The sequence below is a fragment of the Petaurus breviceps genome, unplaced genomic scaffold, assembly GCF_028583685.1.
Source record: "Petaurus breviceps papuanus isolate PSGF00001 unplaced genomic scaffold, PetGlider_PUasm1.0 189, whole genome shotgun sequence".
Classification (NCBI taxonomy): domain Eukaryota; kingdom Metazoa; phylum Chordata; class Mammalia; order Diprotodontia; family Petauridae; genus Petaurus; species Petaurus breviceps.
The window spans coordinates 15,936,632-16,064,081 of NW_027185809.1; the positions used below are offsets into that span (position 1 = coordinate 15,936,632).

The 127,450-nt window shown below is 38.7% G+C and overlaps 3 protein-coding genes and 1 pseudogene across 8 annotated transcripts in view; 2 read left to right on the plus strand and 2 right to left on the minus strand.

The window, feature by feature from the left end:
- The window catches only part of PLEKHD1 (pleckstrin homology and coiled-coil domain containing D1), a 40,979-nt gene extending 32,453 nt beyond the window's left edge, over positions 1 to 8,526 (minus strand). Inside the window, exon 1 of the mRNA XM_069091990.1 lies at positions 8,136 to 8,526. Within this exon, the coding sequence (XP_068948091.1) occupies positions 8,136 to 8,284 (149 nt within the window). The 5' untranslated portion in view covers positions 8,285 to 8,526. The remainder of the gene's footprint in view (positions 1 to 8,135) is intronic.
- Positions 8,527 to 26,231: 17,705 nt separating this feature from the next.
- Positions 26,232 to 74,531, minus strand: SLC39A9 (solute carrier family 39 member 9). Of its 4 annotated transcripts, none has more exons than XM_069091995.1 (7): positions 74,424 to 74,531; positions 56,614 to 56,722; positions 49,766 to 49,963; positions 38,930 to 38,998; positions 34,283 to 34,368; positions 33,138 to 33,272; positions 26,232 to 30,215 (listed from the first exon to the last, which is right to left on the minus strand). In XM_069091995.1, exons 1-7 carry the CDS (start codon positions 74,529 to 74,531, stop codon positions 29,985 to 29,987), a joined length of 936 nt encoding a protein of 311 aa, XP_068948096.1. In that variant the 3' UTR covers positions 26,232 to 29,984. The 4 variants fall into 4 exon arrangements, with proteins under 4 accessions (XP_068948096.1, XP_068948092.1, XP_068948095.1 ...); XM_069091991.1 differs by lacking the exon at positions 74,424 to 74,531 and adding an exon at positions 73,570 to 74,218; XM_069091994.1 differs by lacking the exons at positions 49,766 to 49,963; positions 74,424 to 74,531 and adding an exon at positions 73,570 to 74,218.
- On the plus strand, positions 74,519 to 93,604 carry ERH (ERH mRNA splicing and mitosis factor). Of its 3 annotated transcripts, XM_069091997.1 has the most exons (5): positions 74,658 to 74,803; positions 79,700 to 79,755; positions 81,693 to 81,780; positions 84,425 to 84,545; positions 93,129 to 93,604. In XM_069091997.1, exons 2-5 carry the CDS (start codon positions 79,750 to 79,752, stop codon positions 93,229 to 93,231), a joined length of 318 nt encoding a protein of 105 aa, XP_068948098.1. In that variant the 5' UTR covers positions 74,658 to 74,803; positions 79,700 to 79,749; the 3' UTR covers positions 93,232 to 93,604. The 3 variants fall into 3 exon arrangements, with proteins under 3 accessions (XP_068948097.1, XP_068948098.1, XP_068948099.1); XM_069091996.1 differs by lacking the exons at positions 74,658 to 74,803; positions 79,700 to 79,755 and adding an exon at positions 74,519 to 74,651; XM_069091998.1 differs by lacking the exon at positions 79,700 to 79,755.
- A 149-nt stretch (positions 93,605 to 93,753) lies between these two features.
- Positions 93,754 to 105,650, plus strand: LOC138164302 (protein ecdysoneless homolog pseudogene; annotated as a pseudogene).
- The last annotated feature ends 21,800 nt before the right edge of the window (positions 105,651 to 127,450 follow it).

Below are 127,450 nucleotides of genomic sequence, written 5' to 3' on the forward strand. Positions count from 1 at the left end.
GGGGGGGGGGGAGACGGTGCATACAGAGGGTACCGTAATGTAGTGTGTAGCACAGGGGATCACCTTCACTACAGTAGCAATCTCAATAGGGCTTATTTTCGGGGGGAGGGCTTATTTTAGAGGAATCTTACACAGTAAGGGGAGGGCTTATTTTCGGGATAGGTCTTATTATCGGGGAAACACGGTAGTAAACCAGACTCGGAGCCAGAAGAACTGCATTCTAATTCTGGTTTTGACAATATAACTTATGTGACCACATATAAATTCCTTTATTTCTCAGGCACAGTTTTGTTATCAGTAACATGGAGGCAATCATACTAGCACTGCCAATCTCATAGAGTTGTTGTGAGGAAAACCCTTTGTAAACATTATAGTCTTTAATAATGCATTATTATTGTGAAGGCCACTGATTTTTCCTTGGATAAGGAATAATAAAGATGCTTATTCAAACAGAAGTCAGACTAGCCAAACACAATTCTGTGGCCAAAATACCCAAGTTTTCACTTAATGACACAAAGCCAACTCTGAGATTCACATCTCACTGTCCTCGTTTTTTACTTTTGATATCCCAGTTTCCTGGTTGGCTTTAATTTCTGGGATGAATGCCATTAAATTTGAGATCCTTCAATTTCAGTTCAGTTAAACAAGCACTTATTAATTACCTATTATGTAGGAGACACTGAGTTAGGTGCTGGCAATATGACAACAAAAAAACAATACACACTGATACATAGACACATACGCCATTGATCCGTAGTGTCCTTGCACTGACTGTCCTGTCCCACGCCCACTTCCAGACCTGGAATATATTTCCTCTTCACCCCCACTGGCTTCCCTGGTTTCTTTCAAGACTCAGCTAAATTCACACCTTCTACAAGAAACTGGTTTTCCCCTTGGGCCGCCCCCCCCCTCCCCTACCTCCCCTTTTTTGTGCCTTTCCTCTGAGATTAACAACATTACTTTTACATGCACATCATTGTTTGCCTGTTATCCTCCACTATCAGAACATGAACTCCTTGAAGGAAGCGACCATGTTGGGTTTTTTTTTTTTTTGCTCTCTTTTGCATCCTCAGAGCTTAGCTTGGTGCCTGGAATATAGTAAGCAATTAATCAATGCTGACTGACCGATTGCATTGTTTCATGGGGCTAAAGCACCCGGATGGACAGTTTCCCTGTTCCCATATGGGGTCGAGACCCACAGGTTAAGAAGCACTGCAGGGGTCAGGAGTAGAAAAAGTTTAAGAAGCCCTGGCCTAGGGAATAGGGGCAAGAGAATAAGGAAGCCCTACCTTTAGAGTGAATTTACCTTTGAAACAACATATGCAAAGTACCTTGAAAACTTTAGCTATATAACTGCTAGCTATTATTATTATTTCCATACAGAAAAGAGAAGGGCTGAACCAGTACAGTATCAAGAACCAACAGTAATAAACATTTAAGGGCCTACTATCTGCCAGGCACTATGCTAAGTGCTGGAGATACATAGAAATGCAAATGCTCTCAAGAAACTCATACTCTAATGGGGGAGACAACTTGTAAAGAATTACCTGCAAGCAAAGTATCTATAGGATAATCCACAGAGGGAAAGTGCTAGAATTAAGGGGCATAAGAAAAGGCTTCCTATAGAAGGTGAGATTTTTAGCTAGGACTTGAAAGACACCAGGAGGTGGGAGATGAGGAGGGAGAGAACTCCAGGCATGGAGCATAGCCAGTGAAAATGCCTGGATTTGGGAGATGGATTGTCTTGTTCAGTGAATAGCAAGGAGGCCTCGATCAAAGAGCATGTGGTGGGGCATAAATAGTAAGAAAAATGGAAAGGTAGGAGGTGGGGATAGTTCATGAAGGATTTAGATGTCAAGTAGAGGATTTTATATTTGATCACAGAAGTAATAGGGAGCCATTGGGATAATAAAGTCAGACCTGCACTTTAGGAAGATCAGTTTGGCCACGGAATGGAGACAAGTTACAGAATGGAACAAGGAGAAACTTATGGCAGGGAGACTAACCATTAGATTATTGCAATAGTGTAAGTGTGAGGTGATGACGGTCTGTGCAAGACAGTAATGGTAGCAGTATCAAAGGAAAGAAGACATATATGAGAGATGTTACAAAATTGACAGGCCTTGTTGAGTATCCTTTCTATGTTATGAGTAAGTAAATATCCATTAATTTGCTAATTAGATGATCCACACATGTCTCATTTGATTTCAATCCAGACCAGCTTGAGTCCTGGACTACATTAAGAGTGTTTTATAACCGGCTCTCCAAAACAAAAAAATGTATGGAAGACATACTTTCAGGTTTATTTTGCATTATTAATATTTTCTCCATCATGTTCTTAATTCTAGACAATCAACAAAACAATAAATCAAGACACAATTTGTATTATTCCATGGTTAAAATACTCTCACTGAAAATTTAACAATTGTCTGTCTTGAGCCAGTTTACAAAGCATTTGTTTCACAAGAAGCCCACAAGGTAAGCAGTACCAATATCATCCTCTTTTGACAGATAAGGGAACTGAGGCTCAGAGAGGCGATGACCAAGGTCACATGACTAGTTCAAATCAGGTCTTTCTTCTAACTTTAAATCCAACAGAAAGTAGTGATCTTTCTGCTACAGGGCTGCCTCCTGGACACCATGGTTTCTTATCTCATAACACAAAGGCCTTTCTGAGGTCATATATTGCGGCTACATTTACTTTGAGGGATCTATGATTTCCTTGTTGGGGTTGAGGTCCATACCTCTTAATTCTGGGCAGTTCTCATCTATGTTTTTCATGTGACATATACATAGAAGTCTAATCAAACTACTTCTTACTTCTATATATTTTGGGCTTATCAATGGATTGTCTTTCAAGGTTATTGACTCAAGAGGCAAACTAACATGATTAATTTGTTGTTGTTGAATCTTTTTCCAACACTTTGTGATGGTTTGCCACTTCCTTCTCCAGCTCATTTTCACAAGTGAGGAACTGAGGCAAATGGGGTTAAGTGACTTGCCCAGGGTTACACAGCTAGAAAGTATCTGAGGCTGGATTTGAACACATGAAAAGGAGTCTTCCTGTCTCTAGGCCCAGCTCACTAGCTACTCTTCTACCTAGCTGCCCATCTTAAAGCTTGCCTTCACAAAACATTTTCAATTTTAAAATTGGATTCTTGAAACCTCTAATGTCTTAACTCCAAAGGGAGGGAATTATAGGCACAGCAACAAGCCAGTGGAAGAAATATTTTTGGAGAAGGAGCAACTTTTAGCAGGGCCTTCATCATGCTACACAGATAGTCAATGATACCCTTTATGTGTATGCCTGGCCTAGGATTTGTGTGAGAGCTAGTCAGGCTGGGGGGTTTGGACTGCAACAGGCGAGCTGAAGAATTCTGCCCCAGTCTTTTAGGGTTCCTGTAAGGAGTTCATAGGACTAGACCCCCCCCCGCCCGGGATTTACCCCTAGAGAGCTATTTGTTCTTTCCCTGCTTTAATTATATTTGCTAATCCCTTTAGGGGTATCTAACCCTAGCACAGCAGATCCTTTTACTCTGGAGGGTTCCAAGGGATTACCAAACCACTGTTCAAAGGGCTTCACCTAGGAGTATGAACAAGTGTGACCAATAGTAGTGAATTAACCAGAACCTAATTCTCAAAATGGAAGGTGGGAGAGGGAGGTTTCACAGAAAGCAGGCAAAGACCAGTTTCAATAAAGAAAGATGTCATATTATTGCTAATTTTTGTTGTTCAATTGTGTCTGACATGGGGTTTTCTTGGCAAAGATCCAGGAGTCATTTGCCATTTCCTTCTGCAGATTAAGGCAAACAGAATTTAAGTGACTTGCACAAGGTCACACAGCTAACAAGTGTCAGAGGCTGAATTTGAACTCCAGTCTTCTTGACTCCAGGCCCAGTGCTCTATCAACTGAGCCATCTAGCTGCCTCCCATTACTGTTATTAACAGTAATTATTATTAGTATTGCTGTTGTTGAGTCATTTTTCAGTCATGTCTGTGGCCCCGTTTTGGATTTTTCTTGGCAAAGATGCTGGAGGGGTTTGCCATTTCCTTCCTCCAGCTCATTTTACAGATGAGGAACTGAGGCCAACAAGGTAAAATTACTTGCCCAGGGTCACACAGCTAGTAAGTGTCTGAGGTGGGATTTGAACTCATAAAGATGAGTTTTCCTGATTCCAAGCCAGGTACTCTATCCATTGCACCACCTAGTTGCCCATTATTACTATCAGCCATCGTATTAGTCAAATCAAATTCCCTGTCAATGTTTGTTGGGGGGAGGCCAGTTTAGAAGGTGAAAGAAAAAAACCGAGACCCAATAGCTTCAGAATCATTTAAGATTATATCCTAAGGAAGGGCCAAGGGCTTTACAAGAAAATCTAAGTCCTATTTATGGTTCTTTGAAGAAGCTCAGCATCATAGCTTTGCAAATGGACAGAGGTCAATTACATATCAGAACTGGGATTAGAATTTCTGGGCCTAAAGTCTTTCGTCCCTACCTCCAATTTCTTACTGTAACAAATTTTAACTGATCTTTTGCTGAGGAAGAGGGCTTCTCACTCATATTTTACCACACTAGTACTTTAAATGAATAAAGCTGATGCCATTTTGTGCATCCTCAGATAGTTATCTCCTAGACTACAGGAGGAGGAAGGTGATACTGCTGCCTATCTCTGTGGAGGTTTCAGGAGGAGAGTACAGGAACCTGAGGAGAGTGCAGAATCAGAGACCTCTGGGAACTGCTTACTCATGAAGGAAGAGACTGTTTTGCAGCTGGCCCAACCCCAGTCAGTCTGCTGACTCACTGATTTATGCTGGGGCTGATTTGCTGCTCTTCCAGAGCTTTCTTTACCATGCCACTCCCATTACTACTCCAACAGTACCCGCCTCTCCTGCTGTTCACAATCCTATAAGCTCACAGGCTCCTAGATTCAGACTGGGAAGAGACCTTAGAGGTCATTGAGTCCAGTCCTCTTATTTTATAAATGAGAGGAAACTGAGGCCTAGAGAAATTAAGGCATATAGGTATCAAATAGCAAAGGAGGTAAAAAATGGAGATCTGAACTCAGGTCCTCTGACCCCTAAATTCAGCAGTAGTTTTTCCACTAAAACATGCGGCCCTTTCACAAATCTTAAAGGGTTTTATAAACGACACAAATGTAAATTCATCATATTTTCAATTCCCAGCATTTCTTCCAACCCTTCCATCATTTCAGAAATAGTCCCTTACCTTTCTATGATTTGCAAGAGAAACTAATCTCCCAGCAGAAAAGTCTCCTTTCCAATCCTCTTCCAGTTTCCACAAATGTAGAACTGCTTGGACAGTGATGAGAGAATCTCTCTCTCTCTCTCTCTCTCTCTCTCTCTCTCTCTTTCTGTCTCTCTTTCTTTTTCTTTGTCTCTCTCTATTTCAGTCTCTGTGTCTTTTTTGCTGCTTTTAGGGGAAGGAATTTAATTTAATGAGTATCCAGCTGCTTTTGTCATGGGTCTTGGGAAAAAATGAAGAAGACTCCCTTGAACAGTCACCTTTTCACTCTGACCCTAACATATCCTCAGCAGCCAAGGAAGAAGATGATCAGGCCAGAAGCAATTTCAGAAGAGGATTGACCATGGCTGCAAAGGAAAGTTCAGCCCATCAGATTGATCTATCAGTTATTTATGTTTCCCCTGACATTCCAGAGCATGGAACCTTTTAAAGACAAGTGCCCTGTCAAGAGGGCATTGATGGTTCTAAGGATTTTTCTTGTAGCAGTTGTCTGTGGTCACTAAGGGAGTCAGGGAAGGGAGGAGAGCAGCTCCAATTTACAAAGCGGGAGGCTGGATCTCTTCTCTATCCCCGGTCTAAGGCTAGCAATGTTGGGAAGATTTTTATTTCCTTTCCAAATCCCAGAGGATTGTATCTGTAGATTGGAAACTTTCACTCTTCTGTATTCTCCCAAAACTTAGCTCGATAGGATGCTTCAGTGTGGGATGATTCCCTAGCAGGGTTCAAGTCCTGGGGCAGATCTGTGCTGGGGCCCCTCTTCCCCTGCCCAGCATCATGATGCAGTAGAAAGAACATGCAATTTAGAATTTGTGGGTCTGAATGCCAATTCTGCCACCTTGGACAAGTCACTTCTCCAGGCCTCAGTTTCCTCATCTAAAAATGAAGGAATTTCCAGTTCTAACCCTATGCTGGTGGCTTTGATATTATCAGAGGATGGCTGAGATCACTGGAACCTAGAGTGTAAACATAACGAAGGGGCACTGGTCTGAGGGCAGAAACACTGTGAAGGAGGGAGTATCGCCAGGACTATGAGCAGCATGAAAGAATCATCTTGGGAGGGAGAGAGGATGGCATTCTTTCCCTTGTTAACTGTGCCACATGTCCTGGGTCAGTGCCCCCCTTTTGCCATATTTTAGGTATAATTTTGCTTCTGAAGGTCAGAGGAAATCTCTAACCCCAGGGAGCATCACTTACTCAGGTAGTGCAACCTAATGTGGCCACTTCATACCCCCAAAGCATCTAGGTGGTGAAGTAGATAGAGCACTGGCCCTGCAGTCAGAAAGACCTGAGTTCAAATTTGGCTTCAGATACTCACTAGCTATGTGACCTTGGGCAAGTCACTTAACCCTGTTTGCCTTAGTTTCTTCATCTATAAAATGAGTTAGAGAAGGGAATGGCAAACCACTCCTGTATCTTTGCCAAGAAAACCCCAAATGGGCTCATGAAGAATCTGACATGACCGAACAACAACAAAAACATCCCCAATTTTTGCATTCAAATGTCGAGAAGAGAATAAGACAGTCTCTTGACCCCATGGAAAAACCATCTCCAAACCTTGATCCTGTGAAAGGCCACCCTGCTAATCCAAATTGAATATGGTCAATAAAGAGCAGACAGCTCTCTCACTGCCTCCAGGAATCAAAAGGGTCACTTAATCTTAGATCTTCATAGGACTTTCCCAAGTTCCATGTCCAGCTTTCCAAATGTTTCTTGTTAGAACCTCCCTCAGTGTCAAGGTGTGGGACAGGGGGCAGTCTAACCTCAGGTTTAATACACTACATTCCATCCCAAGTCTTTTAAAAGCATTACTTTCACAAGCAGACTCTTCCAACTATTGTAGCTTGTTAATCTTTTGCCTACGAGATTGAGCTGAGTACCTGATATGCGGGGCATATGGAAGAAGAGGAAAGATTGAAATATCCAGTTTAGAGCTGAAACTAGGGTGGGGCAGCTTTGTTCCAGGTGTCTGAACTTAGAGAACTTCCTCCTCATACTGGTCTGGAGACCACCATCCTCTCCCTTTCCTCCCTGTTCAGAGTCCTCTGTTGACTGGCCCCTGTGGGGTTTGGAGGGTGAAGTTAGGCCCCAGAATAGGGCAAGACATTGAGGTACTGGGCCAATGGAGTTCAGAGGGAGTACCAGGCTGCCCTCTCTACTGGCAGAACTGTATCTGCTTGACTGTCTTCTAGGGTCTGTCTGTACTGCCCTTCCACTCAGGGAATTTGCCCTGGATGCCAGAATTTCTAGTTATGCCCCTAGTCCAGTCTGTCTGACACAAATATGGACTTAGCCTGGTGAGGCTTATGAAGTCGATGAAATCCAGAAATAGTTTTATAGTAAGGGTCTCTCTAAAAGAAAATTTCTTCTAGCTCTACATAGAGATGATGAAGTCTCCTCCCATCTCTTCCAAGCATAGGTTCTGTCAGCCCAACCCTTCTGTATGAGGTGACCCCAATTCACAGCTGAATAAATGTCTGCATGGGGTCTGGTCCTTGGATCAAAGTACCAATTCCACTTATACCCTCTAAACAGAAGTCTAATATTCTCTTCATTCTAGTACCTCAGACCGTTTGGGAACAAAGATTGCCAAATGTTGAAACCAATTTCCAGAAGGGGCAAATGAGGACTGGAAAAAGGTGATGTCAAGGTCATATAACAAGGCACAGGCAGAGCCAGTTTGAAATGTCAAGTGTCTTGACTCCCAGTTTATTGTCTGATAAAGAGAAGCTTTTCTAAAAACCAAGAGCCATTTTCCCCTTCCTTTCTCTCCCTCTCCCCCCACTTCTCCCCCATTTCTGCAGAAAACATGCTTTCTTTCCCCCTCTCCATCACTCTCACTCCAGCTGAAACCCCAAACATCCTCAGAACTCACCTTCTGGACCACTTGGCTGACTGCCTCCCAAAGGGTCTCTTCCAGAGCACGCCATACAGCTGCACTTTGGTGCTGATGTCCAGGGCATCGGCATCTGCCTGTTCCATGGAAGGGGAGGGAGAAACTGAATTGGATTTGGAAGTGAACATTTTTATCTCAGGGGAAATTTCCCCCTCCCCTCCTCAAAACTTCCCTGAATCTAGTTGCTGCGGGGAGTTGACCGTAGGCAACAACCCAGAATAACAGTGTCTAAGATGGCTGGAAGCCAGAGGCAAGTGAGGAGACCCTACAGATGGGATCAATCCTCAGGCGGTTCAAGGCATAGTCGATAGCTGTTTCCCAGGTGCAGAGAAGAGCGAGGTTTCCTCTCACCGTCTGGTGCATTAAAGCAAAAAGGTCGGCAGCCAGCCACAGGGAGATCAGAGCTTTGCAAAGCACGGGGAAAAAAGTAGAGCAGTCTCCTAGAACAAATGGAGTAAACCAGGCTCCTTAATCTGTTTATGCGGAGGGCCGAAGGGGAGGTGGAGGGAACGCTCCCAGGTGGGACCCTGGAGGAAAAGATGCTTGAGCTTCGTCAGTCTGGTATCTGTGGCACCGAAACAACTCTCCCTCCCTCCTTCCTCCCCCACCCCTCAGCCATGCACACACCCCAATTCTGGTGGCCTTTGATTGGCTAGGAGTGAAAGGTAAGTCAGGGGCCACTTCAGATACTCCAATCAGAGTCCCTGAACTAGTCTCTGAAGGTCTCTCTGCTACCTCTATCAGAAGGTCAGAAGATGGATTTCCTTAGTGCCAGCATTCTGAAAACAACCACTCCCATTCATACAGCACTTCATGATCTTAAAAAAATAAAGCTTTCCTCACGACTCTGAGATAGATGGTGCAAGTATTATTATGGCCGAGAAATGGAGACACTGAGGTTCAGTGAGTGGGAGTTACTGAGGCTGCTGAGCAAACAGGATTTTCACGAAAGCTGGAGCGGGGGGTCGTGGGGCAGCTGTTCATCAGGTTGGTTGGGGAGGTTTGGATAGCTGAAGAGCCTTTCCTTGAAGGCTAGCTGTGCCTCACCCTATCTTCTTAGTTCAAGTCAAATCAACCAGCATTTATTGAGTACCTACTATGGGCCAAGCACTGTGCTAAGGTCTGGGGATACAAAGAAAAAGGCAAAATCAGTTCCTGCCCTCAAGGAGCTCACAGTCCAAAACTGCCCCATCCCATCTTACATCTTACAGATCATCTTCTAATCTAACCTTGTTATTTAAAAAAAAATTTATTGATGCTTTTTGTTTTTTCATTTTGATCGTTACTAGAAATTCTCTCTCACTCTCTCTTCACCCCAACCCCACTGGATTGAACACTCCTTTGATTTAAAAAAATTTTTTTTAAACTTAATTTTAAAAAATAAAAAAAAATCAATTTTCTCTCCCTCCTGTCTCTCTCAACCTCAATTGGAAAAAAAAAAAGAAAAACAAAACCTTTGTAACAAATATCTATGATCAAACAAGGCAAATTCTTGTACTGGCAATGTCCAAGAATGATTTGCTTCAATCTGCACACTGAGCAAGGAATCTGGGAGAGCAAGGAGAAGGAAAGAATTTATGACCAAACAAGAGATACAGAGCATTATGAAATGCCAAATGGATAATTTTGATTACATGAAATTGAGAAGGTTTTGTACAAATGAAGCCACTTGTAACTGTGATTAGGAGAGAAACAAAAAATTGGTAAAGAATTTTTACAACCAGTGTCTGTGATAAAGGCCTCATTTCTAAAATATACAGAGAACTGAGTCAAATGTATAAGAATACAAGTCATTCCCCAATTGATAAATGGTCAAAGGAAATTAAAGATATCTATGATCATATAAAAAATGCTCTAAATCACTATTGATTAGAGAAATGCAAATCAAAGCAACTCTGAGGTACCACATCTCATCAGTCAGATTGGCTAACTGTAATGGTAATGGGGATTTGAAGATCTTCCCTACCCCTTGTAATGGCAAGCAAACAAGTACTTAGCACCTTGTTTCTTCCTCTTGATAAAAAAAAAAAACAACAACACAACAGAACTTGTGAATCCCACAGTGGGAGGAACTTGCTGATGCAACAGAAAGGGGTGGGGCAGGAAAGAGCTAATGATCATAGATAAAGAGAGGCCCAGGCTGGAGAGAGAAAAATTGAGAACAGAACTTGTGGTGGCAGAACTGAGAACTGAGGATTAAACTGAGAAGAACTGAGAAGATAATTGAGAAGAACTGAGAAAGAGAAGAGAGGAGAACTGGGAGGAAGCACGGCTGTGGTGCCAGTAGTTTGTCTGTTTTGGTGCATCAATTAAAAAACTAGTTGAAATAATTAACAACTTAAGCAAAGTTGCAGGTTATAAAATAAACTCACACAAATAATCAGTATTTCTACATATTACCAAGAAAGCCCAGGAAGAAGAAATAGAAAAATTCCATTTTAAAATAACTGAAGATAACATGAAATTCTTGGGAGTCTACTGCCAAGACAAACTCAGGAACTACATAAACAATTACAAAATACTTTTCACACAAATAAAGTCAGATCTAAACAACTGGAGAAATAGTAATTGCTTATGGTTAGACCAAGCCAACATAATAAAAATGACAATTCTACCTAAATTAATTTACTTATTCAGTAGCATAACAAACTACCAAAAATTATTTTATAGAATTGGAAAAAATGACACCAAAATTCATCTGGAAGAATAAAAGGTCAAGAATAACAAGGTCATCCATGAACAAAGACAATGCAACCAAGATTAGGAGGGAAGCAGAAAACTGGGAAAGAATTTTTATAACCAGTGTCTCTGATAAGGGACTAATTTCTAAAATATATGGATAACTGAGTCATATTTATAAGAATACAAGTCATTCCCCAGTTGATAAATAGTCAAAGGATATGAATGTACAGTTCTCAGAGGAAGAAATTAAAGCCATGGAAAAATGCTCTAAATCACTACTGATTAGAAATATGCAAATCAAAAAACTCTTAGGTAGGGGCGGCCAGGTGGCTCAGCGAGTGGGAGCACCAGCTCCAGTGTCGGGATGACCTGGATCAAAGATGACCTGGATCAAATCCGGGCTCAGATACTCAGCACCACACCCAGAAATAACTGGCCGTGTAACCTTGAGCAAGTTACTTAACCCCGATTGCTTTAAAAAACAACAACAACAAAACTCTTAGGAACCAAATCATACCTATCAGACTGACTAACATGACAAAACAGGAAAATGATAATGCTGCAGAGGATATGGGCAAATTGGGACACTAATACACTGTTGATGGAGCTGTGACCTGATCCAACCACTCTGGAGAGCAATTTGGAACTACGCCCAAAGGGCTATAAAAATGTGCATACCCTTTGACCAAGCAATGCCACCTCTAGGTCTATATCCCCAAAAGATCATAAAAATGGGTAAAGGATCCACATGTACAAGAATATTTATAGCAGCTCTTTTTGTGGTGGCAAAGAATTGGAAATTGAGGGGATGCCCATCAGTTGGGGAATGCTTGAACAAGTTGTGATACATGAATGCAATGGAATACCATTGTGTCATAAGAAATGATGAGCAGGCTGACTTCAGAAAAACCTGAAAAGACTTGAATGAACTGATGCTGACTGAAGTGAGCAGAACCAGGAGAACATTGTACACAGTAACAGACACAATGCGTGATGACTAAAGACAACTCCAAAGGACTCATGATGGAAAATGCTTTCCACATACAGATAAAGAACCATGAAGTTTAAATGCAGATTGAAGCAGATTATTTGCTCTCTCTCTTTTTTTCTTTGTTTCTTCTTTCTTGTGGTTTCTCCCATTGGTTCTAATTCTTCTTTACAACATGACTAATGTGAAAATAGGTTTAATATGAATGTATATGTAGAGCCTATATAAAATTACATGCTGTCTTGGGGTGGGGAGAAAATTTGGAACTCAAAATATTATGGAGGGGTGTAATGTAATTGCCAAGGAAAGGCAACTTCCCAAGGTTCAGAATACCAGCATAGGTGCTCTCCATTTTATTCAGTGACAAACCAAGAACAGAGAAGGTCAAAACATGACATCATTCCAAATACAGCATTTACTAAGAGTGATTAAATAATCTCCAAGGACTACCCCACCCCAGGACCTTCCAATCATTCAATCAATTACAAAGTCCCAGTTCTAAATACTTCTCCACCCCTAGGCTATACCTTCATTTAGTCCACCACAAAGCCCCTCTTCTCAAATGGAGATTAGTTTCCAAACATAAGTAAAATACATTCATTTGTTCAACCATAGAACACAAAAAGGTCAAAAGTTCCCCACCCCTGGATCACAATTGAATCTACCCCAGAGTTACAACAAGTTTAAGCTCAGCACTTAATACCCAAATGGAGGTCTTTTCTTCATCTTGACAGGAGGCAAGTTCTCAGCAATCTTAGTTCCTGGGGAGACAAGGCTTAGCAAGGCCACAAGATACATTGCCAGTCTCTTCACTAATTCATCCTCTGTCTGTAGAACAGTCCTAGAACCCCTGAAAACATTAGCAAAACCCTCTCCCAGGATTTCTGTAAACATAAAAGAAAATCCTTCTTCAGGGCTTCTGAACCAACAGAAAGGTTCCCAGACCCCTGCAACAACAGCACTGTCCTTCACCAGTGGACAGTATTCACTCTGTCTGCAGGACAGTCTCCAGACCCCTGCAACAACAGCACTGTCCTTCACCAGTGGACAGTATTCACTCTGTCTGCAGGACAGTCTCAGGGCTTCTTAACCAAAAGCCAGGTTCCAGGACTTCTTCAACAGGACAGTCTTTCACCAGTGGACAAATCTGGCAAAACAACATCAAAACAGACAAAGTACCAGCAAAACAGCCATGTCTCCTCAGTCCCCCTCAGGGGGCAGGTCTCAAAAGTCCAGGGCAATTCAAAGTGGCCCTCAGCAATCCTTCTCAGTCTCTCTCTCTCTGCCTCCACAAGGTGCTGCTTCCAAAAAGTCCTTCTGCCTCTCTCTTGTCTCTCCAAATCTACGTCACCAGCTCCTCCCAGTTCAGGACTTTCTTTTCACATCAACAAGTCCATCCCACAGGTGGGATTAACAAGCTCTGGGTTTTAACACAATCAATTTGAAAACCAAGCCAATACAGGGGAATCTTTAATTGTCATTACTATCACAAGGGGCAACTAGATGGTGCAGTGAATAAAGCACTGACCCTGGAAGTCAGGAGGACCAGAGTTAAATTCTGGCCTCAGACACTTGACATATTTACTAGCTGTGTGACCCTGAGCAAGTCATTTAAGCCCAATTGCCTTCCTTCTCCCCTCAAAAAAATATTATAGAAGTGAATGTTGAAATCTTAAAATAATTAAATATTTTAAAAAAGAATAACAAGGTAATCAATGGGAAAAAATGTGAAGGAAGGTGGCCTAGCAGTACAAGATCTCAAACTGTATTACAAAATGGCCATCCTCAAAATAATCTGGTATGGGCTAAGAAATAGAGTAGTGGCTCAGTGGAATGATTAGGTACACAAAACACAGTAGTAAATGACCATAGTAATCTAGTGTTTGATAAACCTAAAGATCCAAACTTTTGGGAAAAGAATTCACTATTTGACAAAAATTTTTGGGGAAAACTAGAAAGCAGTTTGGCAAAACTAGGTGTAGACCAACATGTCATGCTGTATACCAAGGTCAAAATGGGCACATGATTTAGACGTAAAGGGTGATATAATAAATAAATTAGGTGAGCATGGAATATCTTATCTGCTGAAAGGGAAGAAAAACTATATGACAAAAAAAAGAGAGGGATACAGCATCATGGGAATTAAAATGGATAATTTTGATTATATTAAATTTAAAAGGGGGGCGGCCAGGTGGCACAGTGAGTAAGAGTGCTAGCTAGCTGCAGAGTTGGGAGACTTGGGATCGGGTTCCGGGTTCAGATACTTAACACCCACACAAAATAACTGACCGTGTAACCTTGAGCAAGTTACTTAACCCCCATTGCTTAGGGGTGGCCAGGTGGCACAGTGAGTAAGGGTGCTGGCCCCAGCATCGGGAGACCTGGGATCAGTTCTGGCCTCAGATACTCGGCACCCACACAAAAATAACTGGCTGTGTAACCTTGAGCAAGTTACTTAACCCTGATTGTTTAAAAAAAATTTTTTTTTAAGGTTTTGCATAAGCATATCCAATAAAGCCAAGATTAGAAGGAAAGCAGAAAACTGGGGGAAAATTTTTACATTAAATTTCTCTGACAAAGGCCTCATTTCTCAGATATGTAGAGAACTGAGTCAAATCTATAAGAATATGAGTCATTCTCTGATTGAGAAATAGTCAAAAGATATAAACAGGCAGTTCTCAGAAGAAAAAATCAAAGCTATCTACAGTCATGAAAAAATGTTCTAAATTACTACTGATTAGAGAAATGCAAATTAAAACAATGCTGAGGTACCATTTTACACATATCAGACTGGTTAACGTTAGAGAAAAGAGAAATAACTAATGTTGGAGGGGATGTGGAAAAATTGGGACATTAAGGCATTGTTGATGGCATTGTGAACTTAGTCAACCATTCCCAAGAGCAATCTGGAACTGTGACCAAAGGGCTATAAAACTGTGCATACCCTCTGACTCAGAAATACCACTATTAGGTCTGTATCCCAAAGTGATCAAAGAGAGAAAGGACCTATGTGTACAAAAATATTTATAGCAGCTCTTTTTGTGGTGGCAAAGACTTGGAAGCCAAGGGAATGCCCATCAATTGGGGAATGGCTGAACAAGTTGTGGTATATGAATGTAAAGGAATACTACTATGCTATAAGAAATGAGGAGCAGACGGACTTCATAATAACTTGGAGAGACTTATACAAACTGATGCTGAGTGAGGAGAGCAGAACTAGCAGAACTTTGTACACAATTACAGACACATCATACATGTGGCGACTAACTTGGATAGACTGGACTCCTCTCAGCAATATAACTATTTGCTCTCTCTCCTTTGTGTTTTGTTTTGTTTTATCCCTTCTTTTTCATTGTTCAGCCCAGGGTTATAATCCTTTACAACATGACTAACATTCAACGTGAAGGTATTTGTAAAACCTATATTTGATTACATGTAGCTATGGCGGGTGAGGGGGAGGGGATGGAGAGGGAGAAAATTTGAAACTTAAGCTATTGTGGAACTAAATTGTTGTAAACTAAAAGTAAATAAAAAGACATCAATTATTAAAAAAAAAGCTATACTGTAGACACAGGTTAATCAGCAGTATTTTTATCCTTCAAATTCCTAATCAGATCAATTGAGTTATAGGCAACCTAGAAATAATACTGTTGCTTTTAAAATAAAGATATAACGTAAGTAGTTGTCATATTTAATAATAATAAAAAAAGAAATGATGAGCAGGATGCTCTCAGAAAAACCTGGAAAGACTTACATGAATTGATGCAAAGTGAAGTGAGCAGAACCAGGAGAACATTGTACACAGTAAGAGCAATGTTATAATAATAGCAGCAATCAACTGTGATTGACTTAGCTATTCTCAGCAATACAATAATCCAAGACAATTCTGAAGGACTTATGATGAAAAATGTTATCCATCTCCAGAGAAAGAACTGATGGAGTCTGAAATACAGATCAAAGCATACCTTTAAAACTTTTTTTTATTGGGGGGGGAGTTCTTTTTGGTTCATGCTTTCTTTTGAAACATAGTTAATATGGAAATTTGTTTTTATGACTGCACATGTATAGTTTATATCAAATTGCTTGCCTTCTCAGGAAGGGAGAAGGGGAGGGAGAGAACTGGAACTCAAAATTTTTTAAATGAACGTAATTGTAAAAAATATATAAAAATAAAAAAAAGGAAGTATATGAAAATTAAAGGAAACAAATCATCAAATGCTTGAAATGAAGTAGGAGACAATTTCTAGAGATTTGGATATGGTTTCAGTTGGAATAGTGAGCTATATAGCTCTGAGTTAAATATGGCTTACATAGTTAAGAATGAATAAGAAATTCAGGTCAGCCTGTCAGTCAGAGAAGTCCCAAAGTAGTACAACCAGGTGAGAAAGAAGGTGATATCTGAGCTAACTTGTCTCCTTAAATAGAGGCATGGCTGCACAATCCAGTCAGAGAAGCAGAGGGTAGTGATGAAGTGGAGTACCAATATTGATGAGGGGCTATTCTAATAATAAGCTTCCTGGATCATGGTGGGGACGTCAGTCAGAGAAGTCCCACAGCAGTGCAGTAGAGCATGTTAAACTTCAAACATCCATTTGAATTTAACATGCTCCTTTGGGACAGGGCTGTATCAATCACATATGTAGGTGAATGCAATTCTGATTTATCCACTTACATCCTGGCCAAGCTCATGTTTACCTCTAAACAGTAAAATAAAACCAGCCATTACTTGGCATATCAATCCTTTCCAACTCATGCTTTTTTCCTGATTACTAGAAAGTTCTGCAGGTAGCCTACAATAAAGCTTAAATGACTTCTTATGTGCTATTTCAATTATATCCAAGCTTAAGGGCCCCTAGCAGGAGAAGCAGAGTCTTAATTCTAATGAGAATTCTCTAACTCAATATCTAGAACTAAGTAACATTAGAAGAAATCATTATTTCTTTAGCACATGAAACACGCATTTAAGGAACCAGGGCAATAATTTATATTTAGTCATTTTTCAGTCGTGTCTGACTCTTCCTGACCCATTTGAGGTTTTCTTGTCAAAGATACTGGAGTAGTTTCCCATTTGCTTCTCCAGATCATTTTAAATTGAGAAAACGGGGGCAAACCGAATTAGATGACTTGCTCAGGGGTCACACAGATAGTAAGTATCTGAGGCCAGATTTGAACTCATGAAGATAAGTCTTGCTAACTCCAGGTTCAGTGATCTAAATGTGTCACTCCACCAATAATTCCCTCTCTCTTAAATTTCTCCTTATGTTCGTACTCTTTCCTGTTGCCTACAAACATGCCCAGACCTTCTGTCCTTAAAAAATAACAAAAATTTCACCTACCCCTGCCATCTCCTCAAGGCTCATATTTCTCCTCTTCTCTGCCAGATCCCTACGCTCAGACATACTCATTACCTTCGTTTCCTCAGCCACTCTCAATGTCTTGTAATCTTGCTTTTGACATCAATTTGCTGTCACCACCCTGTACTAGGTGAGCTTTTTCTGTCATCTTTCATCCTAACCTTTCTCCTAAACTCTTCTCCACTTTCATGCTCTGTCAGTATCTAAAACTCAAAATATTCAAAACATAACTGATTTTCTTTCATCCCTAAATCTACCCCTTCCCCAAGGCCATTTAGGATTGCAACCTCAAAATCATCCTTGACTTTTTCCTCTCCTTTACTCAATATGCATTACTAAGCACCCACTACGTACCAGGCATTGTGCTAAGCAGCGAGGACTCAAAAGGAGGCAAAAGACAATGTCTGCTCTCACGGAGCTCACAATTTAATTGGGGAGACAAGGAAACACATATGTACAAACAAGCTATGTTCTATTAGTGCCTCCGCTTTCTCTGCTCTTACTCTCTTCTTAACCCCTTACAATCTGGCTTCCAACCTTATCATTCCAAAACTGCTCTTTCCAAAGCTGTTAATACCTAACTGCCAAATCTATTGTCCTCTTCTCAACTCTTGTTCTCTTGGATCTCTCTGCAGTTTTTGACACTGTTGATCCCTTCTCCTCCTCGACATTCTCTTCTTTCTAGGTTTTTGGGACACTGCTCTCTCCTGGTTCTTCTCCTAGCTATCTGACCACTCCTTCTCTGCCTTCTTTGCTTAAACCTCCTCTAGGTCATACCCTCTAACTGTAGGTGTCCCTTAGAATACTGTCTTCGGTCTTCTCCCTGTATACTACTTCACTTGGTGACCTTATCAGCTTTCATGGGTTTAATTACCATCTTTATGCTGATGATTTCTGATCTATCTATTCTGCCCTAACTTTCTGAACTCCAATCTCATATCTTCAATTGCCTTTTAGACATCTCAGACTGGATGTCCAGTAGATATGTTAAACTTAAAATGCCTAAAATGAAAAACTCGGGGGCGGAGTCAAGATGGCGGAGTAGAAGCAGGTCCTCCCTGCGCCTCTGGCTTCCACCTTCCCCAATTTATGTAAAAGGGAACTCTAAACAAACTTTGGAGTTGCAGAACCCACAAAATGACACAGGGAAGATAACCTCCTGCTGAGGACAGCCCGGCAGGCCAGCAGGCATGAGCCAGAGGTTTTAGCCCCAGGGCAGGCCTGACCAGCCGCCAGCCAGAGGGACTCCAGATCACCAGCATCTGTGGCAATCCAGAATTATCAATATATAGATGCGAAGGACAAAGTGAGAGGTCAGTGCACAGTAGACTGTGTAGGGAACCAGTAGTTGGAAGTGCGTTGGTTTTTGTCCCTGGGGTGAGAAGCTGCTGAGGGCTGCGCAGCATGGCCCCTGCCACATAGCAGCTTCAGCTCCTGGCCTAAAGACTGTAAGGGGACTAAGCGACCGGTCTGAGGGGTAATTGCTCTTGCTTTAACCTGCTTGGATCTGGATTGTGGTCTAGGGTGGAGGTCCTAGGGTGTGTGTCCAGCTTGCTAGAGTGTGTAGAGACTTCAGAGAGGGCACCCAACTAATACCTCCAGCAGCTAAGAAAACCCCAGCGTTTGGGATGGAAAGTCCCCTGTCTGGTAGCAGAGTCCTACTGTGGCAAAAAGCTTAAAAGTCAAGTAATTGAGTGGCAACATGACCAGGCAAAGGAAACAAAGGAAACAGAAGAAGAACCCAACATTAGACTCCTATTTTGGGGACAAAAAGGAGCAAAGCATGGAACAGGAGGAAGACAGTGAAGTCAGAACTCCTGCACCAAAAGCTTCAAAGGAAAATACAAGCTGGTTACAGGCCATAGAGGACCTTAAGAAGCAGATAAGAGAAGTGGAGGAAAAATTGGGAAGAGAAATGAGAACGATGCAAGAAAATTACAAAATGAGAGTCAACAGCCTGACTGAGGAAAATCACACCTTAAAAAAAAGACTAACTGAAATGGCAAAAGAGGCTCAAAAAGCCAATGAGGAGAAGAATGGCTTAAAAAGCTGATGGAAAAAGAATCTCAAAAGCTTACTGAGGAGAATCATTGCTTCAGAATTAGATTGGAGCAAGTAGAAGCTAGTGACTTTAAGAGAAATCAAGATGCTGTTAAACAGATCTAAACAAATGAAAGAATAGAAGGCAATGTGAAATATCTCATGGGGAAAACCATTGACCTGGAAAATAGATCCAGGAGAGATAATTTAAAAATTATTGGACTACCTGAAAGCCATGATCAAAGTAAGAACCTAGAAATCATCCTCTAAGAAATCCTCAAGGAAAACTGCCCTGATATTTTAGAACCAGAGGGCAAAATAGAGGTTGAAAGGATCCACCAATCACGTCCTGAAAAAGATCCCAAAAAGAAAACTCCTAGGAATATTATAGCCAGGTTCCGAAATTCCCAGATCAAGGAGAAAATATTACAAGCAGCCAGGAAGAAACAATTTGAATATTGTGGGAACACAATCAGGATAACCCAGGATCTGGCAGCTTCTACACCGAGGGATCGAAGGGCTTGGAATGTAATATTCTGGAGGTCAAAGGAGCTGGGATTAAAACCAAAAATCACCTACCCAGCAAAACTGAGTATCATGTTTCAGGGGAAAATATGGTCATTCAGTGGAATAAAGGACTTTCAAGCATTTTTGCTGAAAAAAAAAAAAAACAGAGTTGAATAGAAAATGTGACATTCAGATACAAGAAGCAAGAGATGCATGAGAAGGTAAACAGGGAAAAGAGATCATAAGGAACTTAGCAAAGTTGAACTATTAACATTCCTACATGTAAAAACAATAATTGTAACTGATGAAACTTTTCTCAGTATGAAAATAGTTGAAGGGAATAGAAATATATATATGTCTATATATGAGAGTATATGGGCATATGAATACATAAGTGAATGTGTGTATATATGTTTACAGGTATACATAGGTAGAAGGCACAGGACCAATTGCATAGGAAGGGATGATACTTAAAAGGTGAAATTAAGAGGTGAGAAAGGAATATAATGAGAGGAGATGGGGAGAGACAGAATGGGGTAAATTATCTCATATAGAAGAAGCAAGGGAAAACTGTTACAATGGAGGGGAAGAACAGGAAGGCAAAAGGGAATGAGTCAACCTTATTCTCACTGATTTTGGCTTAGGAAGGAAATGACATATACACTAAATAGGGTATCTCACCAGTAGGGGGGAAGCGGATAAGAGGGGGGATAATGGAGGAGAGGACAGGCAGTGGGGGAGAGAAATTGGAAGCACACACTTTTGAAAAGGGACAGGGTTGGGGTGGCTAGGTGGCACAGTGAATAGAGCACCAGCCCTGGAGTCAGGAGGACCTGAGATCAAATCCGGCCTCAGTCACTTAACACTTAACTAGCCATGTGACCTTGGGCAAGTCACTTAACCTCAATTGCCCTCCCCCCCCCCAAATCGACAGGGTAAAAGTAGAGAATAGAAGAAGTGGGGGGGGGATAGGATGGAGGGTAATATAGTTAGTTAGTCTTTCACAATATATTCACTATGGAAATGTTTTGCATACCTACACATGTACAACCTATATTGAATTGTTTATCTGCCCAGTAAGGGTGGGTGACAAGGAATGAAGGGAAAGAATCTGGAATTCAAAGTTTTAAAATCAAATGTTTTATATATATATATATGTAATTATTATTTTTTGCCTTTTTTTGGGGGAAGGCAATTGGGGTTAAGTGACTTGTCCAAGGTCACACGGCTAGTTTTTGTGTTAAGTGTCTGAGGCCGGATTTAAACTCAGGTCCTCCTGACTCCAGGGCCAGTGCTCTATTCACTGTGCCACCTAGTCGCTCCATATAATAATTATTATTATTTCTTACCTGCAACTGGGAAATAAGATATACAGACACTGTGGCATAGAGATCCATCTTGCCCTACTGGAAAGTTAGAAGGGGTTTGGGGGGAGGATATAGGAGAGAGCAGATTGTGGGAGGGGGGTATACAGTGGGATTGCTGTTTTGGGGTGGTGGGTGGGGGAGAGATGGGGAGAAATTGTAACTCCAAATCTTGTGGAAATGAATGATGTAAACTAAAAATAAACATAAAATTTAATTTAAAAAAAAGTGAGAGAATTGAGGGGATTAGAACAGCAAGTGGTAGCAGGAATTGCGTCAACCAGACTGACTCCATGTTGTGGAGTGTGTGTTCTGGAGCTAGCTCAGTTTCCTTTCTATTCAACTATGGGTCTAGGCCAATTTTTGTTTTGTGAGAAAACTTTATTATGAGGAAAACCTTATTGCATTGTTTGAACCTAGCCTGCATGGCTGGGAAACTGGACTAACTTTACCAGGTGCTTAGAGACCCTTAACTAAGGATCTAGGTTATACTGCTCATAAATCTGGTCATATCTGAAGAATGATGCAAGATGTTTTCCCACAATTGTACATCTCAAGGAAACCATATGTTATTTGAAAACTGTACCTGTACCGATCAATAAGCATTTGGTTGAATATGGACACTTTTAGGGGATACCTCTTTTGCTGATTTCAGGGAATTATCCTTGTTCATTCTTCCCCTTCCAACTTCGAAAGTCTGTATTTTTTTTTTTTTACCAGTTAGAAATCAGATTATCTCCTAGTCAATTATTTTCTTCTAATTAATTGGTCTTGATTAATTGTTTTTAATGTATTAAAATCTTGTCTTCCCCTATATTTTGGGTCCAGTTCCAAAGCTGAGGAAGGTGACTGGTCTGGATTTGTTTCACAATTGGCATGCATTACTTAATAAATCAACATGCTCAGAAGCTCAAACCTTTGTTTATTTATTTATTTCATTTTTCACCCACCACAAGAGGGGAAAAAAATGAAAGCACTCAATATAGACAATTTTCTAAAGGAGTTAAGCCACAAAGGGCAGAAGATATAAAGGATAACAGTTAGTGAGGCTTGAAGCATCAAATGAGTGTTTGTAATGGTAATGGGATTTGAAGATATTCCATGCCCCTTGTATTGGCAAGCAAACAGGTACTTAGCACTTTGTTACAAGTTCATAACTGTGTCAAATATTAAGACCCAGAACTTGTGAATCCCACAGTGGGATGAACTTGCTGATGTAACAGGGAGGGGTAGAACAGGGAGGAGCTAATACCATATATAAGGAAAAGCCCAAGCTAGAGAGCCAGAACTTCTGAGAACTGAATTGAGAACTTTTGAAGCCAGCCAGAGCTGCTGAGAACTTCTGAGAGCCAACCAGAGCTGCTGGGAATGAGAAATGTTGGGATTGAGCAGCGTGGAGGCTGAGGAGCTACCATGAGTGAGGAGAGGATTCTTGCTTGAGGGAACCTATTTTGTTTGGAAGGCTTGGAATGTGGGTGTTTGCTACATTGACTATGTGTACCAACTTTGTAGTTACTGTAATGACTTTGACTTTCTGGTTTGGGGACTCAGTTTTCTGGTATTTGAATAAACTCTTTGGTTCTGTCCTCCATGTGGAGAGCCTGTTACATTTTGTCATTCACAATTACACCAGCATATTCATAGCCACCATGTGCTTTGCGAATATCATGTTGCTGGTACAGGGTTTTAGGAGTCTGATGGAGACATGGGCATGATTATAGCAGCAGGGAATGAGCCAACAGATAAGGAAAAACTGAAGATAAGTTAAAGAATGGAAATGACAGAGGGCAAAATCTATTGGAGATGGGATGGAATGGGATTGCTTGTGCCGGTAAGGAATATCTTACCAAAGAATGTCCTTAGTAAGGAATAGGGTTATCTCTTCATATTGAGATGGTTGGAGATAGTGACAGGATGCATTTGAGTGATAAAGGTGAAAGTGAGAAGGAGCTCACAGTGAATTACAACTTTTTCTGTAAAATATGAATCAAAGTTCTCAGTTGAGAGTGGGGGAGGGGGAGTCACTGGAGGTTTAAGGAGGGATAAAAAGATTTATTAAAAGCCACTGTGGAAAGTGGGATTGTGAGTTGCTAAGGGAGGTATGGAAGAATTGCCTAGCAGCAGCGAGGACCTAGTTGAGGTTATGTACATAAATTTGTAGTGGACCCCATCAGATTGGTTGTGATTTTTCTCATTCAGTAAGATGTGTAGGAACGAAGGTGACAGATGGTGGGAGTGATCTAAAGCTATGGCTTGTCAGGGCACAATCAGCAATATAAGCAGACCAGGGACTCAAAAAGACAATGTATAGCTGAACTGGTTCACTGAGGGGTTAAGATGGGGAAAAAAAGAGGCAAGAGTGGCTAATATAGGAGTGATATTGGGAAAGAACTGAAGGGTTAAAGGACTGGAGGTCATGGCATGGATAGAGTAGGGTTTAGCAAGGGAAAGCAGGAGAAGTAGAAAGTTAGTAAATTATGGTCAGATAAAAAGATTTCCTGGAACATGGAGGTGGTGTATTTGTGGGTGAAGGCAAGATCAAGGATATGACCACCTTTGTGTGTGACTGATGTGAGATGAAAAAGAAGGTCATGTGAAGTGAGGTTGAGAAACTGAATGGCTGGGGTGTTTGAAGGAGAGTCAATATATACATTGTTGAAGTCCTCCAGTATGAAGGCAGTTGGGGAGGAGAAAAAAATTTTTGAGTCAGGCACTGAACTTGAGGAAGGAATGGAAGTGACCTGGAGATCTGTAGACAATAAATACTAAGATTTTGATTAGAGAGATGTGGATTGTATGGAACTCAAAGGGGAAGAGGTGATTGGAATATAAGGAAACCTTGAAGTGGCGATGGGGAACAAGTATTCCAACTCCCCTGACTCAACCAGTGAGCAGGGGGAGAATGAGTGAAGCTGCAACCAGTTCTGGAAAGGGTGGCCAGGGAGGCTGTGTCATCTGAGAGGGAGTCAAGTTAAAGTAACAGCTAACAGATGTAAGGAGTAGGAGAGAAAAACATTTAGGATAAAGGTAGGTTTGTTGCCTATGGAACAGGCATTCCAGAGGACACAGTGGAAGGGGTTGGTGGTATCTGGTTGGGATTTTTGGGGAAGAGAATTGAGGGGGAACAGGAATAAGGAATCAGGTGGTGGTGGGGGGGGTGTAATAGGGTGTGGATGACCTAGTGGGGTTTAGGATCATTGGGATGTGTAAGGTATGAGTTGTGAGCATGTCAGTCATGGAGTGGAAGAGCGCCATGCCTGATCAGGAAGAAGACAATAGCACAAGGTGGAAGGCACGTGACCAGGTGGATTGTCCCACTTCACTTCTCTTCCTCCCTCTGAAGGCTGAAGACTAGGCAGGAGATGGCCCAGGGAGATAGAAGTCTTGCAGGCAGAGGGAGAGTCACTCCTCTGCACTTGGAAGCTCTACTCTTTACGTACTTTGCATTTCCAATGCTAAGTTTTAGCAACTCTCATTTATGTCTTCTCCTTCCACAGTCATCATTCTGGTTCAGGCCTGGCTCTTTTCACCCTCTGTTGGACTACTGTGATAGATTTTTAATCGGCTTCCCTATTTCCAGCCTTTCTCTTCTCAATACTCAAAATGATCTGAGATCTTACTGATGTGAATATTCCCTGAAATACCACAGATCTCAATCCTATGCAAGTCTGAACAGCCTGCCTTGACCATGTCTTGCCATCATTTGCCACACTAAATTCACCAAATGTTAGGGGGCTTCCTCTTTTTCTTGAATATTAATTCAAGCACATGGGCTAACCAATGGCCACTCCTTGCTCTCACACGATTATCCTGTTTTCACTGACATTTCTTTGAGAAAACCCGTCACTACACGTCTCCCTCATGATTCCGTTGGTAATGTGTTGCTTTTACACTGCCCTCTGGGTAACACTCATTTTCATATCCTCAGCAACCAGGTCTTGCAGGCATACAATATTGTGTTCGCAACGTCCACTCTGCTGCTTCGTTGGGGTATAAAAAAGAACACCACGTTTCAAAGACATGCCAGTGGAACACAAGCTAGCCTCAGCAACGCACTGTTTGCTTGCAAAAAAGAAACAAAACAAAACTAGCCTCACTACACACAAGAGTCTCATTGTGGGTCACTTAAACTCTTTGGCCATGATGGCATGAAAAAAATGAATCCTTTATGAAGCTGCCAAAATCATCTTCTGAAATCACAAGTCTGACTATATTAGTCTCTTAGTCAAGAACTCTCTGCTGCCACTAGAACAAAATACAAACTCCTAAGTTTGGCTCCAAACTGCTTTTCCAGCCTTACTTTATATTGCTTCTCACCCACTAACCTTTATATTTCAGGCAACCGGACTATTAATTCTTCCCCTAAATTCAACATTCCTTCTCCAATCTCTGTATATATGCACAGTCTCTCACGCCTAGAACTTCGGCACTCATATCTGCCTGTCAGAACCAAGATCATTCTTCAAGGCGTAGTTCATGTGCATCTTCTCCAGTCCTTTAACCCCTCTCAATTTAGTGCTCTTTCCTCCACGCGTTATCTTGTACTTACATACTCCAACTCACCCCACCCAACTCCAGCAGAAGGTGATGTCTTTGAAGAGACTCATTTCTGAGTCTTTGTGTAGCACAAAGGCTGAACTGTTTGAAGCGACGGATCCAATACTTTTCAAAATACAAACATTGCTATCTGCACACTTCTTTAGAATATTGAAAATTTCAGCACAAAGTGCACAAATTCTGCTTTCATTTTTGTGACTCACTTTTTTTACAACCCGTACACAGCAATTGTTTTACTTGTTGCTGACTTTGTACTGCGATTTATCAAATTTTTTTTGATGTTATTCTTTAAATATTCCTTAATAATAACAATGTCAAGAAAAAACAAACCTCAGTTTCATTTCTATCTATATATAGGACACTTTTTCTGAAATCCACCATTTGAGCTTCTGTAAAGCTCAAATATTTTAAAATCTCCTTTCTATAAGAGTTATCACAATGGCCCCGGCTCCCTGACCTACAGTATCCACATATTCCTCTTGCTATTTCATTCCTTTTCTCGACAGTCACTTGTGGTTCCATGCCTGGCCCTTAATACAGAATAATAAATTTACTGGGACAAGTGAAGAGCCACTCACGTAAATAATGCACTAATAAAAATTTAATATCATAAAACAAATTAAAAAACAGCAACTTTTTTTTTAAACCATTCACAATTAAAGTGAAAAAGACAAAATTATAAGGCAGTCATACATGGAATGATTTCATGTTTACAAAGGATTGAGAAAAGAGACATTTAAAATCACTGTTCAAGTCTCTGAATTGGAAACAGCAATGTTATCCCATAGAAATCCAACTTAATAGAAGATGCTGCCAGAAAAAATAATTAGCCAGTCTTCTTGTGTTCAGCACTTGAATTAGGCTGAGTAAACCTGGAGAGTTACCAAAATGTTCTATATTCCCTTCCCACAAATAACTTCCTTCCAGATCTCCTGAGGTTGATAATAATGAGCCGAAGGAACAAAGATGGTAAGTAACATCACTGACAATTCACAGCATCTCTTACTTTTTTGGGGAACAATGAATATACTATAACTAGGCACATATTTACCACTGCATGGAAGATTCCTGTAAAACAAATAAAAAGAGTTCCTCCATTTAGTAGTTCTTAATAAGTGTCCTAAGTCCCTTAAGAGATTAGATTTATACACACAGTAAGGAGGAATGTTCTTTGGGGTTTTATGTGCAGACAGTCATCAAAATCCCGTGCTCACTACCAACATATAATGTATTTCAGCTGCTTAAGTTAGCCTGATGCTGGTGTGTTGTCCTTGCTAATTCTCATCCACTTGAAAGGGAAAAACCAGGCAGCTTATAACTAGGCTGGTGGGGAAAAAAAAAATAGTTTCTCTGTTACCATAAGGAACAGATATTCTAAGCAGCCATTTTACTGCCTTTCCCAATGACCGATAAAAAAAAAATACAGCTAAATGGTTGATGTGGTAAGCACAGAGTTAGGGGAAAAGAGGTGAGAGAATGAAAAAGGAGCGTGCAGCCTCTGAGGGTAGTGTCTTTCCCAACTCTGTGTTCCAGTGCAGAACCTAGCAATCAAAGCAGAACCAAATTGAGCATCAAAGGATCAATACTTCAAAAGAAATGGCAATTGATACCTGGTTACCTGAAAATACTTGAGGTGTGATAAAATTTTGACTCAAATTGCCAGTCAAGAAAAAATCCTGGATCTGAAAAAATCTTGATCCATAAAGGGAGCCAGACTGTAACTAAAATGAAATTTGGCTACTGGTAGGGAAAAACGCTTTTTATTTTAAGTTGTGTAACTCTTTGGTAGCCAAAAATTCCATCCAAAATCACAGCATCAATTTATATATCACCAATGATTTAATACCTATTATAGTATTAAGGCATCCACATTTAAAGAGGCAGGTCAAAACATGAGAAAAACAGAACTGAAATGTATAATTAAGTTAAAATCAATATAGCCTCTCCCCCAGAGCAATGTGTCACTTTAGTAAAGTTTTTCTTTTTTTAACCAACAGATCTTGGTTAAACTGCTCTGTTGCATGGAGAAGTGTTTGAGCCCTACAAATTTATTATGGCTATTTTTATCTGCTGACCTTGAATAAAGACACAGAATTCCTGGGGCAGAAAAACAAAAGTCTAGGAAGAACTATAGACAATGATCTTAAGAGCTAATAACTCCTGACAGATTTGCCTGTGATGCTGAGGTTGTAGATGAAAGTAGGTCTGGAAAATAGTTTAATCCTTGTTAATGTCCAAGGCCCTGCATAGCAAGATTCTAGTCAAACTCATAAAGATGATGGCAAGGCACTGCTGAAAGGGTCTTTGGCCAGCAGAGCAATGAATGTCTATTCAGTGCACAAGAGCTAGATGGTAAAATTCCCATCCAAACCAAATACCAAAATTGTGCAATTTATTTGACAGCAAAAGTGCAATGCTAGATAGAATTCAAGGCAACCAAGTAATTTTGAAGGGCAAGATGAAGCCCCATATCTATCTTGTCTGGCTAAGAAAGTCACATATTTTCTATACAATATCTTCTGTGTATCTTAAGCACAAGTGACACAACAGGGAGAAAGGGAGAATAATTTACTATTTTTAGCAAAGCCATCTCATATGGTACTACTTTGGTTTGCAGCCAAGAGGGCTCACAAATCCTTGTTATCTATAGCTAATAACGATAAACTAGTTAGTAAAGAAATCACAGGCATATAACAGTTTGTGTGTCATATGTAATTTTTATGGGATAAAAAAAAATCTATTTATTAGAGAAAAATAATCTTGTTTCCCTTTATGTGATAACATGTTTGGAGCTGGGATTAACAAAAGTAAGTTAAAAGTTAAAAATACAAAATAACATTTATTTTCCAGGCCTATCAAAGGATTAACAGGGACTCCAAATATCCAAAGCACTGATTTGGGAAATGTCAGGGCTTGCGGGCAGAAATTCACTGAGTACATATTGAACAGGTTTACAACTTTAAATAAAAAAAGGAGGTCCAACATTAACGATTGTGCCAAATCTCTCATAAAAGGTAAGTAATTTAGAGGCTTGGACAATTTGCACTGGATGTAAATTACCTATTTGGAAGAAATGGGAATAGAGTAAGAGCTGAGCTTCAACACAATGCAAAGAGTGGTTGTCCTGATGAGAACCAAATCCTGTAGAATTAATTACCATCCCTACCACCAAGCTGACTACAGGAAGAGTGGGGAGGAGAAAAAGGGAAGGATGTATATAAGAGTGTAGAGGGAAAAGTTTTGTCTCAGAGGCAAGTGTGGGAAAGATCAGGGGACATGATTTCAATTACAAGGAAAACACTTCATTTATGATATACCATGACTTTTCCTTACCACAAAAGATGCTTATTTGACGCATACTTAGCATTCCCAAAATGCACCACTTATTTTACCAAAGGAATTGCTGTTCTGCCAACATTAATACTTTTTAAAAATAAGAAAACTCACAACATGGAATTCAGTTATTCTAACTTTTAAAATGATCCAGAGACCTCTCTCCTTAGTACTCATAATGTTTAAAATTTAGTATCTCTTCATTTCTAAAGATGCTCTGCAAGTCTGAGTCCCTGGAGAGAGTCTAAAGCTGTGCTGTTGCTCCATAGGAATATGCTGAAGGCTTGGATTCTTCCAGGGGAAACTTGGACAAAAATATTTTTCAAAACTGTTCACCTCTTTAGAAGGAAACTTCCCCATATTTCATCTTTTCCTGCAGAGAAGCAGAAGCAAGTATTTCATTCTGTATTAATCTGTGCTAACCTGGTTGTCTCCTCTTTGTGTACCCACTCACCATTTTTCTTCCTCTTAAAACAAACCTAAATTAAATCACCTCTCAGCATATAATCCAGACACGGAACACAGATGTCATAATAAGCACCAGTGTCAAAATGGTGAAAACCAAGTCAAAAACAAAAACAAGTTCAGAGATCCCTTAAACTAACGAGGTTTAATATGTGTTAACCCAAGTATGAAAGATGAATTTTGAATACTATACTTCAATAACTATTATTTTAAAGTGAGCAATTAAGTCTTCCACTTTACCTTGAAATCTGAATTTCATTTTTCCTGAGAAGAGGGTAATCAAAATCCTAAAAACTCAAATATGAAGGGGTCTTTTAAAAACCATGAGACAACCAAAGAATTTATATAGGCATATGTAATGTTTTTATGCTAAAAAGCATTTCTAGTACTCTGAGTTTTATATCACAATCCTCACTGGGCTTCTGAAATATTGGTGGAGTTAGGTAAGGTAAGACGAGACTGAGGAATTAAGCAGCTGTAATGTGCTATCCACATCGGACTTCTGAAAGACCAAGGACAGAGGCTAGGACCTGAACGTTTAATGCTGGTGTCCAACCGACAAAATGAGTGGGATGAGGCAACCCCAAACCAGAGCAGCCACCTCCAGGCGGCTGAGTCCTTTTCCTCCAGCAGAGTCAGGCTTGTGACTGTGACCCAGTCCTCCCACCTCAGGGAGGACATGCACTGTAGCAACATACAGAAATGTCCCAGCAGAGAAAAGCATGGCCACTCCAGTGGCATTGACCTCTGAAAGGGCTTCTTTGCTGCTCTGTGAAATTTAAAACAGAAAGAGGTTTAAGAATTAGAGCTAAATTTATGTATGGTCACGCAAAAATCACAGTAAGAAACCAGTAATCCTTCACAATTAGCCCTGGCTGAGCCAAATAACCAAATGATCATGTATTAAGTTATTAGCCCAGTCATATAAAAGTTTTCAAAGCAGAATTTAAAAGTACATGCTATACCTAATTTAATTAAATGGTACAGCCATTTAACATTAAGTTTAACATAAACTTAAAGATGAAAAGTGAAGACATAAGTAGATTTTTAATGCTACTTTATCAACACAGAATTATCTATTCCACAGTTATCACTGAGTGAAATGTCTCCTAGAGAATTACAGGGTTTAAAAATGGGTTTTTTTTTTAATATTTTTTTTAAATACAGACTTTTAGGCTAGAATAGACAGTTAAGTGACAGAAGAAAGTCATAGTGGATAGATAGCTGGACCTGGAGTCAGGAAGACTGGAGCTCAAATCTGGCCTCAGATACTTCCTAGCTGTGTGACCCTGAGCTAAGTCACGGAATCCCTTTTCATGTCAGTTTCCTCAAATGTAAAATGGGGATCACAATAGCACCTACCTCTCAGGGTTGTGGTGAGGATAAAATGAGATACTATTTGTAAAGCTATATATAAATGCTATTATTGTTACTAGTAATAATAATATTAATACTATAGGTAAATCAGACAAAACCCTAATAAAAAGAATAAAGATACTTTATTTTTCTTGTATGTTACCTATAACAAACTATACAAGGACATGATACAGATGATCTTATCCACTAATGTAAAACTATCTGTTGTCCTTAGATAAGAGCCACGCCTTTATTCTTCTTTTAGTGGTTTCCTCAGCCCTGCTTTCTTAAATCAATTTCTATTTCTTCTTTTTTGTCTCTGAAAAGGGAAGGTTTTTTCATTATGCTGCCAATTGCATTACAAATATTTCCCTTTTTTCCTTTGAATAATTCCTTCTTCCTCTACTTACCTTCTCCTAGGAAAGATTTTATTTACCTATCCTGAATTGTCATAGAATGCTGCTGATAGGTTCTTTGTAGGCCTTAAAAGGTATAAAAACCCAATTTGTACTCTGAGAAATTGAAGATGCTACCGGGTTGAGCAATCCTGATGAACATGCTAATAACATATTTTTCTTTTCAGTGTGACCACAAATTATCTGATATTCCCTACCCCCACACCCTCTTCCCTGCCCACCCTCTCAGCAGCAGCAGATTTGCTTGGTAAATGAGATTCTCTCTGGGGTATCCAAGAACATAGGCTGTAAAATTCCCCAATACCATGTTTAATTACATCAAAATTTCTCTTCCATTGCAAGAATTTGTAAAGAATTCATGCTAATTACACTAAAAGAAAAGTTATAAGTAATGACAGTACCAAGAAGACTGATAAAAGTTTATTAATAGTTCTTTGGCCTGCAAGCTTTAGTTTATGGAGGCAGATATAGATTTTCCAAGTGACAGGGGATGGGGGTGGACCTGTGATTTTCAGAGGAAGAAGCTCCTTCTACCACTTTAGTTAGTGACTTGTCCAGCATCAAACCTAAGTACACTCTTCACTATAACCAGCTTGCCTCTCCTTTCTAGGTGAAGAGAATAAAATGTGGCTCCCCCCAAATCCAATTAACAAGAATCCAATCAACTAGAATTCTTAATTAATTACCCAAACAGCCCTATTCCTCCCCACAAAAGATACCTATACTTTTCTTTCTTTCTTAAAAAAAAAAGCAAATGACTGAACAAGATTATAGAAAAGATTCAGTTTAAAACAAAACTAAACACCAAGCCTCCCAGGCCACTGGGTTCAGGAAACACTGAGCTCTATCTTCTACTCTATCAAATAAAGATCTAATTATGCTATCATACTGCTAATAAGGCAAAAAAAGGTGAACTAAATGGATTAAAGTTATAAAGTGTACTGCCTTGTATATTAAAGACATCTATTATGAAACAATAATGAAGATCCTTCTTCACTCTCTGCTGCCAAAGCCTATCAATTTCACCTTTGTCACTGACCGTGTTATCACTAGTGCTCTGATCACCTCGTGCCTTGATTATTACAATAGCCTGCTGGTGCACCTGCCTGCTTTAAGTCTCTGTCCATTCCAATCTATCCTCCATTCAGCCACTAAAGTGATTTTTGTAAAGCCCAGGTCTGATCACGTCACCCTCCCCCCTCAAATAAACTCCAGTGGCTCCCTATTATCTCCAAGAGCAAATACAAAACACTCTGTTTAACCTTTAAAGTCCCTCATAACCATAAAGGTCCCCTCCTACCTTTCCAGTCTTCTTACACCTTACTCTTGACACATACTTTTTGATCCAGTGACACTAGCCTTCTGGCTGTGCCACAAACAAGACATTTCATCTCTCCACTCCAGGCATTCTCTCTGGCTGTCCCCCATACTTGGAAAGCTCTCCCTCCTCTGATCTGCTTCTTGGCTTCCCTGGAAGCCTTTCCCAACCCCTCTTAATTTTAGTGCCTTCCTCTGTTAATTACCTCCCATTTATCCTTGCTTGTACATATTTGTTTGCTTCTTGTGTCTCTCGTAAGACTGTGAGCTCTCTGAGGTCAGGGACTGTTTTTGACCTCTTTTTGTACCCCCAGAGCTAAGCACAGTGCCTGCCACATCGTAAGCATTTAATAAATGTTTACTGACTGATTAACTAATGCACTATATTAATGTGAATTATTATTAATGAATATTTTAAATTCCCAATTCTTGGTTCTGACCAGGTAATTTAACTGAAAAATTACTCCTTGGAAAATCTGGTGCAGTATAATATATAGCTTGCAAGTCTTCCTATAACTACAGATTTAAGTTGTAAAACAATCATACTCTTTTATCTAGAAAACAATTTTACATGATGAGAAATAGAAAGGAGGTATACTGACCTTACTTAGCCCTAAGTATGTCACCATGGCCATAACGGGGGCCGCCAGTGCAAAGACCAACAAATGCTTTCTGATTCGGTTTCGTTCCAGTCCAGCATGCATTAAGAAGGAAACCAGGCCAAAGGCAGCTGGTGCCTGAAAGAAAAATGCAAGTTACCAATAATTCTGTTTCTCTGAAGTTCTGCTAAATTTTCTGCATTACATTTAACAGAGACAACTCTTCCATCTAAAAAGTATAAGGTGTAAAAAAGTCACCGAGAAAAATCTTAGGAAAACTGAAATAAATGAGTAAACGAAGAAGTCTGATGGGGCACACAGAAGTGACTATAAAGTTATAATATTTTATTAATTAAGTAATTTAAATATATCTACATTTATCCCTTCCATATTGAGGGAGTTAGGGGCACAGTGCCCCCTCATAAAATTTTTGGCTCTCTCTTCATAACAGAGAGGAAGTCTTCTGGCTTCATGGATTTTCCTCTCTTTTTTTCTTGATATGACTTTCCAAACGTTTTCTGTGTCATCTGCTAGCCTTCACATATCATCTGTAGCTTCTGCAAAACTCCCCAAAATTCCCATTTAATTTCTTACGCTTGACTCCTGATATAATGAAAAAATAATGGGGAAAGCTGAGATGCACGTTTAGTTATGTTGCTATTCAATATTATTTTTAATATGCATTTTAAAAATTTATGTATTACAAGTTGCTATACTGTACAGAATTAAAAATTATATAAATATTTTTACAATTTTCTTACAATTAATGGCTATTCCCAAAAGACTCCCTATTAATTCACCCCATCATTGCACTTAAGTTTCTTTTTTTTTTTTTTTAAAGCAATCAGGGTTAAGTAACTTGCTCAAGGTTACATGGCCAGTTATTTCCAGGTGTGGTGCTAAGTATCTGAGCCTGGATTTGATCCCCAGGTCATCCCGACACTGGGGCCGGTGCTCTTACTCGCTGAACCACCTGGCTTCCCCTAAGCAATTGGGGTTAAGTAACTTGCTCAAGGTTACACGGCCAGGTGTTTCTGGGTGGGTGCTAAGTGCACTTAGGTTTCATAATTCAGAGTAATTAATGTTACTAAGCAAAGTAATTTTAAATATAAACTCACTTGATATCAAATCTTACCCCAAATGCTTACCTTATGTAGCATTATTGCCACAAACACAATTAGCTGAACACTAGTCTGTGAAGTAGAAGCTGCTGCTCCCAAAGCAACACCATCAGCTGAATATATAAAAATGAAATAGAAAAATATTCTTAAGTCCACAAGTCAGTCCAAAAACAATGCGCATATGAAGTAATTCAAAGGAAGATTTTCCTTTTTTTCTCTTTTTTTTACAGTTGGGAAGACAAAGTCAGGCAGCCAGGACTGCAAATTCTTTATTTCATCAAAAGAACATCTCACTCGTTCCTTAAACAATAAATGAGTTTTAAATCAATAATCCTTATACAATGTTTTTTTACACACGTACTAAAGTATATATCAACTGGAATTAAGTTTCCATTTTTCCAAAAGGCATTTGCCAAGTTGAAAAGCTCTAGCATGAAGGTTCTCAAATGAGCCTTCTGCCTTTCACTTGAAGGGCTTCAATGCAACTATCTACTTCAAAAGATACCCACTCTACTGCTGAACATTATGGTCCTGAAGTAATACCATGAAAAATCTTAGGCAGCTTTAAAGTCCAAGGCCAAGAAGATGGCAGACTAAAAGCAGGAACTTGTTTGAATTCATCCCCCAGTTACCTCCAAATGCCTGTAAAAAAATGACTCTCAACAAATTTTAGAGCTATAGAACCCGCAAAGTGACAGAGTGAAACGCATCTCCAGCTGAAGACAGTCTAGCAGGCTGGGAGTGGAGCCCAAACCCACAAAGGCTGTGCTGGCACAGACTGAGCTGGAGCAGGCCTTAGAGGACTGAAGCACTGGCAGCTGTGGTGGTTTCCATACTTCTCAACCCACAAACGCCAAAGACAAAGTAAAAGGTGCTCTGATAACACCTGTAACAAAACCCCAGAAATTTAGGACAGAGCACTCTTCACTCTGGAAGCAGAGTCCTACCTTGGCAAAGAGTTAAAAATTCAGGTAATTGGCTGGGAAAAGGAGCAAACGGGGAAAAAAAAAAACAAAGAATCTTTCTTTGATGACCAAGAAAAACAAATTATACAACTAGAAGAAGATAACAAAGTCAAAACTACTGCATCAAAAGCCTCCAAGAAAAATATGAATTGATTGCAGGCCATGGAGGAGTTCAAAAAGGATTTTGAAAATCAAGTAAGAGAAGTAGAGGAAAAATCAGGAAGAGAAATGAGAATGATATAAGAAAATCAAGAAAAATAAGTCAGCTTTGCTTGCTAAAGGAGACCCTCAAAATACTGAAGAAAACATCAATTTAAAAATGAGTAATTTGATTACACTAAATTGAAAAGTTTTTGTAAAAATAAAGCCAATGTAACCAAGATTAGGAGGGAAGTGGAAAACTGGAAAGAATTTTTACAACCAGTATCTCTGATAAAGGACTCATCTCTAAAATATACAGAGAACTGAGTCAAATGCATAGGAATACAAGTCATTCCCCAATTGACAAATGGTCAAAGGATATGAGCGGGTAGTTTTCAGAGGAAGAAATTAAAGATATCTATAAGCATATGAAAAAATGCTTTGAATCACTACTGATTAGAGACATGCACATCAAAACAACTCTAGGTACCACATCTCACCAGTCAGACTGGCTGACATGACAAAACAGGAAAATGATAAAAGCTGGCGAGGATATGGAAAAACTGCAGCACTAATGCATTGTTGGTGGAATTCTGGAGAATTCTAGAGAACAATCTGGAACTATGCCCAAAGGGCTATAAAAATTTGACCCAACAGTACCACTTCTAGGGTTGTATCCTAAAGAGATCACAGAAGTGAGAAAAGTATGTACAAAAATATTTATAGCAGCTCTTTTTGTGATGGCAAAGACTTGGAAATCAAGGAAATGCCCATCAGCTGGGGAATGGCTGAACAAGTTGTGGTATATAAATGTAATGGAATACTACTGTGCTATAAGAAATGAGGATCAGACGGATTTCATAATAACATGGAGAGACATATAAACTGATGCTGAGTGAGGAGAGCAGAACCAGAACTTTGTACACAATTGCAGACACATTGTATCTGTTATGACTTTGGGCTCCTCTTAGCAATACAAGGTTAGAAGACAACTCCAAGACACATGATGGAAAGGGCTCTCTCCACATCCAGAGAAAGAACTACAGAGTATGAATGCAGACGGAAGTAAACTACTTGTTCTCTCTTTTGTGTTTTGTTTTGTCCCTTCCTTCTCGTTGTTCACTCCATTGGTTATAATCCTTCTTTACAATGTGACTAATGTTTAATGTGAAGGTATCTGTAGTATCTATATTTGACTGCATGCTACCATGCAGGGAAGGGAGGAGAGGGAAAGGGAGAAAATTTGTAACTCAAAGGAGTATGGAACTGAATGTTGTAAACTAAAACTAAATAAATAAATTAAAAAAAAAATAGACTAACTAAAATGGCAAAGAAGGTCCAAAAAGCCAATGAGGAGAAGAATGTGTTAAAAAGAAGATTTGGCCAAATAGAAAAGGAGATCCAAAAGCTCACTGAAAAAAATAATTCCTTCAAAATTAGAATGGAGCAAATGGAAGCTCATAAAGTCATACTTTATGAGAAATCATTTATTATATTATATTATTATTACTTATCCAGAAGAATGAAAAAATAGAAGACAATGTGAAATATCTCACTGGAAAAACAACTGACCTGGACCACATATCCAGGAGAGAAAATTTAAAAATTACTGGACAACCTGAAAGCCACAATCAAAAAAAGAGCCTGGGCATCATCTTTCAAGAAATTATCAAGGAAAACAGCCCTGATATTCTAGAACCTGAGGGCAAAATAGAAATTGAAAGAATTCACCAATCACCTTTTGAAAAAGACCTACAGGGGGTGGCTAGGTGGTGCAGTGAACAGAGCACCAGCCCTGGAGTCAGGAGGACCTGAGTTCAAATATGGCCTCAGATAACTGACATACTCGCTAGCTGTGTGACCTTGGGCAAGTCACTTAACCCCAAATGTCCTCCAAAAAGAAAAAGAAATCCAAAAAAAAAATACCTCCTAGGAATATTATAGCCAAATTCCAGAGTTTCCAGGTTAAGGAGAAAACTTTATAAGCAGTCAGGAAGAAACAATTTGAGTATTGTGGAAACACAATCAGGATAACACAAGATTTAGCAGCTTCTACATTAAGGGACCATAGGGTTTGGAATATGATATTCTGGAGCTAGGATTAAAACCAAGAATCACCTACCCAGCAAAACTGAGTATAATATGTTGGGTAAAAATGGACATTCAATGAAATAGGGGATTTCAAGCATTCTTGATGAAAAGACCAGAGTTGAACAGAAAATCTAATTTTCAAATACAAGAAATAAGAGAAGCATGAAAAGGTAAACAGGAAAGAAATCATAAGGAACTTATTAAAGTTGAACTGGTTACATTTCTCCATGGAAAGATGGTATTTGTAACTCATGAGACTTGTATAGTAGTATGTGTGTGTGTGTATAGACAGAATATGAAGGGATGATGTCTAAAAAATAAAATTAAGGGGTGACAGAGGAATATATTGGGAGGAGAAAGGGAGATAGGGTAAATTATTTCGCATAAAATATGCAAGAGAAAGCAGATACAATGGAGGGGAGGGACAGGGAGGTGAAAAGGAATGAGTCATCCTCATTCTCACTGGATTTGGTTAAGGAGGGAATAACATACACACTCAATTGGGTATCTTGCCCTACAAGAAAGTTGGGGGGAAGGGGATAAGAGGGGGGGAATACAGAAGGGAAGGCAGATTGGGGGAGGAGACAGTCAGAAGCAAACACTTGAAAAGAGACAAGGTCAAAGGAGAAAATAGAATAAATGGGAGGTAGGATAGGATGGAGAGAAATACAGTTATTTTTTCACACTATGACTATTATGGAAATGTTTTGCATAACTACACATGTATAACCTATATTGAATTGCTTGTCTTCTCAATGGGGGTGGGAGAGGAGAGAAGGGAGAGAATCTGGAACTCAAAAGTTTTAAAAACAAATGTTAAAAAATTGTTTTACATGCACCCAGGAAATAAGATATACAGGCAATGGGGTATAGAATTCAATCTTGCCCTAGAAGAAAGTAAGGGGGAAGATAAAGAGAGGGTAGTTTGGGAAAAGGGGTAATCAGTATGCTTGCCATCTTGGGGTAGGGGGGTTGGGGAGAGATTGGGAGAAAATCTGGAACTCAAAACTTCATGGTGAATGTTGAAAACTAAAAATAAACAAATTCTGGATATTTACCATAACACAGCACCCTCCCCCCTCCCCCCCCCCCCCCCAAAAAAGAGAAAATAGAAAAATTTTATGGCTTCCATTTTGGAACATCTCCCTACTTAAAAAGAAATACTTGAGTCTCATAGACATTATCACGTCTTTTTCACAGAACAAATTCTGATGTAGCATGCTGAAGTGCACAGGGGCTTTGTGCATCATCCTAAGATAGGAAGGTGGAGAACATGAAGAAATGGGCTAAAGGGAAGAAGGAATTGTAGGTCTTTAAAGGTACATGATCTGCATGGTGGCCTCTGACAAACAGTTTACACACGAGTATATGTCAGCAAACTGTAAACTGAGTATCAACAACCTGAAAACCCGGGGCAGTGACCAATTGGTATTCCATTCACACATATTCACACATCATATACATAGTTCAATCCTACCTGCAGCATGAACTACAAGGCCCAATGTTGTAGTGATTTTGGAATTGTTGGATCGTGCTGCTTCTGGATCTGAAATGAAAATGAGAATGATAGTTCTTAAGGAAGATGAACTATAAACTGATTTATTGTTGGTCTGGAGGTAGAAGAAATTATTTGATAAGAGCTAATTATACTCTTCCTTATAATACAGAAGAAAGAGTATATAGTATTAATTTTTACGAAGATCTTGGTTAAGTCCAGGTTCCAACATTAAAATAAATGTGTAACCTAAGCAAGGTACATCATATTTCTTTCAGAAGCCAGATATTTCCTAATGGTAAAACAGGAATAATAACATGTGCAGTACCTGTGTCAATTATTATAAAGAAAGCACTCTGTAAATCTTAAGACACTTGTTTGTCTCCACTGATTCTTTCCCTGTTTTCAAAAAATGCTGAAGTCTCCCCTTTCCTTACACACACACACACACACACACACACACACACACTTATTTCCTCTTTCAACTAATGTTCCCTCTTTCTTTTCCTTTGATAAACACACTCTTCAAGCCATCTTATTAAGAGCTTCTACTTTAATACTTTTCCTTACAATTCTGTCACTCTCACCACTCTTTTAAAAATAGTGTCACCAAAGACCAAACTAACAATTGTTTACATTTTTTCATTTTTCTTGACTGTTTTTTTTCTTTTTTGGAGGGGGGAAGGTAGGGCAATTGGGGTTAAGTGACTTGCCCAAGGCCACGTGGCCAGATTTGAACTCAGGTCCTCCTGACTCCAGGGCCAGTGCTCTATTCACTGCTCCACCTAGCCACCCCCTTGACCGTTCTTCTATGCCTGACGCTTCTTTAAGCTGTCTCTTAGAATCAAAGAATTTTTAAGCTGGAAGGGAACATGGAGACCATGTGGTTCTAACCGTAAGTTTCTGTGATGTATTGGTTCTAACTAATTTTATTTGCTGATTGCTTTTTCCTCCAGTTCATAATTATTAGCATTGGTAGTCTCTGGCACCTTTCTCTTTCACTTCATTTTATTTTAATTTATTTTTTAAATTAATTTGTTTCCTTTTAGTTTACAGGATTCAATTCCAAAATTCCTTGAGTTTCACATTTTGTCCCCCTCCGTCCCCTCCCCACCATGGCGGCATATAGTCAAGTATAGGATCTGTAAATACTTTCACATTATACATTAGTCAGGTTGGTTATAAAGACAGATTGTATCAGATGGAATGAAAAATGGTAAAGAGGACATAAAACCAAATAAGAGAAGGAAAAAGATCAGGTATTTTGCTTCCACCTGGATATAAACTCAGTTCTTTCTAGTTCTTTCTCTGGATGCACATACTTCTCTCCATCATGAGTCTTTTGGGATTGACTTATATCACTGTATTGCTGAGAGGAGTCCAGTCTATCAAAGCTGGTCATCACACATACGTTGTGTCTGTAATTGTGTACAAATTTCTCCTGGTTCTGCTCTTCTCACTCAGCATCAGTTTGTATAAGCCTCTCCAGGTAAATATGAAGACCGTCTGCTCCTCGTTTCTTATAGCACAATAGTATTCCATAACATGCATATACCACAACTTGTTCAGCCATTCCCCAATTGATGGGTACCCCCTTAATTTCCAATTCTTTGCCACCACAAAAGGAGCTGCTATAAACATTTTTGTACATATGGGTCTTTCTCCCACTTCTATGATCTCTTTGGGATACAACCCTAGGAGTGGTATTGCTGGATCAAAAGGTATGAAAGTATTTATAGCCCTTTGGGCATAATTCCAGATTGCTCTCCAGAAAGGCTGGATCAGTTCACAACTCCACCAGCAATGCATTAGTGTTCCAATTTGCCCACATCCTCTCCAGCATTTATCATTTTCCTGTTTTGTCATCTTAGCCAATCTGACTGGTGAGATGTGGTACCTCAGAGTTGTTTTGATTTGCATTTCTCTAATCAATAGTGAATTAGAGCGTTTCTTCATGTGCTTATAGATATCTTTAATTTCTTTCTCTGAAAACTGCCTGTTCATATCCTTTGACCATTTATCAATTGGGGAATCTCTTTCAATTTAAGGAGGCTTACTGTTGCAATCATAATTTCATTTATATCTACATCTCAAGCCCTGACTGGTCACCTGAATTGCTATTCTATGCCTTCTTCACTTATTTGTCCCACAGTCATCTCAAATTCATTCAATGTATTGCAAACTGATCTTCTTTTCCCAAATAGCTCTTTTCTAATTTCCCCATTTCTGTCAAAGGCATCCTATGCTCCTAGTTACCCAGGTTTACAAACTTGATGTCCCTTTTCACCACTCCTTCTCCTTTACTCCCCCTCATCCTGGACAATCACAAAGAACTACTGACTCTTCTTTCAAAATATCTCTCATATTTGTATCCTTTACATTCTTACTGCTACTATGCTAACTGAGGTCCTCATTATTTCACAACTGGACAACTAACCACAAAGGTTCCTTATTGGTTCATCTCACTTATTTCACAGAGAATTTGAGACTACCTAGTCAAACCATGTCCGACTTTTACCCCAAATCTCCTCAATCCCACGTATTTCTGTCAGTCATCTTTCCAAAACACCTTTTTATTGCATCACTCCCTTGCTTAATAGCCACATATATTTTTAATACTTATTACGTATTTTTTACTACTCTCAAATTCTGTTTCAGTCATGCTAATCTCATCATTCACTGAACATGTTATATTTATTCCTATTCCCCATGTTCATGTTCCTGCTTCCAGCCTTTCTTAGAATGATTTAACTTTTCCTCTCCACCAATCCAAAACCTGAATTTACTTCAAAGTCGAGCTCAAGACCACATGTACTATTAATCTTTTTTTTTCTTCTTTTTTGAGCGGGGAGGGCAGGGCAAGTGGGCTTAAGTGACTTGCCCAACGTCACACAGCTAGTTAAGTGTCTGAGGCCAGATTTGAACTCAGGTCCTTCTGACTCCAGGACCAGTGCTCTATTCACTGTGCCACCTATCTGCCCCTGTACTATTAATCATTACATATAATGATTTTTTCCCCCTGTCATCTTGAAATCTAGTGAGTGGGTTAAAGTTTTTGTAACAGGGGTTCAGAGTTGGGAGAGGGTTGAGGAAACGTTCTATGCTAGGTGTTAAGAAACTTAAGAATAAAGACAGTCCTTTAAGGGAATATGAAGTTTCATCTAAAAGGTCGAGACTTGGAACTGGGAGACCTTAGTTTAAAATTCAGTTTCCACTTATGTGATATGGGTAGATCACTTGGATGTGTTGAGTCTCAGTTTCCACATCTGTAAAATTAGATTAATATATATATATATATATATATATATATATATATATATATATACACACACATATATATATATACACTAACCTCCCCCAAAGCTCTATTTAAAGTTTTAAAACCTTACTGTATTATGTTAATGGAACTAATCATCATTACTGATAATTTTTGTACATACATAAGACATAAGCTACATAGTATATTAGCATATATTATATTTACATACTATAAAATATATACTATATGCATATACTATAATTATATGTGTAATTATGGTGTGTATATAGCCTGTATCACACTTATATTCTCTAAGACTCTCTCTCTCTCTCTCTCTCTCTCTCACACACACACACAAAACATTGTTTAACTATAAGTACTTCAGGGGAAGATTATTACATCTTTTTAAAAAAAATCTACTTGAAATAAAAAAAAAACCCCAGTATTTTTCTTGACCACATAATGATGTTAATATTAAATATATTTACAATCATACTAACATTTATATATCACCTACTATGTTTTAGACACTGTGCTATATACTTTACAATTATTATTTCATTTAATCCAACAACCCTGGAAGATAGGTGCTATTATATTACTATCCTCATTTTACAGATAAGGAAACTGTAGCAAACAGTCCAGAGTCACACAACTAATTAAGTGTCTGAGGCCAAATTTGAATTCAGGTCTTCCTGACTCCAGGCCCAGCACTCTATCTAATGTGTTACCTTATGTTACATTTCTACAGATTAATTTATTTCAAGTAGAGTCAGATTACTTTGGAACCAATTAAAATGACTGAAGAATGTTCAAGTGACATAATAGAAATAGTATTAATATCAAAATGACACTGCTGATGGAGTTGCAAACTGATTCGACCATTTTGTGGAGCAATCTGGAACTATGCCCAAAGGGCTATAAAACCATGTATATACCCTTTGCCCTAGCAATACCACTACTAGGTCTGTATTTCAAAAGAGATAAAAAAGAAAGGATCTATATGTGCAGAAATAATGATAGCAGTACATTCTGGGGGAAAAAAATTAGAAATTGAGGGGATCCCCATTAATTGAGTAATGGCTGAATAAATTGTGGTATGTGATTATGATGGTATACTATATAAGAAATGATGAGCAGGATGCTCTCAGAAAAACCTGAAAAGACTTACATGGGCTGATGTAAAGTGAAACATATTGTGTACAAAATATCAGTAATACTGTAGGATGATGAGCTATTCTTTGCAATACAACTCAATCCAACACAACTCTGAAGAATTTTTGATGAAAAATGCTCTCCATCCCCCAAGAAAGAACTGATGGTGTCTGAATACAGATGAAAGCATACTTTTTAAAAACTTTCTTTATTTTTCTTTTTTTTGGAGGGGGGAAGGCAGGGCAATTGGAGTTAAGTGACTTGCCCAAGGTTACAGGGCTAGCAAGTGTTAAGTGTTTGAGGCTGCATTTGAACTCAGGTCCTCCTGACTCCAGGGCTGGTGCTCTATTCACTGCGCCACCTAGCCGCCCTCTTTATTTTTCTTGAGGTTTTTTTTTTGGTCTATTTTTTCTTTCACAACATGACTTATTACGGATATGCTTTGTAAGATTACACATGTATAGGCTATATCAAACTGCTTGCCTTCTCAATGAAGTAGGGAGGAAGGGAGAGAAATAACATAAGAGAAAGCATTTACAAGGAAAATAATTATAGTTAAAGAAGCACAATACCTTATTACAATAAACATTTAAACATTCAATTCAAAGACAATCTGGTTAGTAGCTTAATTCCTATCACTAAGGCAATAAGGTTCTCAAAATATTTTTTTTCCTATAACTAGCTCTTAGTTTTATTTATTAGTTCAATAGTTTTCTTAATTTCAATTTTATTAATCTCTCCTTTGGTTTTCAGCATTTCTAATTTTAATATTTAACTGAGGATTTTCAATTTGTACTTTTTCTAGCTTTTTCAGATGCATGCACTGATCTCCTTTTTCTCTATTTTACTCATGTAAACATTCAGAGACATAAAACTTCCTCTAAGAACCACTTTCACTGCATCCCATAAGTTTTGGTATGTTGTCTCATTATTGTCATCCTATTGAATGAAGTTACTGATTGCTTCTGTGATTTTTTTTTTTTAAAGCAATTGGGGTTAAGTAACTTGCTCAAGGTTACACAGCCAGTTATTTCTGGGTGTGGTGCTGAGTGTCTGAGCCCGGGATTTGATCTCCAGGTCGTCCCAACACTGGAGCCGGTGCTCTTACTCACTGAGCCACCTGGCCGCCCCTAAGCAATTGGGGTTAAGTAACTTGCTCAAGGTTACACGGCCAGGTGTTTCTGGGTGGGTGCTAAGTGTCTGAGCCTGGGATTCGATCTCCAGGTCTTCTCAACACTGGAGCCGATGCTCTTACTCGCTGTGCTACCTGGACGCCCCTTTCTGTGATTTTTTAAAAAAAAATCACAAAAGAATTGCCTTGTTACACTTTGCTATAAATTACTCTAGCCTCAATTTTTGTTTGATGTTTGTAATGATTTTTAAAATCCAGAAAACTCTTATGCGAGAATTAGTTTGCCAGGGTCTATTCTAGACTCTCACACTTGTATACTTCTCTAATACACCACCACATATGAAATACCAAATACGAAGTCATGAATAAATATTGGCCAGTTAACAATCTATATAGTATGCTACAGAGCCTGAAGAATAGCTCAGTAATCAATAATTCAACTGGAAATGCAGGTCATGAGAAAGTTTAATGGAACCACTGTTCTTTGTTCTTCTATGCCACTAGTGGAAAAGGAGAGATTCTAGGCTCTGTGAATCTTTCCACAGCACAGGAAAGGACATAAAGAATAGGCTTCTAGGGGCGGCTAGGTGGTGCAGTGAATAGAGCACCGGCCCTGCAGTCAGGAGGACCTGAGTTCAAATCCGGACTCAGACACTTAATACAAAAACTAGCCATGTGACCTTGGGCAAGTCACTTAACCCCAATTGTCCTCCCCCCCAAAAAAGCAAAAGAAAACAAAACAGAAAAAGAGCAGGATTCCATCTCTCTGAAAACACCCCAAATGAATGTCAAATCATCTATGGGTGAGGCCGACACCCTCTACAATCCTTCCTTCTGTCCCACAAGCAATGTTCAAAGATCCCAAAGACAGATCAGGGAGAAGGTAACAACATATTGCTTTCCTATCCCTTAGTGCAAAAGGGATCACTTAGTGATTTCTTTCCCAAATTTTGTATTTGTTGTCTTCATACTGATGCTATTATAAATGCAAATAAATGGAAGTATGTGAATATACCTATATATATCTTTCTTTATGTACACACACAGACATGCACAGTCTCCCCTGATTGAATGTAACCTCCTTCAGTGTCCCACCTTGAATGCAGAGATTTCAAATTCTCTGTATATGCACCCTCAGTGTCTAGCAAAGTACCTATTACAAAACAGGAAGTTAATAAATGTATGATTGGTTGATAAAATTCACAGGAAAATTAACTAACCTGCTAGAGATGAGTCCTCTCCTATAAAAAAAGGAAAGCTGAGACAGCATCTTTGAAACTCTTACCCCTCATGGGGGCGGCTAGGTGGCGCTGTGAATAGAGCACCAGCCCTGGAATCAGGAGAACCTGAGTTCAAATTCGGCCTCAGACACTTAACACAAAAACTAGCCGTGTGACCTTGGGCAAGTCACTTAACCCCAACTTCCCTCCAAAAAGAGGGCAAAAAAAAAAGAAAATCTTATCCCTCCCCTTATACATGGTGATCTGCCACAGATTTAGAAATTTGCTTCATTTCCTATTTCTGACCCTCCTGACATTATAGTCAAGTACAAAAAATATCTTTTTTTCCAAATGCTTTATTAAATTCTGATTACATCATTCATTTCCACCAGATTTTGAGTTACAAATTTTCTCCCTGTTTTTCCCCTACCCACCACCCCAAAATAGGAGTCCCACAGTATATCCTCTCCTCCAATCTGCTCTCTCTCATATTTTCTCCCATACCCCTCTTGACTTTTCCAGTGGATCTCTATGCCCCAGTATATCTTATTTCCCAATTACATGTAAAATAGTATTAATAATAGTGTATATATATATTTGAATATTAGATTTTAAAACTTTGAATTCCAGATTCATTCCCTTTCTCCCTTGTCACCCACCCTTACTGGGAAGATAAGCAGTTCACTATAGGTTGTACATGTGTGGCTAATGCAAAATAATAACATAGTAGATATATTGTAAAAGACTGACTATATTTCCCTCCCTCCTATCCCACCTCCCACTTGCTCTATTCTCTGCTTTGATCCCATCCCTTCTCAAAAGTGGGTGTTTCCAATTTCCCTCCCCCCCAGCCTGCCCTCCCTTCCATGATCCCCCTTCTCATCCCCTTCCTCCCCTACTTTCCTGGAGGGTGAGATACCCTATTTAGTGTGTATTTCATTCCCTCCTCAAGCCAAATTCAACGGGAATAAGGTTGACCCATTCCCTTTTGCCTTCCTATTCTTCCCCTCCATTGTAACCATTTTCCCTTGCCTCTTCTATATGAGATAGTTTTACCCCATTCTGTCTCTCCCCATCTCCTCTCATTATATTCCTCTCTCACCTCTTAATTTCCCCTTTTAAGTATCATCCCTTCCTGTTAAATTGGTCCTGTGCCCTCTATCTATGTATATCTGTAAACATATATACACACATTCACATATGTATTCATATGCCCATATACCCTCATATATATGTATTTTCCCTTGAACTACTGAGAAAAGTTTCATAAGTTACAACTATTGTTTTTCCATGTAGGAATGTTAATAGTTCAACTTTGATAAGTTCCTTATGATTTCTTTTCCCTGTTAACCTTCTCATGCTTCTTGTATCTGAATGTCAAATTTTTCAGCAAGAATGCTTGAAAGTCCTCCATTCCATGACCATATTTTCCCCTGAAACATGATACTCAGTTTTGCTGGGTAGGTGACTCTTGGTTTTAATCCCAGCTCCTTGGACCTCCGGAATATTATATTCCAAGCCCTTCGATCCCTCAGTGTAGAAGCTGCCAGATCCTGGGTTATCCTGATTGTGTTTCCACAATATTCAACTTGTTTCTTCCTGGCTGCTTGTAATATTCTCTCCTTGATCTGGGAATTCCGGAACCTGGCTACAATATTCCTAGGAGTTTTCTTTTTGGGATCTTTCTCAGGAGGTGATCAGTGGATTCTTTCAACCTCTATTTTGCCCTCTGGTTCTAAAACATCAGGGCAGTTTTCTTTGAGAACTTCCTGGAGGATGATTTCTAGGTTCTTACTTTGATCATGGCTTTCAGGTAGTCCGATAATTTTTAAATTATCTCTCCTGGATCTATTTTCCAGGTCAGTGGTTTTTCCCATGAGATATTTCACACTGCCTTCTATTCTTTCATTTGTTTGGATCTGTTTAACAGCATCTTGATTTCTCATAAAGTCATTAGCTTTCATTTGCTCCAATCTAATTCTGAAGCAATGATTCTCCTCAGTGAACTTTTGAGATTCTTTTTTCCATCTGGCAAATTTGGCTTTTTAAGGCATTCTTCTCCTCATTGGCTTTTTGAGCCTCTTTTGCCATTTGAGTTAGTCTATTTTTTAGGGTGTGATTTTCCTCAGTCAGGCTGTTGACTCTCATTTTGTAATTTTCTTGCATCATTCTCATTTCTCTTCCCAATTTTTCCTCCACTTCTCTTATCTGCTTCTTAAGGTCCTCTATGGCCTGTAACCAGCTTGTATTTTCCTTTGAAGCTTTTGGTGCAGGAGTTCTGACTTCACTGTCTTCCTCCTGTTCCATGCTTTGCTCCTTTTTGGCCCCAAAATAGGAGTGTAATGTTGGAATCTTCTGTCTGCTTTGTTTCCTTTGCCTAGTCATGTCGCCCCTCAGTCACTTGACCCCTGGGCTTTTTGCCACAGTAGGACTCTGCCAACAGATCGGGAGCTTTCATCCCAAATGCTGGGTTTTTTTCAGCTGCCAGAGGCATTCGATGGGTGCCCTCTCTGAGGTCTCCACACACTCTGGCAAGCTGGACACGCACCCCAGGGACCTCCACCCTAGACTGTAATCCAGATCCAAGAAGGTCAAAGCAAGAGCGATTACCCCTCAGACTGGTGCTTGGTCCCCCTATTTGCAGGCCAGGAGCTGAAGCTGCCACATGGCGCTGGCGGGCTGTGCCGGGGTCTCAGCAGCTTCTTGCCCCCCCCGGGGGCAAAAGCCATGCACTCCCACTTACTGGGTCCCAAAGTCCAGACTGTACTGTCACTTTGTCCTTTGCATCTATGTGTTGATAAATCTGGAAATGGCCACAGCTGCTGCTTATCTGGAGTCCCTCTGGCCGGCGGTTGGTCAGGCCCGCGCTGGGGCTAAAGCCTCGGAGTGGGGCTGGGCTTGGCTCCCATAGCACTGCGCTGGCTGATTCCTGCTGGCCTCCTGGGCTCTCCTCAGTGGGAGGTTAGCTTCTCTGTGTCATTTTGTGGGTTCTGCAGCTTCAAAGTTTGTTTAGAGTACTCTTTTTATATGGATTAGCGAAGGTGGAAGCCGGAGCAGTGGGGAGGTCTTGCTTCTACTCCACCATCTTGACTCCGTCCCCCCCCCAATCTTTTAATAATAATAAATCTCATTTGTATATATATTTTGTGAATGGTTTCCTTTTCTAGTATGGATGCTGATTTACTCATTTACAAAGTCAGTTGCCACCAAAAGTAGGAACAGAAGTTGGTAGAATGACTAATTATTTTGATCTTAATGGAAAAATTAAAATAATCTAGAGAAATAACACTAATTCATCAATAAAAGAAACTACTTAACATGCAGAACAAGAGGAAGAACAACAGGGACACATAAAGCATTCAAATTCTTTATATAGGATTAGAGTATGGTTCTTTAAAGGACATTTTAATTTAAACTGAAAAGAATTTCAAGAAGCTAGGCAACTCAGTAATGCAGCCAGAGTCAGTTATCATCTAGCAGATATGTGTTTCTCATTCAATATTAGGAAATCATATAAATGATGTTTTATTAAATCAACTACAATTTTTAGATATTAAAATTTAGTTTATTTAAAATGTAGGAGTGAAGTGGGGCAACAGCAAATGTAATAAGATACAAACTTCTAGACTAGGGATTCTTACCTTTTATGTGTCCTTTTATGGACCCCTTTGTCAGCCTGGTGAAACCTATGGATTTCCTCTCAAAATGATGTTTTTAAATGCATAAAACAAGGAATGAATTATATTGAAATATTATCCATCCATCCATCTTTGGAACCCTCGTTCAGAACTTCTGTTCTAGACCTTAGAACTACCTCAATAATGTGACAGTTTTTATATAAATAAATAGTTATAAGATTTCTGCCAGTACATCCCACTTCAACAGTTCCTTCCTAAAGAAAAGATTTCAGTGGACCTAAAGGAAGACAATGATGTCCTAAAAGATTTTCTTAGGAATCTACAGAATAAGGTAGTAACACAAACCAGGATATTTAGTGATTTTCCAATCCAAATAATTTAGACAGCTTTCAAGGCAAACCTAGGGTCACTTACCTTCTGTAGAATGCATATGAGAGCTGCCAATCTGGTCCACTAGCAGCATGAAGACAAAGCCTAAGACGAGGGAAACACCAATATATGCGTGTAGTTTTGTGTGATCATGGCTGTGCTCATGTTCATGTACAAGTGGTTTTTCTACTGCTTTGTCTGATGCAATCACATTCTGTGCCTCACTGGCCTGGTGGTGCTTTCCTAATACAGGACAAAGCAAAAGTGGGAAAGAAAAGGTACAAAAGAAGAAGTCTTTACTTTCCTATATTTTTATTCCAGACCTTGTTCTCTGAAAACATTTCTTACGTTGTAACTCATCTAAACATAAAGTGCCTAAATTAACATGATTGAGATGTTTAAATTTTCAAGTTTTTTCTGCAAGTCTTTTTGCCCATAGTATTTTAGAATAGAGAAGCAAATTTACAAGGAAGTAAGGAAGCCATAACATTTCCCAATAGTCAAAACATTCAAGATCTGGACCATAAAATTATGCCAATATCTGGTTTGAAATAATGAAAAACTTTACTATGATCTGCCAGTGAAGAAAAGAATCAATTAAAAATTATCACTCCTAGGTGACATAAAAAATGAAAAGCAAATCATCATTTTTCAGTTTTCAGCCTTAAAGCTATAACCTTAGGGGAATCATTTAAGCTCTTTGCCCCTATTCTTCATCTACAAAATGAAGAATGACCTCCAATGGCTCTCCTAGTTTTAATATTGTGACTTGATAATTTCTGGTACCATTCATTAGCTGAACTTAAGAATAAAAAAGGCAGAGAAATATCTTTCAGACCAAATTCAATCCTCTCAACAAACATTTTCATTTCTAGAGACTATGAAATACAGCAAATGATAACAAAAGAACTACTGAATGTCCATCTATCCTGTAACTTGGATGCAAAGTCTTCAGGGACTGGTGCTTCATCTTTATTGAATTTCATTAACATAGGCTAATATCGAGTAGTTAAAAAGCAAAAACAAGAAGGTCCAATTAGCATCAAAATGGTGCCATTATACTTTCTGACAAAAGATGATAAACAATCCCGTTTGTAATGTCTTGTACCTACCTAGTTTTTATAAAATGTTCTTTTTAGGAGGGAACAAAACTACTGTCAGGAAATGTGAGACCTTTATATTTTTGCAATTCTTTAAGGATTTAAAAAAAGATCTGGAGAGATATTCTAGGTTCTTCAATGAATGTCCCATAACGACACCATGGAAGGTTAGATTTGTGTAGTAGTGAAGAACTTTACAAATGGCTAAATAACATACAAAATACAAATTAAGGCCCTGAAAGGCTTATAATACTTAGATCTGTATATGTGTATATATCTATATGTCACCTATTAATAGAAAAAGTATACTCAAATACAGAATAAGAGGCTGTTACCATAGCCTACAACAGTATTACTATTGGATACAGATTGGTGTCTTACTCAGTGCTCAAGATTTCTGAACCAATATACAGATATCACTAAAAAAAAATCTCATTAGGACAACTTGAGAAGGATAAAGTTCCTGCATACTTGTACTGTACATCAACGAAGAAATAGAAAGAAAAATAAAATTCTGCTTTATATTAACATTTCTCTATGTACAGAATGCACATGATACTTACTTGTATTATTATTATTTTTTGCTTTTTGGAGGGGGGAGGGCAGGACAATTGGGGTTGTGACTTGCCCAAGGTCACATGGCTAGTAAGTATTAAGTGTCTGAGGCAGTATTTGAACTCAGGTCCTCCTGACTCCAGGGCCCAGTGTTCTATTCACTATGCTACCTAGCCACCCCTTATATTATTATTTTTTTTATTGCATGGACTCATACAGATTAAGCAAAGGGCAACAAAGGTGTGAATTATTTTAAAATTTTTTCTAACAAGGTATTAAAAGTCTTTTTTTTCCCTAAAAGAAATAACAAGGACAGTCATATTCTCTTAGTAGGGCCAGATTCATAATTAGTGGCCATCTATCTGATTCCTACGAGGGTAAATGACCTAGATTCCAAATCTCTCCCCATCTGTGAACACAATGTTGTGTGTTCAAGTTATTGCTATTCTAAACAATCTCTTTCAAAATTCAAATGTATACATAATTGGGAAGTGAAGATTTAATGTCAATAGTTTACTTAACTATCAAATTAAACTCCAAGCGTAGGTTATTCTACTATAATAGGATAACTTTGGATGATCAAAGTAGGCCTAATCAGATACTGCAATGGATACAGGGTTATTCAGGAAAGATGGAGAAAATAGGAAGAGGTTGCAGAGTACTGAAAATGAAATGTTTTCCCACAACATAATTTTGCTTAGAATGAACCCAGTCTATTACACTAATAATTATGGTTAGCAGTAAGCACAATAAGCAGAAGAATTCATGTAAAGCCCAGATAAAACACACACACACATTAAAATAGCAGAAATTAGAAGGAAATTTTCCTTTGATATTCTAGCTCTTTTGTTTTTCCAAATGTATTTTATTATTTTATCAAGTTCCATAAAGCATCCCCTTGGTAATCTTATTGGTATAGCATTAAAAGCGTAAACTAACTTGGATAGTATTGTCATTTTTATTATATTGGCATGGCACCATGACATTCACTAAGTATTTAAGTTGCCCTTTTTCTCTTTAAAGAGCACTTTGTAACTGAATCCATACAAGTTTTTTGTGTGCTTTGGTAGATCAATATCCAGATACTTTATGCATTTTGTAGTTATTTGGAATAGGATTTCGCTTTCTATTGCTTCTTTGGTTTTGTTACTATTATATAGAAATTTAGTGGATTTTTGAGGATTTTGTAGATTGTAGCTTTGCTGATTTCCTAGTATTTTCCAATTAATCAATAAAACAATAAACATTTATTAATGTGCCTACTAATGTACTTGGCACTGTGTACCATTATATCATCGGCAAATAGGGTAGTTTTTGCTTTTATCTATCTTCATGCCTTGAATTTCTCTCTCTTTTCTCATTCTAATTGTTATGGCATTTTCAGAACTATATCAAACAACAGTGGGGAAAGTGGGTATCTTTGCTTTACTCTATACTTCCTGGAAAAGTAGAAAAAAGTAGAAGCACATGATGCTTGCTTCTGGTTTTAGATAGATGCTTTTTAAGATATTAAAAAAGGCCCCTCTATGACTGCACTTTGTAGGGTTTTTAGTGTAAGAGGTGTACTTTGTCAAAAGCTTTTTTTTTTTGAAGGGGACATCTATTTGAGATGATCATGTGGCTTTGTACACTCTGGTTTTTAATATACTGATTGTGTTTTTAACACTGAACCATTCTTACATGCCTGGTATAAATCCCACTTGGTCTTAATGAATGATTTTTTTGGATACATTGCAATAGTTCGTTTGACAGGATTTTGTTTAAAATTAATATTCTTTTTTTGCAGGGCAATTGGGGGTTAAGTGACTTGCCCAAGGTCACACAGCTAGTTTTTGTGTTAAGTGTCTGAGGCTGGATTTGAACTCAGGTCCTCCTGACTCCAGGGCGGGTGCTCTATTCACTGCACCACATAGCCGCCCCTAAATTAATATTCTTTAATGACATTGGCCTGTAGTTTTCCTTCTTTGTTTATCCTTCCCTGATTTAGGTATTAGGACTATAAATACCCCATAAAGGGATTCTGGTAGGGTGCTTTCTCAATTTTTGAGAATAATTTGTATATAGGTACTAATTATCTCCTATCAACAGCCTCAAGCTATCCTTCCATATTTCTTTCATTTTATAGCAAAACCCTAGCGGGGAAAAGCTGTCTACATTATGTTGTCTCTACTTCCTTTTCTCACATTTACTTCTCAACCCCTTGCAATTTGGTTTCCCATTCTCATCTACTCTCTTTAAATTTTTTAATGAAATCTTAGTCACCATATCTGATGGCCTTTTTCTCAATTTTTTGGTCTCTTTGTAGAATTTGGCACTATTGGATGTTCTCTCCTATTGAACGCTCTTTTTCCTCTGGATTTTAATGACATTGCTCTTTCTGGTTTTCTTTTTAGTTTCTTTTGCTAGAACATCATTCATGGATCATACTCTAATCAGAGGTCCTCCCCAGGATTTTTCCCCCTTACATCCTCTCTCTTGGTGATCTATGGGTTCAATTATCCTCTCTGGGGAGAGTTCCAGATTTAGTCCTCTCCTTAACTGTCTGGTGATCAAAGGAAAAACACAAGTGAAAAAGGAGCTCCTTATAACAAAAAAGTCCTAGTTTCTCTCCTAAGCTCAAATCCTTTATCATTGATTGCCCATTGAACAGTTCCAAATAGATGTACCAAACATCTCAAACTCAGCATGTCCAAACCAGAACTCAGAATCTCTTGCTTCTTTTAAAGCTGAGTTCAAATGACACATCCCACATGGAATCTTATATGATCCCCCTGGATGTTAATGCCTCTTCTCTACTGAAATTGCCTTGAATTTACATATATATATATAGTTTCCCCTTACTTAAGAGTCAGGACTGTTTTATTTTTGTCTTTGTATGTCCACTGACTATTTTTATTAAACAACTGCTTACTAAGCGATCCCCAAATGTTTTGTTATGAAGAACTCCTATTTTAACTCACCTAGTGCCTCTTAATCAATCTTAGGGCAAATGGGGAAGGGAGAAATGAGTGGAGAATAGAAGAAAACAAACGCTCCTATCATCTAACCCTATTTCAGTAGGTCCACAATAGAACAGGATGTGGAGCTTATTAGTATAACAAAGTAGTATTCCATTTTAAAGGTAAAATCTTTTTCTTAATGATTAATATATGATAAATGATAAATATAAAGCATTAGCAAGTGTCAACAGACTTTTAAAAAGTATAGCAAGAGCCAGAAATGTATACACACTAATTACAGAAAGAAGGAAGAAACACAGGTCCAAATGTAAAAATTTTAGGAAGATCTAGAAGAGAACAGAGTAAAAACATTTTGGGTTTTGCATAAGATTTTATCCTTGTTTTATATGCTTATGTGAATGTTTTTGGTGATGGTTATTAAACTTATTATTTAAAAATTTTAAGGCATTAGCAAAAACATCACAGAAAAAATAATTACAAAAGGGAAACTCACTGTTTTAAAGAATATAATAATATGGTTATAAAAACACACCTGAAAAAGCAGTAAAACTTACCCCTTTTTACTATACTATCTATACAAATTATTTAATACAGAAGATATATGCCATTATTCAGACTGTTACAGATGTCAGATTTCTGCTTAAATGGCTTAGATCCAACCTAGGTTTCATTTATTTATTTATTAATTTTTTAGATTAATTTTTATTTCTTCCACTGCTTTCTTCTTATATGTGCCCTTCTCACAGTGGTTTCAAATCCCAGTTAGACAATCAGCTAGCACTATGGCAGTTAAACTCTTAAGAAGTTCTCAAAATTCCTGCTACTCTGACAAGACATATTTTTCTTACAAACATAAGACTATGATCATTAAGCATCAGTAATTCCGTTATGGCTACAATTGTAAAAGGATATCTTCGAAGTTTCTATTTACATTCAAGTTTAGTTATTCTTATTATGTGCACTGAGCACTGAGATGGGTCTATTAGTATGGCATGCATGACCTCCCAAAATACCAGTTAATCACCAAGATTATAATGTCCAGAGAGGAACACAGGTTGTAGGAACAGATAATCAAAGATCTTTCTAAAAATCCAAAGGAATATTACTGTGATACATAAATAAGAATTGAGAATATAGTGAGTTAACCTATTCTTTGTTATTAGCTCTGGTCAATCTAGAAAAAACAGTGCTGGGACATTGAGGCATGTGAGAAATTTGGAAAGGGAGAGTCATTGGGATTATTTGTTTTAGAGGTGAGAAAAAATTGGGTTTTAACCAATTACATTCTTAGTCAAAATCATTTTATAAATGCATCCTGGACTACAAAAAAAATCTAATGAAATTAAAAAAAAATAAAGACCAAATAAAAAGAGAATCATTTAATATAAAGTAGCACAACTTAATCCTCTGAGTCCTTAAGAGTTGCCTTCTTTGACTCAAAAGTTCCTATAGGAACAAAGACAACTAATTGTAATCTTTTTTTGGTTATTTAAGTCATAGTCTGAATGTAGTCTTGATTTGTCTCATCCTAGGTGCTTTGGAGTTCCTGAAACCACTGTGAGAAAAGGCACATATAAGAGAAAAGCAATGAAAGAAATAAAAATTAATAAGTAAATAAAATTTTTCATTCTGAACTTACCATTTTCTAAGTCCTCAGCCTATCGAACTCTGTAACTAAACCTCAATCCTCAGATAAAATAATTAACTCTTTTGGGTCAGCATTGCTTTTCTTATAATAATTAACAATATTCTCTAATACTATCAAGTTCTCCAGCTCCTAATCACAAATCACAGGAGCATCTCTCACTCAACAAGCAGTACATGAAGACTTAGTTTTCCTCCTCCTAATTAGTTTTATTATGTAATAATCTCCAATTAGGGATTTTTGCCTCAATCTGGGTGACAGATCAAGAGATATATAACAAAAAACTCTTTAGGGGTTGAATGGTTGGAACCTGTGATTTCATCATTAAAAGCTTCCTTGGTGAAGAAACTGCTACCAATGCTATTCTGCAGCCTCTTGTGCTGCCATGTCTAAAAGACCAGGGTTCCAAGAGATCAGGTGAATTGTCCTGGGTCCCACAACCAGGGTGTGTGAGAGGAAGGATCTGAATCTGAATCTGAGTTATACTGACTTGATGCTGATCCTCTATCCATTATGCCATTCCGTCTCTATTTGATAAACTTAAATGATATTTATTCTCAGCAGTGAGTTTCTGGCTCACTAGCTCCACAAGTTGAAATGCATCAAACAATGAGACCTTATTTTCTTTCTCACCCTCCAGAATATCTTCATAAAGTGCATGTACTCCTTCAGGCACAATGACAGCCAATGCAGTTCCACAGAGAAGCCCAGCACCCAAAACGGTTATCAGCTTTAGTCGTTCCTACAATCAAACATAAGTACTATAAGACTATTGTATTAACAAGGGAGGGAAAGGGGAAATGGAGAGCAAGGAATTTGAAATATCTGTAATCAATGTTCTTTCTCAAAGATCCTTGAGGCAGCAGGATGGTCCACTAAAGACCAGGCAAAATCCAGATATCTCTACTGTCTGATCTTGGGCTTTTATGTGGATCTGGTTTGGTTTGTGTAGGGTTTAATGGGAATCTCGTTATTTTATAGTTACATCATCCTTCTGGTTTAATTTCCTTATCAGTACAATGGAAATAATTCCAATTAGTCCAATATCTTAGACATATCTAATTAGGATATTAAGAAAATGAATAATAAATATACTACCTATTAGATATTTCTTTAAAATAACCTGAAAGATAAATGCAATTATAACTGACATATATATATATATATATATATATATATATAATGCTTTACACAAATTATGTCATTTGATCAATATGATCCAAATTCATTTTATATGACTATACTTAATTTGTTACAAGGGATAGCTTATATAAGGAAAGAGAGAATACTGTGTGGGAATAGGGGGAGTGACAGTGATGCAAAAAAAGCATGAATGAAATGGGTTAAAAACCAGAAGAGAGTAGTGTGTCATGAAAGTCTAGAAAGAAGGGGTGGTTAGGTGGTACAGTGTCAGCCCTGGAGTAAGGAGGACCTGAGTTCAAATTCGGCCTCAGACACTTGACATACTTACTAGCCGTGTGACCTTGGGCAAGTCACAACTCCAACTGCCCTTCCTCTCCCTCCAAAAAGAAAAAAAAAGTCTAGAGAGAAGGGACCATCAAGAAAAATAAATTGATTGACAGTGTTAAAGATTGCAGAGGTCAAGAAGGTGAGGAGTGAGAAAAGGCCATTAAGGGGGCAGTTAGGTGGCATAGCAGGTAGAGCACTGGTCCTGGAGTCAGGAAAATCTGAGTTTAAATCCAGCCTCAGACACCCGACACTTACTAGTTGTGTGACCTTGGGCAAGTCACTTAACCCCAACTGCCTTGCCTTCCCTCCTCCCTCCCCCCAAAAAGGGCAATTAAAAGACCAATGGAAACTCTGAAAAAAGCAGTCTCAGTTGAGTAAGGCTGAGTCACACTACAGAGTTTAGTGGTGAGTGATAAGAAAGGAGATAGAGGCGCTGAAGTATAGATTGCTTCCTCAAGGAGTCTATGATAACCAGTAGGTATGGAGGGATCAAATGCGTTTTTTTTAAGGAAAAGGGAGATGTGTGGGTGTTCAGGCAGTAGGGAAGATTAAGAACTGAGTAAGGATGGTAAAGGGGCCATTCTCCTGGAGAAGATGGGATGGGAATGGAATCATTTGTTCTATAGAGGGGTTGGTCTCAGCAAGGTGAAGGGCCACCTATTTGTGTCAGATAAGGGTGGAAGAGACAGAGGCAGAAGGTATCTATGTGAAATGAGAAGGAGGACAAGAACACAGGAAGCTCTCAGTGAATAGATTAAATTTTATATAAGGCAAGGTTCTCGAGTGAGACAGTTGAGTCACAGGTTTGAGGACAGGTAAAAAGACTTGGAAAAAAAAGGTTGTGGTTATAGATATAGTGAAATGATTAGGGAGGGATAAAAAGATTGTATTGCTGCAGAGAGGTCCCAGTTGAGATAGGTAACAAATCTGTAGCAGACCCAGTCAGGACGGTTTTGTGATTTTTCTCCAGATTCATTCATTCAACAGCCACAATAGCATCACATGAGTAGGAAGGAAGGCAGAGAATGGTGGGAATAACCCAAGGCTGAGGCTTGGCAGGGCAAGATCAGTCATAGGAGAAAAGAGCAAGAGACTCAAGAGAAGAGTATAGAGTTGAACTGGTTCACTGAGTGATGATAGTGAAAGGAGGGGAGTGGAGCCAGTGAAGGGGTGATGGTCTGGGAAAGAACTAAGGGGTAGAAGGATCAGTGATGGAAGAACAGGGTTAGGAACTATGAGGCAGAAGGAAAAATGGAATGATAACAGATTATAAGATAAAGACAACTCAAAGTTCATGAACATGGAAGTGGAACACCTGTGGGTGATGGAAAATCAATGGTATAACATTCTCTGTGTGTAGCTGAGGTGGGGGTGGAGGAATAGGTCAGAAGAAATAGAACTGGGGAGTTAGACTGTTTGAGGGAGTATCAATACACATGTTGAAGTCTTCTAGTATTAGGGCAGAAGCTGAGGAGTTGAGAATGCTCTAAAGCTTCAGAGAGAAGGAAAAATTTTAAACAAAAACCTGGATATGAGTTAACAGAATAAGTAAATAATGGTGGCTGCCCAGTGAGAGAAGCCTCCTCTTTCCAACTTACTGGAATAAGATCGAATTTTAAAAGGCAATAACATATTATTACTTATTAGTTACTTAAGTAATTTATTTCTACCAAATAATTTTAAATTCCACGTAATCCAAAAGCTCTAGAAATTTAATTCTTAAAACAGATTTCCAAATGAAGAAAAACGTAAGCTTCTAAAGAAATCATATGCAGTTGTTCTGTGTGTTCTGATAAGCATGAATGTAAAAAGTATATATATATATATAAAAAAAGCAAGACAAATAAAAAAGAATGGTGGTGTGTTCCTTTAAGAATAGTGACAAGCAGGCTTGAGTACTTGAGCACAGTACTAAATTTAAAAGCTCTATCTGGGGCCAGAAGTATAGGAAAGTCCATTGATAAGAGCATTTGTAATAATAACATATGATGGATATGTTAACATCTAGACAGATATGTTAACAAAACTAAACTATTTTTTGTCAGCTTCTCTATGAAGTAGAAAGATCCTCAAATTGTAAAGAATAATCAAATGATAATAGTCAATAATAATTACCAAATACTTATAAAGCACCCGCTAAGTGCTGGGGACAGGAGATACAAATAAGAAAAGGGAAAACAGTCCCTTACCTCAAGGAGCTGACACTCTAATGGGGAAGACAATTCACAAAAGAAAGCTAAGGGGGCCAGGGAGCCCAGGGGAGGAAAAGGACGATAATGATGTTAATGGAGTTGAACAAGGAGAACTACTCTGCGAGGGAAGGCTTTGCTTATAGGAAGCAGTTAAGAGATAAGTGAAGCTCAGAGCTGATGAATGAACAGTAAGAAAGGACTTAACTACTTCAAACCAGTCCAGGTGTCTAATCCCAAGGTGCCATAAGAATTTGTAGATGTGTAGGTCTCAATATGTGACAGTGTATCCCCTTTAAAAACTGAAGACGGCACTAAGTATTATTCAGCTGTCAGGCTGCTTACTCCCCTGTCCAATTTCACTCACGCTCTACGTCTTTGATTTAGTCTATGTGCTAAGGCTGCTGTTCTTGAATGGGGATCGGGTCTACTCTTTTGAGGCTCATATCCTCCTCCACTGGCATAATTCTGTTGCTGGGCCACTAAGTTACTGACCTTCCTCAAAGTATCCAGATCACTACCCTATCCACTGTAATTCAATGTATTTGATATAGCTTAAAATAAGACTTTCTGATCTCTACTTCTATGCAACACGACACAACATATAACTTGCCCCATTACCTTGGCACTCTGGAACTCCAGACTAGGTAGTAAGACAAAGCCATAGGGGACATGAGGTGTGTCACTAAGAATCCAAGCCTTTCTTGTATTCCAGTCAGTGGCTGCAACAAGATTTTTCCAAGACTGGTAGAATTTGTGTTTAATGTTGGACTTACCAGTATTATGAACAATTCCTTAAGTTTACCTCACTAATCAGAATTAGTGAGTATATTAATAGTCTTTCTGCTTTTTAACCAACTGCAGAGGAAGATGCTTTTTCTTTAACTAGAAATAATTTTTCAATCTTATGATTCCTCTTTGATACTTCTGCTTCTGTATAAGGAGAATACACTATCATTGATCAAAGTTCTGATCGGTATACTTTAAAGACCACTGGTAGTTTCCTTTCTATCATTATTGTAACTTTTTAAAAGTTAATTTTTATTGATCTTTTTGTCTTACATTGCCTAAATTTCCTCATATAGCTTCCCTTCCTCTCCCAGAAAGAGAAGGTAGATATACTGAAAAAAATCTGGCATTATATACAATGTTCCACACATCCACGGACCTCCCCCCACCTCTACAAAGGTGTAGGGAGAGGATGTCGCTTAAAAGCAACAGTCCTTGTCATGGGTTATAGCTGTAACTAACAGGCACTAGAGTATACTAGTACATTGAGCTTCTACATACAGATGTTATCTAAAACTACAGAAATATCGTTCCATTCCAAAATTCCCATCATGATCTTGGGCAAACAAACTACCACCACTAGAAATGGAAAGCAAAACAAAAGATAAACAAAATACAATAAAACTTAGTCACTCAGCACTGTGATGGAATGTCATTTTGCAGAACAAAGCGTTCTGGGAGCATACCTATAAAAGCACCAATGTGAAATTTAAAATCTAAAATAAATTATACATTTCCTTATTTTCTTAAAGCACAACAAACAAAATTTAACCTTTTACAAATAATTCAGGGACATAATTATGATTATACAGTGATCATCTTCTAAGTCCACGAGAACTTGAATGGCTGTCCACATTAAATGGCTCCAGGTGGCTGAACTTTTATTTTTTAAAAATCTTTTTTTCTCTCTTTTTCAATAGATATCACATCTCATTGTCAGTATGCATAATAAGCTATGACTCCGAGACCAGCTAACAAAGCTGGCCTAAGGAACTAGGATTAAAATGCAAGAACTTTGGTGTATCAGCTTTGCTTTCTATTTCAGACATTCCAAGTCTTTCATTTTTTGCTTACCATGAAAACCAAAAATGAGTTCTAGATACCTGAGATATTACTCAATGGTCCTAAATCCATTATTTAGTTCATTCTTTCACCATTTGCCTGGCATACAGTAAAGCTCTTAAAGGTTGCTGCCTTATTGGTTCTCAATATCCTAATGCAAAAGTTGTAAATTATTTAAAAACAAACCCTTTAGAGCTCTGTCAGAATAGAGAAGCTAAAATGTGATTTTCTAAGTCCATGGGAATCAGCTACCAGACTCTACATTTGTATATACTATACAAATCGCTTAATATGGTCAACTTATATAATTTTCTACGTACGTCTAGCCAAAAAAGAGTTTGAAGAAAATTAAAAACCTTGTGCTATACCTTTGAAGGGAGATTTCCATTAACTACAGGTTTTTTCAAGAAAGGGTTATCTCAGACTTCTTCAGTCTTTTATTTTTTATGTTAATAACATATCAGAGATGCACATTTGGATTTACAAGTCGTTATACTTAACACATTAGAATTGCACAGAGGGAAATGCCTTTACAATACCATCTCAGCAAAAAGTTAATCCAGCACAACAAATTGTCTACTGCTAAAATAATAAATCGACAACTATTAAAGAAGGCAATCACAAATTTTCATTAATTAATCTTTTCATTTCTTCTACACAAAAATTATCATCAGAAATACTTTACATGTCTTAATTCAGAGTCCAAAAATCTTTACTTATTTAAGGCAGGGAAAGGGACTGAGCCTGAGATTTCATGGGCACAGGGAATTCCTGGGAAGAACTCCTTCCCAAGTGCAGGTCTGCATCTTCTCTGCAACTGTGTTAGCTGTGTAGGGCAATGAGAGTTTAAAGTTTACTATTCAAAGTGAGGTATATGAACTAAAGACTTATAAAAATATGACTTGTAGTCTAAAGTTGAGAAAAATCTTAGCTACTGTCTCTTCCACCTACCTCCAGACAGCCAGAAGATGCAAAGTTTAAAAAAAAAAAAGTACTTTAGAAATAGACAAAAATCTACTGTGACCACATAATTACAAAGCATAAAAGTTTAGAATTCCAGAAAATTCAGTTTTCCTTGACATGAAATAGCGCAAGAATACATATATTTTTCTACAAGTTTTACTTTTTTCCCTAAACAAAAAGAGTTCCTTAGATACAACAAACCTAATTCCTATGCCCCAAATGCACAGTTAAGGAAAAGAGCCTATTGTTAGTCTTTGATGACATTATCTTTTTCTATGAATTGTTCTTTGACCTAAAAATTTTTCCCCTTTTATTTTTGTTTTACTCTGAACTTAAACACCAAATAATGAGTATTTCCATATAAACTATAGAACAGGAAGAGTATACATAAAACTGTGAATCTCTATTGAATCTCAGTGTACTTTTCTTTTTAAAGTATATAATAAAATTAATATATAATTTTCATAACTGTTCTGCTTACTGGTTATTCCCTGACGTCTTTTGTTTTCTTCTAATTTTTTTTTTGGGGGGGGGGGGAAGCTATGTGTGCAAATGTTATCTTTAGTCCCACTATTATCTCCATCTTTCCCTATAGGGGAAAAAATAAAAATCAAAACCTTTGTAACAAAATGCATTGTTAAGCAAAACAAAACACTGCCCACATCAAAAAAGATTTGTCTCATTCTGTATCGAGTCCCATCTTTTTGTCAAGAGGGACCCACAATTGTTATACTCTCCAATTAATTTTAATGCTCTCTTCAAAGGACCTTATTGAATATATTTTTTTTATTGAGGTTATGGTCACTAAAAGATGTCTCATATTTCTGCATGTTTGTGAGGTTTTTATGCCCTAATGTCTTCAATTTCTTTAAAAGTACAATAACTACTCACTTGTAACAACACTCCTTTCTATTTCCATTTGGCAAATACCAGAGAGCTGTCACAGCTAACATTTCTAAATTTATATTTGGGTTCTTAATTTATTTCTCATCTTTTTGTTAAATTTGTCTAGATCTATTATAATACTGATGCCGATTTCTCCTTGTAAATCACTTAAATTTTCCTCTAAGTATTTACATCCCGTTCTATTCTGTGCACATAACTTTTTGTATATGGTACCTTGAGGGACTAATGTTCATTGTCTAAGGGTTATGATTGCTATTCCTGTTTTTCTGAATAAATCTAAGGCATAAAAGATCTCTCTCTTGCCCTTTCTTTTACTGTGTGTCTTGAAACCAGCATTTCTGAACACACAGACCCTTTCTAATTCATTTTGCTATCCCTTTCTGTTTATGGCGAATCTATCCCATCTGTACTCCTAATTATATTGTGTTTTCCTCCATGCTATCCTTTTTCCTCTCTATGCCCCCACCCAGTTCTTTACATTTACGTGATAGAGGGCTGTGTTTACCACTCATGATTGACACCTGACAGAATCTATTTCTGCGGCCGAACCTCTTCTCTTTCCCTTTCCCTTAATCTGACTATTGATAAACTTTTGGTAATATTTCCCCCCTTCCTTTTAAAGGGGTTTAATCTTGCAGGATCAACACACTGTTTGTGTGTTGTAACTAATGCCTCTTAATTTACCTTCTCTTTTACTCACCCAACACAGTTTCCAGGGGAGTTAAATATATTTCTACACTGAACTAGGTCTGTGAATGTTTTCTACCCTTTTTTATTTGCTTCTGATGGGAGACAAAAACCTTTCTCCCTGTTCTCGTGTATGTGTGTGTGTGTGTGTGTGTGTGTGTGTGTGTTTTGAGGGGGCAGAGCCGTGATGGTGGAGTAAAGGCAGGAACTTGCTTGAGCTCATGGCCCAACTACCTCCAATACCTGTAAAGATTGACTCTAAACAAATTTTAGAGCTACAGAACCCACAAAATGACAGAGTGAAACAAATCTCCCACTGAGGGCAATTTGGCAGGCTGACAAGAAGGGTCTATCACATCGAGGCGGGATCGGAGAGCAGTCCCTGGTGAGCTGCGCCAGCACACACCCTGGACACAGACTGGACAGAGCAGACTTCAGGGGACTGAATCACTGGCAACTGTGGTGGTTTCCAGACTTCTCAACCCATAAACACCAAAGAGAAAGTAAAAGGTCAGTTGGAAAACCCTGTTGGACTTAGGTAAGAGAAGAGCATGGTCAGGCCCCTGTTCCCAGGGTGGCTGAGGCTGCCTCCAGAGCTCCAGGCCCACAGATGGTGGGGAGAACAAGCGGCTGATCAGAGGGCAATCGCAGGAATCTCTTTATTGGCACTGAGGCAGGATTCTCTTGCTTTGTCCTGCTTGGACCTGGGTTGCAGTCTTGGGGTGAGGAGGGGCACTGGCATGGCAGAACTTGGGCTGGCTGTGGAGAGGGCATCCTCCTCAGAGTTCTGAGGCAGGTGCCTAGAAGAAGCTCTGACAACAGCAGTGCAAAACCCCAGAAATTTGGGACACAGTACTCTCCACTCTGGAAGCAGAGTTTAAAGAGCTCAAAAGTCAAGTAACTGGCTGGCAAGATGAGCAGAGAAAAAGAAACCAGACTATAGAACCGTTCTATGGTGACAAAGAAAATCAAAACAGAACCAGAAGAAGATAACAAAGTAAAAATTCCTGCATCAAAAAACCTCTCGGAAAAATATGAACTAGGCACAGGTCACGGAGGAGCTCAAGAAGGATTTTTTTTTTTAAGCAATCGGGGTTAAGTAACTTGCTCAAGGTTACATGGCCAGTTATTTCTGGGTGTGGTGCTGAGTGTCTGAGCCCGGGATTCGATCTCCAGGTCGTCCCAACACTGGAGCCGGTACTCTTACTCGCTGAGCCACCTGGTCGCCCCTAATCAAGAAGGATTTTTAAAATCAAGTAAAAGAAGCAGAGAAAAAATTGGGAAGAGAAATGAGAGTGATGCAAGAAGATTATGAAAAACAAGTCAACAGCCTGCTAAAGGAGACTCAAAAAATACTTTAGGAAATAACACCTTAAAAAATAGACTAACTTACATGGCAAAAGAGTTCCAAAAAGCCAGTGAGGAGAAGAATGCCCTAAAAAGCAGAAAAGGAAGTTCAAAAGCTCAATGAAGAAAATAATTCCTTCAAAATTAGAATGGAGCAAATGGAAGCTAATGACTTTATGAGAAACCAAGATATTATAAAACAGACCCAAAAGAATGAAGAAATAGAAGACAATGTGAAATATCTCATTGGAAAAACTACTGACCTGAAAAACAGATCCAGGAGAGGTAATTTAAAAATTATTGAACTACCTGAAAGCTCTTCAAAAGAAGAGCCTGGACATCATCGTTCAAGAAATTATCAAGGAAACTTGACCTGATATCCTAGAACCAGAGGGTAAAATAGAAAGTGAAAGAATTCACCAATCACCTCTTAAAAAAGATCCCAAAAAGAAAACTCCTAGGAATATTATAGCCAAATCCCAGAGTTCCCAGGTCAAGAAGAAAATAATACAAGTAGTCAGGCAGAAACAATTTGAGTATTGTGGAAACACAATCAGTATAACACAAGATCTAGCAGTTTCTACATTAAGGGATCAAAGGGCTTGGAATATGATATTCTGGAGGTCAAAAGAGTTAGGATTAAATCCAAGAATCACCTACCCAGCAAAACTTAGTATAATATACTTAAGTGGAAAAATATGGACATTCAATGAAATAGAAGACTTTCAAGCATTCTTGATGAAAAGACCAGAACTGAACAGAAAATCTGACTTTCAAATACAAGAAGAGAAGCATGAAAAGGCAAACAGTAAAGAGAAAGCATAAGGAACTTATTAAAGTTGAACTATTTATATTCCTACATGGAAAGATGGTATTTGTAACTCATATTAAGTTGAAGGGAATATATATACAAAGACAGAGGGGACAGGGTGAGTTGAATATGAAGACATGATATCTAAAAAATAAAATTAAGAGGTGAGAGAGGAATATATTGGGAGGAGAGAGGGAGAGAATAGGGTCTCACATAAAAGAGGCAAGAGAAAGCTATTACAATGGAGGGGAAGAGCAGGGAGGTGAAAAGGAATGAGTCAACCTTGTTCTCATTGGACTTGGCTTAAGGAGGGAATAACATATACACTCAATTGGGTATCTTACCCTACAGGAAAGTAGGGGGGAAGGGGATAAGGCTGGAGGGATGATAGAACTAGGAAGTGCAGATTGGGGGAGATGGTAGTCAGAAGCAAACACTTTTGAAAAGGGACAGGGTCAAAGGAGAAAACAGAATAAGTGGGGAGCAGGATAGGATAGAGGGAAATATAGCTAATCTTTCACAGTATAACTACTATGGAAGGACATGGGAGGGACTTGTTTGGTTCTGATCTATATTACCTGGGCTTCTTCCACTGCTCCCTCTAATTACTTCCAAGAACCACAGGGATGGCTTAGCCCAGACAAGCTGCTGCCAACTTTCAGGACTCTAAAGTTTGGTTGCTGTCTTCCTGTGCAAAGCTTTGAAGGTTCACAATCCCAGTTCAGGATATGGGTGACACAGCCACAGGCTCATCCTTCATCAGAGCTCTAGTAGCATTAGTCCCTATTATTATTATGGAAGGCACTATTAGTCCTGATCAATAAAATTATAGACTTGCCCCAGGTCCTTACTTCTTGTTCTGGGCACACAGTTTCAGACCCCAGCCCTGGTTGGAAACCTCTGCAACTCAGAGTCAGAGTTGAGCAGAGTTGAACTCTTGAGCAGTGACAGAGCTGAAGGCTCAATTTTGAACAAAGTTCCCTATCCTGTACAGAGATACAGGCTGTATTCACTCTAAAGCTAAAAGACCTATGTAGCATTGTCCCTGGATTGGGCCACTCCCAAATGCCCACAGGCCTCTATCTGTCTCCCCAGGCTGGAAAAGACCTCACTGTTCTTTGTCCTTGGCTTTACACTCAGTATTCTCTCTGGATCTTTGCAGAAGTTGATTGTGCAAGAAAAATTGGGCTCTAATTGCTCCCTCTCACTTTGACATCTTTTCTTGGTTCCCAAAGACATAAATTCACAAATGCAGTCAATGGTTAATTCCAAACTGTTATTTCCATCTAATTCAGGGGTTCTTAATCTTTTTGGTGTCATAAATCACTTTGGTTGTCTGGTGAAGCAGGTTCTTAAATGCAAAAAATAGATGCTTACAAAAGAAACAAATTATACTGATATAGTTATAAAAATATTTTTAAAGAAACAAGTTCACAGATCTCAGAACTCCTGGTCTAGATATATATTTTAAATACGTTAATTAGGAAAGGTTCACAAAATTTTAAAGAAAGCCACTTATTACAACAACTAACATTTATGGAGTGCTTACTACATGCCAGGCACTGGGCTAAGTAATTATTATCTCATTTGGTCCTTAAAACAACCCTGGGAGGTATGAGCTATTATTACCTCCATTTTACAGATAAGGAAACTGAGGAAAATAGCATGGAAGTGACTTGTACAAGGTCACATTTATAGACATGTCTGAGGCCATATTTTTTAACTCAAATCTGTCTATCTACCACACTGTATTTCAGCAGAGATCAATATTATGTTAACCTAAATTAAAATCTGTACATGCATGCACTTAATGTTATTTTACAAGGAAATGACACATGGAAACGTGGCAAAAAAAAAAAAAATGACCAGTTACTTCTAGAGTTACTGGTTTTATGCTAGCTTTTGCTTACTTATGTTGGAGGGAAAACACACTGGAGCGAGAAAAAAAAAACTATAAGTCACTACTGGGCTAGTTTTATACTAAGTAATGATAAGCTTCAGAACCCTGAAGTTATATATTTGGAAATGCTAAACAGAGACAAAAAGAATTATTAATCGAATCCGAATAAAAAGATTACTATGCTGGGATGGTCCAAAACCTTTTGTAGGGAGGGCTATGTTTATATAACATAAATTCTGACTGCTTGGAATCCTAACTTTGCTGCCCCCAGCAACAATATTCTAACTTCCTTATGGGCCCCACTGAGCAGCAGGCATGTCCTGATTTAACCACATAATCTGGCTTTAACTACACCACGAATCACCAGACTCAATAAGAGCCACTGCCCCCAGATCCAATTCACATATTTGAACAGGTGTGTTCATATACTCAACCACAATCACATCATCCATTTAGCCCAAGACAGGACTATAATACCTAACTAACCATCTTGAGCAGACAGAACCACAGGAGCTAGGATGTCTGACTACTGAACCACAGAAGGGACCCTTCCCCATTACTTTAATCCCTTAAGAAATCCTTGCTACCTTTTTAATATTCATAATTTCTGTTGCGTAATAAGCATCATTACACTATAAATTTGCCTGTGTTGTCTTACCAAGTTGCTGGTTCCTCTTGGAACTTAGCCCATTTCATTTGAGTTATCAATCCTCAATAAATGCCTATACTTGGATTAGAGGTAGTCTGATTGAATTCATTGAGATGGTGCCGCCATAACACACAATAAAACCACAACATGACTTTTATACTTATAACTTTTATTCCCTTTTATTTCCTCACTAATAATTATCCTAGAGTACGGTTGCTTTTCCTTATAGGGAAAATATAAAGAAATCAACCCTAACATCAAGATTAAAAAAAATTTTTTTTTTTTTTTGGAGGGCAATTGGCGTTAAGTGACTTTCCCAAAGTCACATGGCTAATAAGTGTGTCAAGTGTCTGAGGCTGGTCCTCCTGACTCCAGGGCCAGTGCTCTATTCACTGTGCCACCTAGCAGCTCCTAAAAAATTATTTTTAATGAAGGAGAAAGGGGAGGCAGATAGTATTTCATTTTGGGGCCCAGATTTAGGTGGTAGTGTTCTTTTAAACAGGGCAGAACTATGAGTATGAAATGAAAGCCACAAATTTCAGGCAGACAGAAAGAAAACTGACCAATGATCACAACTGATCAAAAGTAGGCTGGGTTGCATTAAGGGATAGTGGCTTTATCATCAGGAGAATTTATCGGGAGAGGCTTAGCCTACTGCTTATCAGAGATGTCATAGAGGATTTCTGTTTAGACAAGGGTCAAAAGAGATGATATCTGAGGTCCCTTCAAACCTTTAAGATTTTGAGATTTTGTAACAAAAGGTAAGATAAACATCAAAATCATTGTAGTAGAATACAAGTTCCTGGAGGGTAAGGGCTGTCTCGCTATTTCACGTGCATCCCAAGGCCCAACACTGTGCTTGGTACATTGCAAGGAGGCACTTAATCCATTCGTGCTTTCTGAAAGAACATCAAGGGCATCACAGCATGTGACAGGTAAAAGGGAAGCGGATCCAAGGGACAACATGAACGCCACATAGGCAACCTGTTTAAAGGCCTTTAAATCATTCCCATCTGAATAACTGCTCTTTCCTAATGAAAATTAACTTTTAATTCTTATCTTGGCTCCAATGCAGAAAAATAGAAATAACTGAGAATGAAAAGGGTACATTATAGATACATATGATCTCTCATCATTATAACAGGCAATGAGAAAAGATAAACTAATAAACATTTATTAAATGTCTTTATATTCTATACACAATGCTAGGGAGTTAAAGATGCAAAAGAAACAGTTTCTGTTATCAAGCGGCAATAGAATAAATTCCATCGAGGAGACAAAACTTACACAATATATACTAAATAATACAAGGTACTTTTGAGAGTGGGGATTGGAGCAGGGACTAACAGCTGAGAAGAATGAGGAAAGGCCTCACTGAGGTTATATTATTTAAGGTGAATTTTGAAGAAAACTAGGGCTTCTAAGAGTCAGTTCATTCTAGCTGCAGAAAATGTCCTATGCAAAAGCAGTGAAATGGAATGGGTCAGTATGGTGTGGGGAACAAAATGAAAGCAAGTTTGGCCTTAACTGAGCATGTAAAATGGAGTAATAGAATGATAAAAACAATTACCTTGGGAAGGTAGGTTAGAGCTTTGGAGCCAGGTTTTATGCCAAACAGGGGAGTTCATATTTGATATTCAAGAGAACAGGGAGGGAAGCCGCTGGAGTTCACTGAGCAGAGGAGTAATGAGGACAGATCTAGTGCTTTAGGAATATCACTTTGGCAAGTGTGTAGATGAAGGACTGGAAAAGGAAGGTAGGGAGAGATCAACCTGGAGGATATTGCAGTGGTCTAGGGGAGAAGTGATAGGGGTCTGAACTAGAGTTGAAATTGTATGAAGAGAGAAGGGGAAAGGTGAGAGATGTTGTGGAGGGAAAACACGTAAGGCTCGACAAAATTGATTATAACTGTGCAGTAAATTAGAGTAGGTTGACTCCAAGGTTTGGGAATCTGGGTGACTGAGTAATGCCCCCAATAGAAATATGGAAGTTTGGAACATGAGTAGATGGGAGAGGGGAAGGAGAAAGGAGAAAATATTTTGCTCACCAATTGGAGATGTGTTAACACACACCCAGAGATATGGAGTCATCTTCCTGGAGAAAATGAACCGATAGAATCTAATAAAGTTACCTCGAGAATGGGGCCCAGAGCAGAGTTTTTAAGCAGAGCAAAAGGTGGGGACGGGATTATGTATGAGGAGACGACGAAGGTAGCTAAATCAAGGAACAGCGAAGTCATGGAAACAAGTCTATGAAGTTATGATTAGAGCACTCAAGAACTTCAGTAACTATTCCCCCACACAAATATGAATGCACCATTTGTTCAGTTGTTTAGTCGCGTCCAACTCTTCATGACCCCATTTGGGGTTTCTTGGAAGAAATACTGGACTGATTTGCCATTTCCATCTCCAGCTCATTTTACAGATGAGGAACTGTGGCAAACGGGGTCAAGTGACTTGTCTAGGATCAAACAGTTAGTAAGTGCCAAGGTCAAATTTGAACTCAGGAAGATAAGTCTTCTGGATTCCAGGGCCAGTGCTCTCTCCACTTTGCCACCTAGCTGTCCTTGTATTAAGAATTTCAGTAACTATTTCCCATACACAAATGAATGCACTGTACCACTTTATTTTTACTTTTTTGCTTCCCTGAAGTTTCCCAGTGCAATCATTTTACACCTATTGGATCATTCTCCCAAGAGCTGTACAATTTCTGAGAGATGGTCTGTTAATACCTAAAATGTCTAGACAAGGGTTACATTTGTCTATGTTATATCTTACTGATGTGTTCCCTTTTAACAACTCAAAATGTATTTATTTCTATTATGTGTAATAATGATCAGTTATTAAGGACCATCATAGTATTTGGTAAGGAAAATAACATCAAACCATCACTAGTAAAAGGTACTCACTGTTTCTATTAATTGAATTGATTTATAAGCAACATCACAAACATAGAACCTAAATATTTATTTTTAGTGTTAAGTAATATAAATGAAATTTCTCAGCACTTTAGTACAATATAAACAATTTAACTGCTAACTCAGGAAAATACTGAGCTTGAGAAAGCTTTAACTATGTTGCAAAAAAGAAAATATTGATGTTTGTTTAATTCAATTATACAATATTATACTTGTTAAGTGAAATGCTATCTAAGTACAAGTTTTAGACAACCCGAAGGTCTTTTGTTCTGTGCAGTGTGATCTTTTTACATATTCCCTTAGACTTCATATCTTTTTTTCTGCCATGGACCTCTTCTCATAATGTTTTTAAATGGATGAAATGAAATATATATTGCAACAGTTTAAAAAACATGTATTTTTAAATTCCACTAACATTTTTTTTGGAAGCAATTGGGGTTAAGTAACTTGCTCAAGGTTACACAGCCAGTTATTTCTGGTTGTGGGGCTAAGTATCGGAGCCTGGATTCGATCCCAGGTCTCGGACTCTGGGGACAAAGCTCTTACTCACTGCGCCACCTGGTTGCCCCATGTCACTGACTTTTTAAAAACTGTCTATGGATACCTTGGAGGGGTTTGGATCCCAGATTAAAAATCCTTGCCTTAGATAAGGGGTAGGGAACCTGCCTTAAATAATCACACTCTGGGACGAAATTTAATAGCACCGCACATATAATATATTGTCTTTGGGCAGTGGGGGGGGGGGGAGGAGGGAGTATCTTTTGGCTTTCTAATAAAAACAGGTTTTTCTACCTGAGTCTATCTGGAACCATACAGGTGTCACTCCCAACAGCACTGATTCAATTCCAATTTCTAGAGGTTGAGCAATATATAAGCAGATTGAAAGAGAGAAATGACAACCTCTTCTTTTGGTCAGGCTAGTGCCTTTATGGTTCCTCAAAAAGATTAACTTTAGTTCTGACTATTTCTTTGCTCAAGTTATTCTTTTTACCTGAAATGCATTCCTCTTCCCATCCAACAAAGGCAAGCTGAACTGAAGCCCCATCTATTCCCTACAGCTATAAAAATCAGGGCTTCTAAACTTTTACACCACTTTGTACTAATCAATGTAATATTTTTTAATATATTGATTATTCCATGAATTTTTATGTCCACATATAAACAATATGCTTCTTCAAGAATGGGATTATGTATTACACTATTTCTGTATCTACAGTATTTTAGTACACAACTGGAACTTTATACTGGCTGATTTCTTATCCCTTTTGTCTTGTATTTCTGGCAGTGACTCTGCCTTTAATAAAAGTTTTCATAATGAAGACAAGTGACCTAAACTCAAAATCCCATCCACTCTGACCAACCTAGGAGGCAGTAGTATATTCTTCTCTGTAGATTTTGCATTTTGTGAATTATACATGGCATTTTAAGAATCTTTGCTATGTCTATCTTCTCAGCATGCTCAGGACCTGAAAAATAAACTTAATGTTTGGCCTAAATATTATGGTAGAAGAAAGAATGTTTCCAAAACAAATGTTTTCCAAATCTATTTTTTAAATATCAGTACTTCTACCCCCTTACCATTAGGAGCACATTTTTCAAAAGTTCTGAGGCATAGTCAGAAACCTAGCAATCCCTGCAAAAATCAAGGCATTTTTTTTTTCAGGACAATGAAACACACGGGTTTTAACCAGAATCAAACCAATTAGCATTTTAAAAGTTTCCGGGAGAGTTTTTCACTCTAGCTAGGGATTCGAAAGCAGGAAGGTTTAGTGTGAAATGCTTCTAGCATCTTAAGTTTGTCCAGCCTTTGGTTCGGACACCGTTTAGGGAGTCTGCCCACAACAATTCTCCTTTACACCAGGTATCCTGAAAACTGACAGATAATTGAGAAGGTCTTACCTCGGAGAAATTAACAGCCAAGGGGATGATTCCAGCCACGTAACATCCCACCAGCATGGCCAGCGACAGAAGACTAATGGAGATGAAATCATCCATTTTCTTGTCCTGTAGTTGGCTCCAAAGGACACCCGACTACTCTCTCCCCCCTGGGGCTTCAAAAGGTGCTTAGTGATTTCAACGCTCGCGGCGGCTCCGAGCGTCAGTTTCTCAGATCGGCCCTCTGGGCCTCCCCCCGACAGCAGGTTTACGGCGGTCCCTTCTTCCTCGTCTAGTCCTAGGGAGAGCACTTGGGCGGCCTCATCCACAAGTGACAAGCACAAGCTTTCTGTTGTTACAGAGGGAAGACGTCCATGGGGGGTGATGCTGTGTGAGGTTTTTTCAATCGGAAAGCCAGGACCCTAAAATTCCTGGGATACACTGCCTGGTGAGAAAGGGGAGGCACGAGCAGCCCTCAGCTCCGCGAGCGCTCCTGCCCCGAGTCCGCCCGTCCCAGGGCCCAGAGCAGCCCGCCGGCCCCGGCCAACTCTCCTCCGTGTCTAGAGAGCCGGGGAACGCAGGCCGCGGTTCTCTAACTGGAGCCTCGGGGGAGGGTTCAGAAGAAACGTGTACAGTAACCAGTCTCTGACCTACACCCAGGGGTCCCCCTAGCTGCCTGGCTGCGGCCCGGAGCCTTCTCCGCGGCCGCCATCGCAGCCATTGCCGCCAAGTGGCACCTCCTCCAGACATCCACTTCCGGATCTCGGCATTTCCCTCCCCCCCCCCCCCCCCCCCCCCTCCTCCTCCTCCTCCTCCTCCTCCTTCTGATCCTCACGTTGCTTCCGGGTCACAACCGTCCTCTCCCAGATACAACCCACTTTTGGTTCTCCTCGACGCGGCCCGCCGCCATCTTTGAGTTGGGCTTGTGGGGCTGCATCTCTATCGCTCCGCGAGCAGCTGATCCCCCGGAATGGATGTCTGATCATAGGCACGTCTTAGTCAGCGTCCCGGAGAGAACAAGATCTGCGCCGAAGCCGAAAGGTCCCCAGCGGGCTTTCCCCCCCTCATCAAAGATGGCCAGCCAGGCATCAACGACTTCTTTGAAGGTATGGGTTTCTAGTCTCCGAGGGGGTGCTCTCGCGTTGCGGCGCCGCCGACTTCCGGTGGCTCTTCTCGCGGGGATTGGCTGTTAGCGGAGTTGCGGCTCAGCTCGTGTGCAGTGGCTGTGGCGGCGGCGGCGGCGTAGCTCGGCACGATGGTGAGCGAGGCCTCGGCGGCTGCCCCCAACCCCCAATTCTAGCTCTAGGTTGGAAGGGCCGAGCCCGAGGTTCCCCTAACCCCTCGGATTCTGTCCTTCGCTCAGCTTCGGGGACGGGTCCCAGCACCTCCATTCTCGCATTGTGGCTGAGTGCCCCCCCCCCCCCCCCCCCCCCCCCCCCCCCCCCCCCCGGGCCCCGCCCCGCGCCTAGCGCGGGTCACGTCTCGGAACCCCCTTCCGCGTCGTGGGCCCCCCGCGCCCCCCCCCCCGGGTGCGGCGGGGGGGGCCCCCCCCCCCCCGGGGGGGGGGGGGGGGGCCGGGGGGGGGTCGCCGCGCGGTCCCCTTGGGGGGGGGGCCCCCGCGCGCCCCCCCCCCCCCCCGACCCCGACCCCGAGGCCGACCCCGAGGCCGCATCGACTGCTCGCGATGTTTCCCTGCCGGTCTGCCCAGTGTTCGAAGGCCCTTAGAGCCGCCTCTGCCATCGAGGTGCGGCGGCGCCCGTTTTCCACCGCTCAAATGGCTTGATTTAATTCGGCGTTGCTTGTTTCCTCTTCGCCCCTCCCCCCGTATTCCCGCTCTTTTACGTTTCATCCCCGCGCCTTCCCCACATCAGGGCTGAACGTCTAAAGTGAACTTACGCTCGTGAGGGGCTTTATTCTTCGTCCCTTCAGTTCTAAGATTTGGAGGATTAATCCTACATGCGTAGTGCTGGCAAATAGATAGGCAGTTGTTTAATCTTGGAGCACAAAATAAAATACTGTCGGTACTAGATGATATTTTTGTCTTTCTCTGAAATAGTTTCAGTGTTTCACGCTTTTATGGGTCGTGTCTGAAGTATCTTGTGTTAGAGCAAACTAATTAAAAAGTCGCGGTGCCCCCGACCGCAGCTTGGGACTTACCTGGTGTCTGATTAGAATTTAAGATGGGAAGCAGAAAAATGGAGTTACATTTGTTGTGGGAACTGTCTTCGTTTTTAAAGAATTTTGACACGCTTTTAAAATAGAAATTTTAAAAATGGTCTTTTAATTGTTCCACCACATAAACTGCTTTGGTATCCTACAGCCGTTTCAGAAGCACCGGGCACTCTGCAGAGGGTGCAGGACTGGGGCACGGCACTGCATTCAAACTTGAGCCGAATGGCTTGCTTGTTAGTAGTCAGGTGGTAAGGTTCAAAGCTACGTTTTAAGTACACTGGGGAATTGCACAACTTTATTGTGAGGTCCTTTTAGAATAGTTAGTCTCAGGAAGACTTTATGGAGAAGATGTGATTTGAGTTGGGTTTTAAAGGATCTAGAAATTGAAGAAACAATGTATTAGATTTTGTCGTGTTAGATTATATTTGGGAAGGTTGAAAAATGAACTAGCAGTGCTAGAATGAATTGATTATCTAGAATTGTAGATTTTTTTGGTGGGGGGGGAATTCTGAGTGAAAATGAAAGATTTTCCTAAATTTACTTAGGTAGCCATTTGTTTCCTCAGATTTGGTATTGGCATAGCTTTTACTGTATTTCGTGGTAAAAAAGAAATACAACTTTGTGTTGGTTAAAGTCTAAAAAAAGGTGAGGAATGCTGGAGAACAGATTTGGCCAATAGAAGGAATATTACTGGATTTGAGATTAGTGTGATTGGCTTTAAAGTGAAATATCTCCAGAAAGCTCAGCAAACAGCCATGGTATAAGGAAAGAGTAAAATAAAACAAAATGGTATCTTATACAAAAAAAAGAAAAATCTTTACTATAAAAATAACAAATCTGTTTAATATATTCAGACAGGTTAAGTTCCATTACAGATTTAGAATAGGATAAACCAGTAAATAGTCTTTAAGCCTGTAAGCAAATTTGCCAAAGTCATAAGCTCGGGAGTGATAAGTACTACAAGACTGGGACAGAGTTCTGTAGAAGTTCAGATCTCAAAACAATTTGGGGTTTGGATATCAAGGAAGGTTTCTGTGGAGATGGGCTTTTGGTTCCTGGTTTTTGAATATTTTGGTAGGAGGAAGGGGGAAGAGGACAGGGGAACATATCCAGTGTTTGGGGAATGGCTTTTTTATCTAAAATATGGGGAGTAGTGAGAAAGGAGGGTGAAAAACTAGATTGTAGTAATATTATGGAATGTACTGAATGCGAAGAAAATTTAAGAATTATTTAAATTTAGCCCCTTATTTTAAGAGTAGAGATCATAAACAGCAAGCCACTTACACTGTTTCAACCAGTGTGCAGCGTGATGGTCTAACTGATGGGGCAAATCCATATACACTTGTTCTTTTTATTGATCTCTTGTTTTTATTTGTCAGTCTCATCCCCATCCCACATTTCCTTTATAACCAAGGGGGGGGGAGGGGTGGAATGAAGCAAAACAGACACATTGACCATATCTTATAGTACAGCATTTCTCAAGTTGTGGTCCATGTACTTATTCCCCAGGGTCCCTGAAACCCTTTCAGGAGAACCAAGAAGTCAAACCTATAATAATGTAACAGTTTTATTTTCATTTAAAAATATTTTTCCCTTTTCCAGTTACTTATTTCTGCAAGGCTGGTTTATCTGAATATAATTCAGTGCAAATAACATCTCAAAAATGTGAATGCAGAAGCATTCACAGAAGCAGCAAAGAATCTAGCTGTCTTCTATTTAACCAGACATTAAAGAGATTTGCAAATATATATATATATAATTGCATTATTCTTAAGTTTTTTTCTTTTGAAAATAATAGGATTTTTTCCCCACAAAAAGTTTAATTAGCATGTGATAAGTTTATTTTTTAATGAATTAAATATTTTAAAATTCATCAGTTTCATTTCTAATATGATAAATATCAATATTAAACATAAACAGGTTATTCTCAATAATTTTTAAGAATGTGAAGTTTGACAACTGCTGTTAACAGTGTATGTAACATTCCATATCCATAGTCCCCTACTGCTCCTCTTCAGGACCAAAGATGAATAATTATAATTACAAAGGATATAATTTCATTTTATCTTTTGGTTTTTGTAATCATCGTATTTTTCTGGTTATAATTATTTCATTGTTCGTCAATTCCTATAATTTTTAACTAGTTTCTCTAAATTTCTCTTATCATTGATAAGCCAAAGGATATGAATAATTTAATCACTTTTCACATAATTCAAAATTGTTTTCCATGATGGTTGTACCAATTCATGACTCCACCAACATTGTTAGTGTGTATGTCATCCCACAGACCCTCCAACATGAAGTATGTCGGTCATTTGTCGTCTTTGGCAGTTTGCTGGCTTTAAGATAAAACCTCAGGGTTGTTTTGATTTACCTTTTAATTATTAGTAATTTGGAGCAATCTTTCATATGGTTGTTAATAGCTTGCAAGTTCTCTTTTGAGAACTGTTTGTTTATATATTTTGACCACTTTTCTACTGGGAAATGCATTTTGGTTTTGTACCTTAGTGTTAATTCTTTATGTTTCTTAAGTATCAGACATAGGGCAGATATAACTGATGCAAAGATGTTTTTCCCTTCTAATCAACAATTTACTGTAACCTAGTTTCTTTGATTTTGTTGATGCAAAAACTCTTCTATTTCATTGGATTGAAATTGGTTAGCTTGTTTAACTCTATTTCTTGTTTAAGATTTTCTACTTAGTTATAATTGTGAAAGGTATATGACTTCCATTTTCCTCCATTTTTTTTTAATATGATGTGAACTTTTTAATTTTTGTTCCATTAGGCTACAGTCCATTGGGAACTTATGTTACATTGTTCTAGATATGTCCATCTAAACCTGTGTTTTGCCCAATTTATTCCTGTATTTCTCGTGAAATAGGAATTCCTTCTCTAAGTAGTTTATGTTCTTGCTTTTATCATTCTTCTTTTTTTTTAAAGAGATAAGTATGATCCTAGTATCTAAACCAGAGCAGAATAAAGCAAAGTAAGATCACTATTGTCACTATCACTAATGAATATTTAAACAAAAAGTTTAAATAAAGTCCTGACCAAAAGACAGTACATCCAAATTTTCTTTCACTGGTAATCATGGATTTATGCCAGACTGTAAGTATGGTTCAAAATTAGGAAAGCAGTTAACCTAAAAAGTCATATTAAAAACAAAACCACACAATTTATAGCAAAAGATGCAGAAAAAGCCTCTGACAACACAGATGCCCAAAACTTTTACAAGCATAGGCTGAAAAAGACCATTTTAAAATGTCTAAAAGTAGTTACAAACAGATCCTTGCATAATTTGAAATGAAGAGACACCAAAAACCTCACTAGGTACACAGGACTATAGCAAAGCTGTCCTCTCTGTCATTATTTGACACAGTTCTCAAAATACTATAAGACATGAAAAAGAATCTAAAGTCATAAACAGTGGCAAAGAAAGTGCAAAATTATAATGATAGGAAAACTTAGACTCAATGAAGAGACTAATGGAAACAATAAAGTAGAAGGCTAAAAATGAAATTCATATCCCACTATAGAAGAGTGACAAGATCTGGGAGGAAATAGTAGAAAAAGAAAAGCTGTTTGAAATAATTACAAAGTCCAGGATTCCGTCTCCTCAGATACCCGAAGACTTACACAATACTTCAGAGAAACAAAATGATTTAAATAATTGGAAGACTTTTTGTTGCTCACGGTTGGACTGTGACAAATAAGGAAAAATTATGTTGCTTAAATTACCTTAGAGGTTTAGTGTTCTAAAAGTCAAACTGCTTAGAATGTAAACTGGAAGGAAAAAAACCTGAATACCGTATGATTATAATTATCAAAATTTGGTCCTTGAGAGTTGAGAAATGCACTTTCCTTCTTTTCAGAGATGGGGAGCTGTGGGTGTAGAATATTGCATATCCTGTCAGACATAGTTAATGTGTTGGTAGATTTTGCTGGACTGCTTTTTAATTTAATTTTTTTTTAAATCTTAGTTACAAGGGATGACTTGTTGAGTAACGGAGGGAGCGATTTACATTTGGAAATGAAGGTGATGTAAAAACAAAAGATGTCAGTAAAGATAAGATTTTTTTTTAAGTACTCCATAATATCAGTCAAAGGAATTATCTGAGTATTAGCTTCAGTAAAGTAGCAAGACATAAAACAAATCCATAGATCATTATTACTTTATGTTGTAATACCAAAAACCACAAGGAAATGATAGAAATATCCCATTTAAAATAACTACAAAAATACATATCCGGGAAAGTCGATCTATCAAAACACTAAAGATATATAAATATAATTAGAAAACACTTTATGGAAATAAAGGAAGACTTTAGGAGGATAGGCATTGTTCATGTTGGGGCCACATCAGTATTAAAGTTTTAATTTACAAATTTGTTGCTTTACCAGACTTACTGTCAAGGAGTTAATTTATAGAGCTAGACAAAGGAAAAAAAGGTCTACAGTGTAAAACAAAATAATGGTAAAGGTTGTAATAAATGGGAGGGGAATAGCGCTTTCATGCCTCAAACTATGTTATAAAGCAGTGGTCATCAAAACTTGTTGGGTCCTGGTTAAAAGTAAAATAAAAATAAAAAACAGACTAGCTAAATCTGTGCTTCTGCTGCTGGTGGTAGTTGGTCTTAACTCCTGGTAAGGAAGAGCTTTCTACCAATGCAGTTCAAATGTTCTGCAACTTACAGTCTTAGGGAGTTGTGTAGGGGACTACGAAATTAAGTGATTGCCTGAGTTGTGTGGTCAATATTTGTCAGAAAACTGAATTTGAACCCAAGTTTTCCTGACTCTGAGACAGTCTTTTCTAGTCATTACATGATTCTGCCATTACTCATCAAACATTTGATTTATGAGCAGTTCATTTTAGATTAGAAAAGGACATCTTTTCTATCAAGCTACCCGTTTGCACTTTAAGCATCTAAATAATGCTATTACCTAAATAAAAACTAATCTTTCCCATCAAAATAGCACTCATAGTGGAAGTTGGAGGGAAAGGGTGGCCATAGGTGTTAAATAGTCAAGTCTCCCAACATTAAGCCTCTCCTTTGGTAGCAGAATGCTTTACCAGAGGTGTGTAGGAAATAGAAATAAAGAAAATATGGTTTCTGGCCTCAAAGAACTTGGTCTGCTAGGCAATGTATGATATACACACATAACTAATACCAAAGGAATAGTACCTAGGTGGTAGTATGAGGTATAGCTAGAAAAGATAAGTTGATGCTATACTACAGAGGGATTTGAAGGTTACACAAAAGAGTTTGAACTTTATTGGGTAAACCAGAGGTCAGCAAACTTATGCCCAAGGGCCAAATCTGGTCTCACCTGTTTTTATAGAGCCCTCAGCTAAGAATTTTTTCATTTTTAAATACATTAAAATTACATTTAAAAAAATGTAAAAACCACTGTTAGCATACAGGCGGGCAGAGCATGATTTTATTGACTCCTGCTGTAGCCCATGGGGAGCCACTGAAGGTTTTTGCGAATAAGAATAATATGTGAAAGATAGTGGTTTAGTTTCCTAAAATTAGTCAGTGTGTGTGTGTAGGATGAGCTGTGAGGAACTGTAGGTGGGGAGTTAAAGTCTTTTGTAACTTACTAGGTGATAGGCTATGACTTGGGTTTAGGTGGTGGCAAGAAAATGAAAAGGAATACGTGTGAGACAGTAATTTTAGAGAAGAACAACAAGATTTAGCTTCAGAATACAGAATCTAATTTCAAGGAATGATTGGTGGCTTTTACTTTCCTCCAAGTAATGGTCTCATGGGACTTGAAAAGAGAATCCAAATCAGTATAAAGTGCCTAAATCTTACATTATGTACAGTCACATAAATATTCAGGAAATGAATTGTAAACACTCCCTTATGTCTTGGTAACAGTTGTTTAAGTCTTGAACATGGGTTTCAGATTATACTTTAATCACTCAAATTTTGCTAAGAAACTGTATTGAATTTGCTTTTTCTTCTGCAGTCTCACACCATTTTGTTGGTACAACCTACCAAGAGGCCAGAAGGCCGAACTTATGCTGATTATGAATCAGTGAATGAATGCATGGAAGGTAAGTTAGCACTAGTTGTGGGAGGTTTTCCCCCCTGCAAAAATTATTTTGTGTACACAGGGTGAAAAGCCATGATTTTAAAATATTATTGAAATCTTTTGGTTTTACCTCCCATATATTCCCTTTTCTCAAAGAACCATCCCTTATAAGAGAAGGGTTTTTTTTTTTTAATGTCAAAAGGAAGGGAGAGAGGATATCGGCAGAACTATTGAACACATTGAAAAAAAATCTGACCTTATTGACATCTGTAAAGTTGGAGGTGGGTCTCTTCATATTTCTTCTTTGGAGTGGCATAATTACTAAGAGCCACAAACAAAAATATACTTCGTTAGCATACCTTATAAGTTCTGGCTAAATTCAGGTCGATCTTAAAGTACAATGTAATTGTACATTGAGGCTTTATAAAATTCCCAGCCAAATGGTCTAATTTCTTTTTCCTGCAAATAATCATCACAAGCTATGTTATGTTATCTGTAAGTAAACATAAGAGATCACCACAAACAGAAGCCCAATTTATCATCATGCTTTTGATGTTAGACACCCTTGTAATGAAAACTAACAAACCTTATTTTTAAAATTTGATGCACACCTAAACCTAGATCTAAAAGGATTTAATATGTAATAGAGTTCATTGCTAATGAGTCAGGTATGTCAGTGGTTACTAACTTTTGTAAGCAAATGATCAGTTTCTTCCTCTTAATAAACTATTAGGACAACAGCATCTTTTAATCATAGTACCCCAACTCTTATCCAAAATGACTGTGATTTGTGGAGAGGGGCTTGGGTTAATTACCAGACCTCAGATAGTTTTGACCACTAGTTGGACATTCCTGAAGATTAATCACAATCATAAAGACAAAGTGTGTATCAAAGATGCGCATATCTGTGTCACCAGACTCCTTTTAAGTTGAACATGTGCTCCCTGTTGCAGCTCCCCACTTTTGTGTTGTCTTGATTACACTGGCTTTAATGTTCTGTTAACAGGAACAAACTTTGAACATGTTAGTTTTTTGAAAGAAGACATTTCAGTGATTAGCATTGCTGAAATGAATACTTCGTCCTTGTTTTAAAGATCTTTGGATTCATTGGTATGAGCGCTTCCTCAACTAGCAAATCACAACCACACTCTGACTTGGTAGATAATCTTTATCATTGTGACCAAAATATAACACCTTATGACCAGCCTATCAGTCAGCCTTTCAGAATTTTTCTTTGGTTACAGTCTGTTACTTGTCCCATACTTGAAGTTATTACAGCTTGGTAGATCTTTTAAGAGCTTATGTTCTACTGACCTAGCCTTCTAGAACCAAGGGTCACCATGCCATGATAAAGCATAAGAGGAGGCTAAAATAGAAGATTGTATGTTTTGTCTTTTGACAGTTATGACTTTGTCTTTTGGTGAGCTATTAGTTGAATGATCCATTCAAGTTGCATTATATTATAGCAGGAGTTGGCAAAGTACTGGCATAGCTGCCTCTTTTTGCAATACATAGTTTGCTGACCCCTTCATTATAGTATTGATAGTCATGAACTTATTAATCGTAATTAAGCTTAATTAAAACCTTTGTAAGGGAATAAGAATATAAAATATTTTTTCCAAATTGCTGGCAGTGTTAAATTCACGGAATCCAAGCTGCTTTTGGGCAAGAACTGTCTTTTTAAAAAGTATTTGTAACCTCCACGGCCTAAGCACTTTAATAATTGCTTGTTGATTTGAGTTTTTTTATTCCTTTACACTAAAGTAGCTTTAGAATATAGAATTTAGGAATGGGGGAAAAGTCTTATTCCCTCCATTGTGGGAATGAGGAAGGTTTCCCTACTTCAAGGGTCTTGTTTTAATGAATAGCAAAAATTAACAAAGATTGTGGGTAATTCCCTAATTCTGCTAATTGACTTGAGCATAACTTTATGGTGATGGATTGCTTTCTAAAGTTTTTTTTAATCTCATTACCATTTAAAAGCAAAACAGAAACCCTACCTGTCAAGCCTCACTGTAAGTACACTATCTTTTATTTGACCAGATAGTAATAATAGCTGGTATTTATGATACTTGAAAGTCCGCAGAATATATTACATAAATGCACTGTTTCTTTTTTTTGAAAATCTGTTTGTTCTTAGTTTATAACATTCAGTTCCACAAGCTTTTGAGTTCCAAATTTTCTCCCCCTCACCAAGATGGCATCCAATCTCATATAGGCTCTACACATACATTCACGATAAATGAAATGCACTATTTCATATGACACTGATAACAATCCTGTAAGGCATATAGTAGAGTGTATGATTCTTAATTTCACAGATTAGGAAACTTGAGTCTCAGAGGGTTTAAATGACTTGGCCATAGTCACACCTTTAAATAACAGAAGTCATTTTTTTTTCTTATTAAATTATTTATTAATGCTCTTTTCTTATGCTTCTATTCCTTTCCATTGACTCTCCATATCCCCAACCCTGTCATTAGAACTTTTCTTTCAGTTGAGTACAGTCAAACAAAACAAAGCAAAACACATCAGTCAGTCTGAAAATGTACTTCAGTCCACTCCTGTAGTCCATCTCCTCACAATTTCCTAGGTCTTCGTAAACTTTACATTAACATATAGTTCAAACCTAGAAATTTGTATAAGATGATTTTTTCTCTTTCTAGGAGTTTGTAAAATGTATGAAGAGCATCTGAAGAGAATGAATCCCAACAGTCCCTCCATCACATATGACATCAGTCAGTTGTTTGATTTCATTGATGATCTGGCAGATCTTAGCTGCCTTGTGTAAGTATCATTTGCCAATGTAAATGACTTAAAAAATTTCTTTCTTTTCACTAGTTCCCCCTGCCCCCCAGAAAAAGTCACTGATTCAATTAAATGTTTTACATTATCTCAGTCTACTATTTAAGGATCATTTCCCCATTTTATACCTTAGAATTAGAGGCACTGGAAGTTTCTAAAGATAAAGTTTCTAGTGAATGAGTAAGCAGAACTCACATTAAAAGTTAATGTTCTCCCCATTTTTGGTTTTGTGGCGTCTTAGAGTTCATCAGAGTTTTTGTTCAAAGCCATTCAGAGTTGCTGTTGATGAAAATATATATTATTCTTTAATACCATGTAATTAAAGAATAGATCAAGATGCATGGGATTGCATAGAGAGCTATAAAACTGTGCTTACCCTTTGATCCAGCAATGCTACTGCTAGTTCTGTATCTAGAAGACATCCAGAGAAAAGGACCTATATGTGCAAAATTATTTATAGCAAATCTTTTTGTGGTGACTAAGAATTAGAAATCAAAGAAATGCCCATCAGTTGGGGAATGACTAAGCAATCTGCGGTATATGATTATAATAGAATATTATTGTGCTATAAGCAGTGACAAGCAGGATCTTAGAAAAACCTGGAAAGACTTACATAAACTGACGCATAATGAAGTGAACAGAACCAGGAGATCGCACACAATAATAGCAATATTATTCTTTGAAGAACTGTGAATGACTAAGATATTCTTAGCAACACAGTGATCTAAGATAATCCCAAAGGAATGATGATGACACATAGTATCCACCTCCAGAGAAAGAACTAATACTGTTTGAATACAGACAAAAGCAAATCATTTTTCACTTTTTCTCTTTTTTTAAGCAATTGGGGTTAAGTAACTTGCTCAAGGTTACACGGCCAGTTATTTCTGGGTGTGGTGCTGAGTATCTGAGCCCAGATTTGATCCAGGTCATCCTGACACTGGAGCCGGTGCTCTTACTCACTGAGCCACCTGGCCGCCCCTAAGCAATTGGGGTTAAGTAACTTGCTCAAGGTTACACGGCCAGGTGTTTCTGGGTGGGTGCTAAGTGTCTGAGCCCGGGATTCGATCTCCAGGTCTTCTCAACACTGGAACCGGTGCTCTTACTCGCTGTGCTACCTGGCCGCCCCTCTTTTTTTTTTTCTTTTATTTGTGTCTTGTACAAAATGACTAGTATGGAAATGTTTTACATGGTTGCACATGTATAATCTATTTGCTTGTAAACTCAGGGAGGGGAGAGGAGGAGGGATAGAATTCAGAACTTATAACATTAAATAAAAATGTTTAAAATGCATAGAATCAGGATGGAATTATATAGTTAGCTTTAGCAGCCTTTGCATGTACGTTTTTGTCTAATATCTAATGTGATGAAATTAGAAAATACTTATCTTTTGAACTCTCAGTACTTAACAATCTGCTATTAATTAGTTTTATGTCTCGTTCCCTACAACTTTTCAGACTTTTTCCTTTTCTCACTTTGCCCCCAATAATAAGAGTTCATAGTATTTTGAAGTTTGCTAAGCACTTTTCTCATTATAACCTGATCCAGTAGCACAGTTATCCCATTTTTCAAGTGAGGAAACTGGGGATTGGTTACGTGACATGTAAGTAGCAGAGCTAGAGGGTAACTGGGTGCTCTAACGACCGTTCCCACTACGTTGTCTCCCACACACATAAATTTAGAAGACTAAGACCATCCAAAGGACTATTCTCAGCCCACCTCAGGCATTCCTCAGAACATTTTGGCGTCATCTATTCTTTCTTCTTTCCGTCTGCTGTCATTACTCTTCATTTGACTCTTAACTGTTTCATTGATTCTGTCCACTTCTGTTTTCTCTTCCATCTCCCTTTCTGCTATTCACCTTTCTGTTTGCTCACAAGCAGGGTCATGTCTCCCAAGTTCGTGCCCTTTTTTCCTCATTCACTACTCTTATCTAGTCCCTTTCACCCCTTTGTTGTTAAATTTCTTGAAAAAGTCGTCTACGCTTAATGCATCCGTTTCATGTAGTACCCGCTGTATTCTCAACCCTATGAGAGCCAGTTTCTGCTCCTACCAGTTTTCTGAAGTTGCTTTCTCAAATGTCACCAGTGACTGCTAAGTCCACTGGCCGTCTCTTCTCCAGTAGCTGTTGATACTAATGGCCGGCTCTCGCTTTATGGAGGCCGCGTCTTCTAGATGCTCCTCTGTCTCTTTTGTTGTTTTTTATTCTCTTCCTAATCCTTTTATGTTGTTACTCATAATGGTCTGCACTTGACCTTTTACGCTTTTACCGTCTCTTCTTTGGCAGTTTTATTCTCTTGGCTTCAGCCGTTAATTCTATGCAGATACATTCCTCTCCTACCCCAAACTCAGCATGTTCTAGACCACACTTTTTCTCTTTTCCCTTATGAACTGTTTTGTTTTGGCTGTGTATGTCCGTGGCACTGTGCTATTCCTTCTCTCCCAGCTTCTTTGATAACTTCCTTCTCCCTCGTATTTCATAGCCAGTAGTCACCACGTCTTGCCGACTGCATATCAGTAGCATCTCTCATACCTCTCCTTCGTCTTGTTCGATCCTCTTAATACCATCTCAGTATCAGCTCTCTCACTGCCGTCCACTAGCACTATTTCAGTAGCCCAAGAGGGGTCCTGTTTTTTTATTGTCTCCCCCTTCAATCTATACCACTCCTAGAATAACCTTTCTTTTTTATAAATAAGGTTGTATCAATCCTGCTCAAAACTCTTGCCTACTAAATAAAGTTCAATTATTTTGGTTGGCAGTTAATGCTCTCTGAAATCTGGTGCCAATCTTCTCTAGTCAGTAAGGATCTGCCCCATCATATTTTGCATGGCACTTTGTTTTGCATCTCTGTTTCACTTATATGGTTTATTATAGTTAATCTGTGTTTGTCTTATCTCCTTACACTAAGATCGAAAGCTTCATATGGGCAGACAGTATCTTAATTAACTTTATCCCTCCCATAGAGTTCTACATATGATAGATGTTTAATAATTTCCTTTCCTTTATCCCTGAAGATTTGTATTGGTTAGTATGCAAAGTTATCTTTGTGGAGTTTTCTACATATGATAGATGCTTAATAATTTCCTTTCCTTTATCCCTGAAGATTTATCAAATCCAATAAGGTTGTATTGGTTAGTATGCAAAGTTATCTTTGTGGAGTTTTTTCCCAACTAGAGTTGATTTATATTAACCCATACAACATTTCTCATGTTGGGTGTGGAAACTTCATTTTTGCAGAAAGGGAAACTATAGCATCATATATAAGATGAAGTTATCTTTACAATAGCATAGTCATCACTGGCCAAAGTAAGATTTGAATCTAGATGAGTCATTTACTCCTCGAATCCAGTCCGCATCTACCCCCCTAACTTGATATAATTGCCTTGACACATTCTTAATTCAACAGAGTTAACTGATACATCAACTAAGTCTAACAGTGTTATCGTCTCCTACCTCTGCAAAGAAAGATATATTTTTGTTCTTATTTAGTGCCAGACTGGAGCTTCTTCAAATCTTGATATTTGTCATATCTTAACAGTATGGTGATAGTCTGTTACATTTATGTATCACAATTTATTGATCCATTTCTCAGTCAGCTGGCATTTATTGTGTTTCTAGTTCTTTGCTATCACAAAAATTACTGCTCTAAGTTTTTTTTTCATCTTTATGGGACTGTTATTTCTATCGTTGATCTCCTACTGTAATGCCTGGTAATGGAATATTGTAGTCAAAGGACATGGACTTTTTCCCTACTGTCTTTAGTTGCTTTCCATATTAACTCCACTTACAGTTCATTAATGTACTTCTCCACAGCCCCTCTAACATTGACTATTCTTTTTTATTATCTGCTAATTTGCTGGATATGAAATGAAAGCCTCAAGAGTTGCTCTAATTTTCATTTCACAGATTGGTAATTAGCTATCTTTGTGTAATTGTAGTTTTCAATTCTTTTAAGGTTTGTTTGTATCCTGTAGCCATTGTACTTTGGCTCACTCAAAACATGCAGCGTTCTGGGGGCGGCTAGGTGGTGCAGTGAATAGAGCACTGGCCCTGGAGTCAGGAGGACCTGAGTTCAAATTTGGCCTCAGACACTTAACACAAAACTAGCCGTGTGACCTTGGGCAAGTCACTTAACCCCAATTGCCCTACCTACCCCTCTCCAAAAAGAAAAAAAAAACTGCCGTTTTCCTCTGTTGTGTATGTATTACAGAGATTTTTCAGAACAACAGACTAATGTATGTTTCTCTTTTCAAAACAGGCCCACCTTATTTATTGGAAAGTTATTTATAGGCATACATAATTAGAACTTTAAAACACATAATGTGTAAGAGAGACACGCTGTGATATAGTGGATAAAGGGCCAACTTCCAGCTTAATACATTAAGTCTGGGTTCAGGTTCAGCTTCTGGCCCTGTGCCTACCCTAGACAAGTCACTTAACTTCTCAGTACCCCGGGTAGTATAGTAGCAATAGTTAATTCCAGTATTTCTTTTAATGAGTTAATCTTAATGATGAATAGGTAGAGCAGTAAGATCACTACAGAGTTTGCTATTTCTTTTTCTTTTTTTTTTTTTTTAAGCAATCAGGGTTAAGTAACTTGCTCAAGGTTACACGGCCAGGTGTTTCTGGGTGGGTGCTAAGTGTCCGAGCCCGGGATTCGATCTCCAGGTCTTCTCAACACTGGAGCCGGTGCTCTTACTAGCTGTCAGAGTTTGGTATTTCAAATCCTCTTCTGGTTTAAACTATTAATGTGTTTATCAGATTGGGTCAGAAAAATTTTCCTTGCCCACTAAAAGTGTATTCAAATGTTTAATATTTGTTTTGTTTTTCAAGGGCCATTTAATTAATTAATCACCATATTACCTGCCTTAAATTCAGCATTGTTACTATTTTTCAAGTGGGAAAATCACATAAAAAGCAATGACGATGGTCCTCTGTGTATATACTGATAGTACAGATTTTTAGGGTTGGGGGTGAGAGTAGTTCTCTTTATTTTAGAATGCAGTCTTTTGACTCAAACCCTGTAACAGAGAACTGCTAATAAATGCATTTAGTTGTGGTACGCATTAAAAGTTGTCTTCGTTTTTTTATATTGCGAAGTATCTAGTTGAACATAAGTGTTATGTGCCAAGTACTGTACTAGTTGTTCTGTGAGGCACAGAAGTAAATTCTGTGCAGTAAAAGGTTTTCTCTGCAGGAGAAGACAAATCAATGAGATAAGAGAGCTAAAAAGTTGCTGTGGAGTGGTGTTTGTTTGGTTGTTTTGGAGGGGGGAAGGCAGGTCAATTGGGGTTAAGTGACTTGCCCTAAGGTCACACGGCTAGTAAGTGTTAAGTGTGGGAGGCCAGACTCCAAGGTTGGTGCTGTATTCACTGTCCCACCTAGCCGCCTCCGTTGTTGCTGTAGATTTGGAAGAACTTCATGAAGGAAAATGGTATTTGAGTGAGTCCTTAAAGGGTGGGCGTAGTATCGGTCCTTTTCAGAAGGGATACAGATAAGGGGAAAGGCAATTGAGTTGGAAGAAACTGCGTGGTAGGACAAGGAAATGAAATAAAGGGTATGTTTGGAGAATGATGCATGGCATTTAGCAGATGCATAGAATACTGATGGGGCTATGAGTATATTTGTTCTTGGATAGGACTAGGGCATTATATATTATATTATATTATATAGATCTCTGAGTATCAGCAAAGCTATATTTGGCTTGGAATATATATATATATATATATATACTCCCTTAGGTAGCTGACTAATGCTTAGTTAAATAAGTCTTCACTAAATGCTCATGTCTTTTTTTTTGCCTTTGCCCAGGCTCACAAAGCTAGTGTCTGAAGTTGGCTTTGAACTCCAACTTCAGACACTAGCTTTGTGAGCCTGGGCAAAGGCAAAAAAAAAGACATGAGCATTTAGTGGACAGTGGACACTTTGTAAACAATGGAGAAGATACAAAATGTTGGCTTTTGAATCCCACAAGTGCTTCTTAAACACCTTCTATATACAGAATACTGCATGAGAAAAAGTCTTTAGCCTCAAGAAGCATACATTCTACAGTGAAGGGAGGGTCTGAGGGTGGGAAATACATTTACCATCCCCTCCTTAGAGTTTCAGCCCCAAGCTGGAAAGGTTAACCTGAATTAGTTAAAATGTAAGTATTTAGGGACAATGGATAGAAAACTGGCACTGGAGTCAACTCTCCATTGTTTACAAAGTGTCCACTGTCCACAATGCATTGCTCATTGTGGACACCTAAATATTTGAATAAATGAGGGAATGTAGAGTAGTGAGAGATAAGGATAAGATTTGGGGAATATATTGATTAGTGAGAGCCTTGAGCTTTAGGGCTTGAATTTAGTCTTTTTGGTGGCTAGCCATTGAAGGTGATCAGAGCAGGGGAGATGACAATCAGTAGTATACTTTAGCAAAATTAAAATGATTGGTTATCTGTAAAATGGGTCAGAAGTGGGAGAAACGGAAGGTGAGGAAGTTGGAATTATCCGGTGAGGGTAATAAGGGTGCTGACTTTGAGAAGAGAATAGATAAAAGATTGTGAACGTAATTTCCACAGGATTTGCTACTGGTTGCAGATTGAGAATAAGGGAGGGAGAATCAAAGAAGGATGACTCCAAAGTTTGAAGCATGGTTGAAAGAAAGGGAGCATTATTAAATAATAATAAAAAGAGAAATCAGAAGAAAGGAACTAGTTTTGAGGGACTCTATTGAAAAGAAGAGAAGTCAGCAGTAGGAGGAGAATCTGATTTGTGCAGGATGTCATAGAAGCTGGAGCAGGTTAGGAGCAGATGAGAAAATGTGTTGCTGTGGTAATCGGTAATCCCTTAACAGGTTTTTAATTTTCAAATTTTTTTCCCACCAATCACTAGCACTTATTAAATGCCTAGTGTTTCCCAGGCACCGTGATAGACAATAGGGCTTACAAAAATAAATCAGTCCCTGCCCTTAAGGAGCATCTTCCCTTTGTCTTTCAGTATTTCCTTTTCTAAAATGGGACTAATTGGGTTCATTTACTTAGCACTTGTTCCCTTGATGGGAAGTAACATAAAAGGGATATTTTTGAAAGAAACAGAAAGAGGATTAGAAGGTTAAAGATGGATTTCTCTAGGGAAGTCCACGTGCACTCAAGGCAAACTGCACCTTTCTGCAGATCTGTCATTCCCACCAGATGATGCACATTGCTTGTGAGATGCTTATTCTTCATTACATTCATGGATAATCTCCACTTACCTGATGGCTAATTTTCACACTGTGAGTTGGAATACAAATTTGCTGTTTCATCTGGGTTTCAGTTTTAGGTCAGCTTAAATGTTTCTCTCCGTCCTTAGAGGCTTCCAAGGCTCTAAGGGGCACCTGAAGTTTTAAAATTTTAAAAAAAGTTATGCTTCCATATGTATTCAGACACCATTAGTTCTTTCTCTGGAGATGGATAGCATTTTTCATAAATACTTCGGAATTGTCTTAGATCATTGCACTGCTGAGAATAGCCAGATCATTCACAGTTAATCATCGTATAGCATTGCTGTTACTGTGTATGATGTTCTGGTTCTGTTCGTTTCATCATCAGTTGAACTGTATCAGTTCATGTAAGTTTTTTTAAGAGCATCCTGCTGATCATTTTTTTTTTTAAGCAATTGGAGTTAATAAGTAACTTGCTCAAGATTACACGGCCAGTTCTTTCTGGGTGTGGTGTTAAGTATCAGAGCCCGGATTTGATCCCCAGGTCATCCCAACTCTGGGGCTGGTGCTCTTACTCACTGTGCTACCTGGCCGCCCCCTGCTGATCATTTCTTAAATAGCACAATAATAATCCATGACAATTATATACTACAATTTGTTCACTGTTCCCCAATTGATAGGCATTGTCTCAATTTCCAGTTCTTTGCTGCCACAAAAAGAGCTGCAATAAATATTTTTGTACATATAGCTCCTTTTCTTTTTTTCTTTCTTACCTCTTTGGTCTACAGACCTAGTCGTGGTATTGCTGGATCAAAGGGTATACAGTTTTACATCCCTTTGGGCATAGTTTCAAATTGATCTACAGAATGGTTAGATCAGTTCACAGTTCCACCAGAAGTGCATTAGTGCCCCAGTTTTCTCACATCTTCTCCAACATTTGTTGTTTTCCTGTTCTGTCATATCTGAAAGTTGTGGGATGGTACCTCAGTTGTTTTGATTTGCATTTCCATAAGAGCTTTTTAAAAAATGAATTATAGATTCTTAGTTTTACTACCCCAGACACTATCCAATTCTTGAGTTTCTTACCTTTCAAGGCAAATACTAAAAAGTGGTTCTGAGGTTCATCTAGCACTTTTAAAGGAAGAAAATTATGTTGTCTGTGAAAAGTATAACATGGTCATTTTGGAAAGTGTTCTTAGTACTGTGACTCATGAATAGCTCGCTGCAGTCCCCCTTGCTCATTTCACTGTTCAGTTTCCCTGTTGGTTACATCTCCGCTGGCCTCCCATCATCTGGCTCACTGGCCTTATTTCTGTTGAGGGTGGGAGAGAGACAATTTACCACAGTGACCCTACTTACTGCTTTCTTTTCCCCAGGTACCGAGCGGACACTCAGACATACCAACCCTACAACAAAGATTGGATCAAAGAGAAGATCTACGTGCTTCTCCGTCGGCAGGCCCAACAAGCCGGCAAATAATCCAAGTGGCAGCCTTGGGGGAATGGGGGGGAGGGCTTGGAAAACAGGTGTGTACAGCGTGCTGTAGTGGGAACTTCGTATTATAGAAGTCCTGCTTCCATTTTGTTACAATCTAGCCAAGGTTGAATGTATTAGGAGATTTTTGTCTCGTTCAATCTGAAGCCCCTGTCCCTCCCTACTTTCTTTTTCTTTTTTACTAAGAAGTAGCTGAAAATTTCGCTTTGGTCAGTTAGCACTTGGTTACAGTTCTTCCAGCTGTTCATATCTGCTTATAATGTTTACTGTACTCTTCTGTGTGAAGGTTTTCCAGAATTTAGTTATGTCCTCAAAACTCAGTGCTTAGTAGAGAATACAATAAATGCTCTTTAGTTAAGCTTTCTCTGAGTAAATTTTTTTGTCTCTGAGCATGCATTCCTGTAAAACAACAACTTTACTGACTGCAGTGCTAAGGAAAAATTGCACATTGAGTTGTGAAAGTATATCTTGTTTAAGTTATATCAGTCATTTCTCTGACATAGTAAGTCTCAACCATATAGCTCCCAGCTTTAAACCTGTTGCTCTGAATTTCTTGATTCTTAGTGAAGTAGCCTTTATGTAACAACAGTCAATCCACATTTTCTGTTCTTCAGCTTTCTTCAAACATTCTTTCTGTGAATGAATGTCCTGGCTACATAACGTAGAGCTTTTGGAATTTCAGCACGAATTACTCACTGTTATATAGAAAATGAGAGAAGCGAGCTAACAATTAAAAGAAGTGATAAATTTATAATTTTATTTTACCTGGGGTGTGCCTACACTGTCAATTTATCATTTTCCTAATATCCACATTTTCCCTAGTTTTCTTTCCAAACCTTAGAAACTAGGGGGTCTTTCTCTAAATCTGGTATATTCTTTTGACTTTAATCATACTCAAGTGGCAGATAAGGTACAGGATTGGTAGCTAACAATGTTTTATTGAACATCTTTTGTAGTAGGTCAGGGGTCAACAAACTGTAGCCTGGTGAACCAGCTAAAAATGGTTTTACATTAAAATGTAGGAAAAAAAAATTCTGAATGGATTTGACTTTTGATTTGCCGACCTGTACGGGGTGACTGACTTACGAGTGAATCATTGTTTGCAAGTGGCCTACTACTTAATTCACATAGATCCAAGCCTTGTCATTTTTCTTTATTAACCAAGCAAAGATTCAAAATGTATGAGCCAATATGTTGTATTTTTGTTTTCCCAGTTACATTTTAATCTGGTCCTGGTCTCAGGAGTTTTGGGTCTCGTGCTGGGGGGGTTTGACACATCTGCTAGAGTTGCTCTGGAGCCTAATTTATTCTTATACCTGCTTGGTATAAGTCAGCTAGAGTTAAAAATAAACTGCTTTAAAAACAGTACATTCAATAGATGAATAAGCCAGATTGAGTCTTTTATTTCTAGTTCTGTCTGTAGAATAGCCTTGTTTATTTCTTCAACTGGTCTTTTTTTTTTTTATTTTAAAATACTTGAGATCTCAGATCCAAAAGGATTGAAATAATTTGATTCAATATAGATTAAAAGCTAATTTCTCTTAAGGTAGAAGTATCAATCCACTTGGTCCATAACACTTCCTAGTGTGTAACCTGAGCCATATTAAGATGTAACTAGGAAATATTTAGCAAAATAATAAAAAATACAGTAAAACCTAAGTAATTTTATATTTTAAAACAGGATGTGACCCTCCCCTGAGTGTCCTTATGTATAGATTAGTGGCTCTTATTTGTGTTAGATACCACTTCTTGTTTCTAAACTATATATAGCAGCATCTTTTTTTTTTAACCAAAATTACCTAACTACACATGTGTACTGTTCATAAAATAACCTGTGTAGATAATTTTATTTGAATAAAATATAAGCTAAGAAAATGTAAGAATTCATTATGATTTTATAACATCAAAAAAATTTTCAGTGAATTTAACTTCTTGAGGTTTCAGGGTTAAGTTCTAGTTTTTTAGAAGTCATTTTATTTTGTTGTAATTACTCAGCGCTGAGAAATTTAACAAACATTATGATACTTTCCACTATTCAAATGCAGCAAGCAGCATTCATGTCTTGAGCGTCCCTTGATTGATAAGGTGGCAGATCATTTCTGTGCTTGACATGCCAATTCATTTGACTTCATTTGTGCATGCTGTATTAAATAATCACCAAATTGTATTCAATGTAATCAGACTGATAAGTCTTGCTTTGTTGAATTGGATTGCAAATTTTCATTGAAAAAAGGTGTATTTTATTTAGGGTTCTTACTCTAAATGTTGAGAGACCATCTAATCCAGCCTTTTCATTTTACAGATGAGGAAATTTAGGCCTAGAAAAATAAAGTGACTTGCCCAAGGCCATACAATTAATAAACGGAAGGATTTGAACCTTGGTTCCAAGCCAGCACTCTTTCTACTATAGTTCCTATCTACCTTCCTCTCTCCCAAACATACTTTCTTTGTTTCCATGTATACCTCCCAAAGTATCCCTCTAAATATATAAATCCTATATCTTCCTCCATCCTGAATCCTCTTTTCCTGCTTTCTCACTTTCGTATATTCACTAATTCCACATATTTTTCTTCTGGCTTTCAGCTCTAAAATGTGTTGTTTTCTCATCTTGATTCACCCCCACCATTGTCCTATAGATTCATCCTGCTGTCTCACCCTCCTTAATCTGGAGAATGTACGGCCCTTTGTCATGTGGGGAAGCTTGCATGGGACTCGATTGAAGGACTCCCTGGGCCAGCAAGAAAGAAGCCTCTGGCCTTGGGGGAAAAAATTTTTAATGAGCATAATTAACAACCATGAACGTGTCAGTGTTAATTAAATTTAACACTAGAAACAAAATTATCCCATTAATATCCCCTTGACTTTGTTTTCCTTCATCTACTTTTATTAATGCTCTTTTCTTTTTGATTTTATATTTATCACAACCCACTAACTTCTTTGCAAATAGGAGCCTTCCCTTTGAACAAATAAATATAAACAAACAAAAATTATTACCTTGTACCTGAAAATTGATGTCTCGTTCAACACCTCCAGTCTATAACCTTTATAGGAGGTGAGTGATAATGCCTCCCCTGCAGTCTTCCAGTCTAGACCAGAAAGAAAATGAATGACAACTGCTTGAAGTTATCATTTGAAGATCGTAAAGAGGCTCCATCTCAGTATCAAAAATTTTGGCCATTGTTTTGACTTCTCTGTGCCCTACAGAGTGAAGTGGGAAGGGAAGGATGAGAAAAGACCTTCCCCTAGTTCTGCTCTTAAGACATTTGAGGGAGGGCTTCTGTTTGACTTAGGACTGGACTTGTAGTTTTTCTTTCAGATTGGAATAAAAAGGGACGTTAGACAATCTAACAGTTAACAGAAGGAAGTTTATGATTCAACCATTCTGGTGAGCAATCTGGAACTATGCCCAAAGGGCTATAAATCTGCATACCCTTTGACCCAGCAATGCCACTTCTAGGGTTATATCCCAGAGATCAGAGAAGTGGGAGGAGGATCCACATGTACAAAAATGTTTATAGCAGCTCTTTTTGCAGTGGCAAAGAATTGAAAATCAAGGAGATGCCCATCAGTTGGGGAATGGCTGAACAAGTTGTGGTATATGAATGTAATGGAATACTCTTGTGCTATAAGAAATGAGGAGCAGACAGACTATAATAACCTGGAGAGCTATGTAAGCTGATGCTGCGTGAGAGGAGCAGAAAGTTTACCGACACAACGTATGTGTGACAGCTAACTTGAATAGACTGGGCTTACTTACTCCAAAAGAGAGATCCACAGCCAGAGAAAGCTGTGGAGTCTGAATGCAGATCGAAACAAACCGCTTGCTCTGTTTCTTTTTCTTGTTTTGTTTCGTCTTTCCCACTATTCATTCCATCAGTTATAATCCTTCTTTACAACCTGACTAATGATTAATGTGAAGATATTTGTAGATCTGTATTTGAGTGCATGCTGCCACGAAAGGGGGGAGGGGTGGAGAAAATTTGACACTCAAGGGACTAGAACTGAATGTTGTAAACTAAAAATAAATTAATAAAAAAAAAAAACAACAGAAAAAAGTTTACTTAGCCATAGCACGTAGGAAAGAAAAAAGTAAGGATATAGCATTCATTTAATTGGGCTCAACTTCCCTGCTGCTACATTGGCCATGCTTGGGTACCAATCAGGTCTTTGTCCCTTTAGAAGTTTCTCCTAAGGGACTGGCTATTTTTCATGGAGACTGGCTAGATAAGTTTACTTTACCCTGGTCACTAAAAAGCAAGCCACCTACCTCCAGATAATTACTTCCAGGCTCATTCTGAGCAATTGTATTATTTACTAACTGTGCTGTCACTGTTAGTTCCAGATTACAGTAAACTAAGGGCTTCCCATAGGATGGGCCTTCAATGCGCTGCTCCCCATGCCAGCACATCCACATCACTGGAGCCTTCACTGATGCTAATTGTGCTGCCATTTGTGGTCTACCCTGCTGCCTGCTGCCACTGGGGCTAGTAATATTGCTTAATATTGTTAGAGGGCCAAACATGGCCCCTGTGTTAGAGCCTGAACATTTGCTCTGATGAATGGGCCTAATGCTATTCCCTTAATCTGGGTCCTGAATGTTATCATCTGTGCTAAGATTTAGCACTTGTTGGGGCCTGATTTCTGCCCTTATGTTGTAACACAGCACAGACCTCTGTCAGAGCCAAACTCAAAACGTCTCAGCTTTGGTTTATAAGCATTTATGTAGCGCTTACCATGTACCAGGCTCTGAACTAAGCACTTTTACAAATAGTGTCTTGTTTGCTCTTCAAAACAACCCTGTGATGTAGGTGTTATTATGATCCCCATTTTGCAATTGAGGAAACTCAGGCAAACAAATTAAGTGACTTGTCCAGGGTCACAGAGCTAGTAAGTGTTTGAGGTCATATTTGACTCGGGTCTTCCTGACTTCAGGCCCAGTACTAACCTAGATTATGATTGACATTAGTTTGAGTTAACCCCCCAAAAAGCACAAAATCTGAAAATAGCTTGATTAGGTTATTGATATTAAAATATATTATAACAATGTCATATTCTGACGTCTTTGGGCTCATTTGAATCAAAGCCCAAAATTTCTTTGAAGTAGAAGACTATTTTTGGCCAGCACTGGAAGTAATGATGTGGATGTGTGTCAGTGACTTCCTGTACACCTGCATCAAGTCTTCTCTTAGCATTTTCCCTTCTGACTTGGATTTCTTGCTTGCTGGTGGCTGCCTGAGCTGAGTTTTCCAAAGGTAAGAAAGAAGGGGAATATGAATTTGGTAGTAGTGGAAGTTGCAGTGAAATATCATTTGTTTTTGTTACCAGAAGAACCAAGAGCCAGAAAAATGCAGAGGTCCTTCAAAAACATTTTGCAACAACAATGACCCAGTATGGGCAAAATCAGTCTTAATCTCAGATACGAACCTGTTAAAGATCATTGCTGCTCATCTTGGTGCAAGTAAGTTTGGAGATAATATTGAGGACAAATGGTTTTTTGTTTACCTGATAAAGCAGATAAAGAAGTTTCCAGAGTTAGTAAGGACTAAAGACAGTGAATTCTTGCTATTAAAAACTGCTGAATTTCTCCTTAAATGGTTGGATGTTGACAGTAGCACCAACAGTATCTTTTCACTGGTGATCTGTGATTCTAGCACCACAGAAATCTTCAGAAATAGCCTGGTTATCTGCCACACTTCCCATGATCAGTCAGGCACTTGAGACAATCAGTTAGGCCCTCTGAAAAATTCCTTGCCTTACTGTTGTAAAGCCAATCACGGCAGCTCTCCTGAGGGCTGCTACTGTGAATAACTTTAAGGGTCTAACTATTCAGCAATAAAGTGAAACATCACATTCAAGAAACTAAAGCATAAACAGTCACCACAACATAACATTACTAAGGTTATATAGTCTTAAAACGTAAGATTCAGTATATATCATAGTCATCTTTAAGGAGTAGCAGAAAATATAAACACCATCCACCCCTAGGTCACAGTAAGTCGCAATCTCCTCAGTCAATACAGAGTATCCAAGTAAAGTCCTCTTTTATCTTAACTCCAGGGTGACTATCCAACTTCATCCATGGACTGACCATTCCCAACTCTTGCCTGGATTCACATGTAGACAGCTCTCTGCTCCTGTTCCATATCTCAGCTCATGTGGACAGGTCCACTCCAAGTTCTTTGCCATTTCGGTTTCTAGGAAAATAAGGCTTAACAGGGCTGCAACAATATTTACACACATTATTAGTGCTATCTCAATTTACTTTCTGTCTGAGAAACCAATACATAACAACAGACAGGGCTTCTGTCTGAGAAATCAACGCAGAACAACAGACAACTTCTGTCTTGAGAAAGTAACACTGATCAACAGACAGACCGTCGACATCATAAACATTTTCTCTCTCAATTCTGCCTGCCCCCAGCTCTGTGTATACTCTTATCTGTTCCTTCCTATTCTACCCTTTTTGCAAGCTCCTCTCACTGTGAGCTCCCATGTGATTGATTACCTTCAGCCTATTAAGAGAAGGGAAGATCTTCACACTTTCTTAGCCCTATTAAGGGCAATACAATGTATACTGTTTCTAATCAAAGACTTGATATAATCAAAGGCAAGGTTCAAAGGCACTTAATGAGCTAAAATGCAATCCAGAAAAATAGCAAAAAAATCCTATTTAGCTTGCCATTACATCTGTATAGGCTGCAGTGAACAGGTGAACCAAAGGGTACCCAGGAAAATATCCACTCATCTAGCTCACAGCTTCCTCTTGGTTGCTGCTGTGGCAATTTTGAAGCTATGTCCTTGGCTGGTAACTGCAACTCCAGGCCTTTTACTTACAGGATCCTAGGAGCCTGCTGAACTTGCAAAATGTTCTTGTCAGAAACAGATGTCATGGCTTCAGTAACATTTACAAAGTGTTTGTCCTGGTACAACAGAAGTTTTGTGCCTGACTGCCTGCAGTGGGTACAGTCTGCCTTCCCAGCCCCACCCCAAGTACTGGACCCATCAACTGGACATGAAACGTGTGTGGCTTTGAGATTTTGTGTGCTAAAATCCAGTCTACTTTCTGATTTCAAAAAGCCTCTGATGACTACCACCTCTCTTGGGAATGGCTTTTTTGATCACCTGAAACAGAATAGCTATTTTGAGGGAGAGATAGAAGGCTCTGCTAAGTATCTGGAGAGACTATATGGGGTAGAGAACTACTTTCAGCAAGTTGTGAATGGGGCAGAAAGCTTTCTTGATTTAGGTTTAGGGGAAGAAATCTTAGTTTTACAAACAATGCTTTTGATCTGCTTAAAAAAGAAGCTAATTTCACTTTAGAGGATGATGATCACACTGGCTTTATCTTTCAAGGGTTCAGATGGACCAGATTCTGTAGGAAGCAACTGGTAAAGACAAACCTGAGCTTACTCCCAAAAGAGAGAAGCAGACCTATGACAACCAAAGTTACAGAGATTGTGAAGGCATTTGTGTCCAAAGACAACCTGAGCAGAGCTGCCCTTGGGAGCTGTCTGACCTTCCTGTTACCTTTAATGCTGATTCTTTCCTCAATTACTCTGACAAGATTCTGGGCCCAGACTCTGGTAAAACAAGCTGATGATTTAGACAATTATCTGGATGAGGGGACTGAATGTCTAGACAGCAATGATGACTTAGTACATGGAACCCAGTGCCCTGAGAGAAAGGCCTCTCCAGGAGAAACTTAAAACATATGAAGTCCAACATGGTACTAGCCTAGCACATACTAACATTGGGAAAAGCTTCACCACCTGTAAATAAATGGACAACTTGACAAAGGAATCATCTCAAACTCTTGGCAGTGATTCAGATAATGAATCTTCTCTCCTCCCCCCCTCTCCATTCCCCACCCCACCCCCCACCCCCATTGAGAAAGCAAGGGAAAAAAGAGAAATCCCTGTTACAAGTATGTATAGTTAAGCAAAACGAATTTTTTCACAGGCTACATCTAAAAAAAAAAAAAAGAAAAGAAAAATGTCTCATTCTGCCCTCAGAGTACATCAGCTCTGTCAGGAGGTGGGCAGCATGTTTCATCATGAACCCTTAGAAACTGTGGCTGGTCATGATGTACAAAGAGTTCTGAAGCTGTTTTAAATATATTTTAATCAATTAAGATCTACCTTTTCACCATGCTACTCCATCGCCTATTGAGAACCCTAGAAAACCAAAACCTGTTACAAACAGGCATAGTCAATCAAAGCAAATTTTCACATTAGCTATGTCCTAAAAAAAATTTGTCTCATTCTGCATTCTGAATCCTTCATTCCTTTATCAAGAAATGGGTAGCAAGGTTCATCATTAGTCCTCCAGAATCCTGGTTGGTCATTATGCTGATATTGCTGGTCATATGCTGATATTATTGTGCTGACCAGTTCTGCACAATAGTATTCCACCACATCCATATACCAATAACTTATTTATTTATTCATTCCCCAATTTATGGGTACCCTCCCAGATTCCATTCTTTGCCACCTCAAAAGAGGTATAAATATTTTTGTATATATCCTTAGAATTTGTTTTACTTAGAAATAATCCCTCCTTTAATCTACCCTCCCTCTAATTACTCTTCCCCTTTGGCTTTTTTCCTATTTCCCTGTTGAGAAGAATATATTTCTTTTTAAAAAAAATTTAAATACATTTATTACTTATTTGTCTTTAATATTAATTTTTTTGCAAATTTTGAGTTCTGAATTATCACCCTCCCTGAGTCTTTCCCCTACCCACTGAGAAAGCAAGCAATGTGATATAAAATATACATGTGAAATCATGCAAAACATATTTCCATATTATCCATGTTGCAAAAAGAAAAACAAGAAAAATAAAATGAAAAAATTAAGCTTCAATTTGCTCCCAGATTTCATTAGTTTTCTCTCTGGATTTTTTCTAGCAATTTTCATCATGAGTCTTTAAGAATTATTGGATCATCGTATTGATCAGAGTAGCTAAGTTTTTCACAACTGATCAATATTGTTGTTATTGTGTGCTATGTTTTTCTGGTTTTGCTCACTTCGTTTTAGATCTGTTCATGTAAGTCTTCCTAGATTTTTCTGAAGCCATCCCCCTCATAATTTCTTTAAACACAATAGTATTCCACCATAATTTGACCAGCCATTCCCCAATTGATAGACATTCTTTCGATTTCCATACATAAATATTTTTGCACACATAGGCTTTTTTCCTTTCTCTTTGATCTCTTTGGGGTACAAACCTAGCAGTGGTATTGCTGGGTCAAAGGGTCATAGTTTTACAGACCTCTGGGCATAATTCCAAATTGTTTTCCAGAACGTTTGGACCAGATCACAACTCTACCAACAATGTATTAATGTCCCATTTTTTTTCCATATACCCTTCAACATTTGTCATTTTCCTTTTCTATCATGTTAGCCAATCTTATGGTTGTGAGTTGGTACCACAGAGTTATTTTAATGTATATTTCTCTAATCAATAGTCATTTAGAGCATTTTTTCATATAACTATAGATATCTTTGATTTCTTCTGAAAACTGTCTGGTTCCTTTGACCATTTTTTAATTGGGGAATGGCTCTTATTTTTATGAATTTGATCCAGTTCCCTATATATTTCAGAAGTGAGGGCTTTGTCAGAGAAATTTGCTATGAAAATTCTCCTTCCTCCCCGTCCCCCTCCATTCCTACTTTCCTTCTAATCTTGGCTGTATTGGTTTTGTTTGTGTAAACCCTTTTTAATGTAATGTAATCAAAATTACCCATTTAACTTCCCATGATCCTCTCTGCTTCTTGTTTGGTCATAAATTCTTCCCTTATCCAGGTCCCCTAGTGGGCAATAAAGCTGACAGTTGGTGCCTGCCCTTTTGGCAGTGACCCGGTATGGGTGTTTCAGGGTGAGTCTGAGGCCTTCTGTTGCCTCAGTTCACAAGCTTTCCCTGGATGCTGGAGTGCTCCCTCTTCAGTGTGCTTCTGGCTCAACCCACCCACAGTACCCAAGGACCTTCGTGTTTGTTTCCCTATGCCAAGCTGGGCTGGACGAGGCTCTGAGACTTTTCCTGGATTTTCCTATCAGGATTTGATCTAGTGCATTTTCTAGATCTGTTTGGAGGATTCTGTGTACTGGAGCTCACAGAATTGTTTCCCACCACTCTGCTTTCTTGATTCTGTCTTCCCATAGTACGCTCTTAATCCATACTTACCTACTTGACTCAGATTTAAGGAAACAACAACAAAGCATTTATAATACTCATTATAGGGTAGATGGCTTTCACCCTGGGCAGTATTCTAAGACATATGATTAAGAACTATGAAATAAAGATGATTTAGTAGCTATCCCTATTTTTGCTGTACTAAGAAAGCACTTCTTTAAAAGATTATCCCACTACTTTAACAAGATTTGCACTTTATAGGGTGGCAGTCAGTTACAGAAGACAAAGAGCTGGCCTTTTAGAATCAGGAAGACTTGGGTGCTGGTCCTGCCTGCCTCTGACACCTCAGCTATGTGACAGGAGGCAGATCATGGAACCTCTCTGTGTTAACCTTCTGAAAAGGTACTGACACACACTGACAGAGTAACGAAATCACAGTCCCTAGCCCTGTTCCTAATAAAGTAATTGAGAGGGGGAGTGGAGTCAAGATGGTGGAGTAGAAACAGGACTTCCTCGGGGCTCTCTCTCCCACCTCTTCCAATTCATGTAAAAGGTGATTCTTAGAAAACTTTGGAGCGACAGAACCCACAAAATGACACAGAGAAGCTAACCTCCCACTGAGGACAGCCCTCAGGCCGGCAGGAAGTGGCCAGTGCAGTGCTCTGTGAGCTGACCCCAGCCCCACTCTAGCCAGAGGTTTTAGCCTCAGGGCAGGCCTGACCAGCCACTGGCTGGAGGGACTTCAGATCACCAGCAGCTGTGGTGGTTTCCAGAATTATCAACCCATAGATACTAAGGACAAAGTGAGGTGTGGAGGTTCTGGTGTGTGTGACCAGCTTGCCAGAGCATGTGGAGGCTTCAAAGAGGGCACCCAACTAATACCTTTGGCAGCTGAGAAAAACCCAGCATTTGGGATAAACCTCCCCTGTCTGGTGGCAGAGTCCTACTGTGGCAAAAAGCCCAAAAGTCAAGCAATTGAGTGACAACATGAGCAGGCAAAGTAAGCAAAGCAAACAGAAGAACCCAACTTTACACTCCTATTTTGGGGACCAAAAGGATGAAAGCATGGAACAGGAGGAAGACAGTGGAGTCAGAACTCCTGCACCAAAGACTACCAAGAAAAACACGAGCTATTCATAGGCCATAGAGGACCTTAAGAAGGATTTTGAAAACTAAATAAGAGAAGTGGAGGAAAAATTGAGAAGAGAAATGAGAACAGTGCAAGAAAATTATGAAACGAGAATCAACAACCTGACTGATGAAAATAACACCTTAAAAATAGATTAACTCAAATGGCAAAAGAGGCTCAAAAAGGCAATGAGGAGAAGAATGCCTTAAAAAGCTGAATTTGCCAGATGGAAAAAGAATCCTAAAAGCTCAATGAGGAGAATCATTGCTTCAGAATTAGATTGGAGCAAATGGAAGCTAGTGACTTTATGAGCAGTCAAGATACTATTAAACAGATCCAAACAAATGAAAAAATAGAAGGCAATGTGAAATATCTCATTGGGGAAACCACTGACCTGGAAAATAGATCCACAAGAGATAAGTTAAAAATTATTGGACTACCTGAAAGCCATGATCCAAAAAAGAGCCTAGAAATCATCCTTTAAGAAATTCTCAAGGAAAATTGCCCTGATGTTTTAGAAACAGAGGGCAAAATAGAGGTTGAAAGAATCCATCAATCACCTCCTGAAAAAGATCCCAAAAAGAAAACTCCTAGGAATATTATAGCCAGGTTCTGAAATTCCCAGATCAAGGAGAAAATATTACAAGCAGCCAGGAAGAAACAATTGGAATATTGTGGAAACACAGTCAGGATAACCCAGGATCTGGCAGCTTTTACATTGAGGGATTGAAGGGCTTGGAATATGATATTCTGGAGGTCAAAGGAGCTGGGATTAAAACCAAGAATCACCTACCCAGAAAAACTGAGTATCATGTTTCAAGGGAAAATATGGTCATTCAGTGGAATAGAGGACTTTCAAGCATTCTTGATGAAAAAACCAGAGTTGAATAGAAAAAATTGACATTCAGATACAAGAAGCATGAGAAGGTAAACAGGGAAAAGAAATCATTAGATAATCAAAGTTGAACTATTTACATTTCTACATGAAAAAATGATCATTGTAACTTTTGAAACTTTTCTCAGCATGAGAATAGCTGAAAGGAATATAAATGTGTAAATATATATATATATACATGCAATGCATACGTATATATGTGTATATAGGAGGGTATATGGGCATATGAATACATATGTGAATGTGTATGATACTAAAAGGTGAAATTAAGAGATGAGAGAGGAATATAATGAGAGGAAATGGAGAAAGAAAGAATGGGGTAAACTATCTCATATAGAAGAGACAAGGAAAAATGGTCACAATGGAGGGGAAGAACAGGAAGGCAAAAGGGAATGTGTCAACCTTATTCTCATTGAATTTGGCTTAGGGAGGGAATGACATACACACTAAATAGGGTATCTCACCCTGCAGGAGAGTAGGGAGGAAGGGGATGAGAGGGGGGATGATGGAAGGGAGGGCAGGTTGGGGGGAAGGAAGTTGGAAGCACCCACTTTTGAAAAGGGACAGGATCAAAGTAGAGAATAGAACAAGTGGGAAGTGGGATGGGAAGGAGGGAAATATAGTCAATCTTTCACAATATATCTACTATGAAAATGTTTTGCATAGATACACATGTACAACCTATATTGAATTGCTTATCTTCCCAGTAAGGGTGGGTGACAAGGGAGGAAGGGAATGAATCGGGAATTCAAAGTTTTAAAGTCAAATGTTTAAAATATATATATATATATATTATATATACATATATACATACTATTATCAATATTATTTTACATGTAACTGGGAAATAAGATATACAGGCACTGGGGCATAGAGATCCATCTTGCCCTACTGGAAAGTCTGTGGGGGTATGGGAGAAGATATGGGAGAGAGCAGATTGGAGAAGGGGATATCCAGTGGGATCGCTATTTTGGGGTGGTGTGTAGAGGGAAAAATGGGGAGAAAATTTGTAACTCAAAATCTTGCAGAAATGAATAATGTAAACTACAAATTAATAAATCATTTGATAAAAAAGAGAAAGTAATTGAGATATATTGCCTTTCCCATTCATTCCACAAAGTGCCAGAAAGAAATGGGAAACGACATTTGCCAATTAGTTGGCTTGATGCATAAAGCACCACAAGACCACAAGCTTAGAATTGGAAGCACTATAGCTTTAGTTCTCTTTTATTTTGACCAGACAACACTTCAGGTTCACAAATGCACTGTCCCTCTAACACAATATGCCTGAATGCTGAGTTGTATTAAATATGTTTTTAAAATATATGGTTCCAGGTCTCTAACGTGGTCTCAATCATTTCACCCATTACATTCTGGTCAAATAAGAATGCAAATAAATTGCCATCTCAATCTATTGCCCTGTTAAAGTAACCTAAATAGTTTAAAACCATGTAAGGAAATCCTGCATATTAGGAAGGGTTGTTTTTCTAAAGAAAAATGTGCAAGTTGCTAATTGTGACAGTGATTGCTTTAGGTTTAGAAAGCAGATTCTTTTTCATATATTAATGGGGTCTGTGGCCATTTTGGCTTTTTGAAAGCATTTCATTTACATATCCTGGTTATCCCTGGTGGAAAATCTATCTACCTAGTCTTCTGTGCTCACCACTATAGAATTCAGTGGACAACTAATCTATAATCCCATGGAGCACTGAGAGCTTGGCCAAGCATCAATGACACCAAAGTCATCCACTGCATCCTGGGTCATTGCCAGGCATCTTGACTTTTGTCCTGCCACTGGACTTCAATGACTCAGGAAAAAAGAGTGAGGCCAATAACTTTGGGCAGATTTGCCTCACTTAAATCCAATTCACATCTAAGTCAAGATATCACTGATGATATCATTGGCCCTCTTCTAAAATGAAGGATGAACATCAACAAGGTATAATCCCACTTCATTTCTACACACCCCAGCATTTTTTAACGTTTACACTGCCATGCAGAATAACTAACTTGTCCTATTCCCTTGGCACAGTGTTCTCTCTGAAAAGCTGAATTGGGGCATGTTTGGCTCACTGGAAGGGCTTTTGCCTCCTGCTCTTTATTTTACAACCAAGAAGGGAGAAGCATGCCCATAAACAGAAACAAATCAGATGTGTCAGAGAGACATTTAACAGCCCTGTTGACTGTCAGATTCTGGAACAATCCGTGCAGACAATATTCATTTCCACAGGATCTGCATTTCTGACACATGCTAATGAGCTTCAGCATAGGATGAAAATATAAAAATTCAATCCTAATTCTGAATTTTAATAATTTAAGTTGCCTCAATGCCTTACCTGATTGCTTTTTACCCAGAACAGTCTGAGGATGCAAAAGAGACATTTCTCAGCTTTGCAAAGCTGTCCAAAAAACTATCATTTCTTCCTTCCCATAGAGTAGACATCCTCATAGGACAAGGTTACACATGTTTTTGGAATGCAGAGTTGCAGGGCCCTCAGGTGGCCTCTATCATTTTTACCTTTTCCATTCTGGTCAGTAACTGACTAAATAAATTGCCATGTTTATCTGAATTGTCCCTAATGGTATCCTGAGAATTTGTGACAGAGGTGGATGAGGTTGGAAGCAACATAAAGACATGATAGACTGATTCTTGGCAGCTGTTTTTGTCAGACTTCCTTTGCATAGTGAAAACGTTTCCCCTGATCTTCAAGGACTATCAGTTCCCAAGGCAGGAATAATCTTTGCTTATTTGCATAATTAAGTCTTTATGGAATTAATAGATTTTTAATTCCCCATGACTGCTTAAATGATGAAATAAGCAGTTGGGAGCCATGGAAGATTTTAAAAATCTTAAGGTAAGTGACCAAGGTTTGACTCTTATTTGCCAAGTTAACTTCCTTGTTTGCTGGTAGCACCTGTAACCTGACCAGTCCTTTTCTAAATAAATATTTGATCTTCATTCTAGGGGAAACAATAATAATTTTGCAAAGTTACTTACAATGATTACTTCATTTGAACTTCACAACAAACCTGTGAGGTAGGTATCATTCCCATTTTGTGGAATAGGGAACAGTTTCAGAATCCTTAAGGGACTTGTCCACAGTCACATAGCGTAAGCTTCAAAGACAGTATCTGCACCCACATTTTTCCGTCTTTTAGGCCTAGCACTATATCCACTGCATGGTTCTACTTCTCTCTCTTTTTTAAATTTTGGTATTTTAAAATAATTAATTTTTTGTTTTCAACATTCACTTCCACAAAATTCTGAGTTTTAAATTTTTTCCTACTCTCTCTACTCCCCCTTCCTCAAGACATCATGCACTCTGATATAGGCTCATATATTCATATTGTGTGGGGCAAGTGAAAACTTCTCAGGTAACACCTCAGAAATCCCAGAAATCTGAATGGAATTGTAGTCAAGCACCAAAGATAAAGACTTAGCCTGGGATCCTTACTTTATTCCCCTGGTCATGAGCTGCAGGTTTTGCTGGGCTTAGCTAATATGTGGGAAGGGAAAGTACATGTTCCTTAAACTTGGCCATAGACTCAGTTTCCCCCTGACCAGCACAAGTACAGATTTAGGGAGATTACTGTGACCTATAGACTGGTCATCGTGTTCCAAAAACCCCCATGAAGTATAGCATATTTCCTACCTCCCTGGTGCCAGTGGTAGGGTCGGTCATTATGACCCAAAAGTCCTTAATATCCCCATTATTCATGAGATATTGTCTTTTTTCATATACATGTTTTGGTTATATTAAGGGAGTTGACATTTATCTTGTTATAATACTTATGACATATTTTGTCTGTTTCCTGTTTGCAAGATATGTACCTTCTGTTTTTTGATCTTATTGACACCCCACCTGCAGCGCCAGCAAGTTCTTTTGTGGTTAGATTGTGCGCCTTAGTTCCTAATTAATGGGAACAGGACAGGACAAAGGGAGGGGGGATTGGGGGATTTGGGGGGATTTGGGTATATAAACCAGCCTTTTGCTTCCTGCATTTCCACCTCTGCTACCAGACTGCCTCTGGTTGTGATGACGTCCCCTTCTCGCAAGATTGTATAATAAATCTTTCCTGTCTTTACTTAGAGACGTCTCTGCTTATTTTATTTTGGACAAGGATCATCTTGTCCCAAACAATATTAAACATATTTTCACATTAGTCATGATGTAAAGAAGAATTAGAACTAATGGGAGGAAGCACAAGAAAGAAGAAACAAAACAAAACACCAAAAGAAAAGGAGAGCAAATAGTATGCTTCCATCTGTATTCAGACTCCAAAGTTCTTTCTCTGGATCTGGATAGTATTTTCCAATGGGAGTCTTTTGGAGTGGACTTAGATTCTTGTACTGCATCACACAATGTGGCTGCGTGCACAATGTTTTCCTGGTTCTGTTCACTTCACTCAGCATCAGTTCATTCAAGTCTTTACAGGTTTTTCTAAAGTCTGTCTGTTCATCATTTCTTATAGCACAATAGTATTCCATTGCATTCATATATCACAACTTGTTCAACCATTCCCCAACTGATGGGCATCCCCTCAATTTCCAATTCTTTGCCACCACAAAAAGAGCTGCTATATGTACATGTGGGTCCTTTTCCCATTTTTATGATCTCTTTGGGATACAAACCTAGAAGTATAGCCATAGTTCCAAATTGTTCTCCAAAATGTTTGGATCAGTTCACTGCTCTACCAACAATGCATTTAGTGTTCCAACTTTCCCACATTTTCTCCAACATTTATCATTTTCCTGTTTTGTCATGTTAGCCAATCTGATAGGTGGGATGTGGTACTTTAGAGTTGTTTTGATTTGCATTTCTCTAATAAATAGTGATTTAGAGCATTTTTTTAATGTGACCATAGATAGCTTTAATTTCTTTCTTTGAACACTGTTCATAGCCTTTGACCATTTATTAATTTAGGAATGACTTGTTTCTTATAAATTCAATTCAATTCTCTATATATTTTAGAAATCAGGTCTTTATCAAAGACACTGATTGTAAAAATTGTTTCCCAGCTTTCTACTTCCCTTCTAATCTTGGTTACATTTGCTTTGCGTAAAAACTTTTCAATTTAATGTAATCAAAATAATCCATTTTGCTTTTTATAATGTTCTCTATCTCTTGTTTGGTCATAAACTGTTCCCTTCTCCATGGATCTGACAGGTAAACTATTCCTTGCTCTCCTAATTTGCTTATAGTATGAGTCTTTATATTTAAATCATGTACCCATTTTGACTTTGTCTTGGTATAGAGTGTAAGATGTTGATCTATGCCTAGTTTTTGCCATATTATTTTCCTGTTTTGCCAGCAGTTTTGTTAAATAGTGAGTTCTTATCCCAGAAGCTAGTCTTTGGATTTATTAAATAGTAGATTACTGTAGTCTTTGATTATTGTGTCTTGCATACCTAACCTATTCCACTGATCCACCACTCTATTTCTTAGCCAGTACCAAATAGTTTTGATGATTGCTGCTTTATAATACAATTTAAGATCTTGTACACTTAGGCCACCTTCCCTTGCATTTCTTTTTATTGATTCCCTTGATTTTCTGGAAATTTTGTTCTTCCAGATGAATTTTGTTATTATTTTTTCTAGCTCTATAAAATAATTTTTTGGTAGTTGATTGGTGTGTCACTTAATAAGTAAATTAATTTAGATAGTATTGTCATTTTTATTATATTAGCTTGGCCTACCCATGAGCATCTGATATTTTTCCAATTATTTAGACCTGACTTTATTTGTGTGAAAAGTGTTTTGTAATTGTGTTTCTATATTCCCTGGGTTGGTTTTGGCAGGTGGACTCCCAAATATTTTATAATGTCTACAGTAACTTTAAATGGAATTTCTCTATCTCTTGCTGTTGAGCTTTGAGCAACATATAGAAATGCTGATGATTTGTGTGGGTTTATTTTATATCCTGCAACTTTGCTAAATTTGTTATTTTGTTTCAAATAATTTTTTTTTCCAAGCAATTGGGGTTAAGTAACTTGCTCAAGGTTACATGGCCAGGTGTTTCTGGGTGGGTGCTAAGTGTCTGAACCCAGATTCGATCCCAGGTTATCCCGACTCTGGGGCTGGTGCTCTTACTCGCTGTGCTACCTGGCCACCCCTCAAGTAATTTTTTACTTAATTCTCTAGGATTCTCTAAGTATGCTGTCATATCATCTACAAAGAACAATATCTTTGTTTCTTCCTTGACTATTCTAATTCCATCAAATTCTTTTTCTTTTGTTGCTAAGGCTAACATTTCTAGTACCATATTGAATAACAGTGGTGATAATGGACATCTTTGTTTCACCTCCGATCTTAGTGGAAATGCTTCTAACTTATTCTCATTACATATAATACTTCCTGATGGTTTTAGATGGATACTACCTAACATTTTAAGAAAGACTCCATTGATTCCTATGCTCTCTAGTGTTTTTAATAGGAATGGATTTTGTATTTTGTCAAATGCTTTTTCTGCATCTATTAAGACAATCATATGATTTCTGTTAGTTTTATTGTTAATATGGTCAATTATGCTGATAGTTTTTCTAATATTGAACCAGCCATGCTTTCTTTATTTTCTTTATTTTTGGTATAAATTCTACCTGGTCATAATGTATTATCCTTGAGATGTTGCTGTAATCTCTTTGCTAATATTTTATTTAAAATTTTTGCATCTATGTGCATTAAGGAAATTGGTGTATATTGAAAAAAATTTTGCATAGGTGCCATGTACCACTGAATAAAGATATATTCCTTTCTATCCCCATTAAATTTTCTTCAGAGGTCAACCATATCTAACTTTTCTAAATTCTATTCATCTCCTTAATTTCTTTCTTGTTCGTTTTGTGGTTAGATTTATCTAGTTTTGAGAGAGGGAGGTTGAGTTCACCCATTTGTATAATTTTGTTATTTATTTCTTCCTGTCGCTCCCTTAACTTCTCTTCTAAGAATTTGGATACTATATCACTTGATTCATATATATTTAATAATGATATTACTTCCTTGTCTATGGTACCTTTTAGCAGGATGTAGTTTCTTTCCTTATCTCTTTTAATTAGCTCTGGTTTTGCTTTTGCTTTGTCTGAGATCGAGATTGCTACCCCTGCTTTTTTTACTTCAGCTGAAGCACAATATATTCTGCTCTAGTCTTTTACCTTTACCCTGTGTGTATCCCTCTGCTTCAAATGTGTTTCTTGTAAACAGCCTATTGTAGGATTATGGTTCTAAATACACTCTGCTGTCCACTTCCATTTTATGGGAGAGTTCATCCCATTCACATTCATGGTTATGATTGCTATCTGTGTCTCTCTCCATCCTATTTTCCTGCCTGTTTATGCTTTTTTCTCTCCTTTCTGACTTTCCCTCCTCACTAGAGTTTTGCTTTTGACCACGACCACTGCCTCCCTCAGTCTGCTCTCCCTTCTATTTGCCCTCTTTCTTTTCTTTCCCCTTTCCCCTCCTACTTCCTTTAGGGTAAGCTGAATTTCTAACTGATTATGTTATTCTCTCTTTCAGCCAAATCTGGTGAGATTAAGGTTCAAACAATACTTATCTCCCTCCCTTCTTTCCCTCCACTGTAATCGATTTTTGTGCCTTTTCATGTGATGTAATTTACCCTTTTATGTCTCCTCCTTTCCTCTTCTCCCAGTACAATCCCTTTTCACCACTTAATTAGAATATTTATCATCACATCAAAGTCAGCTAACACCTACACCCTCTATGCATGCCCCTTTTAAATGTCATAATAAAGGTACAGTTCTTAAGAGTTACAAGTGTCATCTTTTCTTGTAGATTTGTAAACAGTCTGCCCTTATTAATAGCATGTTCTTTTTTTCTTTCCTGTTTACCTTTCTATGCCTCTCTTGAATCTTGTATTTGAAGGTCAAATTTTCTTTTAGCTCTGGTCTTTTCATCAGAAAGGTTTGGAAGTCCCCAATTTTGTTGAATGTTCATCTCCTTCCCTGAAAGATTATGCTCAGTTTTTCTGGGTAGTTGATCCTTGGTAGTAATCCAAGCTTTTTGCCTTATGGAATATCATATTCCATGCCCTCTAATCTTTAAATGTAGAAGCTGTAAGGTCCTATGTAATCCTGACTGTGGTTCTGTGAAATCTAAATTGTTTCTTTCTGGCTGCTTACGGTAATTTTGAAATTTGGCTATAATATTCCTTGGCATTTTCAATTTGGGATCACTTTCAGGAGGTGATTGGTGGGTTCTTATGATGACTATTTTACTTTCTGATTCTAAGACCTTAGAGCAGTTTTCCTTGATGATTTCCTGAAAGATGCTGTCCAGGTTCTTTTTTTTCATCATGATTTTCAGGAAGACCAATATGTTTCTCCTGGATCTATTTTCCAGATTGGTTGTTTTACTAATGAGGTATTTTATGTGTTCTTTTATTTTTTCATTCTTTTTTTTTTCTATTTGACTGCTCCTTGATATCTTGTAGAGTAGTTGATTTCCACTTGCCCAATTCTAATTTTTTCTTCTATTAGATTTTGCACCTCCTTTTCTATTTGACCTATTTTACTTTTTTAAGGAGTTCTTTTCTTCAATGAGTTTCTGTGCCTCATTTTCCATTTGGCCAATTCTACTTTTTAAGGACTTATTTTCTTCAGTGTACTTTTTTCCATTTGACCAATTGTATTTTTTAAGGACTTGTTTTCCACAGTCACTTGTCCTTTCTTTTCCAAGTTATTGACTCTCTTGCATACCTCTCATTTCTTTTCCCAATTTTTCTTCTACCTCTCTAATTTACCTTTTAAAATCCTTCTCAAACTCTTCCAAGAAAGCTTTTTGGGTTTGCAACCACTTCATATTCCCCTTTGAGGTTTCAGATGTGGGTATATTGACAATACTGTCCTCTTCCAAGTTTCTGCCTTGATCTTCCCTGTCCGCATAATAAGAATCTATGGTCATGTCTGTTTTTGCTTTTTGCTTATGGTGTTTGCCTATTTTCTGGCTTTTAAAGTTGAGCTCTCTTTCTAAAGGACACTGACGCATGCTTCTTGGGCTGGGATCCCAGGACCTAGTGACTGGCTTTATGTGCTGGGGCCTCAGGTGCTGGCACCTAGAGTCTGTAGGGGTCTAACAGCTCACCTGGTGCTGAGCTGGGGTCAGAAGCACTGGAGTGGGGCAGCTAGATGGCACAGTAGGGGCGGCTAGGTGGCACAGTAAATAGAGCACTGGAGGACCTGAGTTCAAATCTGGTCTCAGACACTTGACACACTTACTAGCCATGTGACAAGCACTGGAGCTCTCAGGGTGGGGGTGGGGAGTCTAGCCCCTGAGAGATGTCTGTTCCCTAACCTCCTTTAAAGGACTTGAATATTTGTCTCCTGGAGGATGTCTGCTAACCTGGAACTATTCCTCCTGGAGTGGTGCTTCCTGTTGTTGTCCTGAAGCACCTGGAGGTTTGGCTGCTGCAGAACCACAGCCACATGGTGGTTTTCTGAACTGTTCCTCCTTCCTGTGCTGCAGCCCTCGACAGCCCTGGTGTTTGGCACTTGTCTGCTGTAGCACCCTATGAATGGTGAGCCAGCGGTTTCACCCTCACTTATAAAGGACAGCACGATAATAGTTTTCAGGGGTTAAAAACAGGTCATTTCAAGGGAGTAATCTAGTCTAGCTGGGGGCAGTTAGGTGGCATGGTAGATAGAATGCCAGACCTGGAGTCAGGGGATCGGAGTTCAAATTCAGTTTCAGACTCTTACTTGGTTTGTGACCTTGGGCAAGTCACTTAACCCTATTTGCCCCAATTTCCTTTTCTATAAAATGAACTGGAGAAGGAAATGGCAAACTGCGACAGCATCTTTGCCAAGAAAACACCAAATGGGGTCACAAAGAGTTGAACTCTACTGAAATGACTGAACAATAACAAGTCTAGTCTGCGAGCTATCCTCTCTTCCCTCTTCTTCATGGTTTTTGTCATTCCTAGCCTCTTCTCTCCTGATTAAATTTTGTGAAGATGGCTATCAATTTGTAATGCTCTTCATTCCAGGGGTGTCTTCATAACACACTGGTTGAAAAGAGTGAACAAGTTAGCATCTTCAAGTCCATTGTGGGCCAGAGTTTCTCCATTCCTCATCCTAGTTCTGTGTGTAAGCCAGCACTCCTTCAACCTAAGCCCTCATGCTATGGGTGACCTAGCAGGGGATTCTGGTGACCTTCACCTGACCTTTCACCAGACCTTTCCCTATTTCTATGGTAAAGGAAAACTGGGTCACTGGTGAAAGAAATTTAGGATAGAAAAGACAAGAAATTACAGCTTTCAGGAAGCAATAACATTTAGCTTAAAACTGTTTTTATCAAAGATGAAGTAGAAATTTGTGATTTGCATGTAAATATATTTGTCATTCAGTCATTTCAGCCATGTCCAACTCTGTAACCCATTTGGGATTTTTTTTTTAAAGCAAAAAGTAATTTTTTTTTAAAGCAATAAGCAACTTGCTCAAGGTTACATGGCCAGTTGTTTTTGTGTGTGTGTGTGGGGGGGGTGTTAAGTATCCGAGCCCGGAATCAATCCCAGGTCTCCTGACTCTGAGGCCAGCGCTCTTACTCACTGTGCCACCTGGCCACCCCCATTTGGAATTTTCTTGACAAAGATACTGGAATGGTTTGCCATTTTATAAAATGAGGAAACTGAGACAAGACAGGCTAAATGACTTGCCCAGAGTCACAAAACTAGTGTCTGAGGCCAGATTTGAAGATCTTACCTACTCACTATGCCACCTAGTTGCCCCTGTAAATATACTAAATATTCCTATTTTGCAAATTTAGATATAGTCCTGAACAAAACCCTTGTGAATAGGTCAGGTCTAACCATAGAAAATCCTGACTTTTCCTATGCTAGTTGCCAGTTTACACTAAGCAATTCCTTCTTGTTTTTTAAGCCCAGTTTTTAGATCAGTTTTCTAGTAAAATTGCTTTCTCTATTGTACCTTTGCTGATGTAGCATTCTGGCTCTCTCACATTGTTCAACCAAACACAAATTTGATATTGACTTGCAAATGCTAGAACTCCTGTGTCTAATGAAGGGTTATTTTCCCTGGCATATATCTCACAGATTACATGAAAATCTAAATGGCTTCAGCCAATTTTGAAACAAAAAGAAGAGAATAATTTGACACTCACCTCAGAAACCATTCTCCAAGATCGGAAACTCAGAGATAAATGAAAACAAAAGATTCTGCTGACTTCCCAAGCTTGGGCTGCTCTTGGCCTGACTAAGGCTGGTATTTCAACAATTTGTAATGCCTGTGTAAGATTTCCAGTGAGTAAGTGAATAAAAAAACCACTTATTAAGAACTTAACTACATGCTAAGCACTATGTGCTGGGTATAAAAATACAAAAGCAATACAGTCTCTGTTCCTTTGAGGAACCTGAATTCTAACAGGGGAAGGTAATTTTCATTCTATAGGGGAGCTAGAGTATGAAAAGGGCAGCTAGGGGGCACAGTGGATAGAGTGCTTGGTATGGAATCAGGAAGACTCATCTTCCTGAATTCAAATCTGGCCTCAGATGCTTGCTAACCTTGGGCAAATCACTTCATACTGTTTGCCGAAGTTACCTCATCATGAGCTAGAGAAGGAAATGGCGAGCCATTTCAGTATCTTTGCCAAGAAAACCCCAGATGGGGTCACAAAGAGTTGGACATGACTGTAAAAGACACAAGAGCCACAACAAAGAGAGCTGGAAAGGTAGAGGGGGAGCAGCAGAGGCTTCATGTGAATGCTGGCATAATTTGGAGAGATGACTGGGAAACTTCATGGTGGCTTCATTTCAGACAAGATAAAATAAAAACTCCCTTGTCAGAGCCCAGGATCCCATTTATGTGCCATTTTTTGAGCTATCTGGTTGGAGATACCTAGGGCCTCTGACCAGAAAATGTAGGCCTAGGACCAGCGGCTAGCCAAATGGCATATTTTACCTTAAAAAGAACCATGCATACATATCTCTTTGTAACATAGCAAGATTGAGCTATCATAACATGTCAAGACACTATGTTTGGAAAGGACTCGCCAAAAAAATCCTTTTTCAATTTTTTCTGGAATATTCTGGTCTCATGAAAAAGGAAGTCATTTTTTTTTTTTTGGCAAGGTAGATGAGATGATGTGACTTGCCCAGGGTTACACAGCTAGTAAATGTCAAATGTCTGAGTCAGGTACTCCTAACTCCAGGGCCAGTACTCTATCTGTTGTACTACCTAACTGCCACAGGAAACTAATGCTGCACATTGTGAGGTGTGGGCTGTTTCACTGGAAAAAGTAGCTGAAGTGATATCTACTATTATGAAATGATTGGGGTGGACACGTGTCCTTAAATATAATAAGATTTTTGCCAAGTTAACATTCTTGTTCACTCATGAGCTATTCTGACTTAAAAAAACATATTTGCAAATATTTTTATCAGGTAGTACTCACTCTGTTGAAGTAACGAGTGTTTCTGCAAATATATGGAGCCAGAAAAAAACAAAAACAGATGCTTTTCTTTTCCCAGATATATTGTGAAGTAAACATTTTCACTGGCACCAAAATAAATCACAAAAGAACACTTGGCTGTTGAGATATAACTAAATAAGACATTTTCCTTTGATCAGAAATTTTTTTTTAGAAAATGCTAACCAAGATACATAAACTGTGAGACCTTGAGTAATCTGAGTCTCAGTTTCTTTATCTGTATAGTGGGATGATAATATGTGTACTATTTAATTCACCAGGTTTTTGTGATGATCCAATAAGACAAAATCTGTAAGTACTTTGTAACAATGCCATACTACATACTGTAAGCAACTTTTATCATTCCCTTAACTTCAAAATAGCTTTTTCTCAATCCTTATCCTTCATGACTTCTTTAAATCATTTGGTATTATTAACTAATACCACCTCCTGGATTCTCTCACCCCTCTGACTTTTTATGACACTACTCTCTTAGTTCTCTTTCTGTCTGGTCTTCATTCATTCATCATTGATGTTATCATGTCCACTAACTGCAGGATTGTCTTAAAACTCTGTCTCGGACTCTCTTTTTAAAAAAATCTCTACAATCTTTTATTCATACCCTCATCAGCTCCTATGAGTTCGGTTATAATACTGACTGCTTCAGGATCTCTATGTCCAGTCCCAGTTTTTCTGCCAAGTTCTAGTCCCACACGACCAACTATTTATTGAACATTTCAAATTTGGTTCCAGGAGGTATCTCTAAATACAACAAGTCCAAATAGATTTCATTGTCTTCTCCCCCATCCCCATATCTAATCCTCCTTAGAATTTCTCTCTTGCTGTTAAGGATACCGTCACTTTCCAGTCACACAGAGTATCAACTTTGGTTTCATTCTCAGCTATTTGCTTGTTCACCCCACATAACTAAACCATTGCTAAATCTTGTCCTTTCCCCTTTTCATAACACCTCATGCAATATCTTGCTTTCCCATCCTTTGCCTAGCCATCACCCTAGTTCAGACTGATCACTTTTTACCTGGGCGATTGCAATAGCTTCCTATTATGAATCCTTGCTTCAAGTCTTCCTCTCTCTAATCCATCTTCTATATATCCAGGTGAGGTTCCCAGTTGTTATTTGCCTTTTGTTCTCAAAGAGGACCATGAGACCACCAGGGAGTGGATGCCATGATATGCAGATGAATTGGATTTGAATGAGAGAGGGCTGTATAGGCCACTAGCCTCACTTTCTTCTCTGGAGCCATGTGAGCCCAGTGGCAAGATATTGATTAGGACGACTGGAGATGGCCCTAGATGTACCTTGGCCTTTTAAGTTAAGGTCTTTAACAAGTCTCAGTTTGACTGAGGCAGCACCCATTCAGTGATTAATTCTAGGTAAGAAATGAGGCAGAGAGTTTAGTAAAAAAAAAAAAAATTCAATCTGGGAGGGGAAGACTCTCAAAACCACAACCTCTATAAAGAAAAAGAGGAGCTGCCCCACTGGAGACCCAGCTGGAACTGGCCAGTTGGTTAACACAGCTCTTTCCTTTTTTTTCCCTCAGTTCATGTAGGACATTATACATATGCTTATCTGTGGGCATTCTGCCCAAAGAAATGTACATGTTGATTGCTGAAACCTTTTTTTTTTTAAGGACTATGTCTTAAACCCAAATCACTCTGACTTTCACTGATTGACCCACAATAGGTCCCAGGCCAAGCCCCACTTGGTCATTGTTTGGGGCCCTGATTGACTCAGAGTGAAGCTCCCAGTTACCTCTAGGATCAAATAGAAAATCCTCTATTTGCTATTTGAAGCTTGTCACCCCTTCTGACTTTTTAGACCTCCCACACATCACTCTCTTCCCCATACACTAAGATGCAGCCACAGCAGCCTATTTGTTCTTCCATATATAAGGCATTTCATCCCATCTTGGAGCCTTTGCCCTGGCTGTCCTCCATGCCCAGAATACATTTTCTCTTCATGCCTCAGAATCCTTGTTTTTTTCTTCAAATCTTACTTTCAAGCACCACCTGCGATAGGAAGTCTTTCTTGAGCTCCTGAAACTACCTTTTATTCATTTTGCAAATAATAACAGCTAACAGTTATATAGTACTTAGATGGTGCCAAAGACCACGCTAAATGCTCTATAATTATCATTTTATTTGATCTTCATAACAATGCTGGGAGGTTGGTACTATTATTATCCCCATTTTATAGAAAAGGAAACTGAGGCAGACAGAAGTTGGTCTTTTTTTAAAGCCTTTATATAGTGCTTACTATGTGCCAGGCACTGTGCTGAGTGCTTCACAATCATCATCACAACAACCTGGGAGGTAGGTGCTATTATTACTCCCATTTTACAGATGAAGAAACTGAGGCAGAGGTTAAGTGTCTTGCCCAGGGTTACACAGCTAGTAAGTCTCTGAGGCCATATTTGAACTCAAGCCTTTCTGACTCTAGGCCTAGCTCTATCCAGTGTGCCACTTCTATACATATGTATACACACACACACACACACACTTATGTTACGAATATTTTTTTATATGTACACGTATAAAATGGAGCCATCTGGGTCCAGTGGCAAGATGTAGATCAGGACTACTTGAGACGGCTCTGGATTTAGTGGGAGACCTTGGCCTTTTTCACAGCCACTGTGTGTCAGAGGAGGGTGTCAGAACTCTTCCTGACTCCAAGGCTGGCTCTCTATAGGCTCTATCTGAACAACCCTTTTACTGTGGTTGTTAAGGTTGTTTAAAACAAGACAGTTAAAAGTCCAGGACAGTTAACAGCCTTCTCTCCTAGGTTACCTTTGAGCCTCACTATCCTCAAAAAAATCCTTAAAAAACCCAAAGTTAATAATACTGAATTCTAACAAGTCTATTTAAACGATTTGGCAACAAAGAACAAGGATGGATACTAGTAAAGTGCTTAGTGGTTCAAAAGAAGCTATTGATTTCACATTCTGAGACCACCCAACACTGAATCATCATAGCTAAGCTTACTCTGACTTTTCCCAGAATTCCCCAGGGGGAATGAATGCCTGATGCAGTCCTGCCCTAAGAATCTGTACTAATTTGTATTCTCAAGTCTAGTCTTCTGTGGGCCTCAACAGAATATATCCTATCCTATTTTTTTTTCCAACCTTTCACTACAGGTTTGATTCTTATGTGATTAACTCACAATAGTGGCTATGATTTAAGGCAGAACTCTGAAAATATCTTTGTCTGGGCACCCCATCAGCAAAAAAAAAAATTATTTTTATGTAGGTATGCCTAATGTTGGGGGCAGCTAGCTGGGCTTGGAATCAGGAAAACTAATCTTCATGAGTTCAAATCCAGCCTCAGACACTTTTACTTGCTGTGTGATCCTGGGCAAGTCACTTAAGCCTGTTTGCCTTAGTTCCTCACCTATAAAATGAGATGGAGAAGGAAATGGCAAACCACTCCAGCATCTTTGCTGCCCTATTTGGGTGGAGGCATTTACTCTCTGATTTGTACCAAAAGTCCTTTCTCTAATGGCCACATTTCTACATCTTCATACATAGGACAATGTAGAGCTAAGTTCTTTGACTAGTTTTCTCCTACCAGGTAGCCGCCATTGTTATGCCCAGCTATAGGAGCCTTCTACTGCAAAGCATCCACTTTGTTCATTCTCCCACCAGGTTAAACGCTTTGGGGTTAAGGATGATGTCATCACCCTGGCCAATTTGCTTGCTTGCTAGTTAGCCAGACTGGCAGGCTTCTCTTTAGAGATGTGACCATCCGTATACCTAATAGTTACTTATACACGGATGTCTTTATAGGTGACTAAACAGCAGCTTGGAGATTGATGTTCCTAGCCTTGGCAGCCACCTTACGAACTTGAGAAGTCCAAGTGCTAGTTGCTCAAAGATGGGTGCTTCATTCTACTAAACTCCTCTTGGAGAAGATGATTATTTTCAGGGGGATAAATTGATGCTTGACTGGTCAGAAGTTTTGGGCGTGGAGGTAGTTGTTGTTCAAATATACTGGAGTCGAAAGTAAAAGGCCTATTCACCAAGCCCATCTAGGTGTCCTGTGAGTCTCTATCTCCTGGAAAAACTTAATAGAAATCATACATTATTTTTACAGTCTTTAAATATATGTCACCTTGCACTTAAGAGTCTTTAATGTTTTAAGCATTTTTCTGTGTTGGAGAAAATAAATAACTGTCCTGTACCTGATATTGACCATTTTGTACATTGAGCAACTTCTCTAGAAGGAACTGTATTGAAATCTTTTGATGAGACGCTAGATACATGCCAATCTTTAAATAAGTTTCATTGGAATAACTTCAGGTTTGTGCATAATGAACCAGAAAATATAAGAAAATCCTGATTCCCTCTTTTGGGGGTCAGGCTTCCCTAGGACTTAACTTAGTCAAGGACTAGGGCTCTTAGTGTGAACAGGCTATCTCCCACAAGGACACAGGTTATGGCTTTTTAAGTCTGATAGTTCTCAGAGACCAAGTGATACAGAAAGACTAAAATTATGTCTTCTTTCAAGACTAGCTCAACTAGTTCTCTTTAATACAACTCCTTTCTCCTCAACATGGGGAACAAGAGATCAATCAGAAGTTACTGGCGGCTCTTGCTCTTCAGTAAGAGGCTAGAGCACATTTTTCCCAAAGTGATCCATGCCATTTCCTACAGGGAGGGACTAGGGCAGGGGTGGGGAACATGTAACCTTTGGCCTTTTGACTGAGTCCAAGTTTTACAGAACAAATCTTTTTATTGAGGGGATTTGTTTTGTGAAGTTTGGATTCAGTTAAAGGTCTGCACTTGAGGACCTAGAGGACCACATGTGTCCTCGAGGCTGCAGGTTCCCCACCCCTGGACTGGGGTGTAGGTTTAGTTCTATAGGAAGTGCGTTGGTGCAGCAGATTGGGGTGGGAGGACTCCTGTAATTATCCTCAATATGCTAATAAAAACCAAAAGGAAGACAAATTCCATTTAAAGTATCACTAAATATCAGAATTAGTCAACCAAGACATACATGAAACATGTAAATACTATCACAAAATAATTTTTACAGAAATGAGAGAACTTAGAAATGAGAGAAATTAGAAATAGTCAATGTATGAGGGTAAGTTGTGCCAGTTGAGGTAAAAATTATGATAGTACTCAAATTACAAATTACCAAAGGGATTTTTAATATAACTAGGCAAAATAATATTTAAATTTATTTGGAGCAATAGTCAAGAATATTAAGGAACCTAATGAAATAAATAGAAGGGAGTAATTTATTGTTTCTTAAACTCTACTAAGCAATAGCTAGGAACAATTTTGCATTGTTTTCCAATTTGTTATAATCCCAAGAACTTAAACTACTGGGGCAAGACTTTATTGTTCTTATTAACAATAATAAACATTTATATGATTATTAGTAACCATTAACATTTAATGTCTGCAAAGTACTTTCCAAATATCACCTAATTTTATCCCCACAACAATTCTGGGAGACAGGTGCTTAGACAAGATGTGCTAGGAAGGCTAAGATTCTAGAAAATTTTATTTTGTTTTATAATAATTTATATATTTTATTTTATAAAATTCTCAAAATTTTATTTCAGCATCTCAAGCCTTATACCATAAACTTGAAATTGTGACATGATATAAATATACAAAGTTACACCTTCAAAAAATTGAGTGTGGAAAGTTAAACCCTGCCCTTCCACACCATGTATAAGGTGAAAATGACTAGTTAAGGTTTAAAAGCTTACTCATTCTATTGATGTCCATTTAAACATGTACTTACTTCAGGGACAAGAACTGTGTTTCATGTGCTCATTGTAATGCTATGCCAAGGTGACTTAGACTCTTTGATGATGATGAGTTATTTTGAAAGTTTCCTTTATGTCACCCACCACTGAGCATTATGTAGGCTAGAAAACATATTCAGTTCAATTTTAAAATATATTAAAAACCGTGCATGTGCACAGCACTTTGTAAGATCACGACCTTGTCCTTAAATAGCTTAGTAGTCAATAAGCATTTTTTAAGTGCTTACTATGTGCTAATCACTCACTGGGCATAAAAATACAAACAGAAAGACTGTCTTTGTCCTCACAGTGTCCCTAAAGTCTGGACACATATAAAATCTCATTAACTATTTCAAGAAATGAAATAAATAAAATTTTCAACAGTATTTTATTTAATTACATAAATTTTAGCCATGACAATTTTTTTTAATTTTTAAAAAATTTTTTAATTTTAATTTTTAAAATTTTTTTTCAAATGCTTTATTAACTTCTGATTTACATCATTCAGTTCTGCCAGATTTTGAGTTACAAATTTTCTCCCCATTTTCCCCCTACCCACTGCCCCAAAATAGCAGTCCCACAGGATATCCCCTCCTCCAATCTGCTCTTTCCTATATTTTCTCCCGTACCCCTTTAGACTTTTCCAGTGGATCTCTATACTTCAGTGTCTATATGTCTTATTTCCCAATTACATGTAAAATAGTATTAATAATAGTGTATATATATATAATATATATACTTGAATATTTGATTTTAAAACTTTGAACTTCAGATTCATTCCCTTCCTCCTTTGTCACCCACTCTTACTGGGAAGATAAGTTCAGTATAGGTTGTATATGTGTGGCTAATGCAAAACAATAACAAAGTAGATATATTGTAAAAGACTGACTGTATTTCCCTCCCTCCTATCCCACCTCCCACTTGTTCTATTCTCTACTTTGATCCCGTTCCTTTTCAAAAGTGGGTGCTTCCAACTTCCCTCCCCCCCCAGGCTGCCCTCCCTTCCATCATCCCCCCTCTCATCCCCTTCCTCCCCTACTCTCCTGGAGGGTGAGATACCCTATTTAGTGTGTATTTCATTTCCTCCTCAAGCCAAATTCAATGGGAATAAGGTTGACCCATTCCCTTTTGCCTTTCTATTCTTCCCCTCCATTGTAACCATTTTCTCTTGCCTCTTATGTATGAGATAGTTTACCCCATTCTGTCTCTCCCCATCTCCTCTCATTATACTCCTCTCTCACCTCTTGAGCCTCTTTTGCTATTTGAGTCAGTCTGTTTTTTAAGGTGTTATTTTCCTCAGTCAGGCTGTTGACTCTCATTTCTTAATTTTCTTACATCATTCTCATTTCTCTTCCCAATTTTTCCTCCCCTTCTCTTATCTGCTTCTTAAGGTCCTCTATGGCCTGTAACCAGCTCGTATTTTCCTTTGAAGCTTTTGGTGCAGGAGTTCTGACTCCACTGTCTTCCTCCTGTTCCATGCTTTGCTCCTTTTTGTCCCCCAAATAGGAGTCTAATGTTGGAATCTTCTGTCTGCTTTGTTTCCTTTGCTTGGTCATGTCATCCCTCAGTCATTTGACCCCTGGGCTTTTTGCCACAGTAGAACTCTGCCACCCGACAGGGGACCTTTCATCCCAAACGCTGGGGTTTTCTCAGTTGCCGGAGGTATTAGATGGGTGCCCTCTCTGAGGTCTGCACATGCTCTGGCAAGCTGGACACACACCCCAGGACCTCCACCCTAGACTTCAGTCCAGATCCAAGAAGGTTAAAGCAAGGGTGATTACCCCTCAGACTGGTGCTTGGTCCCCCTATGCTCTGCAGGCCAGGAACTGAAGCTGCCTCGTGGCACTGGCTGGCTGTGACGAGGTCTCAGTGGCTTTTCACCCCCCGGGGGCAAAAGTCATGCATTCCCACTTACTAGGTCCCAAAGTCCAGACTGCACTGACCTCTCACTTTGTCCTTTGCATCTATGTGTTGATAAATCTGGAAACAGCCACAGCTGCTGCTGATCTGGAGTTCTCCAGCTGGTGGCTGGTCAGGCCTGCCCTGGGGGTAAAGCCTCTTGGTGGGACTGGGCTCTGCTCCCAGAGTGCTGTGCCGGCCGGGCTGTCCTCAGAGGGAGGTTAGCTTCTCTGTGTCATTTTGTGGGTTTTGCAACTCCAAAGTTTGTTTAGAGTCCCCTTTTCACATGGACTGGGGAAGGTGGAAGCTGGAGCAGTGGGAAGGTCCTGCTTCTACTCTGCCATGTTGACTCCCTAGCCATGACAACTTCACATGGAATAAAAGCTTTCATTAGCTATTGGGGATTATTTTCCATATTAATGAGATCAATTTAATTTAATTAATTTAGTTAATTAATCAGATTTCCTATTTGTCTCTTATGTCTTCCTATGAAATCTCATTTATGGGAGAGAGGCAGGCCAGGACCCCAACACAGTGTGTTGAGAGAGGCAGGCTGGGATGGTGCAGTGTGCAGAGGTAGGCCAGGATGAGGCCTGATCACTGAGGGGGGCAAGTTGTCCCACCAGCCACAAGGGCCACTAACAGGCCTATCACCAAAGGGCTGGGACTGGAAAGAGCAAGGTAAGAATCAAATGCAGGGCCCTTGTCAGGGACAAGAAATACTCCTGGGACTACCACTCCATAGCCCAGAAATTTAAAAAGCCCCTATCAGGAACTCCAAGGACCAGGATGGCAGAGAGAACCCCAGCTGCTCCAATTCGAGGACCCTGAAAACATAGTAATTATTGCCCCAGGGCAAAACCCTAAACAGTAAAGGCTTGGGAACCCTAGAAAAAGGGCGTGGCTATGGCCCTGCCTCAAAATGGGTAGAAAGCAGACTGCAACGACAAAGACTCTGGAGTCCTACTATCCTCAGAGGGAGGAACCAAATTCAGAGGGAGACAATGTTGACTCCACACCCACAGCTGAAGCATCAACAGGGAACTGGTCTCAAGCACAGAAAGCTTTCCTAGGTGAGCTCAAAATGAACTTTGAAAACCAAATGAGAGAGATAGAAGACAAAATGAATAATTCTTTTAAAATCAAAATTGCAAAATTAGAAAAACATTACTATGTAGAAAAAAGCTCCTTAAAAAGAAAAATGTGTGATATGGAAAAGGAGCTCCAAAAACTAACTGAGGAAAATAATTCGCTAAAAACTAGAATCAACCAAATTGAAGTGTATAACTCTATGAGGAACCAAGAATTAGTCAAACAAAGCAACAAGAATGAAAAATTAGAAAAAGAGGTAAAATATCTCAATGGAAAAATAACTGACCTGGAAAACAGATCCAGGAGAGATAATCTGAGAATCATAGGCCTACCAGAAAATGATGATGAAAAATGAGCCTGGATAAAATCCTCCAGGATTTCATCAAGGAAAACTTCCCTGAGATACTAGAACATGAGGGTAAAATAGAAATTGAGAAAGTACACTGAACACCTCCTGAAAGAGATCCCAAACTGAAAAGTCCTCGAAATGTTGTGGCCAAACTCAAGAACTACCAGGTAATAGAGAAAATACTTCAAGCAGCCAGAAAGAAACAATTCAAATATTGAGGAACCACAGTGAGGATCACACAAGATTTAGTAGCCTCTACACTGAAAGACTGGAGGCAATGGAATACAATTTTTTGCAAGGCAAAAGAGCTTGGGTTACAACCAAGGATCACCTACCCAGAGAGACTGAACATGTTCTTCCAGGCAAAGAGATGGTCATTCAACATTATAACAGATTTCCAGACCTTCCTTATGAAAAAGCCAGAGCTCAATGGAAAATTCAACCTCCAATTATGAGATGGAAGAGAGACATAGAAAGGTAAACAAGGAAAACACA

Bases quoted from the DNA above. Each gene is read 5' to 3' on its own strand.
- ERH (XM_069091996.1), top strand. From the start codon at position 74,520: ATGTCTGATCATAGGCACGTCTTAGTCAGCGTCCCGGAGAGAACAAGA. The intron at 81,781-84,424 runs GTAAGTTAGCAC...TTCTCTTTCTAG, and splicing joins AGTGAATGAATGCATGGAAG to GAGTTTGTAAAATGTATGAA. The intron at 84,546-93,128 runs GTAAGTATCATT...TCTTTTCCCCAG, and splicing joins GCAGATCTTAGCTGCCTTGT to GTACCGAGCGGACACTCAGA.
- SLC39A9 (XM_069091995.1), bottom strand. From the start codon at position 74,531: ATGATCAGACATCCATTCCGGGGGATCAGCTGCTCGCGGAGCGATAGA. The intron at 34,369-38,929 runs GTAGGATTGAAC...TTATATATTCAG, and splicing joins CCTTGTAGTTCATGCTGCAG to CTGATGGTGTTGCTTTGGGA. The intron at 33,273-34,282 runs GTAAGCATTTGG...TTTTTCTTTCAG, and splicing joins TGGCAATAATGCTACATAAG to GCACCAGCTGCCTTTGGCCT.